At 47.2% G+C, this 144179-nt stretch overlaps 1 protein-coding gene and 1 non-coding gene across 2 annotated transcripts; one reads left to right on the forward strand and one right to left on the reverse strand.

The window, feature by feature from the left end:
- Positions 1 to 12137: 12137 nt before the first annotated feature.
- LOC119398570 (alpha-2-macroglobulin-like) lies at positions 12138 to 109940 on the reverse strand. Its single transcript, XM_049417352.1, is given in 27 exon segments — positions 12138 to 12246; positions 14217 to 14227; positions 15857 to 16044; positions 18290 to 18521; positions 22587 to 22825; positions 25466 to 25642; positions 26247 to 26330; positions 29004 to 29055; positions 30719 to 30955; positions 32578 to 32806; positions 33986 to 34307; positions 50414 to 50495; positions 58307 to 58456; positions 59052 to 59339; positions 60394 to 60441; positions 60443 to 60595; positions 61848 to 62051; positions 64810 to 65040; positions 65668 to 65776; positions 75104 to 75188; positions 76065 to 76178; positions 76974 to 77043; positions 77223 to 77278; positions 82906 to 83085; positions 96959 to 97122; positions 97813 to 97908; positions 109815 to 109940. Coding segments are annotated over 26 exon segments (3873 nt in total). The 5' UTR covers positions 97872 to 97908; positions 109815 to 109940.
- Positions 28059 to 28131, forward strand: Trnat-cgu (transfer RNA threonine (anticodon CGU)). The gene has a single exon. It is a non-coding gene; the product is annotated as a tRNA-Thr (tRNA).
- Positions 109941 to 144179: the final 34239 nt, after the last annotated feature.

Consider the following 144179-nt stretch of genomic DNA (forward strand, 5'->3'; position numbering starts at 1 on the left):
ACGCTATAGAGAAAGCGGAAAAGCATGATTCTGGTGAAGGCAAATAGAGAGAGAGAGAGAGAAAGAGAGAGACATAAAATATATAGGTGCGAAAAGGTAAATACGTGTTTGCCTTAATGTTGTGTTTCTGACTCGTGTTGTCATTCTCGCATTCGTTCCAACAAAAGGGCACTAGCAAAAGAAAAATAAATGTTGAAAAGAAATGATGAGCGATGTTTACTGCAGGACGCCACGAGGGAGTAAGGCACAAGGTTGCTGTTTTCTGTAAAGAGAAGAAAGCGTCGGAATATCATACAGCGTTTCACTTATTTAGGCAAAAATATATACTCTCCGCTACTAGTAGTGCTGGTTACAAAGTGCTTAGTTGCGATTGCGTAGATACAGAATGCAGGTGGATGACCTGTCATTTGCAGAGCAAACCGTTTTATAGCGTGTACGAAAGCTAACTAGGTGAACGATAAGTACAGGTCTAGCATAGGCTCGCTGAAATTGAGTTTGTGCTAGCCGCTAGTACTGTTACTAATTTCCATAATATGTATGGTTTTGAGCAAGTCCCCCTCTTGAACCGTGTAAATGCTTTTATGTCGTTCTGCATCTTAATGAATACGATAATTACAAGCCATAGGGTGTATGTTGCTTCCGTTCCTCGCAAGTGCACTTGTATTGGTTGCCAAGGAAGCCCATAAGCGCATGATCCACTTATTCAGGGTCTCAGTAAAATTACAATGATTTATAGCGTAGCTCTAGAAACGCCGCTCTTCCAGCTTTCGCTGTGACTGTGCTGCGGTTTCAGCGCAGGCCTGGCGTTTTTAAAATCGGTTGAGTGCACTCACCTTGCTCATAATAGTCGTAGACCTTCACTGTGGCGGGCTTCACGTCTTCAATGGCAAACTCGCGGTGGAGGCGAACGTCGAAGCGCTTGATTTCCGAAGTTATCTGAAATTAAATAAATGCCGCTTCTCAGAAAACATTTGCACATAAGGGTTCCATTTTTGATCTATGTTCATTCTGGCTGAACACGGTGAAAGCTACTTACGGATTGTCCTGACGTGCACTAATCCTGCTTGTGTAGCAATAGTATATGAGAAAACGAGGGCCTGTATTCACAAACAGATCTTACGCTAGAATCGTTCGCAAGAGAAATCTTTTGTCAGTGGTGATGCTGGAGATTCTTAGCGAAGCCAGCTGGACAATGGCAAACGGCATTCTAGAAACGAAATCTTTGCGAGTTCGGGCCCAGAAAGCTATCAACACCGAAATATCCCTCACTGTGAATCGGTATATCGTCGCTATGATTGGCTTCGTATAAATGGTGCAAGTGCAGATATAAACAAACATTTTTCTAGTACCAAGAAGAGATATCCGACCTTCTTTCTTTAACTATGTGCAACAGGTTTGCTGCTTTTACCGACCTTATAATTTTTTTCTTGTCGATGAGTGCATTAATGAACAGGGCTTCGAGATCCCCAAAACAAAACTCATGCTATTATTGCACGCAAGATTGCATTTCGACGAATACTAACACTTGGGCATATCGTTACCGAAGGCAGCCAGCCAATGGCCCAATATCACTTACGAACAAAGAATTTTTTTGAAATGGGCCCAGATGTTCGCGATATTATTCGTCACTGAAGGAGTGCGTCAAAAAACAACTTCTGCAGTGTGCACTCGCAAATGCGTTCTTGAACTACGTACTCTTGCTGAAAAGCAGGCGGCCTTACCTCCTCAAAGAGAAATTGACTTGGTTCTCTCAACTTCGTGCCTCTTCAGCTTGACGTCTTTCTCACGGTATAGCTGCAGAGAGAAAACGGCCCACGTAAACTCGCATGAGCTTGTCAGTGATCCAAAGGGGTCGGAAAGCTGAATAGCCTTACTATAGAAGGAGGTGTGGCGTCGAAACAGCGACCACGTTCTCACGGGTTTTGTGAAGCTCCGACAGTTGATCAAGTAAAATAAAAGAAGCGATGCTTGGCACGCACATGTTATAAGTGGAAAATACCGTACACTGCCTTCAGCACCATGCCTTTTGAGTGATCTATTACGCCTAGATTTTTCGAAGGTTGTTCATGTAAAATGAACTAAGGGAATAGATACAGGACTCGTTCCTTGTTAGATCGCTAAATATGTTCACATAAAATAGTTACACTATACCCCCCCCCCCCCCATCAACACCACGCGGCCTTCCTTCCCACGTAAGGACAGGCTTGTTTAAAGAAATAATGAGAATAGAATAGTTAGACACTTCAGGTTCATAGGTGAACCCGAATTCGCTAAAGTTGCCATGGTCACTGATGAATATTAGGTATACTTTAAGGGAGTGCAAATACGTACCCTGGTATATGTGGTCTGTCGGGATGTAGCCGGACGAAGCTTGAGCTCAGCACAGCCATGTTAGAGGGCTGCTCGCCCTCGTACTGGCAAAATGATAAAATAGGTCCATCAAGTAAATGTGCCAAAAAAAAAAAACGAAAACGAGAAATTGAAATGTACCAGGTGAACAATTCAAACATTAACAACTTAGCTGAAAGCTCGGTGAGCGAGGATATGTTATACCTTCGGAAATGTGGAGCTTGAGGTCGCTGCACTCTGTGTTTCTTGGGACGGAGTGACCGTAAGCTCCAAACGCCTTCGCTTTTGGGTGCCGTATGAACATTGTACTTCAATGTGGTCTGGATGGGAAGAAGTAAAACGAATTGAAAGTGCGGGTAAGCGATAAATGCTTAATTTAACTAAAAAAAAGGACACCACTTTAAAGCAATGACAGCGAGCAAAATCTTAGCGTCGCGCTTGAACTCCTGGGACGATGTCCTAACTATGAGTAGGGGAGACGTGAATTGGCGTGACGCAGCACGCAGCGTCACTGCTGCTGCCGGCAGAAAAAACAGCGCCCTGATAGCTACCAAGCGTCTCACAGCGCTGGCATGAGGAGATGCGCCGCTATTGGCATGTACTGCAGTTACAGACTTGGTAGTGCACAAGATGAGATCAACGGAAACAATCGCAGTTAGTAAGTGCCCAGGGCAATATTTGCTGCTCAAATAAATGCATATACACGGAGAAGCTCAGCGGGAAACAATGGAATTATTGTAGCCTGCGAGCGTAGAACAGTCGTACCAGCTACGGAAGACCGAACAGTGCATTTGCTCCGACACCGAGGTTATTTAACGTGTAGTTTAAACGGTCAAACGACTTCACTTCATGGTATTTGCGTCCAAACGCACTTGTGCCGCGTAAAACCCATGTTCTCTGCGTGCGTCCACAATGCATGCGTTTCCAGCATCCGGGTAAATTTTGCCTCACTAAAATGGGGCAGCTTGGCTGAGCTGAGTCTCATCTAGAACTGCAAGAACACTTCAGCTTCAGTCTTGATGCCGATACGACTACTGCAGCCCTACCTGGTTCGAACCCGGCCGCGGCGCTCGCATTTCGATGGAGACGAAACGCTAGAGGACCTTGTACTGTGCGATGTCGGTGCACGTTACTGAACCCTAGGTTGTTAAAAATATAGGAGGGGGTCGGCAACCTGCGGCCTACGAGGCAATATGGCCCTCGGCACGACGTCAAAACTCCCTCTCCCCTCCTCCAACTAATGAATCAACACTTCCAAGACTTTGTGCGTCTGTCGATGAGCGACCTTGATGTACATGTTTGAGAGTTGGTTAAGAATGTCAGCACCAAAAGTCACATTGTGAGAGTTTTTTTTCTTCGCTTCTAACCCATGTTTATATAAAATGCAACCTTGTGACATACGTCCTGAAAATAAACATGATTTCTATTCTAGTTTTGTACATCATTTTTCCTCCTCTTTTTCTTTGCGTGCAAAGCCTCCTTCCCCTCCCCTCCCCACCGATTTGCCATGCGGCCCCGACTTGTCGTCTTCATGAAACTCGGCCCCGCGTCTCAAGAGGTTGCCTACCCCTCTTATAAAGCGTCAGCGGCTTTGTATGCTAAGCGTCGGTGACAGGTAACACTTATATACAGACCTTACACATGCGTCTGGATGACATCTTAGGTACTTGCAATGGCGCAATACTATTTTGACACCAACGCGAGATTAAAAAAAAAAGAAACGTTCATCTGGCAAACAGAATTTCATATATATATAGTGGCGTTTTTTTTCGAAATGGGCTAAATCCAGAAACCGAAACTAGCTCAAATATTGCTCCATTGGCAAGTACATCTCTCAACTTTCCTCTAAAAGAGAGATCGGAACAAAGGAGTCAAATACCAACAGCTACGTGTGCTCACAGATCCCGTTTCAAAACGAAATTGCGCCAGATCCATGCGCTGTATGGATCGAAATGAGTCAAATCCAGTATGCCGATAGTAGAGCGCTTCGGCGATCACGGGATTCGGCGAACGTGGAAGCCTCCGTGTGATTTCCCGCTAGCCTGACTACTCTGCCTGTTTTCTGGGTGTTTGTGCAAGTTTTTTTTTTTTGCCCTTTCGGAGCTGGATTATCATGGATTTTGATGGAAGTGAAGAGATCGGCGAGAGATCGGTCCCGAGACGTCGACGACATCGTGAAACGAAGCAATGTCGACGCCGACGAAGTAAGAATGTGCCACTGCCCGAATTTCAATAAAGTTTTTTCAAGAATACCGCATTGAATTCCATGTCTCAATTCGAAATGAGCGAAATCCAGGTTATCATGCTAATAATGGCGAAATCCGCTGCATATTTTTAATTGATTGTGGCCAGAAACTTCCCCTAGCCGACATGTAAAATATCATAGAATAGCTTTGACAGCGTTGTATTAGTTTGCATAGCAAATTTTTGCCTTTTTCTCAAATTCTCTTTGGATGGATTTGACCATTCGAAAAAAACGCCTCATATAACAAACAGTATTGCAAAAAAAATCTGGACAATATTGCTTTTCGCGTATATTATGCGTGCCTCTACACAAATTAAGCTTTTGATAGACTTTAATATTCTTTTCTTTTGGATTTTTTTCAAGCTTGAGAACTTCGCAGAAAGGACACTGCTTGCAGCCAATTATTTTGTCAAGTAAATTTAAAAAGAAGTAAATTGGCTCGCAAACAAACCAGTGTTTTTCCGATTTTATTACGTATTTAAAGTGCCTTAAAAAGCGCTATTCAACATTTTAAAATGGCCACTGTCCTCAAGCACTTAACGATAGCATGATATATGACACCGACACCAAAGCGCATCCGGTACCCGTTGCTTCTGAGGTAGCTTGTTGGGCAGTTCACGACCTTCTTCTCTTGTACGACCAGCTTAGTGTCCTCCTTCAGGCTGTAAGACTCGCTAACGCCACAGCCCGTCGACTTAACTGTGATGTCCACTGGATCCTTGCGGACAGGTGGCGAACGTAGACAGGGCCTGAAGGCCCAGCACCTGTGTCCTGAAATGTTAAATGCGTTTGCATGCTGTAGCATTGGTCGAATTCACATGCCCCGCAACATATAACATGGTCAATGAGCACACGGTGTCACATGAAGGTTGAGCAGCCCCGCCACGGTGGTCTAGTGGTTATGGCGCTCGACTGCTGACCCGTAGGTCGCGGGATCGATCCCGGCCGCGGCGGCCGCATTTTCGATGGAGGCGAAAATGCTTGACGCCCGTGTACTTACACTTTAAAGAACCCCAGGTGGTCGAAATTTCCGGAGCCCTCCACTACGGCGTCTCTCATAATCATCGCGTGGTTTTGGGACGTTCAACCCCAGATATATTATTATTATGAGTTGAGCAAGAACGTAACACAGTTAGCATACACAACGAAGAGAAACTGTGCAAAGGCCTCTGCCCCTTTAGCGCAGCTCAGTTGGACTGGGGGAAAGGCATGGAACGTTATAAGCATTATTCCTATTCGTGACACCACTTGCCTGTAGAAACGGCGCATTTACAAAATCAAATCAATCAGTTATGCTTACCGATACACTTGTACCGGTAAGAATCACTCGCTGGACGAACCGCAAACAAAACAAAATATACAGGCAAACATCTAGACTGCAAGTAAACTATGTCAGTACTAATTAGGGAAACCCTATGCTGCAGTTTTACTACCTCTGTTAATAAACATATATAACGGTAACAACTTATTGATATAAAAGGATAGTCACTAATTTATCTACGAAATGTACTGCTGGAGCGACACAAGTAACATACGCTCATAAATATTCATTAATATAGTCCTGCTTTAAATGCGTTGCTAGGCTAGTTGGTGCATGGGTAATTCTAGGCAAGCGGCACATCAGATGACAAGGACGAGAGAGGATGCAACGAGGTCAAGTGCACTCGTTGCCTCATCTCCCGTGCTAGTCTTTCGCTGCGCCGCTCTCCAAGCATTTATGGGCTTTTTGAAAATCATCTGTTAATGTATAAGCAGTCGTGGCTGCAAATACTGCTTATATTTGCTTTTAAGGCGCGAAGGAACACAATCGCAAGAAAGGACACGGGACAGAGCGCCTTTCATATCCTTTCTTGTGACTGCGTTCCTTCGCACCTTAAAAGCAAATATGGACGTACACCAACTCGCCCAACAAAAGGTTGTCTAAAAAATACTGCTTACTTCAAGGGTACGGATGTTTATGCTTGTTCTGGGGTATATTATAAAATGCACTGTTTTTTTCACGGTGCTGGGCACACACACACACACACACACACACACACACACACACACACACACACACACACACACACACATATATATATGTGTGTGTGTGTGTGTATTGGTATATATATATATATGTGTGGTGTGTGTGTGTGTGTGTGTGTGTGTGTGGTGTGTGTGTGTGTGTGTGTGTGTGTGTGTGTGTGTGTGTGTGTGTGTGTGTGCGTGTGTGCGCGCGCGCTTCGAGCTCCCTCCCCCCACTCAAGAACAAGTTGATACGCCACTAAGGAGGCCCTCTACTCCCCGTCCCCGGCACACATGCCTAGGGTGAAGCGATTAGGCAGGCAAAGAGGTCTTGACTCTTCGCGGCTCCTTCCGCCAAACTGATGGCTTGTTGCTGTGAAGCAGGGTCCTCGCTCCGCAGCAGGGCTTCCCAGGCCTCTCTACAATTTATATTCCATTGAGCCCCTGGGGAGCTATCGCCCTCCAAGATTATGTGGTCGAGGGTCCCTTTCGTCGCACAGTGCTTGCACTTACCGTTCTTGATGAAATCACGCTTCTCTAAAGAACGAAAGAAACGCAGTATAAGGAATAGCAAGATGGAAGACGACGCACACACGCGCTGATTCTCCATGTGAAATCTGTTTCCGTGCCAATGAAGACAATGTATACCAAAAACAGCAGCAATTCTCTTCCTCAAAAAGCGAATAGGAATAGTCTTTATAACGATAGACCATGACAGCACACGATCGTGAAATATATTAGCGAATGAAGACAAAACAACACTCTGACCACGATTAAAAGCAAATAAAAGCACGACGTTTCGGCCCCCGTACGGGAGCCTTGTTCACAAGTGAAAAATGACGGTGTGAGCGGTCCGGTTATGCATGTTTTTAATTGTCTTCATGTCTATTCCTGACCGGACGGCTTTCCGTCCAAATATCGATTTTATATAGCGAATGTTACGCAAAGCCAAATCGTATTAGAATGCACGGCCTACAGCGCGTTCGCACATTTGTTTATGCGACTGCGGAAGAATAATAGGCGCCTCACAGCTAGTTGAGGCGCTATATGCTTCCTGCATGGTCGTCTGTACTCGTTTTCGGAACCGCAGCATTCTCTGTGATTGAATGTGAAAAGGCAAGACCTCCGCAATAACGCAAGGCTACGTATCGCAATGCTAACAAGGGCACATCTCTTGAAAGCGCCCTGGACTTTGCGGGAAAGACCGTAGGCGCCTGCCTGGCGCGCACTTCAATCAATGTAGCAATATGTAGAGCTCGAAGTCATGTGGAACGTAGATATTCCTCGCCTGGAATCTACATTCCACATCACAAGAGAGACATGCCACAGAGGAGTTTTTCTCTTGTCCTTCTGAATGAGGTTGTAAATGGTGTTTTTGCCGCCGAGATATTTGCGCAGTAATGCTCGCACCGTGTCTTCCACGAGCTCCTATACAGAGAGTTTCCGCTAACTTGCGCCAAATATATATATATATATATATATATATATATATATATATATGTATATATATATATATATATATATACAGTTTAAAGAAAAGGTGAAAAAATTAGACAGAGCGGTTATCTTAGCATATAGATGAATTAAACCTACGTTTCTGCACAAGCAATACAAATTTTGAACCGAAGATTTTTCGCTGGAGTTAGTATTTTTTTAAATTAATGAGGTAGTCTTTGTTAATTACTCACCATAGCGGATTGACAGTTAGCGTAGATGGGATAATTCGACGTCTCTGAGCAAGCGCTACAACATTTGTATTGAAGATTTTTCGCTGCAGCTAATATTTTAAAAGTCAATTAACACTGCGTTAATTACCGAGGTTTGCGGATTGGAGAGTTATCACCACATGCTGCATATTGCTCAGAAGAATGAATGAATGAATTGAACCTTTATTTCACAGGAGAGGAAGGCGCTCGGCCGCAGTTTGGGAATAGGTGGGGAAGGGATTGTTCGGTAAACAGCATATGCACAATAAATTAACATGACTTGGTGCGAATCCGTTTTCGGTATAAGTTCAATGGAGTCGCTCTCGCGCGAGATCGTCGACCTCTTCTACACCACTCGAAACAGGCCACTTATACTAGCATAGTTCGCAAGTGCTTTTGTGCTTCATCATTCGACTGTAGCACGCTTCCTAAAGCGCTTATGTCGTCGCGTGGCAAGTGTTGGATGCGTGTTCTTCCTCGCGAGAAAGCTGAGCAAATCCAAATTAGGTGGTGTAAATCTGCTCTGCATAATTCTTGACAATGTGGGCATCGGGGAGAAGTGTTTGCAATTGCTTGTCTGGGCCTAATCCCATTTGTCAAGTACGTGTGGTGTGTATGCTGCATTGGCCATAACCTTATTCAGAAATATCTCTTGCTGGCGAGTAAGTCCGCCCTTGTCGCTTAATAGAGGTGCTGGTGTAGCTTCTAATAGCCTTCGTTTACTGTCGGTTTTCAATTTTACGCGAATATAATGCATAAATGCTCTGCTAGGAGAGCCTGCGCGCAGCATTTCTAGGTAGGGATTGAGGTCCGCCAGGTTTGGCGACGAACTGGGGTGTGGGGTGCTCAATGAATAGTCAAGCCCACCCGCTTGCGCGGCGACCGCATGAGCGGCTTCGTTTCCCCCGTCCGTGCCAGTGTGTCCCGGTGTCCACAAAATTTCCGCATCGATTCCGCAATCCTGTAATCTCTTTAACTTTTTCTAATATCGTTGGCCACCGCATCTTCAGTCGTTGTTGCTGTAAGTTCAGCCACCGCTTCGTATGAATCGGTCAGTATACGAAAGCTATTTCGAAGACTCTCGCTTGCTGTGTTACTTGCGTCAATCGGAATAGTGTTGACCGCTCCCCATATGGCCAACAACTCTGCATGTAAGGGTGCACCACCGGGAAACTGGCAACTGTGATAGCCATTGTAGCGGGATGCGGATGTGCTGACCCAGGCCATACTAGCTTGTTCGTGTATGATTGTTGCGTCAGTGTAGATGTCGATGGTTTCTCAGGTTTTCTGAGGCGCTGCCTTTTCTCGAAGAGTTGCCTGGTTTTTGTGTTGCGCCTAGCGATCGGGCGTTGTTGTTTCCGTGTGCTCAGCGGTGCTTCCCATGGTGGTGCTGTGGTCGTGTCCTCGTGCCCCAACGGTGCATGAACTCTGTTGTCCCATGCCATGATTTGTTTGCCTTGTGGTGTGTTATCAAGCCGACATCGCATGCGAATTCGTGCTTCATTGATTATGTCCCTTATTGGTGGTATCGGCACAAGCTTGAGCAGCTCCTCGTTCCTCGTGTGCTTCGGGAGTCCAGCTCTCGTACGGAGGGTCGCCCTGTGTAACTTCTCGAGGTCACGGAGGTCTCGATCGGAGAACTCATACACAGGTGCCCCATAAAGAATCCTTCCGACAGCGACTGCTTTGGCAAGTGTTTGGCACGTTTTCTGTCTTGCTCCACCGTGTTTATTGGAAATGCGTCGGACCATGTGCAACATCGGGCTCCATGTGCGTCTTAAGGCTCGGATCCATTGCTGGGGACTGTTGCAACTAGCAATCTGTGCTCCGAGGACCCTAATTTGTCCGTTGGTAGATGTAATGTCGCTTTCGCCGATGTGTAGTGTGATCTGCTTGCTTGCATTGGTCGCTTTCTTTCCGTCCACGCTAATCAATTCCGTCTTTTCTGGCGACAGCTCCAGTCCGAGGGTACCTAATGTATCGATGAGGGTGAGTATAGCTGCTTGGAGTTCAATTTGCATGCTCTGCTCGTCGGGATAATCCGCCGCTTCTGTCCATATTGTGATGTCATCCGCGTAGATAGTAAAACGGGCCGAAGTTTCTTGCTCAAGCCTTTCTGCCACACGCGTCATGGCCAGATTAAAGAGCAAAGGACCGAGGATGGAGCCCTGGGGTACACCCCTATCCAGATAATAGGTCCTCGGACTCCAACCCGATGCTTTGCCGTGGAGCCTGATTGGTCTACATTGGAGAAAGCTGCGAATCCAATTATATGCTTTTTGGCTGGGATACCTTGCGGCCAATTCTTGTAGTATAGCCTCTTGTTTCACGTTGTCGAATGCTTTGCGCATATCTACTGCAAGGATATAGTCTGGCATCAGTTTACGAGATTTGCGGTTGATTACTCTGCGAAATAACCACAGGCAGTCATGTGTGCCCATGTTCGGCCGAAAACCTGCCTGCGCAGGGTGTAGTCCGGGTTTCTCGTATTGGATGTAGTACTGTATCCGTGTGTTCAGCATTCGCTCTATGAGTTTGCAGACTGTAGAAGTCAGAGCTATTGGTCGCAGATTCGCTGGCTTTGTATGGTCTTTTCCTGGCTTCGGTATAGGATAGATGAGCGAAAGTTTAAGGGAATCGGGTACAAGGCCGGATTCCCAGGATTCGTTAATGATAGTTAAAAGTTTTTTTTAGTGTTTCGTCGCTGAGATTGCGAAGTTCTTGCCATGTCACTCCATCGTGTCCAGGGGCGGACTTCTTTTTGCTCTGGGCCAAAGCTGCTACAAGCTCACCTAGCGCGAAGGGTGTGTCAAGCTCCGCTCTAGGGTCGGCTATCCTGATATATGGCAGTTGTAGTGGCGGTGTTTCAGCAGCATGTGGGAAAAAAGTATGAATGACGCGGTCCTCTAGTGATGTGGGCTCTTCCCGTAGGAAGAGTTCTGAGAGAGGAGGCGCGCCTTTCTTTTTTCCAAGTAGGCTCCTGAGAATCTGCCATAGCCCTTTTAGACCAGGTTCTCGACCCAACTTTGCGCACGTGTCGTGCCACGCGTCGGCTTCGAGCATTTCTTGGTATTCTTTTATCAGTCGGTATTGGCGCTTGAGACGCATGAGGTCCCGATGACGTTTTCCTTTATATCGGTACTGTTGTGTTAGGCGATTAGCCTTGCGCCAGAGATTTGCTAGATGCATATCCATGTGCGTCGCGGTGTCATTGCATGGGATATATTCCCTGGCGTATGGACGCGCCTCAGCGACTGCAGCGCTGAAACCTTCGAAATCTGTAAAACAATCTCCGGTGGCCATTCGAAATTTTTCCCAGTCAAAAACAAGTACCTCTCTTTTCTCTCTAACCTTTTTCCGATTGAGTGTAATGATAATGGGTAGATGGTCACTTCCCCATGTTGTCGATTTAACTTCCCACTGCCGCACGAGCCCGGCAGAGGCTAGCGTCAAATCGGGTGTCGTGTCCTGCTGCTTCGCGTGCAGCCCTATACGAGTTGGCGTGTCCAGTGAGTTGCATATATTCAAAGTCGACATTTCTATTACATCATGGAATACGCGCCCTCTCCGATCAGCCTTGGTGTAGCCCCAGGTTGGATGTTTGGCGTTGAAATCGCCGCCCACTAAGATAGGAAGGCTTCCCGCCCGTGCCTCTACTTCACGCAGCCATTCAAAAGAGTCGTTCCGATCTTTGCTCGTTAAAGGCCTGTAGTACGCGGAGACTGCAACCATTGGACGATGTCCTTGCGGACTTAGCTTAACTGCCACTACCTCTCTAAATTCGTTACTTAGGTGTGGAATTTGGAGTTGGGTAGCAGTGCAGTCTTGCCTAACTAAAACAGCGGCCTGGCCTTGCGCTTGCTGATTTCCTTTGCCCTGATGTAGTATGGTAGCTTTTTGAAAGGTGCGATAACCTTGAACTCTGCATGGTCCTCTTGTCTCCTGTAGCAATACGACAAGAGGTTTGAGTTGCTTAATTTGCTGTCTTAGTGTAGAACCATTCTGCGTGAAGCTGCGACAGTTCCACTGAATGATTATAGGTCGTGTAGCCATATTTAATCTGCCGGCTTACGCCGTTTAGGTTCGTCATCTCTAGTCTGCAGAACTTTGTGGATTTCCATGAAAAGTGTTTGCATCTGTGTTTGTATTGCATTAGTTACAGCCTGAAATTCTTCCCGTAGATTCTTTTCTAAACGCTGAGTCTCAGTGTACCTTTCTTGCCTTAGGATGCTCAACATCTGTGCATATGCCGAGTCTTGAGCAGTGACAGGCTGTGACGCTGAGGGCGTCTTACTCTGCTGGGACGGCGCAGCTCCGGTGTAAGGCGGCGTTTTAGAATTCGCCGTAACTTTCTTACTCGAAGAACGCCCGACGCGACTTTTTGATCGGCCGCGTTGTGCTTTAGCTGTCGGTGAAGGTTGTTCACCTTCCCGAGATGGCGTTTGGGGTGGTATATCTCGCTGCTGTGGTGTCAGCCTTTCGAGCAATTCCTGTATCATGGCTCTCAGCTGCTGATTTTCTTTTTTTAACTCTTTTATTTGTTGCTCATGTTCATCTAATAGCACAGGTTGTTTGGGGATGCCCGCTTGTGCTTTTTCAGACCAGCTGACTGTCTTCTGCGGTACCTCTGCATTATGCCTGAGATTCTGAAAGTCTTTCGGTGCACGACTAGGACAGGCTGAGTTTAGTGATATATGGCCCTGCTTCTGACAGGCAACACAGAACAGCTCTTCATCGCATTCCGCATTTTCAGGATGTTTTCGGCCGCACTGCTTACAAACTTCCTCTGAAGGGCAGTACTTGGCAATGTGTCCCAATCCGTGGCAGTTATAGCAGGCTATGATTTTCGGTTTGTACTCGTACACCCTTGTGATCTCATAATCAAATACGAGCCTCGTTGAGGGTGATGGCGTATTAAACGTCAGCAACAGCATGTTCGTCTTTCCAAGTCGCCGCGCGTCAAGGATAGTGGCCGTTTCGCATCTCAAGTGGTCCATGATGTAGTCGATAGTCTGGTCGGGACGCACCTTGATAACCCCCCGACTGCTACCTGCTCTCTGTGTCGGAACTCTTTCGATGCGCACTTCATACATACGAACTCGGCCGCACGTTTTTTCAGTCAATCGTGTCAGCGCTGTAAGCCGTTCAGCATGTTCTTCATCCCTCACTGTAACTTTTATGCAGTTCGCTGCAGATTCGTAACGGAAGATCGCTAATTCTGCTAGCTCCCAACTTTTAGCTGTCATCTCTAGTGCAGCCGTTATAGCCTGTTTAGGTATATCATGCACATGTACCTTATTAAGTGGCCTGATCGAGAGAGCAAAATGAGGTCGACTTACCCGTTCGAGGCGAAGCTGCTCGGGCTTGACTTTCCGGATCGGTTTCCGCTTGGTAAACAGAGACCACTCTGCGTTCCCTTCGTCGTCGCGCGCGTCTCTGGCACCCACCCCATCGTCGCTTGTATCCTCGGTATCCATTTGGTCGTTTAGTGGTGGCCCTGTCTTCCTGGTCACCTCCCTCAAGGGGCGTAGTCCGGCATCTTCTGGTGCTACTCGGCGTTCGCTTGGCGTTCCGTTGTCCTCGGCGTGCTTCGCTCGACGCGCTGTCTGCATCCTGGAGGAGCTGCTGTCTAATTTTCCGGCCTCTCTCCTGCTAGGCGAATACGAAGCTCCAGCGCTCGGTTCACTCGAATGCGAGTGGTGCGGTGGCGTCGGCGGCATGATGATGGATTCACCGGGCCGGCATCGCCGGGACCGCACTCGAGTTGGGCCTTCGCGCTGTTAAGCCTAAGGGAGCAGTCCGCCGTTCAAGCGTTCGTCGTAGCCAAGAAAAAGACGGCTGCTGATGCTTCGAAAAGGCAGTGTACACTCACCAAAAACGTTCACAGAGACGTTGCTCAGTTTTCCGCTCACTGTGCGATAAGCTGCACAATTTACCATAAAAACATCGAAGAGCTCAGGTGAGATGCGTCTTCACATTGTGGCGATCAAAGCGCCACCTCCTCAGAAGAATAGTGGACCAATATGACAAGTGTAGTGCATATATTTTTCTTTTAATAATTGGCGCTACACATAATCATCATCAGGCTGTCTACGCCCACTGCAGGGCAAAGGCCTCTTTCATGTTCCGCCAATCAACCCGGTCCTGTGCTTTCTGTTGCCACGTTATACCTACAAGCTTGTTAATCTCATCCAGCCACCTAATTTTCTGTCTCCCCCTCACGCGTTTGCCATCTCTTGGAATCCAGTCAGTTACCCTTAATGACCACCGGTTATCCTGCCGACGTGCTACGTGCCCGGCCCATATCCATTTCTTCTTCTTGATTTCAACTATGATATCCTTAACTCCCGTTTGTTCCCTGACCCACTCTGCTCTCTTCCTGTCTCGTAAGCTATACACCTATCATTTTCCTTTCTATCGCTCGCTGCGTCGTCCTCAATTTAGGTTGAACCCTCTTTGTAAGTCTCCAGGTTTCTGCTCCGTAGGTAAGCACCGGTAAGATGCACCAGTTATATAGCTTCCTCTTGAGGGATAGTGGTAGACTACCATTCATGATTTGATAATGCTTGCCGAATGAGCCCCATCCCATCCCTATTATTCTAGTTATTTCACTCTCATGGTTCGGATCCGCGGTTACTACCTATCCTAAGTAGACGTACTCCTTTACAACTTCCAGTGTCTCGCCACCTATCGCAAAACGTTGTTCTCTGCCAATATTGTTCCACATTACTTTAGTTTTATGCATATTAATTTTCAGACCTACACTTCTACTTTCCATATCCAGTTCAGTAACCATGAGCTGTAATTCGTCTCCCGCGTTACTCATCAATGCAATGTCATCAGCGAATCGCAGGTTACTGAGATACTCTCCGTTAACTCTTATCCCTAACTCTTCCCAATCTAGGGCCCTGAAAACCTCCTGTAAACACGCGGTGAATAGCATTTGAATAGATTGGACAGACCATATTAATACTATCAATCAGGTGATTGAGAAATGCGCAGAATACAACCAACCCCTATACATAGCCGTCATAGATTACGACAAGGCATTTGATTCGGTGGAGACATCAGCAGTCATGCAGGCACAGCGGAATCAGGGCATCGACGAAGCCTATATAAACATAATGGAAGAAATCTACAGCAGATCCACAGCCATTATAGTCCTCCATGAAGAAAGCGACAGAATCCCAATAAAGAGAGCGTACGGCAGGGAGACAGGAGCTCTCCAATGCTATTCACCGCGTGTATACTCTTAATCAGGTCCCGCTTAAAGTGCTAGATATATACAGGAAATTGGGCATTTTTTGTCTGGTTTCCTTAGTATAGCCAGCATTTAACCAGGACCTGATTAAAAGTGTAGGTAATTGAAATACCCTATGTACTCACGAAGACATTGTGTAGCCTTACAAAGAACTTTAAGTTCTTGTTATTGGTGAGACCGCTATCTACCTTTGTGCGTGCACGTTTTCTTCGGTCTTACGTAAAACGAATGAATTTGATAGCAGAGCATGGCAGGGACATTCATGTGCAGGAGATGAAAGGTGGAATGTACCTGCGTAGACTGGAAGCCTCCGCGGCTGTTTCTCTTGGTTGCCATCCAGCGGACAATTGGCTGCGCCTTATTCAGGTTCTCCTGTGGGTTCAGCTTGAGATAGGCCAGCACCACGTACGCCGCCGTCTCCACGTCGGCCGACGCTGAAGGCCCCTTCTTGCCGGCGTTGCTCCAGTATGTAAGGCCACCTGCATGACGAAAGACGTCAGAAATGTATGCCAGAGCAATAAACACCGCCCTACATAACCACGCAGCTATACGTAACACTAATGTAAGCAGTGCACTAGGGCGTTGATTATTTCGGGAAACTGCGCTATCTATAGAAGACGCATGGCGTTCAGGATGATAGACCTGCGAAGAAAACTTCATGCATGGCTGTAATGTATATTTCTATATATTGATACGTGGTCGTGACGTTGACGAAGGCAGTAGTCGGTGTGTTCAGGATACAACTCTTTATTTGGGCGAACTTGTGACCGGAAAACCATAAGTCAGACAACAAGCAAACACGCTGTATATACTGATAGCGGCGACAGAGCCGTGGGCCGTCGAAAAACTAATCATCGGCGGAGCTCGTCGTCTTTTATACAGCCGCCATCGAACCTTCAAGCGTCTTGGCGTAAGCTCTCGAATGAACTTCACTGTCCGCGTCCTGCTTAAGCCTCAAAAGGACAGACTGGACGACGAGCCCAACAAGGGCCCGTCTCTCCAACAGTGGGACCCAACAAAGAGAGGAATGGAAAGCCTACACAACAGAGACAAGAGGAAAAGAAAAGAATGGAAGACTTGTTAGTCAAGACGAGCTCATCGGAGATCCATTGTATCAAAACAATGGTAAGTCAAGATGAAGAGGAACCGTAGTATCTAATCTAGAGAATATTTCCTTTGGAGGTGGTTTCGCTTGGTGGTGGGATCAAATTTCTTATTTTTTTGTATTTTTTTTGTTTTCTCTTTTTTATCGAAATTGTAGTACATTGTGTTCTTTTATCTAATTTATCGATTTTGGCCTGCGATACTTAGGCGGTGCAGGCAGGGCATAGATATATATTTTTTAAATTTAAATTTAATTTATTTTTCGCCCAACTCCCCTTTTAATGTAATGTCCGCGTCCTGCGCGTAATCTTAACAGAATGATCGCAAATAATCGCAAAGCTTCCAGAAGATCGTAGCGCGGTCTGCGCCGATCGCTCCTAACAGTTTTCGTGGGCGAAAGCCGAATACGTCAAAATAAAGCAAGAGCCATACTTCAACCATACTTTATGTATATTCGCGCGTGTGTGCGCGTGTATATATACTCAAGCAAAACTGAAAAATTTCGGGGAAGGGTTTCAGCCCCCCCAACCCGCCCCCTGGCTACGCCCCTGCGTGCGACATACAAGTAAATCGCAAAATGTTGGTCGTGACCACATTCAGGTTTGCCTTCCCGTGGCCTCCGCCATTGCCGGAGCACTCTCAGAAGCCACGATCTTGCCTTTGGGAAGCTGCTCCGCGAAAGTGGACACGCACGTGTCCCCATTTGAAGTATATACAAACGGAAGACAACCATCAAGAGACCATTTGAGCATGCGTAATAAAACAGCCCAATGCAGAGGAAGCGAGAGATGAAGGGAAATTGCAACTGAAAAGGCGAAAATCGCCGGGTGGTTCAAAGCGAGCACTGTACCACTGATCGTAAGATACACAGCTAAGTAAATTGACCGTGTATGTACTTCATCGCTTTCGCTTTACGTATATACCCGATATTAACGCATTTAGGCGCTAGAGAACGGACGTCGGAGCAATCGCCTCGAACTCGATGAAGTGCGATGCTCGCGTGTACTTGCGAGTTAATTGCAGCGTATCGGAATTACTGAAACTTCTTCCCGCAGTTCGCTTTGATGAGCTTCCTTCTTTTCTGAAGCGTGGATTGGCGGAGGAAGCTTACCAGGTCCTTAATTTTCAGGAAACCGTGCCTCGACACCAAAGAAAGAACGGGGGGGGGGGGGGGGTTCTATGGCGGCCTATGCACCTTCTATTGCGGACGGCTCTCTTTGTACTACTCAGCACCAGGGCTGCGATGAGGGCGCTGGTGGCGGTGTTTTTCGCAGCGCCGTCTGGGCAGAGTCTGACGTCTATGTTGTGGATGCAATCCGTGGGATAATTAAACTGTGCCCGCAGATTGAGTCAAACATAGAACCTTTTTGAGAGTAAATACACAATGTTCCGCGCATTATTGCTTGTGATAACAGATGATTTGGTCAGTTTAAAATAGAGTGATGTAAAATAGAAGGCACGAAATGTTGATTATAATTTTTGTTCTTGATTTTCACCAAATTCAATACTGCACTTATGCGTAGAACGAGAAAGGAAAAAAAAACAAGGCAATACCTGTTGAAACATCCGCATTCCCCATCGTCTGTTGACCACAAATATAATCCGTGAGCAGAAACTCACCCTTGTGAACCGCAAGAGATTCGAGCTCCTCGAGGTAAGCGTTGGTGGACTCGTGCCTGGCCAGTGCAGCGGCGTAGGCAGACAGCGCCAGGTTATGGGCGCTCGGATCTCGTTGGGCCCGGATGCAGTGCAGCGCAGACTCTACGACCTGAGCGTCAGCCAGGCCGCCTTCCAACAGAGCTGTCAGCACGTATGCCGTGAGTGCACCCGGTGCAGTAGAGTTCACCTTGCCCTGTGCCAGAAGTTGGAAAAGCGTCAGAATAAGAGAAAAAAAAGTGCAGCTCTTAAGGAGAGGACATGACATGACACGGCGGAAAGTATACACAACCGAATGGCCCCAATTTCATACACTGCGGGATAACACGAGTGTTCTTACTAATTTTGATCAAATTTGCACGTTTATTTCTTTTCTTTTCTGACAGGTCTGCCTGCTCTTTACGTTTAAGCGAAAAAAAGATTAAACAGGCGTCCTGAAAAGATATATCTTTGAGCGAACCTGTGTAAAATTCTCACCTATGCCACTGCATGCTTCTCACAGTAAAGCTCATCGGCCAATCACTTGAGCAGTATCAATATGACTGACAGTATATGCTTTAGCAATGCTGCAATTTTACCAGCTATCCCTAATGAAGAACCGTCAGGTCGTTCACGTAAGTCTAGACAAAATGCTAAAGAGAAAACTTTGAAGACAAGGAATGCAACGCTTTTCATTTGGCGGAGTTAATTTCGTGATTTGAGATCGTTGTTCTGATGCATTTTTCTGCAGTGTCTTCTTCATCGGGGGCGATTGTGAAGAAGAAGATGCGCCTCCACCCAGCAGCATCGACGACACCCTACCTTGCGCAAAAATACCTTAGGTGTCGTTTTCCGTCTGCTTAGATTACGCATTAAAATAATTGCCTACAAAACACTAATTAGACCATGTTTAGACGATCTCATCTGGAGTCCACATCAAAAGCACCTCATTTGTAAAATTGAACGAATACAAAAATTGGCAGTGAGGTTCGTATATTCAGATTTCGCGAGGCAGACCAATACTACAGGCTTGCTCGCAAGGGCAAACTTAAAACCCCTTTCTCAACGCAGAATAATCTCGCGACTGAAACTCTTTTACCAATTATATCATGGTCACTTCCACATATCACGCTCTGTTTACCTGCAAGATCCGCCTAAATACTCATTGCGACTAAATGATTCTAAAACAATCCGCCAACCTCTAAGTCGTGTCAACGCTCACAAACATTCCCCTTTTCCGTCGGCTATCTCCCTCTGGAATACCTTACCTAATGATATTTTGTGTTGTAACACCATTGACTCATTCATGAACCTCATACAGTGTATAGAATTTGCACCATGAATTTTTGACAATGTACGTTTTTTTCATATATCCATGTACCCACTCCTGCATGGGCCGTGAAAGACCTGCAGTATATAGAAACAAATAAAAAAAATTAAATGAACAAAATGTACTGTCTTTCGGGGCTTTTTCTCTTGACCACAGTGACGGGAAGATTGCTGATGCATTGCAGGAGTTTCTTAAAGGTTCAAAAATATTTAAGTTATAAAATCTACTTTTCAAAATTTTTTATTTCTATTTTCTTTACTTTTTTTTAACACGAAAGTGTTTTATGCCGGGGTCCACCAAGACTTCAGTGAACGTATTTCCGTCACGGAAATGACGTCGAAAAAATATGCACGATCAGATGGCAAAGAAAAAAAGTTCCGTCAACGAGCGTCAAACCCACGACCGCTCGGTCCGCAACAACAGATTCCGGGCACGCTATCCACTACGCCACGACCACAGACTCTAGAGGCTTTACAAACGCGCCTTTTATATCTACCGCTGTCCCGGTCGGCGGGTGGTGTTGCCCTCTGGGAGCGGTAAAACAAAGTAATTCGTCATTACTGTGGCCTCCACGATTAGCATCTGCAACGCGTTACACGTCTTTCCCATTCGGCGCGTTTTCAACAGAAGTTCAATTTTGTCAATGCCTTAACACATCGCGAGGTGGCGACCTTAGCAAAGCGCCGTTTTAAGCGTCGTAAAAGCGTCGTCCTCACTCATAGCTCTGCGACGCGCGCCTTCCTCACCTGGCTGTAACACCGCGTTCCCCGCTCACGCGCTCTCCCCTAGAAAAAAATCACAGCATATCCACGGAGTGAATGATGATGAGTGGGCGAAGCTGCGGAGGTTCATCGGTAACCGTGAATCTTCCGTGAATTCTGCCCAGTACATCATCACCGACGTGAGATCGGGCGCGTTTATACTAAAGGTTCGATGAGTTATGACGACTTGCAGCGCACTTTAATTTTACATGTACGCTGTGAATTTTCATTGTTTAGAAAACCATTGCTTAGAAAACATCTGGCGTCTTTCGTTAAGCAGCTGGCGTTCTTTCGTTTTGCTTTTACAAAACATCTGGCGTCTTTTGTTGGTTTATTTCATCAATCAACGGCGTTTTGAACAACATTTTTATTGTTTAATCACGCACAGGAGAAATCTCACCAGGCACTACCTTGGAGGTAAAGAATGGCTGCTAATGGGAATGAGAGACAGAAGTCGGCTTTTAGCTAACGCTGCGAATTTTTTATTGTTCAACAACGCACAGGAAAAATCTCCCACCGGCACCACCTTGCAGGTCAAAGCGTAAGACTGGTTACATACTAGGCTACGAGGGACGAACGGGTGCCGCTATAAGGAGCTCCGCCCCTAAAATCGCGGCCTGGCTACCGGGGCGGCACGACGCGCTTTGCGTTTCCCTCTAGTCTGGCCGTGGTGGTCAATGACATTCGCGGGATGGCGACCAACTTCTGCTTCCAATATGCGACGCTCTTCTGGCTATCACACCTAGTTCTCTGTTTACGCTTTCACCGTTAACTACTACAGCTACCACAAGGGTTTGTTTAATCATTGAACGTGTACGTTAGCCGTCGGGATGGAGATGTACCACCAATCATCAATGTGGGTGCATCTACGTTAAACGGTGCTATAGCTGCCAGACATCAATATACATTGTGCAAACTCTCTCATATCAATGTACAGTAAACATTCAGTTACTTCCGTAAGGGCACGCTCTACATTCTTGTTATTCCGATTCCTATGACGGAGGGATCAACCATGTTTTTTTTCCAAATTCTTGGTTTTATTGCCTCAGTTCTATTCTATATTATTATTATTATTATTATTATTATTATTATTATTATTATTATTATTATTATTATTATTATTATTATTATTATTAGATATTTAATTCTAGTTCATTTACACTTCTTCCGTATTGATTAAACAAAGTTTGAACTTCACTTTCAAATTTGCCTTTAAAATGTAACCGGTTCTTGGCCAATCCCCAAGTGTGGGTATGAGCCACAGCTTCTAGGGTCTACTCGGCTCGCTCGGCTCGTGTTTCGGATCGCTGCAGTTCCTCTGGACGGTTCTTCTCGCTGCCTTGCCGTTGACAACCATTACGTCCGTGGACAACCAATAAAGCTCTTCACAGTGGTATAAAAGGGGTGTGTAAAAAAAAGAAGCCCGACGGCCGTAACGGTGATGACGTCTACAGCGAGGCATATTCAGAGCTTCGCTACTGTCTCACGTTTTACCTTTCCAGTCCCCTCGACGGAAGCAAGAGGCTGACAAAAATCAAGCCCAACTGTTGCTTAACGATTCAAAGTCTGAGCTAAGCATTCTTCAGAGCGTATGTTTTCACCACTTCCCACATTAACGTCTCAGATGTGTCCGTGTTGTAATAACAAGTTGCTACCTTCTAGTTTCAAGTTCTTTAGTGGTTACCGCTACACTTTCAGGCTTCCTCCTTTCAGTCGCCTTCACTTAGCGCTCGGCCATTTTCCCCACAGAAGCTGCCAACTACGACCGTGGTCAAAAATCAATAAACGAGTGGATATTGAGAATGAAATCAGCAAGGAGTACAGAATCAGATACAAGAAAACTAAAACGGGCAGGGACGGTCAGCCACTTGGCAGGCTAGACTACGGCTCGTAAGCAGGAATAGTCTTCCAGTTTATGACTCTGTGTAAGGCCGACTGTTTTTAGACATGTGCCGAAACAGATTTTCCGGACGCAGCTGTTTGGTTTAGCCATTTTTGCGAGAGAGCTGTATTGTTTACAAGACGAGGGCGTCGCTTGTGTGTATATCGACGGGAGAACCGCGCCTCTAAGCTGACGTCACGGCTCGAAAAAAACTTGTACTTCGAAAACAGCCGGCCTAAATTAGTCTACAAGTACAGCGCATTTTCTTTGTATGCAAACAATTTTACAGAACATGTGAAAGCATGTTACCTTCAAGCCGGAGCTGAGAATAGTGCCGACGTTCTGGAAGCAGCCGTTGGTCTTCTGCTTAGTTATGATCCACTTGATGCTCTCGTTCAGGTTTCCAGCGTCAATCGAGACGTACTTCTCGGCCTGCCTGAATGATTTCACCACGAACGCCGTGAGGAACATGCTGCCCGATGAGTCGATGTTTCCGAAGGCGCTGTACGAGCCGTCATCGTGCTTGTATTTTTGCAGGCGCTGATAACCTGCAGAAGGAAAACACTCGTTCACCGGGATGCAGGTGCGTGGTATCGCCTGCAATTCGTATTCGCCTAATATAACCGAGAACCTGTCAAGTTGCTTGTTTGAAGCAACTTTTACCCCCAGTCTCCTCCATCGCTGCTGGAAATAAAGAAGTTATTATTATTATTATTATTATTATTATTATTATTATTATTATTATTATTATTATTATTATTATTATTATTATTATTATTAACCTGCTTTCTGAAGCACTGTGGGAAACTAGGTCCAATGTATTAGCTAGAAATAATACGAACTACATCATTCTTCTTGCCGTATAGATTGTGCATTATAGTTGAGTCCCGAATGATTTTGTTACGTGTCGCTCATGTGTTTCCCTATGCAGACATACATGTCACAATTGTGCGTGGATTACAGACTCTTTTATGCGCTTCATTCAGTATTCACAGCTGTGCGTCTCTTTTAGTGCCTTTATATACAGGTGTACAAAGCCTAACAAATGTTTTGGTCTATCTGCCATGTTTTTCTTATTCTTAACATGAAAGTGTTTTCTGCAGAGGCCTACCGAGACTTCACTGACGCATTTCCATGACGGAACTACGTCAGCAATATACAAATCACAAAGAAAACCCAGAACAAAACGTTTCGCTGATTTGGATGACCTGGGAGTTGATCCCACGAACTCGCGGTTCGTGACGATAAGTTCCAGGTCCCATTTGGCGTATTTCCAAGAGATAAGCTTAATTTTGTCATTGCCTCAACACACGGCGAGGTGGCGGCCTTAGCCCAAGCCTCGCTAATGGCACATATCCGTACTAAAATAGCTCTGCGATGCTCTCCTGGCTGACACATGTTCCCCGCTCACCCCGTGAGAAATGACAGCCAGGCAGAGGGGACATACGACGCCCGTCGCGTTTCCCTTCGCGTTTCTAGCCCGGCCGTTGTGTTATCGTTTTGTTAACTGTATAAAATTCCGCGAGGTGGCGACCTTAGCCCAAGCTCAGTGTCCAATCAGCGACGCTCCTCTGACTGTCACACTGCTTTCTCTGATTATGCTCTCCCCGGGAGAATAGAATGGTCTGAGCAACGGCGCCTTGCGGAGCTAATCTCGAGCGTTGACAGTAAGCGCTTCGGTAGTTTCAGCTTTCGGTGCAGCGGTAAGCGTAACACCTTCCGGCGTTCACGGCTCAACTTACGAAGTCTGCATCTCGCTTTCCTGAAGCGCTGTTTAGTACAGGCATGAGCGCAGGCGTAGGGTACCCTATTACTGGACAGCGCACACCTCGACGTTTCTGTCATCATAAGAGGACGCTTTGGGTGACTGCATATCGAGTACCAGTGTTATGTACTTGTTGATGCCATCTTTGCGCGGGATTCAGCATATGCTGTGTCCAGGTATATGTTAACTATTTCACCTACTGCAACGGTTAAATCACGACCTTTGGCGTTACCCGTCGGGATGGAGATGTGCCACGTCAACGTGGGCGCAACCACGTCGAACGGTGCTATAGCTGCCGAACACATATAGACGTTGTGCAAGGTCTCACGCATCAATGTACAATAACTAATCAACTATACTCCTGTGAAGACGCGATTCACTTTCGTGTTATACCGATTCCTATGATGGACGGATCAACCATGTTTTTGCAATCATTTTTTAACCTTTCGTTTCGTACTCACGGGAGAGGTGTAGCCGGTGCCAACAAAGGCACTAGGCTCTCTTAATAACTATATCAATAAAATGCATAAACTGCCAAATTACACTGTTGCGCTGAATGAAGAAGATGGGACCACCACAGGCAGTGGCGTAACCAGGGGGTGACACACGGGAAACGTGCCCCTCCCAAAATTTATTTCTGCCATCGGACACAGAGCATAAAATGGCACTCGACCACACTTGCTTGCCTGGTCCTCACTTCAGAGTAAGGACGTGCCCCCACCGAAACAAATGTCTGCCAAGCCACAGGCTGCAAGTCAAGCTTAACGGGCCTGAGTACCGACGTAAGCACTATAGGAAATCATCTTCAAATAATAAAAAGTGCCATGTTTCAGGCACAGCATAAGACATGTAGGTACACACGCATTTATAGACATGCACTGTTTGTGAACCCTCCCTCATCGTATTTTTCCAGGGTCTGTCACAGCACTGCTAGTACAGCACTGCTCTGTCACAGCACTGCTAAGCTAGTATGGCTGTTAGATCATTAAAATTCGCTAACTTCTACATTTTAAAATATTAGCGTGAATCGCTTAACGTACGCAGTGAACCACATAATAAACGTAGTGAAGCACTTTTCCTTTACCGCCAGCGCTTCAAACGTCGCAAGGACCTCGCATGCGCATTACAAAGCATTTCTGTGTGAGGAGAGGCATATACAATTTGTGCCCTGAGCAGTGCCCCCTAATCAGAGACAGTCAACTTGGGCCACGAATGTCACATGTAGCGTCGAATTCGCGACCTGTTTGTCTAGCTCTGAAGGCTGAAACACGGAGCTCCACTAAGTAACGCATTAGCGCGTAGGTCTACTTGGTTTTACTGAGAATAGTCAATTTCATTTTATGAAGAATTTAGTGTAGCTGTACGCTAAAGACACACCAGTTACGTAATGGTAGTACACAGAAGGTTAATTTAGTCTTATCACCTGTTTCGAGATTGTTCACTGCTTTTCTTTTGATTTCTTCTTGGTTCTTTCCTGTAGCCTTCAGGTAGTCGAGCACGTAGACGTTGGGCGTGAACTTGACCATGTTCTGCTCTCCACATCCCGTAGGCACTTGCACCAACGAGTCTAGGTTCTTGACTGCGGGGCCCATAATATCTCCTGCGGATATGAAAAGGAGATTGTAAGCACTGAACGATTTACGGGCAATATATTGCCTTTTGATGTATATGTGTCACGTATACTTCTTCAGGAGAACTGTAACTTAGAAGAGAAGACAATTTGGCGGTTTGTAAACATCGCAAACGGTGTTTTAAACGATGAAGTGCTTGTAAACGTTGCCGGGCACGTTCCGGTCGGTACACTCACGAGGTACCAACAGTGCAATGCACGTTGTACCAAGTGTCACTGGCGGGAATTTCACGCGTCAATCACTTCACTATCATTTTATAATAACGCAGCTATTGTGGGGCGTTAATATCAGCCTTCAACAGTGCGCGCCAAGCTTGAGCCGATTGCGACCACAACGTGCGAATGATAGCTACGCGTATATTTTTTTTTCATCTTCCGCAAGCATATTTAATGGCGCGGAAAAAAGTATTATGTGAGAAGCAAGCTTATGAGGCGGTGCATCGGGCAGTGCTCTCCATTTTTACATGATTTCATTTGCTAGCATTTCATTAAATTTAAAATATGTGAAGATTAACTTTTTGTGAACATTCACACTGACAGCATACAACACATGACATCTACGTTATTAGCTTACCTGTTATGGAAACGTAAGCGCGAGCGGATCCCTCCACCAAGTCTTCAGGAAGGGCCAAGTCAAACTCGCTCTTCGCCGAGTTTTCTGCAATAACCAAATCAAACTCGTTCTTCAGTGATTCATCAACGGCATCTGCAGATAGATCGCAATTTTGTTAGGGCTCATGCGTCGTAATGCTATAACTTCGATCTTACATGCGCCCTCTTGGAACCAAGAATAAGGATGCAGATGGTCCAAGAATAGTATCTAAACATGCTAATTATGCTTATTAGTCGGTGAGCGCACGGTTCATAAACGTCTAAGCCAAACGCCGCGACGTACTCACACCAGGGAACCTGTAAAATAGGTCCTCTCCTTCGCCTAATTCGCGCACCTGCAGATTCGTAAAGAAAAAAAAAACACAACCTTAAACTCCGTGGCGTAATGCCCCCCAGTTTTGGACAGTAATAATATGTATTGATAAACTCAAAAACGGCCGACCTAATTTCTCACGACGTCCTGCCTCAAAACGAATACGGTACTTTTCGATGAGTGCGGCTGCGCCATCTGGTAGCATAAAGCTATAATGATGTGCACATGCATTGCAATAAATGTATGGCCCAAGCGGCGAGAAAAGCAAGAAACAAGGATTCTGAACACCACTAGTATCAGAATTAGCAACCTGCGTTGTGTTCCCTGGCGTAGTGAAAGAGGGCGGAGGGGGCTTGGGTCGTTCATCCCCGCAATTTTTTAATTTTTACCCGTGGATATATACACGTACACGTATAAAAACACGCCCCAACATGCATAACCCTTACAAAAATGGCTAGTAACATTGAGTAAACCACCTAGCAACCATCTATTGACATTGGTGACCGTCTATTAACATTTGCGATCTAGAAACATTTATCAAGAAACTGTCTAAAGACCTCGTTCTTACTTTTGTATAAAGACTATTTTATGTACACCGTCTAAAGACTTGTTTCTCACTTTTGTATAACGACTATTTTATATAGACCGTCTAAGGACCTCCTTCTTGCTTTTGTATAAACACTTTTTTATGTAGACCGTCTAAAGACCTCCTTCTTACTTTTGTATGAAGACCATATTATGTAGACCGTCTAAAGACTTGTTTCTTACTTTTGTATAAAGACTATTTTATATAGACCGTCTAAAGACCTCCTTCGTACTTTTGTATGAAGACTATTTTATGTAGACCGTCTAAAGACCTCCTTCTTACTTTTGTATAAAGACCATTTTATGTACACCGTCTGAAGGCCTCCTTCTTATTGACGTATAAAGACTATTCTAAATACGCCCCCTAAAGGCCTCATTTATAAGTACTATTTTGAATGTGCCTTCAAACGATGATTTAGCTTTAGCTAGGGATGCGCACTTTCCCTTCCCCAAAACGCGTATGTCTTCACATATTATTGTGCACGTGCCGACGAGGACCTACACAGATGCAATAATACGGCATCAATTGAGGTCCTCGTTGCATGTACGCATGCATCGGCTTTATATGAGAAAGGCTCCCGCACCGAAGCCCTTTCATGAATTGATGTGCTAATACAAATATGTGGTAACGCACTGTATAGTGCAAGTGACATACGACTCAGGGAGGGGAAGGCGTATCATGCCTTCCTTCTTCAGTTGTACCTTATCCCCATGATCAATTCAGTGCTCACTAGCACAATCACTTTTCTGCTTCAAGCTCCTAGCCATGACGGCGAGTGTTCCACACTCGCCGTCATGGCTACTGGCGGCGCTGACTGGCACTCCCACGTTTAAATGTACTACATATATACGCCAAAAGTGGACGGGGGGATAGCCGCCGCGGTAGCTCAGTTGGTAGAGCATCGGACGCGTTATTCGAAGGTCGCAGGTTCGATCCCTGCCCGCGGCAAGTTATTTTTTCGTCCACTTTTCTTTCTTCACATTTACCTTACATTTAATATTAATAACATCCCCTATACTTGCCTTGGCATATACTTGCCTGTTAGTGCTCTTAATATTGCCTTCTACAAGCAACACGTTCACACATACGGCGACATACCGCACACGCATGTTGCCGAAAGGTATGGGTTTGTAGGCCGTGTTCGTAACCGCCGCGGTGACTTAGTCAAGGTGCTGGACTGCTGATCCGAAAGACGGGTGTTAGATGTTGGCTGTGGCGGTCGCATTTCGGCGGAGAAGAAATGCTAGAGGCGCGTGTACTGCGCGCAGTTAATAGACGTGAATGAATCCGAAGTGGTCGAAGTTATCCAGAGCCCTGCACACGGCGTCGTTGCTGTGGGAGGTTAAACCCCGTAGATTAGAAAACAAATCGTTAACAGAGCGACAGAGTGTGTATGAGCATGCTTCAATAAAATTATTGTAACCAACTGCTAGCACAGTGTATTAAGACACAGGTTAGTAGATGGTTAACAGACTGTTCATGGACAGTATTTCTATTGAGAGAATGTTACTAGGATGTCTGCTGAACATTGTTGATAGGGCGTTACTACGAGGTCACCAGACAGCCTATGAACATGAGTCTGTTTAAAGTTGGTGGCCAATTTCAGCCACAGCGTTGATTGATTGTTGGTACAGACGTCTAAAGACAGTTGGTAGACACTCTTTTGGTTGTTGGTAGGTTATAGTAACAATTGTCTTTAGACCGTCAACTTAATCTTACCAAATATTTTTGTAAGGGTACACATTCAGCGCATTTTAATAAGGATCTTACAGTACTTAACATATCTGACAAAAAAAATTCAAAAAGAAACTAAGCCTTACCTTTCGGGCATATGAACACGCTCTGAGTCTCTTCCTTCTCAACACCTTCAGCCTGCAGAAGAAAAAGCGTATCAAGACTATCATGAATGTTTATTATAACACAAATGATAAACATAGCAATGACATAATCTTAAGACATGAGACAAAAACATTTTTCGATCTCTTCAACAGGCTCACGATCTCCTTAATAACATATGTGCATTAGTAAAAAATGAAGCACACGCACGACATACATCGTTTACTACTAGTATTGAAAAGGTATTTATAACACTCTAGGCCGCTATGCTAGTTAGTCCAAAGCAGTAACCGTCATTCTGTATATAACAACACGTCAAGTGGAAAACTACGTTAAAAACGCCACAGGGTTCATATCTGTTTAAGTCGTCAACGTCACTTCAGCAGAAACGGCGTTCAGGCTAATCACCTAAAAAATTATAAGCACAGCTCTAGTTAAACGTTGGACACGTATATCAGCTTTATTGGAAACTAGCAGCCATCTTGCGGAACTTTAAAAGTAGTAATAATGAAAGGGAATAGGTATCTCATACCTGCAAGACGGGAACATCAAAGAGATTCAACAAATCTGTGTGGCAGAGTGTACGGATCGTGCTGGTTGTTACACACACACCAACGGTTACCCTACAGCAGTGCTGCCGATCGCGCTCCGTCGGCTGCCACGAAAAAGAAAGTGCAAGCAATATTGTGGCCGTAGTATTAACTGACAGCTCGCGTACTATCCCAACCATTCGCCTAACTGTAGTAAAAATCGTTAATCTACCACGAAAGGCCAGTCTCTTCCTCCATTTTAATTCCACTGAATGTTTTACAGTGATTTATACATATCTGCTTCTGGGCAGCACGTCAATTTTGTGTGCTTTTTTTATTTCTACACAAACATATTAAATCAGTTCACTGTATTATTATTGTGCAACAGAATTAAAATGAAGTGCATGCCAGATGCAGCCACAAAGAACAATAATAATTTCATTTAAACTGCCAGATGCAGCTTATGGTTCTCTACTGCTGGCCCGAAGGCCGCGGGATCGAATCCCGGCCGCGGCGGCCGCATTTCAATGGAGGCGAAATGCCAGAGCCCCGTGTACTTAGGCTTAGATGCACGTTAAAGAGCCCCCATATGGTCTAAATTTCCGGAGCACTCCACTACGGCGTCCCTCATAATAATATTGTGGTTTTGGGATGCAACACTTACGCAATTATTGTTATGCGAGACGCAGCGTTAACAATGAAGAGAAATAATAAAAAAGTCGACAAAGGGCTACTTTCAAAACACACATGCTACGCGTATAATCTGTCTTTGTGATGACATCGCTGTCTGGACGATTATTATGCTGATAGTTTGTGCTTATGTTAATGCCCGCTTCACCTCACTACACTTCAGTACAATTTACTCTTAGGTCCGCCTCGCTGGAACTGTGGTTACGGTGCTCGGCTGCTGACCCGAAGGCCACGGGTTCGATTCCGGCCGCGGCGGTCACATTTCGAGGGAGGCGAAATGTCAGAGGCCCGCCTGAGTACTGTGCGATGTCGGTGCACATCAAAGAACACAAGATGGCAGAAATTTCCGGAGCCCTCCACTACAGCGTGCCTCAATCATATCGTGGTATTGGCGCGCGAAACCCCAGATATTATTATTAGAATATACTTTGTGAAGCTTTCACGGCCCGTGCCCAGAACAGGAGCGTACCAACACTTACCTCAATGATGAGAGGTCTAGTGACGGCATCCCTGGCCACCACCTTCTCGGTGTGCTGCTCTTTGCAGGCGGTGTCACTCTGCGATCCAGCCACTGACACAGTCAAATTCACCTCTCCGATGTTCTGCGGTCTGATCTGGAACTTGTGCACCTGACTCTTGCTGCCGCACACGCAAAGTGTTGTCTCCGACTCGCCCTCGATATGGTAGTCCGCGGACTCAGCCAACTTCAGGTCGACCTATACAAAAGAGACGAAAGAAGCAGCGACTGAGACTACGAAGTAGCTATCCGTAATCCATTCCAACATAGATAAACGCGTTTTGTTTTCTTGTATACATATCCGGTGACAGCGCATGCTGATTTCTACAGCGTAGGTTTAGTGGTGACATGTGCACACTAAGCTAAAATACCCGTCCGACGCTAGGAGCCTTTCTATATTGGCGCGCCGAAGTACTACAGAACCTTTTCTACGTTGTGCCCTAGAGTACATCGACTCGGAGAGACCGAGCAAATGGGCTGTTTTCTGCGACTGGAAACTGGCGTTACAGTGCCTGCAGTCAGCTCTCCGATGCGAATGTCATGAACAGCTTAAGTTCAAAATTCTCAATATTCATCACCGCGTCAAAGAAAAAGGCCACGGGGTTGACTTTCAGTGGCTACCTGGCCATTGCGGGATCAGTGGCAATGTTTATGCAGACAATGCGGCTCGCACATCCCATCAAGACGATACCACCGTTCCGATTCCTCGTTCTAGGACAGACGCTGCAAGCAGCTTCGTCACCGGGCACGTAGTCTCTGTTTGGCGGAGTGGAACATGCCAAGTATAAGACGTACGAGACTCCACCAAATAAACCCTACCCTGGAACTCCGACCTCCATCCGGACTTCGTCGGCGTGAAGCTTCGCTTTTTTGTCAGCTTTGGTTGGGAATTGCCTTCACGAAGGCATACACAACGTAAATTGAAATGTCCGACAATGCGGCATGCGAGGTCTGCAGCACTGAGAAAAACATCGATCATCTGCTAAACCGCTGCCCTCGATTTGCCTCTGAAAGGCGATTCTACGCGACGATTATACGATCGGCCGCTCTCGGTGCAGATGCTGATGGAGCACCATCCCCATCGCTCGTCGGCCCACAAGGTAGTTAAAGCACTTTTGTGCTTTTTAAGGACTACCGGCCCTTGTGAACTTTTGTGACTATTGTACAGTGCCATCGCCACATACGTGTCAGCGCATTTATTGATCATTTCCTTTCTTTTTCGCTCCCCTCTCTCTTTCTGTCTCACCCATATTTCCACTCCCCTTCCCTTTCCCCCGGCGTAGAATAGCCAACCGGACTGCTCTCTGGTTACTGTTTGCTGCATGCCTGTGTCAATACTTAAGTTCTGTAAGGTAAATCTCCAGTAAATGTTGACGGCTCCCGCCCATTCTTGCCCTGGCGCTTACCTAAAGATGACGTCAGGCAGAACAGAGTAGAAAGAGAACGGAATAGTTGTACGCTATAGGGCCCTTGGTATTGCATAATTGGGTACAAATATAGCCTTATTTTGTTCGCGTGGTTTCATTATCGGCTGGTGAGACTTTCTTTATTAGGTTAAAAACATTTGGTATACTTGATGATTTCTAAAAAGCTCGTGCGGGAGAGCAAATTGCACAATGCAGTGCAGGCAAACCTTTGGTAAGCCACTATATGGACGCTGAAGGGTTATGCATACGTGCAAGTGTTGTGCTCAGGTAAAAAGGTCGGGTGGGGGGTGAAAGTATATTAGTCAGTGCGTATAGGCCGACAAATATTGGGTTTCAATTTTTGCAGTTATGGAGGAGGCTCAGGGAGGGCAATACATGCGAGCTGCGCACTCACCGGCAGGCACTTTTCGAGATAGTTGAACACGGACACTTTGACGGGCACGAGCTCTCCGCGCACAACCGAATAAGGCAGGTTGAATGATGCGAAGAAAGGCTGGAACGCCTTTATCTTCGCCGGATCCGAGACGCCGATACCGTCCTCCGAGTGAATGCACACGGTGCTTCCCACCCACTCGGTGATGGTGTGCGGAATCTTCTCCTTGAAGCTCAGCTCACCGCGCTCACTGAAAGACAACATAACATGTTTCTTCGAAACAACTTAAAATGGGGGAAAGCCTGGATGCCCACGTTGAAAAGAAGAGAGGGAGAGAAGCAAAAATTGCACGCAGGTTAATCAGACGCACGTCTGGTTTGCTACCCTGCACTGGGCGAAGTGATAAAGGGGCGAAAAGAGAGACAGAAGGAAACTACAGTCGCTTATTACATAAGAAAAGCTGCAGGATTCACCCCCAGAACTGCGGCGGGCCTGCCATTCATCTGTGCAAGAGAGCTGTGCTAGTGGTTTCCTTTAACCGTAGGTACCTTTTACCGTTTATATAAATACTACGTTAACTACTAATTAAAAGTTCGTCATCCCAACTTAAAATTGATACAGGAACCTCTGCTGAAATTTTCCAGGAAGTTCTAGTTGTTGGCTGGAAACCAGCTAAACCAACCGTCTGTATGGAAAAAAGCACCTAACTGTATCGGCGAAAGGTGCTCGAGACCACAAAAATGAGCAACAGCGATTGGAATAAGAAACAAATTACCTGACTCCCGTGCTACACTCCCCCTCCCCCTTTCTTTCTCCTTTTTTTCTTTTTTTTCCTTTTTCCCCCCATCTCCTAGAGAAGTGCGATGCTTTTAGTTAACATGTTTGTTGTTGTATAGTTGCTTGGTAGCGTAGAGTGTATTACTGCCGTCTGCATAAGATTGCGTCTAGCGTTTGTGTATGTTACAATGACGCAATTTATAAGTACATTGTTTATAAGCGTCTCTAGCACTTGCGTGTACCGGTTCCATAAACTTTTCTTTGTGGATGATATTTTGCCCATGCAAACTTGCGTGGTGCCAGGCAGGTTGGTTTTTGAAACACTTACCCTGATCAGAGATTAGTCCTTTTATGCCAACTACTGAAAAGTCGCCAGTGCCTTCGTCTTGTTGGATCAAGCAAAGACCTTCGATAGGGTAGAACATGACTACTTATACTGTGTTCTGAGAATATTCCGTGTTTCAGAGCAGTAAGTCCGCTGCATAGAGCTACTATACAGCAACATGAGCAGCCGGCTCCTCATCAATGGCACGGAGACGCAAAGCTTTACAGTAGACGGAGGCTTTTGCGGGAGACTTAATATCATGTCTGCGGTCCTATAGCTGAGGTGAGTTGGAGACCCCTGCGCATATAAATATAACAAGAGACTCACTCGAGTTCCTTGAGATCCCAGAGCCAGGTCTCGGGGAAATAGGTGCGCACCTCGACAGCCGACTTGGCGGGGATGTTGACCGACGGAGCGCTCTGTGCCACCGAGTCCAGGGCGACGGGAACACCGGGCAAGCCACCTACAACGTCTCTGGAAAACGCAGCCGCGGCTCTCCATGCGGGAGCTTCCGCAAATGGGAAAAATGCGAGTGGCCTACGCCTGGGTACTGTGGCACGGGCAGCGAGTGCAGGCACCCACCATTGTGACCAAGGACAGGCAGAGAGAGAAAACGGAAGGGGTAAGAAAAAAAAAGAAGAGCCCAGTCAGCACAGCCAGCCATAGGCCGTGCGACGCCCAGACAAGCACTCGGGGAGGTGCTGGTTCCATGTGCATTGTACTCAGGAGAAACATGCCTAAGAGTAACCTAGGCGCGATCACTGTGACGTATATTGGAATTTTGGCAGCATGGTGCTCAGGGGCGCATTCCCAGCAAACACTTCAAAAGGCCTATAAATGATCCTCACTATTCGATTCGAGGACGTCTTTGTTCTGTTCTGTTCTGTTCTAACTGTTTAGCTGTAGAGAGGTTGAGGTCCATATTGCCTCTGCTACTCCATATCACGAAGTTATGCAGCGAAAAAAAAAGAATAATACTGAACGGTACCTAAACATGAACAATCCGAAAAAAAAACATAATAGCACACTGAAACCACTTCAAATATCATACCAATACACAGTTTGCTTGCAGCAGTTCACACTGTCATAAACTGTTCACCCGCGCACCTTCCTTTTCTACTATCAGTATATGCGCTAACACGTTTCATATAAATTTGTTGTGCATTACGCGTTAATTTGCCTTTCACCGCTCCTTATTCAGTTATTTATTTTCGTCGTTTCAAGACGCACATGCGCTGCTTACAGTTTCTTGTGGGCATACAAGGCTTTTTTCTTACCAATATATAGGAAGAGCCATATATTTCCTGTAAGTTCTAGTGCATTCCACGTTAATTTTGTATGTATGTATGTATGTATGTATGTATGTATGTATGTATGTATGTATGTATGTATGTATGTATGTATGTATGTATGTATGTATGTATGTATGTATGTATGTATGTATGTATGTATGCATGTGCTGCACCCCTGTTGCGCTTTAGTATTTCTTGTGGAGAAAATTTCCCACAAATGCGCGCACTATTTGAATATGCGTGCACATTTGGGACCCTTTCACCAGAACCAACATTAATGCTCTGGAAAGGATACAGAGAAGAGCCATGCGTTTCATTTTTTCTAAATACAGTCGATATGATTCTATAACTGAATATTGTGTTTTCTTATGTTGTTTCTTATGAACGTGTATTCCTTATGTTGTACCTTGCTCCTCCTGCTTGGACCACATGGCCTGCAGTATGACGTAAATAATAATTAAAAAATGTTCACCTGGCGCTAGTGATACATTTCAATGTGAGAATAAACAAGCACTCGCTTAAACTTATTTCGCTAGTTCGACCAAATACTTTTTCATGAATGTCGTGTCTCTTCATCAATGATTTGCGGAAGTTTTCTTTTTTCTTTTTGATGATGTGCCCCCTTTTATTACAGTTTAGCGTGACCTTGTTTCTGCTCGTATTCTATGCCTTCTCTGTACGGGCCTTTTTACCTCCTTATGACAGTAGCTTACGCACAATCTGTTTCTTTCAATTGTCTGTTTTCGTTATGACTTCAAGGTGGTTTATTCGTGTTATTGTGGCTCTGCAAGAGCTCATAGATTCCTGGTGTAAAATGTTAAAGCAGTCACTTGCAACAATAACGACTTTCTATTTGCCACCATGGTATATACATACAAAATTATTACATCTCCCCGAATGCATCTAAGCGTCGCGCAGCACTCGAACAAGATCATGTAACCACTCTAATTCTTTTATGTTCGTCGTACAGTCACACAATACCAGTTTTAGTGCATAGCAAACTAGCGAACTGGTCGCGAGCGCACCATGAGCGAAGCAAGGAAAACACGGTGTACATGAAATGCATGTTATGATTGTAATGTTACCACCTGTCATTTCTGTTTTGGAGCATATCAAGCTAACGAACCGGCTGCGAGCGCAACATGAGCGTGGCATGTATATCATGCTGTACATGAAATGCATGTCCTGATATTCATTTTACCACCTGTCATTTATGTTCGTCTTAGAGTCACGTCGTGCAATACCACTATTGATGTATATAAATCTAGCGAACCGCCCGCGAGCGCACAATGCCCTACATGGCCTACATAACCTACATGCCCATCATGCCCTACATGACATGCATGTCATGTTACCACCGGTCATTTATGTTCGCCATACATTGACGTCACGCACTACCCAATTTAGTACATGTCAAGCAAGCGAAACGGCCGGGAGCGTACTATTAGCATGACATATAAATCATGCCGTGCATGACATGCATGTCAAGCACGGCATTTATATGTCATGATTTTTATGTTACCATCTGTCATTTATATTCGTCATACAGTCACGGCACGCAATACTAGCTTTGGAGTATATCAAGCTAAGTGAACTGGCCGCGAGTGCACCATGAGTGTGGCATGTGTGTCCTGTCGTACATGACATGCATGTCATGATTATCATTTTATCACGTGTCATTTATGTTCGAAATACAGAGATGTTTTGCCATGCCAGTTTTGGTATCATCATCAGCCTGTCTACGCCCACTGCAGGGCAAAGGCCTCTCCCATGTTCCGCCAATCAACCCGGTGCTGTGCTTTCTGCTACCATGTTATACCTACAAACTTCTTAATCTCATCTAGCCACCTAATTTTCAGTCTCCCCCTCACGCGTTTGCCATCTCTTGGAATCCAGTCAGTTACCCTTAATGACCACCGGTTATGCTGCCGACGTGCTACGTGGCCGGCCCATATCCATTTCTTCTTCTTGATTTCAACTATGATATCCTTAACCCCCGTTTGTTCCCTGACCCGCTCTGCTCCCTTCCTGTCTCTTAAGGTTACACCTATCGTTTTCCCTTCCATCCTCGCTGCGTCGTCCTCAATTTAATTTGAACCCTCTTTGTAAGTCTCCAGGTTTCTGCTCCGTAGGTAAGCACCGGTAAGATGCACCGGTTACATACCTTCCCCTTGAAGGATAGTGGTAGACTACCATTCATGATTTGATAATACTTGCCGAATGAGCCCCATCCCATCCTTATTCGTCTATAAGTTTTGGTATATATCCATTTAAATAAACAGCCACGAGCGCCCCGAGACCATGTCATGTATATCATGCTGTACATGGCACGCGTGGCATGATTTGCCCATTAGGACCCGCCATTTAAGTCTGTCATACATTCTTGTCACACCATATCAATTTTTGTATACACCAAGTTAACAAAACGACCACAAGAGCACCAAGACCGTGGCATGTAAACCACGCCGTTCATGACATGCATGTCATGATTTTCATGGTATGACTTGACATTTGTGTTCGTCATACAGTCATGCTATGCCATACAAATTTTTGTATACATCCCATAAACGGCCAGGAGAGCACAAAGTCGTAGGCGGCTAGATAGATAGATAGATAGATAGATAGATAGATAGATAGATAGATAGATAGATAGATAGATAGATAGATAGATAGATAGATAGATAGATAGATAGATAGATAGATAGATAGATAGATAGATAGATAGATAGATAGATAGATAGATAGATAGATAGATAGATAGATAGATAGATAGATAGATAGATAGATAGATAGATAGATAGATAGATAGATAGATAGATAGATAGATAGATAGATAGATAGATAGATAGATACGCTCAAAGTCGCATAAGTTCGCTAAGAAATGCTTCGGTTTTAAAAGATAAGAGCTAACGTCGCTGTTAGGTTTTCGTCTCTTAGTTAGCTTTCAAAGCTTACAGACGTTAATGCAAGTGCATGAATAGCAGGGAACAAAACACCCACTACCACCGTTCTCCGCCTGTTTAATAAATTCAAATATTTCACTTGGGGTCGTAAGAGGCTGGTGATGGCTAAAGGGATGACTTGCCGTCATTTATTGAAAAAGAAAGCGGTAGTGTGAATGTTTGTTTAATCTTCAGCGACCACAGCTTCTACGTGGCGTAAAGCTTCCTTATCATTCAATTAGGTTTACCTTAAGTTTCTAATAGCGTCTTTACGTACGTATCCATTTCTTTCTCTCTCTCTCTTTTGGAAATGACGCTAACGGTACTCAAGAGCCTTCTCACAATTCCATAGTTCGTAATGTTTCAAATTGAATGTCCTGCATTATGCTAGGCGCGTTAAGCGAAGCCTTTTGCTGCCGCTCTTCCGTAAGCTAAGCGAAGATCAGAAGATGCTAGTTTTATTAATTTTTTTTTCAGCGCTTGGCAAGGACAATTTTTCGTCACCTCACTGGCGCCCTCCGCCTCTCCGCAAGACTGCTGACGTATGTTGCAGAGGGAAAAGAAAGTTGGAGTTGCGTTGTTTGCAGAAATTATTTACAAATTCTCTTGGCGTATAATGGGAAATAAATTCACAGGCTAATAGTCGTCGCTATGGATAAAAATAAACTGCCTCTCACGCTCTTATTTTCCCACAGTGTGTTAGACAATATATATACCATATAACTGAGGGACCAATTGGGCTTGTTGCACATATTGAAGTGTAACAGCGCAGATACCGACGGGGACGAGGAGGGACACAATGTAGACGAACGTTGCGCTGACTTTCAAAGAAATGTTCATCTTACGTCTGCAGAGCTATATGTACTGAATACTTGACAAAAAGAAAAGGGACAAGAATGCACCTGCACACAGATTCATCTCAAGCCGCTGTCGCCCTGGCCCTTTTATCAAGGAAGGTCAGTATTTTTTTTTCCACACAAGGCTACTGAGGGATAACTGATGCAATTATGACCCGCGCGTGAAATGACAGCTCCATCGTTGATTACTCTTGTTACAAAAGCGCCAGAGCGATAGCGATGCGCAGGTGCGTTCCTTTTTTTCCTTTTTGTCAAATGTTCGGTATATATAGCTCTGCACAAGCAAAATAAGCATTTTGTTGAAGGTCAGCGCTACGCTTGTCTACATGGTGCCTCTCTTCGTCACCGTCGGTATCTGCACTGTCACCCTCCAATACATAGAACAAAAGAAATACTGTGCTCTAACCCTTTGCGTGTCCGTCCACAGCGCGCACCTCAATCTTGCAATAAGAATTTAAAAATTCACTAAATATCAGATTTAGAGAATGGAAAATTGACGGGCAACTTAATTGAGCAAGTGTTGATCATTGAAATTGAAAAAGTCAATGCTAAAAAGAAACTTAGAATAAAGTGTGAAATGCTTAGATGCACATGACGAAATACTTCGCCAAAGTTAATTAATTTGTTCGCTTAAATCAGGCCCCTGGCGAGGAAATTTTTTCGAGGCGGGGTGGGGGGGAGGGGGGAACTTCTCGGTGAACGCCTTGACTGTTTGAGAAAAAATTACACCATCTCCCGCTAAAGGGGACCATGAGGCGATGCGAAGCCGGAGCACTTGCACGATTGCGTTCCGTTGGCGTTCGTTGGGTATGCTACCGACCTCGCGTCGTGGAACGCGAAGAGGGACGCTACGCGCGTCGTATCTTCCATCTAGCCTGGCCGTTAATTCTCACAGGGCGAGCGGGGAACGCGGTCGACAGGCGGGCGAGAGGGGGGCAGCGTAGGAGAGGAGAGAGAAGGGGAGGGGACGCGCATGCGCTCTAGCTCATCGCGGCGTTGTGCAGGAGAGAATTTCGGCATGTCTAGCCCACGTTTCAGAGGAAGAGTGGAAAGGGGGAGGGGAGAGGGGAAGTGGAGAGGGAAAGTGGGGAGGGGAAGGGGAGAGGGAGAGGGGATAGGGAGAGGGGAGAGGGGAGGGGAGAGGAGGTGTGTGGAAAGGCTATGCGCATGCGCAGTAAGGGTGCTCACGCCGCACACTACCACCACCACCGGATTGAGCTCCGCCTTAAGATACTTCGCATCTAAAACACCTATTTTCATTATTTCTTTGCGGTAAAGTACCCTGTCTCGTCAAAATTTCGGGACGGCGCCCGTGCCCCAAGGCTCCCTCCTGGCTACGGGCCTGGCTTAAATATTTTGCTAACTCGTTTACACTGCACCTGCGAGTTGCTCGCTCCTTTTCTGTTGTTGTTCCTTTTCTTTAACTGACAATAATTAAGCACCGACCCGTCACACACGATCCCTGTAAACACTACTTTTCCAGTGTTTCAATTTCTGAAAGCCGCATAAAATTATTGAACACGGCACGAAGCGCAATTTCAACCCTCTGCCAGTATATCAGGTTCAAATCCATTTGTATGAAATTTTACACTTCTGCAACGTTCTGACTCGTATATTCACGTGTAAGGTCATTGACCTGACATCAGTCGTCACTTCTTACTTCTAGCTGCTCGTCGTGGTACTGCTCGACATCCTCGACACCTATAGAAAAGTTATGGAGCGCAAGCTCTAGAAGCCGCTAAATTCACTCATTTAGCGGAAGCGTCCACTATTTTTTTATTCAAGCACTAGCTTGCATGTAGCTGTAGCTTTTGCATGCCATGCGCTTCAGCAACCACCTTTGCTTCTCCCGATTGCTTCGTGTCACGCACCCGATATTTTAGAACGTTCCTTTGGTACGTTGTCGCAATTATTTGCCTAGAGTCAATGAATTAAACAGTATTATAGCGTCTAATCAAATGAGAACCCGTGTGATCTTCGGCCCAGTTTGCCTTGAAACTTTTATCAAGAGATGTATGTTTTTCTTTTTATATTACCTTGCGCGTGTGCGTCCGGGGAACATAACTGCTCTGAACGTACTTTAAGCACGATTTTTTAATAGCCAACCTCAGGTCAAGTCAAGTACCCACCTAAGCATTTCATGCTTAAACGGCAGGGCATGCTTAGTTCCTTGAAAAATACAAAAAAAGTGTCCTGCAAGGTTCTTGCAATAAATGACAGTGAATCGTTATTACAGTCATAATTGACTACGGAATTAAACGCGTGTAAGTGTTTGGTCAAATTTACGCGAACGCTACGGGCATATAGATGCTACTGTGGAGCTGATGAGAAGAGGTTAAAAATGATTTGTAGCTGGCCAGGTCGGTGTGGTTTGCTGCACATTCTTTTCAACGCAGCGAAGCACACAGCACTCGGAGAACAGGGCTCGCACAAGCGCTCGTTCTGTGAGGGCGTTGTCGTGATTCGAGTTGTTGAAGAGCTGGTGAAGCAACCAGGAAACAAAGCAGATGCGCGACAAAGATTGGCAGCAGGGAACTGGACAGAGACAGACAAAAGAACAGAAAGCAGCCAAAGGAACATAAGCTTGAGGAGAACGACCTGCTTGAAACAGCAAGATGTCTGTGAGAAAAAGAATAGAGGTAAATTCCGACCACATCGGTAGTTATGTGGGACTGCCCTACCACTGACATGTGCCTCGAACTTTCAACCTATGTGAACTCTTGCTCCTTCACGCATGTTTTCTCAACCGTATTATGAGACGATAGCTAAAGAACATAGAGAAGGAGTAAAGGCGAGCTGCTAACCCAGGTAAGCGTGTTCAGCTTCGTAGGAGCTGAAGTCGTATAGTGGTAAGTCGTAGATGTCCGTCCAGCAAGGCCTCGTTTCGAGCGTCAGGTCTGACATGACGATCACTCCGAATTCCTGGAACGTACCGAAAACGACAGAAAACGATTGAACGCTATAAGGCACGCAAATAACCTTCGTACGCCATAGGTAGTTAAAGGGACACTAAAGGCAAATAACAATTTATGTCAGAGTGAAAGCTCAATGTATGACAACGTCTAAAACGGCAATATTATCAACAGCAGTGCCCTACTTACCGAGAAATTAAGCTAAATGTATCACACGATCAGCGCCACAAGCCGGACATTTTGGAAATGATCCCGATGACGTGAGAGAGTCAGACTACAATTAATCACTCCTAATCGAACTAGCTGCAGTAAAAAAAGAACCTTCCGTGTATCAAGAGACGTAATAAAATGCTGCCTATTCGTTTCTGTTTGATTCATGGAAAAAATAACCTCTTTGGCGTTGCCATGGGGAACGGTGCGCGTGGTTCATAGGTTCCATTTTCGCGGAACTGCGCTTCGCCCGCCGCCGTGCTTCGCTCACGCGGTCGCGTCTCAGTGGTAGTTTCGGTATCGCGTACTGCCGCGTGTGTTTTGCGCGCTCGTGAAAGTCGCTCTGACATAAAGTGCGACAAAATGCCGCATGCATGTGATGTTGCCGGATGCCCGAATGGTGCACGCCGACAGTGCAAGCCGCCGCGCAGTAAAGGCGGGCAACATTGGGCACGGCAACAGTGACGTGAGAAAGACCGCTTTCAGGCTGGTGATTTGATGTGCACTAACGCGATGCGGACCACTAAAAGGCAATTTAATTTCCAAATAAGCACTTCCTTGGCACAAAAGTAGCACTACCAGGTTTCTGGACCACTATTTCGACAATGAACGCTGACTTAATATTTGCCTTTAGTGTCCCTTTAAAAAAGTGACACGGTCTCTTACGCATGGACTGTTTGCACGTGCAGTCTGCACGTTAGCATGGCACTGTTTGCACGTGCTGTAAACGTGTCACAATTTCAGTTCTTCCTCTCACATATTAAAACTGCGCAATTGTACCTATCAGACTTACGTCGAAAGCTGTGATGGAATCGACGTAGTCAGCATTCAAGGGCCTCGGTCTGTTTGTACCGCTTGTACGGCTGTTCGCCCCTGAATAGAAAAAAAACAAGACAGACTATGTAGTGAAACAGTGCATTAAGGCAGTCCGTTCACCATATCTAAATCATAGCGTCAAACCAAAAAAAAAGTCATAGTTTCGCCCCAACGGCGAAGCAATGAATGCGATAGAAACAAATTAGAATGTCACACGAAGAACGGCAAGCAGCTGGATACTTGCAGCGCGCCGCTCAAACGCAAAGGACTCACGACAACACACACAGGACGACTGCGAACTAACAGCGGCCACAGCTCGACACTTGCAGCGCGCTGCTCAAACACAAGGAAGGACGCTCGAAAAGAACGCACAGGTACACACAGGACGAGCGCGAACGAACAACTTCTTCGTGTTTGAGCAGCGCGCTACAACCCAACGCTCTTAGACTTCTTTTTTCTCGAAAACTACGTCGCGTAAAGTGACGCCTCCACATCTCCTGCCGCTCGGTGGCGTTCGACGCATTGTTTACCCGGCGTTCCATATCGCGAGTCGGTAGAGAAATGGGCCACCTTTTAGTGTGCGTCTCAAGGGCAATGTTCAAACTGAAGGAAAATGTAGGAGTGTTGCTTTAAAGCGCGCCTTCGGGCAATCTCGCGGGTGATACTGCGCACGCTGAAGCGCCTTCGAGCTCTGCGTGCCGCCAGCATTAAATGGTGTGTATAAATAGCTTGCCGTTAGTATCCTCAATAACCGGTGGCGTGTGGCCGAGTTGTTTAAAGCGGCGCGCTGCGGAACGGGGTGTCGCATTTTCGAATCGCGATGGCACGCTTCGGAAATTCTTTTTTCTTCTGATTATTTTTTTGTGGTTTATACATACATATAGATATCCGGGACATGACGGCGGCGGCAATGGCAAAAACCAGCTGGGAGTGTTCATTATTATTATTATTATTATTATTATTATTATTATTATTATTATTATTATTATTATTATTATTATTATTATTATTATTATTATTATTATTATTATTATTATTATTATTATTATTATTATTATTATTATTATTATTATTGTTTGAATACATAGAAAACACGAAGACACAGTGGAAAGAGGTAGGGCACAGGCTGAAAGCCGCCACCTAAAGGGGCACAACTCCTGCCTGATTCTTCGGGAAGGGAGAAACAGGGGAAACGAAGAGAGGGGGAAAGAAAGAAGAAAGAAAATAGCAAAGAAAACATTGGCCGCGTATCTGCGTGCTTCGCTGCAAATGTCGTGTAAAGACGCTAGAAGAGGCGCTGTGTGAGATATGGACGCCATCTGGCAATACGTCGGGAAACATGAGTGCTGTGTTGCGTGCTGGTAGTCCCGGCGCAGCAGCAGGCGAAGACCGGCGGTGACCAACGCGACCGGCGGGGACGCCAGCCAGGCCGAAAACGCGGTTTGGCGCGAAGCGCTGAAGCAGAGAAACGTCCGCACTCAACGAGTACTCTCCACACACTCTTTTATTTACACGTCGCCTGGTTAAAACAGGAACGCCAGAGCGGCGCCCACAACCGGCAGCCTGAAGGCCGCCCACAACGCTGCTTTTTCATTTTTAAATATTTTTTTTCACCTTCTTGGCCTTCTCAAAACTAAAGTTTTTCAACACCAACCCATGGCATTCGTACAGTGCAACAGAACCGAAACCGAAACACAACAATGAGCTCGTGCGAAGGGCACGGAGGAAGGCAAATTTCAGCGCAGTCGCATTTTCAGCTTTGTTGAAACAGCGCTCACTAGACGACGACGAAGTAAAAGAAGGCACAGGACAGGCGCTGCCTGTCCTGTGCCTTCTTTTACTTCGTCGTCGTCTAGTGAGCGCTGTTTCAACAAAGATGAACGCATACCAACTCGCTCAAGCTTCCATTCTTATGCATTTTCAGCGCAGCTTAAGAAACTAGGGTCCTTAAAATTACGTATGTATGCATTTTCTATTAAAGGAACACGCCACCTAATACTTACCTAGTGATGTTGCACCTCAGATATGCATGATATTTACTTTTTGATCGACAACGTTCACAAGTATGAACAGCCGTACCAGTTCAAGACGGCTGGCCCTTGGGCAAGTGGTTCAACTTTGGCCGAGTGGCTGAATCGAGGGACGTGCCGAGAAACAGAAAGACAGACAGAAAGACAGACAGACCAAAATTTCTGCGTTTAAGTTCCCCAAGAAAGACTATCGTCTTTAAAAAAACGCCAAGCCTGCGCGGAAAGCGCAGCACAGTCACAGCGAAAGCTCGAAGAGCAGCATTTCTAGAGCCCGTTATAAACTCTCTTGTGGCTACTAATACAACTACACTAGCAACGTACCCACTACGCCACAAAATCATAATTTTTGTGAAGTTCGGAAGCATCCAACGCGACATTACTCGTCATTCTGCGGAGAAGCGAGGTACCATCTATAAGGCATTATGTGCAGTTTCTTGATGCGACAGCTGATGACGATGAAGAATTATGACTTAGCCTTTTGTAATGGGTTGGAAGCTTTCAATGACCCACTAGTTGCGTAATTCGCATTGTGTGACGCCCGGTCGTTATTTCACTCTCCCACCACGCTTTATAACATACGCTAACGTGAGAAAGAAATAGAGGGAGGGGAATTAACTTTATTGAGACCCTGAGGAAATTGATCATGGGAGCCTTATGGGCTTCCTTGACAACCAATAGAGGTGCACTTGCGAGGAACCCAATACGCTATAAATCATAATTTTTGTGAAGTAAGGAAGCAGCCACTACGCAATTTTTCATCATTCTGTGCAGAACCGTGGTACCTGCTAAACACCTGTAAGGTATTATGTGCACTGTGTTGATGATGTGGCTAATGACGATGAAGAATTATGCAGAGTCCTTTGTAATGGGTTGGAAGCATTCAACAACTCACTCGTTGCGCAATTCGCATTGTGTGACGCCTCGTTACAGAATTCTCGTTGTGTGATACTTGGGTGTTATTTTACTCTTCTGCCACGCTACATTACATATGTTAATGTGGTTCCTTCCCGACATGAAGCCTGTATAGGGTCTTTTTAAAAAGCAGTTTCAAGCACCGGCATGGCTCTGAGGTAGGATACTGGGCACCCACGCAGAGTGCCCAGGTTCGAACCTCGCTCCATCCTGTAATATTTCGTTTTTTTTTTCTTTCGAGCGATAGTGGTTATGGACACCGGCGGCGACGGCGACGACGACGGACAACTACGGCGCCAAAAATGGCCCTTGTTGTGATCTCATAAGAGCTTTCGCTGTAAAAAATAACACAGATGTAAACAAAATAAGTAGTCGCATGGAAAAAATGTCTATAAACGCGAGGCGGTATAAGAAAGTTAGTAGGGCTCGATGGGCCTGAACACGCCGACCTCAGGCAATCATCAGGCTCGTACACTTAAGACCAATAAGGCCACATTCCTTGATGAGCAATGCTCGGTGCATGACGAATGCGGAACAGTAAAAAACTATGTGTTCTAATGTATCGCAGGAGGCACACGACGGACTGTCTCACGACCTTGACAGTATAATCGCTCACGCACTTATACAGAGCCAACCCTTAGCTTATATAAGAGGGCTCTGTCACGACGAGGCCATCCACGACCACGAATACGGAGAGGGAACAATCCTTTTGCTACACGGCTGGTCAGGGTGCTGCTTTAGAAGATGGTGGATCAACAGACTGGCGTTGTCAAACACGCATGAAATTTCTTGGCAGTCACACTCGTTGTGGGCACAACTTGAAGCTGGGTGATCGGCCTCTTCATTCCCAGCAATTCCCAGATGCGAAGGTATCCACTGGCAAATGAGGGACACCCCACAAGAAATGAGGGTCACCCCACAATAATGTTTGGCAGATTTTACGATACTGCATGTAATTGGACGATCGTAGTCTTTTCTCAACAGTCCGCTAAGGGCAGCACGAGCGTCTGTGAGTATGACAACTTTTGATGCTCCTAATTGTTCTTGAACAGATTTCAGAGCAACATCAATCGCTGATAGTTCCGCAGTTGTTGATGAAGATAGATGCGGAATACGAAACACCTCCCTGATGTTAGTCGAAGGGCAATATAAAGCTGCAAAGCCACCTTGGCCGTCGCTGCGTAGAGATGCATCTGTAAATATATGAAGATAATCGTCAAAATGTTCAAATAGGTTCGACTGGGCCAACTGAAATAGTGCCAAAACAGGCTGCTCAGATGTTTTATGTATTCCGGGAATGGAGGAGAGGTTGAGGAAAGGAAAAGGCGCAACTTCTGCAACCCTAATTGGGAGCACGGCTCAGCGCCTTTCCGGGAATGGAAAAAATGATGGCTGATCCCTCCGCATAGGGATCGGTATAACACGAAAGTGCAACGTGTCGTCACGGAAGTAGTTTACTGTTTATAGTGCATTTGTATATTGGAGCTTGTAAAATGTCTACTGTTGTTCGGCAGATGTGGACCACCGCTTGATATGGACGCATCTCACTCACGTTGACGCCTAGTGGCACATCTCCGTACCGATGACTAACGCCCATGAACATGATTTAACCCTTGCGGTAGATGAAGTTCTTAACATATACGTGGACACCGCATACGGTGAATCCCGTGCAAAGATGGCATCAAAAGGCACATAATAAACAATGATACTCGATATGTACGCCTTCATAGTGTCGTGAAATGCGAAGAAAAACGCTACGCGCGCTTCGTGTATTCCCTCTAGCCTGGCCGTTACTTCTCACAGGGCGAGCGGGGAACGTGGTGCGACAGCCAGGCGAGCGTCGGATAGCTATTTTTCGATATGGATGGACGCTATGAGCGAGGTTTGAGCTAAAGGTGCCACCTCACGGTGTGTTAAAGCGTCGACGAAATTAAACTTGTATTGGAAACGCGCCGAATGGGATGGTCGTAGCAATGGCGCGTTTTTTGTTTTTGTTTTTTAGCCTGGTGGCACAGATGTCACCTCCCCGTTATAAAGGGAACGCTCATAGCATCCATCCATCAATCCAAGAGCACTGTGAGAGGAAAGTGTGAAAGATAAATAGCGCGTTCATGTAGCCTCCGTAATGTGCTTGGCGGTAGCTCAGTGGGCTAAACGCCCGCCGGCCATCGTCGCGGACTGATATGTCATGGGTTCGAATCCAGTCAAAGCAACTTTCTCTTATAGCTTTTTCTTCTTTGTCATGGGATGGCGTTCATTTTGCTGACGTGCTTCCGTGACGGAAATACGTCGTGAAAGTCTCGGTGGACCCCGGCATAAAACACTTTCGTGTTAATAAATGGGGAAGGTGCACTGGTTGTGCTCTTCTGGGTTGTGAAAGAAGCGGAATCTTCTGAACTGCCAGCAATCTTAGTGAACAATGCCGCCAGTTTCCCCATGCGAGATCCCGGGCGCTGCGTGAGGCGATTAATAAGTGCTTTATCGTCTGTTGCTCGGTGCAAACGCTCGATATGGTGCAGCGCTCTTTGGTCTGCCTGCAGCCTCAGGGGCAACTGGTGCGCTTCGGTGAGTACAGGAACAGATATACGCCTCGCGAGGTAAACCAAGTATGATTCGGAGGGCAACACGGTGGTCCCGTTCCAACTGAGACATCAAACCAGGCGGCACGTTCAAGATTGGCAAACCGCACATCAAGCTGACTGATATACCTGTAGGACTGTCTGGTCGCAGCCAGCAGCCTAGCAGTCAGGGCGGGCACATACTTCAAGAGCGTCTGTGATTTGCGCCTCGCCGAGGTAACGGCAGGGCGCCAAGACAGGCGATAATCGATAATTACGCCCAGGTAACGATCTCCGATGTACAGCCGGCTCATGCTTCATCGAGCACGTTGTCTGGGATGGTAAGCAACGGCGGCTGACTTAGCAGGCGAAATTTGTAGACCAACTTCCTCTAGGTACTCTGCAGTTATGTTCAATGATTTCCCGAATCCCGACCGCGGCGGCTGCATTTTCTATGGAGGCGAAAATGCTTGAGGCCCGTGTACTTAGAGTTAGGTGCACGTTAAAGAACCCCAGGTGGTCGAAATTTCCAGAGCCCTCGACTACGGCGTCTCTCATAATCATATCGTGGTTTTGGGACGTTAAACCCCAGATATTATTATTATTATTATATCAGCGATTTCTACAAAATTCCGCGAAGATGCGGACCCTGCTGTGAAGGACCGCTTATCTACAGTGCGATATCGTCGGCATGATTGCTATGCCTATTGGGAACTCATATTCTTGAGGTAATCGGCTTGGCAGCCCAGCAAGTACACTGTTAAAGAGAAGCGGCGACAAAACGCTGCCTTGGGGGACACCGCATTTACCAGTGCGCGATTCACTTGTCACTCCTCCGATGAGAACTTTTATTTTGCGCTCCAATATAAAGTTACGCACAAAGTTAAGCAGTCGACCCGAAATTCCCTCAGCCATAAGTGCGAAAAGAATCTCCTTATGCGGCACCGAATCAAAAGATTGTTGCACGTCCAGGAAGAGCATATATGCAGAGTGCCTGTTTTCTCGAGCAGATTGAAGTGTTGATGCAATATCTGCGATGCTATCGATTGTTGAACGATGTCGTCGAAAGCCGCTCATAACATAAGGAAAGAAATCTAGCTCCTGTGGCCTGCCGTCCAGACGAAACAGCACCACTCGCTCCATCAAGTTCATAATATTAGAAGTCTGTGATATCAGCCGGTATGACTTGAGGTGTTTTCCAGGCGCCTGGGCTTTATGATTGGTTTCACGATAGATGATTTCCATTCAACAGGGATCAGAGACGTTCGCCGCACTTTGTTATATTCGTCCAAGATGTACTGATGGAAGGTCTCATCGATGTTTCGTAAGGCTTGATACGTAACACCGTCTTCACCTGGGGCAGTGCGGCGACATGATATGCAGAGCGCGTGGCGCAGCTCCTCGAGAGTAAAATCTGCCTCGTCCATCTGACAGGCAGGACCATAGCAAAGCGTTATGGTATCGGGACTTATAAGGTAGTCAAGGTCACCGTTAGCGTTGTCTCATGATATAGGAGAAATTGCTATCGCTATAAAAATGCGTCACTGCGGGTTGTGTCATTTCTTATGAATTCATAATTAGCTTACGCAATTCGTGTTAGAACAACCTGACGATCTTGATGCGCATAGACTAGTTGTAAATGGTGTACACGCGTGAAGAAGATGATCTAGGTGTTTCTTGCGAAAATTGGTTGCGCCGCCCATATCTTTATAAAACAGTAAAGTTAGTTTTCCCTCGTATTTCGTTCTAAAGCACTTTAACTCCTCTTGAGAGCATCGTACCTCAGCGAAAATCTCGCGCTTTTAGAGACAAGCTTAATAGCCAAAACGCCCACATGACTGCATACGCTTGCAAGAAGTAACGAGGCTTAAGTTACAACAAACAAAAATAAACATAGACAAGGCGGAACGCAATTTAGCATTAATATGCTTTAATAATAATATCTGGGGTTTAACGTCCCAAAACCACGATTTGATTATGAGGGACGCCGTAGTGGAAGGCTCCGGAAATTTCGACCAGCTGGGGTTCTTTAACGTGCACCTAAATCTAAGTACACGAGCCTCAAACATTTTCGCCTCCATCGAAAATGCAGCCGCCGCGGCCGGGATCCGATCCCGCGACCTTCGGGTCAGCGGTCGAGCGCCATAACCACTAGACCACCGTGGCGGGGTTAATATGCTTTAGTATCGCTGGATTTGCAAAAGAAACTCAGTCATAAACACTTACGTTGCGTTAGGCAATAGACGTAGGACGCCCGCCTCGGCCACGTGTCTCGGGTGATGTCCAGGCCCTTCAGGATGTCGTATACCTGCGCCATGTGCAAAAAGTTCACTGCAGTAGTACGCATCACCACATCCCGTCCGACATTGTGAGACAATAGCAGAACACGTTAGGACAAGTACGTATTATATTACTCTCCTATACATTCCACAAAGAAAATGGCGATATGCAGCAATACATCAGAGCGCATGGAATTTGATGTGATTAATGTCGATATGTGTAGTAATAAATACTAGAAGTACTCCGTATAAAGAGCCTCAGCTGATGTATTTTGCAAAGGCCGAATTCCCTCCCGCAGAAGAGGGTTACGGCGCTTGTTTCAATATACGCTTTGCTTAGAATAACAGAGAGCTGAGCTAGTTGGTCAGTATTCATTCCGAAAAGGACTGGGTGTGCAAACACGGACACAAGAAAGAAGTCAGGACACCACAAACGCCGACTAACAACTGAAGAGACGCACAACGGCAGCAAAGAAAGAAGGCACGAAGACTTATCTGCACATGCCCATGCAACAGGCGAACCTATCAATCCGGCACGCGTGGTGGTCTACGTGGAAGATAACTGTTGAGGCATTTGATTTCATCTTTATTCAAGTTAATCGACGGTTGGCTCACGCATGCGCTACCACTATTCACGATATGTCATGCTTCAACTAGAGTGTACTAGAACAGGGGACTGCTCGGAACGGCCACAGCACCAATGTACAGAAAGTGAAGCCCAAACAGGGTCAATCCACCTGCAGCGCTGTGATCGGTAGTCTGCAATGTGTCGTCGTTTAAGAACTGCGCGCGGCTCCGGCAAAGTGGTGCAGGGGTAGAATGCCCACTTCCCACTCAAAAGGCCCGGGTTCGAATCGCAGCTGTAGATGGTGGATTTTTATTCTTAGTGTCATTTTTCATAGCTGTGTTGGTTTTTTACTTTCTTTCTTGAAACTAGCTTCTGTTGCTAGGTATTGCTACAAAAAGTAACGTAAAATGTGAAATCTTGTTTCGAGTATCGTCTTCGCGAAAATCTCGGAGGCCACACTTTACGTTTTTGTTCAATCCCGGTGGGTGGCGCTGCAAATAACTGCGCTAGTTCTCAAATTTATTCTGTTTTACTTCACATTTTCCGTTACTTTTTGAACCAGCACGTAGCAACTTAAGCTAGTTTTAAGAAACAAAGGAAAACCAATACTGCTACAAAAGGTGACACTAAGAATAAAAACCCACCATCTGCAGCTGCGATTCGAACCTGGGCCCTTTGAGTGGGAAGCGGGTATTCTACCCCTGCACCATTTCTGCGGAGCCGCGCGCATCTCTTAAGCGACGACACATTGCAGACTACCGATCACAGCGCTACAAGCGGATTGACCCTGTTTGGGCTTCACTTTTCGAAGCTCGTTCCGGGCACTCCCCTGTTCTAGTACACTCTACTTCAACCATCAGGCGCGTTTCTTCATTTCTATGCCGGTACAACACTGTGCATTAATCGAATTTTCGCGTGCACTAACAATCTCGACAATGTAAAGATAGATTAGAAGGTGAGCCTCCTCCTGTTAGCGATCTCTTATGTTCCAACAATCTCTGGTTAAGGCATCTGCCCGTCTGTCCTACGTAGAAGCGGCCGCAGCTGAAAGGGATCTTATACACCACGCTCGTACGGCAATCAGTGAATTTGTTGGTGTGTTTTACGAAACAAATATAGGTCTGCTTCTTGTCCTTTACTCGCTCATTCTTCCTCTGCACAGCGGCACAAATCTTACCTAGCTTATTGCCAGCCGTGAAAACAACATTAACGCCGTATCTACTTCCTACTTTCTTTAGCCTGTGAGATACGCAATGAATGTACGGTATACCCTACGACACGTTTCTTCCTATGGCTTTCTGCAACCATGCTCGAACTTAACATAATGGACTTCTTTAAACGTTCAGCGACAGTGGGCTACTGCATCACGAGGATACCCAGCATCTAAAACACGCGTAACCTGTTCGTTAAAGCTATCACTCATTTTGTGTTCACACGACTTGGTGAGGGCTGACTTAACGCAAGACATGGCGATGCCGTTTTTTACAACCTTCGAGTGCTTCGACGAAAAATTTAACAGCGGCTTCGAAGATCTAGGAGAATACTGCCAGCACACGTTGTTCTTCTGAAACGTTGGGAAAATGTCTAGGAATTGTATTCCATTATTCTGAGGCACCTCTTTAGTAAAGCTCAGCCCTCCTCCATTTAATTCAAATTTTTTGCTCACTGAGGTTACCACCGTTTCAAAGTCCTAACCACGCTTTGCTTCTTTGTTGTTGTTGTTGTTGTGTTTCAGAAAGTTCACTTAAAGACCTTATTATTGACGATCCACGTAGAAGCACAATTCCTGTTATAAATAGTGAGAGAAGTAAGAGGTAAAAGTACTAACAGCGACTTACTTCTACAAGTTTATCCATACTCTTAATGGTGTAGCGCCTAAAGTGCGGGCTATAACCTGGATACAAGACCGAAAAGGCTAGTTTCCTGCCTTTACATAGCGCTGCACGCATGACTTGATTAAGAGTGTAGTGATGTTGGGTTCAGTGGATCAACATCAAGAAAAGGCTATGATGCGCTAGCCTCAATGGTAGCGCTTATCCATAAAAGGTGTCTGTATGCAGGGCTGGGCAAAGATACATTGAAATTTTATCGCGATACGATACAAGATACTCGGGCATGAAGTATTTTAAATACAGATACATGATACTACTGCAATAATTGTATCCATACGATACTACCCAAATGTATTTCAAGATACTTCAATACATTTGCAAATTTGTTAGTACAGAACTATATAATGCATAATGAAGCAACAAACGCCTATGTACAAATATGTTTGCTTGAAAATCTCTTAACTGCGAACAACTTTGTTTAATTTTAATGAAATATCTGTTAGTATCCCGAAAGGGCTGTCTTTCTTGCTGAAAATATATTAGTTTTATTTCATTAGGATTGGTAATTAGCTGCTTAACATGACAGATCTTTGTACCCTGCTCTGTCGGTGGTTTTTGCGTGTCACTTTTGTAACTGATGGGTGTCGCTGCTCTACTTGCTGACCAGCTATAGACCAGAACACAGCGAATTCCATGCGCATCGCCATATTTGCATCGCGCGTCGGGCCATCTATCGCACACGCGACGAAACAACATGCGCGGGCTGCCACGCCAGCAGACGCTACACAGAGCAAACTTGAAACTCCCGAAACTCAGCCTGTCGGAGAGCGTGTTTCGCGTCTTCTCTAGCCTGGACATTTTCGCTGATTTTATTGGAACATCAAGAACATCTTGCTCATGCAAGTCCACAATGTATAGAGTACGTGCTGAGTGGGCTGTGAAAGCAACCTCGTCAGATACGTACGCTGTTACATTTGTAAAAAACGTTCTCGCTGTAGTACGCGTGAATCGTAATTGCAGTGCAGCTCGCCAAAGAGTGAAACGATGTTTTGTTGCCCCATATCACAAGTTGTGCACAAAGTTTTATGAAAGCTCATCATTTCAGCATGCATCGCGTAATAACTAGAGTACGCTTTACGGGTAGTTTCGCGGAACGTAATTTTTGTTTCACGAGCACTATTACAATAATGCGTCTTGCTCACAAAAGCGGGCTAACAGAGAGTATAACCTGCAGTATCGTTCATCGATCCCTTTTGGAAGCTACCTGGTGCTTTACAAGCGAAACTGTGCTACTCTTAGTTAAGCCGGTTAGCTACGCCTGCGACGTAAAGGACACTGGCGCGAGTACTGTTTACTTACGAGCCAATATATGTATTATGTGCAGCTGGATGCCTCGTGTCGAAATAAATTTGGGGACATCAAACACTGAAACGAAAACACGAAATTCTGGCCAGCTGTTGAGGAGCAACGTGCCATTTATTACCTTTTGAAGACGAAATCTCGAAGGCATGGATGCCATCAAAAGCACTAAAGTTTAATACTACGTTGAAAGTGGCAAAGCATGCTGATTGCTTGTGCAGGAAAGCGCTACCTTACACTAGACTTTCGTCAAAGGAAACGCTCAAAGGTATGAAGTGCACCCCCACACAAAGCTCGCGGCTGCCTTCAACCCAGCTGCGTGTCACGCAAATTAGATTCGGAAAATGAAATAGGTGGGCATCACACTGCAGAATACACGCAGTTAGTGTACTTACTCGCGCATTTTCACTCGGCTCCTAGTTTTTTTTTTTTTCCTTGAATCACAGTTATTCACTCGTGGCGAAGCTGAAAACACCGCACCAGCACTATTTCCGTGGTGCGTCGTAATAGTCGCAGACAACGCTAATATCCTCTTGTTGCGCTGCTTCTTTTCGCATCCAAAGACGACGGAGTAGTGCCCAGACGAGCTCTTATACGCTGAAGCGGTGTGAACGGGTACTTTCTCGCACTTTAAAGCCTCAGAACTGCAGCTTGCCCTGTTTACTTGGTGCAGCCCGCGCGCGCCTTGGCAGCCCCGTCAGCCCGGCGTCTGGGTGCGAGAGTATCCGCTCGTCTCGCCAGCAGCCTGCGTGCGAGACAGGCGTGCTCTGGTGTATAGAGGGATGCCATCTACTTATAACGTCAATAAGAAGCCTTCGCACGATGCTGCGAATGCCGCTGTGCAACCTTACTTTGTCCGTAAACGTACTACCTTTCATAGAAAAAAGCGGGAAGTTATCTTTTCGTCCACTTTTCTTTCTTCACATTTATATTCTAAATACTACAGATAACACCCCCTATACTTGCCTTGGCGTTATTGTCTGTTAGTTCTCATGAATATTGTGTCTAACAAAGAAAAAACGAGCCCTTAAGAGTCGTCCCTTTCCTACCTTTTTCGCAGTACGAGATAACGCGTCGCCTGTACAGGAGCAACAACGCTGGTAGCGATATTTTTTTGTGACGCATCGTGTGTACATAGACGACATAAAACTGCAATGACTTTTCACGCCGAAAAAAATCAGCACGCAGCATGTACGTTGCGACAAAAAAATGGATCGCCCATTGTGGAATGCCCTCTACAGCGCAACGAAACGCACTTGGCCCTAAAGTAAATATTAAACATTTCGCATAATTCACCTTAGTTAATTAACCAATTAAGCGAAATATAAAAATAAGCTTACGAGCGCCACATTATGTCCAATCATGTGTCGTTGGTTTCATTCAGTTAAAGTTAACTACATTTTTTTATATTTGGTTCTAGTCGCGTGAAGCACCCTCTATAAACACGATTCAGGCGGCACCTCTAGAAGCTACGACAATTCAGTATGATGCATCGTTCACTTATATGTTAAGGTCAGAAATACAAAACTCAGTGCCTATGGAAACTAGCATAAAATGGCTCGTGGGGATGCTCATGAAAAAAATGGAGTACTTGGTATCATAACGTTTCTCGAGTCCCCTTATCTTAATAATAATAATAATAATAGGTCCTTTATTTTTCATCAAGCATAAGATGAGGGAGGCAGGGAGAAAAAGCTGACGAGCAGCTTGACTAGCTCCGGCCCCCCAAAATGTACACTTCGGCGCGTTTACAGCAGACTGTGCTGAACATATTGAATAACCAAAATGACAATGAGAATGCAAAGTGACAGGCTATTAAACAGTGTACATAAACAGGGCAAAAAGAAACATCAAGGGAAAAATTAAGAGATGGAAGAGAGAAAACATTTGGGAATAATACAATTAATTTTCATTGAAAATATCTTGTAATCACACAACATTTGTTATCACAAAACATTCGTAACTAGAAAACATTTGTGAGAAAATATTCGTGCCTAGAGAAACCAGTGTTGAAATTCATCAGGGGCAAACGAAACAACGTATGGGTTAGATTTATGAAATGACAATGGTGCTTACAGAACATAAAAATTGTTTCAAAACAAGCATTAGAAATATGAGGGGAGAACCACTGCAAAACTATGAATACAATTAAACTTCAACATTTGTGAAGAAAAGTACGCAGTTTTTTTGTAGATGATCTCTCCGGTGCAATGTTTTGGTTGCTAAACAAGTTTAGTAACTCCGGAAGCTTGTGTTTTAGCATTTGTGTCCCGTAATTTGTTCGACATAACGGTACTTTCCAAGTCTCTGGATGGTGCACTGAATATGGCTGCATCCTCCTTCCTAAACAGGCTGTTTATATTTTCCATTATTATAATGCCAACTCAATTTCGCTATTTTACTGAGTCGTCAGCAGAATTTTTTGTTATAGTATACTGTATAGGTACGCCCAGATTATTTTACCTTTGTCGTAAAATCGCTTTGGCATAAGTCTCAACTAGTCTCAGAGAGATAATTTAGGCAATGTCGTTTATTGTAATATTGTTCTTTTGTTGTTCATTCTTTTTCTTGTCATATCCATTTCCTATCATCTTTTATTCCCCTTACCCATTCCCCAGCCCAGGGTAGCCAGCCAGTCTGAGAAGTGGACTAACCTCTCTGCCCTTCCGTTTTTTTTTTTCTCCTTAAATGGTATATAGATATGTCAACAGTAGGAAGGACGCAGACAATTAAACATAAGAACAATGCAGAGAACATGTTTTAGCAGCAGGTTACAAAAGGCCTATCGCACTAAAGAGACTTGCAAAAACTACACAGAGGCCTAGGTAATGTATGGGATGCAAACGGAGGACAGCATTGAAAGAGCTGCTGCTAACAATCAAATTATGACTAAAAGAACTCCTTGAATAATTTAGCAACAAGAACAAAGATACAATACTCCAAGATATCTTCTGCTAGGTAAACATTTGTTCTGTTTCATCTAGCGTCGGCACCGGTTGTGCGAGAGTTGCGAGGGTCCAATTTGCGAAGAAGTCAATACCATAGTATGTAAGTCAAGCTTGCATCCACGATATCTTTCTAATCGCTGATGTGTGAAACCCGCGAGACGCAAAGCAACCCCATTCTTGTATCCTTCGGACTTTATAACGAAGCACCATGCAAGAGAAACTTCGATATTGCCACTACAGCGACATCATAATTTACGCAAAATAATCCGCGCCCATTGAAGCATGCAGCGCGGTACAGTGACTACGAGCAAGTATCATGACACGGATACAACTAAAAAGAAAAAAAAAGACGAGAAAACTAAAGTTCCGATGAGCGCAAACGTTCGCGCGCTTGTTTTTTTCGAGATTGCGTGAGCGCTATCACATGAACACGTGACTCAGATCCACCAACAGGGATGGGCAGATCTCATCACCAGTCCTCACTGGAGGCCTCTGGCGGAAAGATCAAAGAATGTCACAGCCCTTAGTTTTGTTCAGGTGGCTTAGTGTCAGCAGTGTCAGCTTGAGAAGCTGAGTTCAGCGGACGTTTATTGTTTCACACGTTGGTGTTGCTATTGCAGTATCTTGAATGTTCAGATACCCGATACATTATTAAATATGTCAGAAATACAGATACTCGTTTTGCGAGACGTATCGCGATACAGCTACAAGATACCCTAAGAGTATCTAAGATACATGTATCTTCGATACTGCCCAGCACTGTCTGTATGCTTCTGCACTAGCGTCAAATACCAGATCGTGGCATCGAGTTCCGGCCGCGGCTGCCGCATTTTCGATGGAGGCAAAAATGCTTGAGCCCGTGTACTTAGATTTAAGTGCATATTAAAGAAACCGAGGCCGTCAATGGAAGGTAGTGGAATGCGCCGGAGCATTCCCCTACGGCGTCCCTCATAATCATATCGTGGTTTTGGGACGTTAAAACTCAGCAACTATAATTATTAGCGTCGAATACTGTTCGCTTTCTCACATACCGACGAAATTAAGGTAATACTTCGCAATCACTTACTACAAGAGCCTCGTGAACGCTGCAAAGCAAGAAAGAAAAGGCATTGGAGTGTACGGTCAATACTCACTTTGTCCTTCGTCAGCTGATTGTCCTGCTTTAAAAGGTGAACACTCTTGTCCACAACGCCCACACCGCAGTAGGAGCGAGGAGAGCCGTACAAGTGGATGGCAGCGTATGTCGCTGGTTGGACTACCTTTGAGCCGAAGCTCATTGTCACCTGTCGAGAAAAAACGACACACATCCGTCACGAATGCATGCACGCGTCAAACACGTAAAGGTGGCCACTTGGCTTACGGCCGTGAACGTTTGACGAAAATCCATTACCATACGCGGAAGGATGGCTTACTTTCGTATCAAGAGAGATTGAAGTATTCAGAGGGTTAAAACGTAGTCCGTGATCAGGCTGGATGGCAAGTTTTAAATGGTGCAAAAGAGACGTTACTGTTCCCACGAATGACAAGCATGAACGTGATGGCAAAACACTGAACGATGGACGTTGCCATTCACAGCCAACGTTTTTCGACAATGGGAATCTTCTCTACCAGAACAAGAAAGATAACACAAAATGGCCGACATGAGGAAAGTACCGATGGGTAATGGAATTTCTCAAGTTCTTCTACGACTCTTCAAGTTGATCTTGGTACTTGAAGAACTGACAACATATTGGTATTAAAAGGCAACATTATCTCACGTAAAGTACTTTCGAAATGAAACTTGCTTATGCTAACTGTAGCTTGGCGTGAAGTGTCGCACTTGGTACGTTATTTCACCATTCTCTGAAAGTCACCTATAATAGAAAGCAATAGACTAACGTTGTTTTGGAGGCACTTTTCCACTTCGAACTGTTCGGAGTCCGCGATAACCTCGCCTTCGGGGCCGACGTAGAAGGCCAGCACTTTAACTCGGGGTACGTAGCTGTAGTCCGGTTCGAGTTCAAACTCGAAGATGCCCGTCGACACTGAGCTTTCGGCCATATCGCTCGGAAGCATCTCATTCAAGTCTTCCTCCACCAAAAAGCTGGCGTCAACGGGGACCGCGTCCTCGGGCTTGAAGACAACATCCACGACCTCGTTCTTGAGTATCTTGCCGCGAGCCATCACCTGCAAACAAGAAACAGTTTTTGTCCAATTACGAAAATGAAACATTAGCTTCTGCTTGCAAATAATTATCCGCGATAGCGCTGAAAAAGAATACATGTTACTCCTCGGAACTGTCTGTGACTGGAGAGCATTCACGATTGCGGCAACATCATCATACGCACCGCCGTTGCGAATTTGTTATTCGTTACCTATTCCACCCATGACGCCTACAGTGTTAAGTGAGGGATAATTGTAAGATAGCATTTACAAACATCCATGGTATTTTTGCTGCGCAGTTGCGTAGCCAGAAATGTTTGTCGGAAGTGGGGTGGGGGGTGGGGGGGTTCAATCATACTTTATGTATGTTTGTGTGTGCGTTTGTATATGTGCGTGTACACATGAACATTCAAAATTGAAAAAGTTCGAGGGGGTTTGAACCCCCAAATCTCCCCCCACCCTGGCTACGCCAGTGTTGCAGGTAACCGTAATATAGCAACTCGAAGCACAGACAAACGTTTCGCGCTCAGCAGTGTGGGCTTCTTTCATCACCGCCTGAATTCACACAATATGAAGGTACCAGTACCAGGATAATGCAAACACTTAACATTTCGCAAAGCGAAGGGTGAGCAGTCTAGCACGAAACTCGTCCACACAGCGGAGCAACGAACGCCGTATTGACAGCTCGACTTTTTCAAACGAAGGAAACATTCACATGAAATGAACGCAAAGTGTCGTAGCAAGTGCATGAACCTAAAGAAGAAGGCAAAGTGAAATATAGGTACGACCAAAGAAACGAGAAAGAAAGAAGCGGGAAATAAATGACAGACATAAAGGCAAGAACGCTGGTCTCCGATATCGGAGCACGCTGTGTGGCTCAAGGTCCCAGAAAAACATTAATATCCGACGAAGACGTGCCAGCGACAATGACCCACTCTGCTTATTTCTTTCTACTCCTTTTTTTTTTTCCTTCAAAAACACGACTTCTCTGGCAGAGGGTTGTAGGAGAACGGAGCGAGCACGTAGCGAAGGTTGCTTTTGAGCTTCTGCCTCTCTGAAAAATAGTCTATTGCCTCACCTGGAAGTGGAACCGCTTCTGCGTCCCGGGCTCTCCCGTGTATCGCAAGGCGCACGGAGTGTTTTCCCGCGCACGGAATAGGGCCCTTCGGCGGCTCGATCTGCATGAAATTGTTGCTCGGCGAGTACCAGGGCTGGAGGCGGAGCGTGCTCTTTGGCTGCTTGGTGTTATACTTCACGGCCTTGTAGTTCATCGCCACCGCCTGGAACAAAGGAATCGAAGGCGCTGATGAGAGGTGTTACACGGGCATTACGAAGAATAATGAGGTGACACGAAAATCCCGAGTGCGCCGTGGGCACATAGGTTGCCCGCCGTTGCACGTAGGCCCAAAGGAGTGGTTACGCGATGAAAATCGCGCAGAAAGAAACTATAACCCGCAAGCAACACGGAGGGACGGCGAAAATAGAAGTTCGTAAGTAGTGATAACTGTCAGTATTTGGGAGGTGTCTGAACCGGATTAATAGGGTATACAGCGCACGCAAACGGACATGCAGTGAAGAGAAAATAGGACACAGTGCTAATGTCTTGTTTCTTCCCCCTCTCCGCATCTGTGTGCGCTGTGGACCTTTTTAGGATGATGTACCAACTATCCACCAAGCCATCCCTGTGAACCTCAACCGGCTGTTCATTCCATGCTTCAGCAGGGCGATGATTCATTTTAATCCTGCACATCTCCTAGAGAGTTCTTTGAGCTCTGTTATGATAATGCGTCATCCAATCTCGGCTTTCGAAAGCGTAATACACTTTATGTGACGATGCGCACACTGTTCATACGAGGCTGTTTATAATGTATATCCCCACTGTTAACTTCTATATGCATCAAAACAGTCAATGTAAGACTGTTCGGTTTTCATGGTGTTGAAGCAAAGGACTTCATCGTATCTGTCACAGTGCATCGGCACAATGTACGAATGTGTCACCACGACGAAGTTGTGGAGCTTGTGGAGTTGTGGAGTGCATTGCTTCTGACGTCAAATGTACGCTCATGGCCTATGGAAAACTTTCTGCTAAGGTATTGTCAAATGGTCGTGACGTCGACGAAGGCAGCAGTCAGCACGTCCGAGATGAAACTCTTTATTGGGCCGAACTTGTGGCCGAGAAACTGAAAGTCAAACGACAGCAATACACTGATAGCGGCGAACAGAGCATCGACCGTCGATCAACTGACAAGCGGTCAAGCGCGTCGGATTTTATACAGGCGCTATCGAACTTTCCAGCAATATCGCTGGTGGCGGCGTTATCTCTCGACAAAGCTGGAACATTCGCGTGCGGGGCGTAATCTTAACAAAACGATCTACTACACTCGCGAAGCTTCTCGAACACTGCTTCGCAGACAGCGTCGAGCGTTGATAACCGTCCCTGCCGGTCAAACCCGGATACATCAAAACAAGACAAGAACTGGGCGTGGCAGTATAAGCTGAGAACGAATGTAGAGTGACAGTTTCGCGATTCACCTCGACGCTGATAGTGACCACGCTAGTCTTGAGCGGCCGGATGGTGAACTTGATGATACCGGACTCTTCCGATGTGTAGTTCTTGCAGCTGAGACGGCGGTCGGTGCGCCCCCAATGTCGGTATGCCTCCTCAGACTGCACAAGCACGCAAAGCTGCACGAGCTCTCCGCCTACAGGAACCCCGTCGGGCTCCTTGACGAGAAGCTGCGAAGAGGAAGAGTAAAATGCGTAAAGGTGCGTTTGCTCGTCCATACACGTGAGGATCTTAGAAGACACAGTTGCTCAGAATTAACCCAAAGTCACCTACTGCGCGGAGCCTCATCATGATATCATTGTTCTGGCACGTAAAACCCCAGAAAGGTATTTATGTGTGCGATAGATGGGCAGTATTCATCACTAGAAATTCGAGTCAATCTCTTTGTTTCTTGGTTTCTTGTTAGATGCATCTATAATTAGCATACAATTTCAGAATCGCGTCATTAGTGATCTGCTTTTAAACATTTCACAGCATGTCCACCTTCGCGCACGAGTCGTAACAAGGAAAGCTGAACAAAACAGCATTAGTTGCTCAGCTTTCGCAATAAGTGAAACGATTGTTTGTGCCAACAAATAAATTAGATTGAGGCGATCTGTCAACAAACATTTCACCATGTCCCACTAAAGAGAGCCATGTGGGGATGCGAAGGAGTGCATGGGTCGACTTAAAGTTCCGTTCACCACGACCACCTTGCCCGATGTTAACGCGTCCTTGCATGTGGAGCACACCATGAATTCACTGTAGTTGCTGTTGCTGTTACTCGTTCCAAACTCTTGTTGGAGCACGCCACGCGAGTTCATCGTGCGTCTGCAGAATCTCGTTCCCCAACGCCATCACGTGATTGCTAAGAGAGTGTAAGGGGGAGAGGCCACAGCGTCTTACCCAACCCCTCACACAGGCCCGAAAGCGCTAGCGCGTGCCAGCGCGTTCTGACTAGGATGCAACGCGTTGGTTCATCGCGCGTCTGCAGAATCTCGTTCGCCGACGCCAACACGATTGCTCAAAGAGTCTAAGGGGCAAAGGCCACAGCGTCTTACCCAGCCCCTTACACAGGCCCGAACGCGCTAGCGCGTTCCAGCACACGTGGTTTTGCCTGCATTACGCCAAGCTTGGACAGCATACGGCAGCCCGCGCCCCTGAAGTGCTCTGCACGTATCATGAAGGCGGTTGAAGAACAAGACGAAAAAGACTTCTCCTTGGCACAAGCGCGCGCTCTGCACGTTTTATCATCAAGGCGGTCGAAGAAGACGAAGAAGACTCGAGCTGCTTCGCATTTAAAAAATATCACCGACAACTACGACGCTGCCTAATGCAAATTCTAAGCGCACCTGTTTAGGTGTTTTGATTTTGCGATAAGTTGAGGTTGCGACTGCTTCGCTAACCGGGAGACCACGGAAGGCAGTGCGTGGGCGCGTTCCACAACAGCCACCGCAGACAGGCCTCCGTTCATGCAGCGCTTTATTTCCATATATGGTATCAGTGGACATCATCACCGCATACTGTAGGGATGACGTCATCGGCGACCGCACGACGGGGCGCACTACTGTGGCGCCGCACGAGGCCGCCGCGGAACGTCTCGTCTTGCCACTCTACATTCCCTTCTCCTCGCGCTCTCCTCGCTATCGCTGTCTTTCATCCCCCACTGCGCTCTGCGTTCGCTTTCTTTCATACTCGTTCATTCTGCCGGTTACGACGACGCCGACGCCGCTCGACGCATGAAGGCGCGCTTAAGGGCTGCGCCCTAAACCTTGTTTATTATGGCCGAACTTGTGCCCCGAAAACTAGATGCGAAATCTAAGAGTCCGCTAGAGCGTTCCACACGCAAAGTGTCCCTTCAACCTTGCAGTTAAGCCCACTTCCTCGTGCCCGTGAGCGAGAGCCATGCGTTGCGCTGTCACAAGAAGTGCGAGCAGGCACGAGGCATTGCAGACGCTAACGCAGCGGCTCGCTGAGCTCCTCGTTGGCTCTTTTAGGGGCGAAGCTCCTTAAGGCGGCACCCGTTCGTCCCTCGTAGTAGTGCGTAACCAGTCGTAACGCTAGTACCAGATCTTGACCTCCAAGGTGGTGCCGGCGGGAGATTTTTCCTGTGCGTTGTTGAACAATAAAAAATTCGCAGCGTGCGCGTTAACTAAAAGCCGAATTCTTCTGTCTCTCATTCCCCATTAGCAGCCATTGGCATGTTCCAGTAGGAAACGTTAGTAGAAGTGTAAGTGTTAGCTAAAAGCTGACTTCTTCTGTGTCTCATTCCCATTAGCAGCCATTGTTTACCTCCAAGGTAGTGCCTGGTGAGATTTCTCCTGTGCGTGATTAAACAATAAAAATTTTGTTCAAAACGCCGTTGATTGATGAAATAAACCAACGAAAGACGCCAGATGTTTTCTAAAAGCAAAACGAAAGAACGCCAGATGTTTATAAAGCAAAACGAAAAGACGCCAGCTGCTTAACGAAAGACGCCAGATGTTTTCTAAAGCAATGGTTTTCTAAACAATGAAAATTCACAGCGTACATGTAAAATTAAAGTGATCTGCAAGTCGTCATAACTCATCGAACCTTTAGTATAAACGCGCCCGATCTCACGTCGGTGATGATGTACTGGGCAGAATTCACGGAAGATTCACGGTTTACCGATGAACCTCCGCAGCTTCGCCCACTCATCATCATTCACTCCGTGGATATGCTGTGATTTTTTTCACCCTCGTTAGCTCTATCGGTTTCGCCAGCGTCGACAACGACAACGCCGCTCAACGCAGGAATGGGCGCCTAAGAGCTGCGCTCTAAGAAGTCCGCTACATGAGGAAGAGGCTATATTACGGATGGCTTTCGTGTTTATATATCTTTAGGAGCCTAGCCTTAGTAAACATTACGTCGCAGGTAAGCATGCCTGTCAGTAGACTTCTAGGGAAGTCCGCTGAGGTATATACTCACCCTGCCGTAGAAAGGCATGGTAGGCTTGAAGTAATTCTTTCCTTGTTCTCCATCCAAGAAGTTGAGCTCGAGCGGTTTAAAGGTGTGACTGATGAAGTTGGTCTTATTCATCGTCACACCGGTGCCGGTCTCGTTCACTTGCGCCACGAGCGAGATGCGCCTGTAAACCCTGTAGTCGTCGTTACATCGAAGCAGGGTCGTATTAACAACCATGCTGTAGCAGCCGTTGATCTGCGTCGCGTTGCAGATAATAAAATGAGAAATACGCGATAGCGCCGTTAGGAATGCATCATGCGATCATGTTTACAAAGCAGGAGACTGTTCCCAATCAGGCGCAATCATAATCTGTCTCAATGCGTAAGAACGTTGACTTATGGTATGATATCTACTTTAAAATTCCACTTAGGAAATTTTTATTGGGGCAACGTGGCACCCACCAGAGCGTCTGATTTACTTCATCTGTATTGGATGTGCACGAGTTTAAATTGCCATAACTTCAGTGTGCATACATTATAAGAGCAACTATTGATGGGCCACCTGCGGAACTCAGCTACTAAAGATGTATGTTGTGTCGCTGACATTACATAATGTATATGCATACACGTGATGTCAAACTAACTTTGAATGCGACACTGACGACCATATATTGCCCTGGAAAGTGATTTTTGCGCTGTCGCGCAGCCGTGCACAGACTCTATTAGCTTAGGTTATGTTTATAACTAGCCTCACCAAACAACTACGTGGTCGTGTATTAGCATGACGTGGTGTAGAATTTACTCAGATGTATAGTACGACTTCGCCTAATTTTTTTCTTGTATTCTTTCTACCCGACATGTGCAAAGCACCGAAGCAACTTACGGGTCCCGTGTGGTTTATTTTGGGGCAGTCATCTTCCTCCCAGTCGTAGTAGCGCTCGTACGTTACATTCACTGTCAGGGTTCCATCGACAGGCTGGCCAAAGGTGTAGCTGGGAGAGAAAAATACCTAATTTATGAACGCAATAACATTATACGGGCCGGGTGCTCCATTGCCAATTTCAGCATGCTTCACCACGGCGCAAAAATGTTTTGAAAGAGTGTGTTTTAGCGGAGTGCGTATGCATAATAATAATAATAATAATATCTGGGATATAACGTCCCAAAACCACGATATGATTATTAGTGCGTATGCATTAATAATATCTACTGGTAATGCATTTCTTTTCTGTAATTAGCGAATTAGGTAATTTTAGTACGCTTCACCACGACACACAGTTTGCGCAGTTCACTTCGCCGTTACACAGACGTGTGTTGCGGTAAAGCTTGTTTACACTGAAACAACGTGTAGCGCACATCTGTGCTGATGGCTTTTGCGCCTGACTCATTTACGGCTGTAAACTTTAGCTCACTTCCAGAGTAAAAGTGTTCGCAGACAACAATACTGCTCGAGCTGTTCATCGTCGGTCGACACCTGGCGATACATCATGGTAATACATTGTGAGTATCACGTTATTAAAAAGAGTTCTCGCCCTCTACAGAAGCTCACATCAGCTTCAACATCACAGTTACATAGTAGATATGTTAAGCTTCTCTCCTCGGCAGCTTCATTTTCAAGGCGGCTTGAGTTTAGAGCTGCGGCAACCTTATCTGCCCGTGGCAAAGCAGCGGTCGTGTGATGCACAACACAAAAGCGCTCTTGGTGTTCTTGATAACAATTCGCCTTAACAATACTTTATGAATGACTCTTTTTATACATGTTTGTTTTTGACCGCACGTATTATTTGTGAGTATATGTGATCATTGTATATATCATAGCCATCACCCTTCATCTGGAGTGGCAAGCGAGGCGATTAACCAGGCTGGCATCTCCGGGAATATTAATAAAGACTGCTATCTTTCTATCCTGGGCAGAATTTCTACTTGATTTCTGTTAAAAGTACAAGAGTCTCAGTATTATTAAACGCATCGACCCTCTTGACAGAAAACAAAGTGTCAAGCGTTCAAGAAAATTGCGGCCATGACGGCGTCACGATAACGTGACCATATCAGAACAATTTTCGGCCTGAGGTGGCAATAAAATGAATGATGTTGATGGCTGTTTTCTTTTTTGCATAGCCTTCCAGCCAAACAAAATATCGTTGGACGGTGAGACTTGCATACATTATGATGCGACAACACGTAGGTGTATGTACATTATGAAATATCATATTTCGCATAATGAGAATGCAGAGAAGCCAGCAACATAACCAGTTCGTGACCTGACGTGGGGTCCGGGTAGGTAAGTGAAGTGTGCTCCAGTATCATCTTGTGCTCTGTATCCCATCCCATGGCAGAAAACAATTATGGAGGGAAGGGGGGAGGTGGCGCGAGTGTGATGTGCCACGCCCTGGCTACGCCAATGGATTTAATTATAATTAGACTAATGCCCTTATAACAAAAAAATTCACAAGTTGTGGTCTTGCTAGCTCTTTACATTACAATGGTTTCGTCGACGCCAGCATAACGAAAGCCGTTGTGCGTTTGCCGAAATTTTCCAGTCGGCCTTTTCTTTTATCTTTACGAACGGCAAAATCGCACAGAAAACACGACCGAAAAAAAAATCACGCATCTCCACGAAGTGAATGACGATGAGTGGGCGAAGCACTGGGATTGTTTGGCGTAACGGTAAGTCACCCGTGACAGCACTCACGCATGTAAATGAGTGACAAAGCGGTGTGCAGTTATATACAGTGTTTATTGGTGTTAAATGGTATGTCGTGTTGAGCTGTGTATTTCATCTTCCCTTCATTATTACTGCTTTGTGGTCCGTGAAATGTATAGCCAATGGTTCTTCAATCGGGTCTAGCCTAAAGTTGGCAAAGACATGGTCTAAGCACGTCCCCCTGGTGGTTGTCAGTTGTTTCCAGTCATATGAAATGCATCGCACAGCGTATCGAGACGTCATATACTACACAAGCCAGTTGTTGTCCATGATGTCTACGTTAAAATAACCGATTAGTACGAAGGAGTTGTTCTTGTACTTTGTTTCATAATCGCGCACTCCTAGATCGATGTACGCATTCTCGCCTCCGGAGTAGTAGCTTGTTGTCGGCGTTGCCGCTGCTTCCCAAGCTCTCTCCTCCGGGGTAGCTTGTTGTCTGCGTCGGCGTTGCCTTTCGCGGGCGAGAGCGCGTTCACGTTCGGTTTTTGTAGCGTTAGCTACACTTGCTTAGCCGGAGCCGGTTTCGCGTGGGTCATCATGAGCCGTGCTGCGCATGCGCGAGGGTGAGTGCGGAGCCGCCATCTCACGCGCCCTCCGCCACCGCCGCGCGCGGCTCGCCGCTGCCAGCCGCTACTGGTGGCGGAGTGCGCGAGGAGTGGCCTCGTAGCCGGGCAGACAGACTGGCGCCGGCGCGCGCGACTCGCCGCTGCTGCTCTGCGCATTCGAGAGGGGTGACGTCGTAGCCATTGCGCGCGCAGCTATTCACCTTCGCTGTGCAGTCTCCGTCCGGCAATGCGCTGGTTCCGCTTGATAGCGCCTCTGACTGGCGTTTGCAGGTGGGTAACGCCATGGAATCCCAATACAATGGGATTACAATCTCAATACAATCCCAATGGGACACAATCCCAGTAAAGAAGGGCGTACGGCAGGAAGACACGATCTCTCCAATGCTATTCACCGCGTGTTTACAGGAGGTTTCCAGGGCCCTAAATTGGGAAGAATTAGGGATAAGAGTTAATTGAGAGTATCTCAGTAACCTGCGATTCGCTGATGACATTGCATTGATGAGTAACGCAGGAGACGAATTACAGCTCATGATTACTGAACTGGATACGGAAAGTAGAAGAGTAGGTCTGAAAATTAATATGCATAAAACTAAAGTAATGTGCAACAATCTTGGCAGAGAACAGCGCTTTGCAATAGGTGGCGAGGCACTGGAAGTTGTAAAGGAGTACGTCTACTTAGGACAGGTAGTAACCGCGGAGCCGAACCATGAGAGTGAAATAACTAGAAGAATAAGGATGGGATGGGGCTCATTCGGCAAGCATTATCAAATCATGAATGGTAGTCTACCACTATCCCTCAAGAGGAAGGTATATAACAGCTGCATCTTACCGGTACTTACCTACAGAGCAGAAACCTGGAGACTTACAAAGAGGGTTCAACTTAAATTGAGGACGACGCAGCGAGCGATGGAAAGGAAAATGATAGGTGTAACCTTAAGAGACAGGAAGAGAGCAGAGTGGGTCAGGGAACAAACGGGGGTTAAGGACATCATAGCTGAAATCAAGAAGAAGAAATGGATATGGGCCGGGCACGTAGCACGTCGGCAGGATAACCGGTGGTCATAGTGAATTTACAGCGCGAAAAACTAGAGACAAAAGAAGAAATACTGCACAGGACTTTTGTCTCTCGTTTGTCTCTCGTTTTTCGCGCTGTAAATTCACTATGAACGCTTACAAACTAGCCCGGCTTAGCACTCTTTTGAACCGGTGGTCATTAAGGGTAACTGACTGGATTCCAAGAGATGGCAAACGCGTGAGGGGGAGACAGAAAATTAGGTGGGTATATGAGATTAAGAAGTTTGTAGGTATAACTTGGCATCAGAAAGCACAGGACCGGGTTGATTGGCGGAACATGGGAGAGGCTTTTGCCCTGCAGTGGGCGTAGACAGGCTGATGATGATGATGAACGCCATGGAGGAGGAGAGCGCAAATGCTGCTCAACGGCGCAGAAGAGCCGAGAAGGTTATGTCATCGGATCCCGAAGTAGTTGCCTGGCAACTCGCGGCTCAGCGCACGAAGAATGAACAGAGGAAGGCTAAACGTGCTGCGGAGACACTGGAGGAAAGGGAGGAACGTCTAGCAAAGCGGCGTCGCCAGGGTGCTGAGCGACGTGCCCGACCATCTCTGCAGCAGCAACAAGACGCCGTCGTTGACGTCAAGACTTGCCGATCGACTGCCTATACTGTGAAACTTAGCGAAAGCGCCATGTGACTCGGACCTTCGAGACGGACTTCGTAAACAATCCGTTTGGTACGTGTGCGACGTGTGTGAAAGACTATGGCACATGAAAGACTTGACGCCTCTAAGTAGTGCCATGCGTCAAACGTTGAGTTTAGTGGCAGCGCCTGAGTGGGGTGAAACCGTGGCGCGGGTTTGTACAACGTGCAAGAACTTTCTCGTTGTGATGTGCAAGTGCGCGTTTCAAAAGGGCGCGACGCAAAGACAAACCAAAGAAGACGACGACGATGACTTGCGACCGTAGCGCGTGTGAGCGTGAACACTTTTGGCCCAATGAAGAGCCGCCACGGTGTTCTGCAAGAAAAGCCACGGGGGTAGAACGGCAAAGCGAGGAGACGTGGCCGGGACGTGACCGAGGGAAGAAGGCGACCAGGGCGCGGGAGTGGCGGCCGGCAGAGTTCCTGCCTCGAGGCCGCTGCGGGCTCCCACCTGGGCGCGTACCCAGCTTCTTCAGTCGTCTGGCGTTGGCCAGGCAAGACCAGCGTCTCCCGCTTCAACCCGAGTCTGCGGCTGGCGAACGCCGAAGGGGCGTCCGGCCGTTGACCTCGACTCGCCCTACGCTTCTGGCCATTCGAGTGAGCGTCTCCGCATCTCAGCCGCCGCCGTCTGCGTGAGTGCGTCCGTGCCTTGCCTTCACAGTCTCCGCTACAAGCTCCACGTCCAGATGAACGGTGACACTGTTTTTCCTTCTACAGATGTATTCTGTGAGCTGTTAGTCGTTTCCTATTCCTGTTAACTTTTTTTGCGCTTGCATTTTGTGTACCTTCCTCTCTCCCTCACACTCTTTATTTCTGCTGTGTAAATATATTGTTTTTGTTAGTTTGTGTGCACAAATGGTCTCGTTTCTCCTTCCCTGATGGAGTTCGAACGTGAAATGAGAAAGAAGGAAAGAGAGCTTGAAGAGCTAAGGCAAAGAACGCAGCACTTGAGGCTTAAACTGGCGGATGTCGAAACGAGGCGACGAGAAGGTTGAGAATGGCAGGAGCAATTTTCATACCTGAGCTCCAAAGAGCAGATACTCGATGTGTGCTCCGAAGGCAGGGCCTTTACGAGTGAATCAGTGTCGCTCTTTAGTGGTAGTATTGCAAACGCCAGCAACCACACTTTAGGTACAGGCTCTCTACAAATAGAGGACAGAGGCGAGGCGGAGAGCGAGGGTGAGGCCAACCAAGTTCTAGGGGCAGCGCTAAGTATGGCTTAAAGTATGGTAAGAAAGGAAGGTCAAGTTTCTTTGAAAGTGATGTCGCTATCCAGAAAGGTGCAACAGATTGCACACTTAGTGAAGCACATACAGAAAAAGGGAGCCCTAGTGTAAGAGTAATAGATGTTCCCACGGAGGCTCTTTTCGAAGTCTGTGGGGCGACATTTAGTGAAGACGCAGGGTCTTCAGGTATACCGACTGCAACAGAAACATGTAACATAGCTCTGCGAGAAAGCAGTGCATGAAGCAAGTCGGTCGCCGCAGAGTCCTGTGTAGCACAGGCTACGGTAGCGGACTGGACGGATATGGTCGAGAACCATAAAATTACACCATCTCCCGCTAAAGGGGACCATGAGGCGATGCGAAGCCGGAGCACTTGCACGATCGCGTTCCGTTGGCGTTTGTTGGGCATGCTACCGACCTCGCGTCGTGGAATGCGAAGAGGGACGCTACGCGCGTCGTATCTTCCATCTAGCCTGGCCGTTAATTCTCACAGGCGAGCGGGGAACGCGGTCGACAGGCGGGCCAGAGGGGGGCAGCGTAGGAGAGGAGAGAGAAGAGGAGGGGACGCGCATGCGCTCGAGCTCATCGCGGCGTTGCGCAGGAGCGAATTTCGGTATGTCTAGCCCGCGTTTTAGAGGACGAGTGGAAAGGGGAAAGGGAGAGGTGTATGGGAGAGGGGAGGGGGAAAGGGAAAGTGGAGATGGAGAGTGGAGAGGGGAAGGGGAGAGGGAAAGTGGAGAGGAGGTGTGTGGAGAGGGTATGCGCATGCGCAGTAAGGGTGGTCACGCCGCACACCACCACCACCACCACACCACCACCGGATTGAGCTTCGCCTTAAGATACTTCGCATCTAATAAGTAAGCCTCCCAAAAAGATAGCGAGAGTAACGTCTCGAGTAAATGCACAACCGATTTGTGTGGGAGAATTAAAGCGGAGTGCAGAAGCAATGGTCGAAAAACTGAGAACAGAGTCGAAAGCTCCGTCGGCGCTATGTGACTACGAGGGCCGGCAAGATGACGCAGATGGAGGGGTCATTGGTGTTGAAGAACAAGACGCTGCACTGGTACAGAGTGATCCCCAAGAGAGTATTATTTGACCAGTTCTTTGCTATCGGAGCAGTAAGGAAGCCGACTCATGCTCTATGGCGTCTCGGGGTGCACCAGTGATTGCTTTTAAGGTTTCTGGGCCTTTAGAAGCTAACGGGCGGAGGCAAGGCATTCTCGAGAAGGAAGCCGTCACTCAGACGCTCCTGCGCTCGTGCGCCTGGAGACAGCGCTTGCGACTTGAATGCAGACATTCCTGCGTTGACGCTAGCAATTTGGTGCTTGAGACTCCGATGCTTCACAGGTTTAGGTACAGACAAGCCTACGGTGGAAAATTAATCCAAGGGCGTCAGTTTCTTTTCTCTAGCCAGGTGATCAGGGCTGTTCGGCTTGTTTGGGATGCTATAACTTGAGCGTCGAGTTCAAATAACCGGTTGCTCCTTTTGGATTTTTGATTGCGGACCACCGAGGTGTACTTCTTGTAAATATTTTAGATTATGAACTTGCACGTCATGCGAAGTGTGACGCGATGTATAGTTTTTCTCACGACGGTGTAAATATGTAAGAAATGTGTGGTGTACTCAACGAGTTGATTTCTGTGTGTGGTAACTTTCAAGATCCATTAGGTGTGTTACGCTAAGACAGTGCAGTGGACTGCGTTGCATATGTGTAGTGTGTGGCCAAACGCGCACTCAACGACAGTTTTTTCTTTAGAAAAAAAAAAGCTTTTCGAAAGGGGGACTTATTGTGATGAGTGAAGTGCGCGTTTTCAAAAGTGCGCGAATGCATCGGCGCAAGAAAAAAAAAGACGACGACTGAATGCGCGGACGCGAGTTCTCGGGGCGGCAAATGAAAGAAGATGTGCAAACAGGGCGCGTGAAGTTACGCACGACGAATTTGTCCAATGAGGATCTTCCACGCGAGTCAGAAGAAGAGCCACGGGTGTAAGCGGAAGAGCGAGCAGACGGGGCTCAGACGTGGCCAAGAAAAGAACATGACCAGGGCGCGGGAGTGGCGGCCGGCAGGTTCCTGCGTCGTGGCCGCTGCGGGCTCCCACCAGGACCCAAGGCTCTTCAACGTCTGGCGTTGGCCAGGAACGCCTACGTCTCCTGCTCGTTTGGACGAACGCCGAAAGGTCGCTGACCGCGATTCGCCCGACGCCACTTTCCCTCCATGCGCCGCCTTCACCAAGCCCAGCCTGAGAGCGTCCCAGCCGCACCTTCCAGCATCGCCGACTACACTACTGCGTCTCTTCTGTGGGGCTACGTGTACGGAACGGTGAACAGTCTTTTCCTTCCGAACTTAAAACATTTGCGCATTATTACTATTAAGCGTTTCATAGTACTGTTAACCTTGTCTATCTCTTGCATGTTTTGTTTCCTTTTCTATCAATTTCTCTCTTTTTCCGTTTGTTCAAATATACTGAGTGTTGCTTTTTTCTTCCGGGCGCAGACGGTCTCGTTTCTCCTTCCCTGGATGATGGTTGTGTCATCCAGGTTTGCTTATACGAACCTACGCGAGAGCTTGTTAATTTAACAGCCTCGTGACACTCGTTAAGCAGAACATTCCGCTCTTTAGCGTTACCAATGGGTATCGTTACCCGGCCATTCTGCCAGGTCTACCTGTTCCGAACGATGTGGCCGAATGTGTGTCATTGGAGCAGCAGTAAGCATGACAATCAAGCTAATCCTAGAGAATCTGGAAAGCTCAGAATAATCAGCTGAACCGTTGCTAACGCTGCGTATATCCTGGCATAGCCGAGCTAAGCCACTGCAATTTCGTTTCATCCATGGCAGAAAGAGAATGTGTGGTCTGGAACGCGCTTATGCGCCCTCTCGTGTGTTTACACTGCAGCGTGCAGTGTGCTGTCATGTGCCTTGATTGAATATTTATATTCAATAACCTCCCTTATTCTAAAGTTCCATAACATCTTACAAAACCGCTCAAGTCTTGGCCAATCCCCCGCACTGGGTCTGAGCCACAGATATGTGCGGTGCTGTGCCGAGACGGACACATGTGCAGATGCCAGACAAACCTCGGCCTTAAGGCGCTTCGACCCTAAAAGGCACACATACACACACGGCGCTTGTATATATATATGTATATATATATATATATATATATATATATATGTGTGTGTGTGTGTGTGTGTGTGTGTGTGTGTGTGTGTGTGTGTGTGTGTGTGTGTGTGTGTGTGTGTGTGTGTGTGTGTGTGTGTAGGCTTAACACTTTACTGCCCAGCTCTCAGTGCCACTGAATGAGAACAAACGTTGTTAGGAGGCTACGCTTTGAGTATAAAGATCGCTAGGCCTGCGACGAACAAGCAGCACAGTCACACCGAAAGCTGGAAGAGCGGCATTTCTAGAACTTGTAAACTCTCTTGGCGCCACTAATACAAGTACACTTGCAAGGTACCCACTACGCCATAAATCATCATCCTTTTTATGAAGTAGCGAAGCACTCTCTTGTTCGTCATTCTGCGGAGAAGCGTGGTACACGCTACACATCTGCAAGGCATTATGTGCACTTCGCGCTCTGGCTGATAACGATGAAGAATTATGGCCGAGCCCTTTATAATGTGTTGGAAGCATTTACCGACCCACTCTTTGCTCAATTCTCATTGTGTGACGCCTGGTTGCTATTTCACTCTTCTACCATACTATATTACACATGTTAACACGATTCCGTGCCCTACATGACGTCTACATAGGGTTTTTGGCGAAGGCGTTTGAAGCCCCGGAGTGGCTTTGTGCTTGACTACTCGACTGCCATGCAGAGGGCCCGGGTTCAAATCCCATCCGATTGTGGATATGTCTTTCTCCTTTCAATATTTCTTATTTGGCGCGATAGCGGTGACGGACACCGGAGCCGCCAGACAGCTACAGCACCAAAATCGGCTGCTGTTGTGACCTCATAACAGATTTCGCTGTAATAAATTGTAAACGCAGGGAGCAGTCTAAGTGCATTACTTTAAATTACGCGACAATGAATAATAACACAGCTGCTGCTCTACGAAATTTTCTGCATTGCGAATCCAAAGAGAAGGGCATACTAAAAGGACTCACTGTGCACAAATTTTCCACGTGATTTCCTTGGCATCAGCAAGAACGTAGGATGGCGGCTTTACGGTGACCTCGAATTTCGGCAACACTGTAATGAAATGCAATATCTGAGAGTAGCTCTTTTCTTTTCATTGTTTGATCAGACACTCAGAAACACACCGAAAATTAAAAAGAATAGCTAATGTCTCTTTCATAGAAATAGGTCATAACACGAATCTGAAAAGTGTCTTCATTGGAGTAGTTGCAGATTTGTTGTGCGCTTAGAAATACAGGTGCCTAAATTAGCACGCTATTTTGTGCAAGAAATTGGGGCAGGTCAAGTGTTGTCGTTTGGACGTATACACTGAGCGAATCTTCTTCGCATCTTCGTCTCTCGCCCAATTCTCCGATGCGCACGATACGGCGGTAAGGTTAAACCTTACTGTCCTGACGTGGGAGCCGCCTGCGTCAACCTAAGGGTCGATCTTCAGGACCCGAATAAAGATTATCATATTGTTACGTGAGTCACAGTCGCTTCCTACATGTAGCAATATGATACGACGCGAGCTGTACTCCTGTGCCTCTTTTACTCACTTTGTGTGGCGGGGCATGATGACCGCGATGTCAACAATCATTTCTCACTGAACTTCTCTTCAGAAGCGTTCCTTAGCTAGGCTATAGCGGAAACGGAGTGGAAACCGGAAGTGAACTTAAGAAACACCTTGCACGGATGCTGGGAAAGTACAGGGATATTTTAATTGATGTAAATCTTGTGCCGTCCATAAATAGTTGGTCTAGCCCGAAATAAAACAGCGTTAATAAAAAAATACTGAGTGTCGAATAGAAGCGTTCTGAAGATGCATGGAGCGTTAACTTCATCTCGAACGCTGGTGTGCCTATACAACGCGCAAATAAGTCCAATATCTCTGTGAAAAAGGTTACATGCGTTTCTGACGTGTTTTGAAATTTAGCAGAATTGACTTACCGTATTCCTTAACCTCGAAGTGCTGCCGCTCTGTCTGAGTGGGAAGTTCGACGACAATCTGCCATTGACCCAACTCGGGTTCGTCTGTGAGCTGGAAATCTCGCTGCACGATGCCTGAAATGCAAAGAAAGAGATACGAGCACTTTATTCGGCTTCAACTGGCACTGTTAACAGTAGTTTTCAACAAACACACCGTAACGTCGAGGCTTGAACAAGAAAAACAACCAAAACATGGCTGTAGATGGATGACACAGCAATTCAACGGGACACACAGAAAAGATTCACACACAGCAGAGCGCTCTGTTGTGTGTGAATCTTTCCTGTATTCCGTCAAATCGTTGCGCTATCCAACATCGATCAGACTCTACCAAGACGCCATGTCCTAAACCTTAACCGAAACACGCAAAGCGTTTTCTGTGAAACTAGATATTGAAACTCGCACAAAGAGTGTTCTATCAACAAAATCACAAATAAATGTGAGTTGGATCGGCGCGTAAAGCAGCCGACAGTGTTTCGACGGTTAATAATTAGGACCATCGTGATATCCACAGATATTTCAGAGCTAACAAACGGAGAAGTCATTTTACAAAAGGGAAATCACAAAAATTGTGCTGATCAGGTCGAAAACACAGCTCAGTGATTTTGATCGAAACTGCACTTGAAACAAATGCTTTTTAAACTGTCTTCCAGGCCCGTAGCCAGGGGGAGGGGGGGCCGGGCTCTGGAGGCACGGCCCCCCTGCCTCTTTCTCCTTCCAACCCCCCTCTAAAAAAAAAATTTCGTTGAAGGAGGGTGTTTTTCAGAAAATAAATAAAGAAAATAGGTGTTTTTCTCAAACAGTCAAAAGGTTTTCAGCAAGTGCCTCGCACCCCCCCCCCCCCCCCGCAAAATGTCATAATTATCGCTTACCTTTGTCAAAAGAGACGTCGTTCCACTGAGCTATCCGAACGTCGCTGGGGCTTGTGACGTAGATGGTAGCCTAAAAGAAGACGCAATGTAGAATGCGCAGTTTAATGTTTCTTTCTTTTTCTCCATGAACTTAGTTACGAATATGTTAATATTAAGTCGTGAAGTACTATGGAGAAAAGAAAGCCACTCAGATAAAACAAGGCTTTTCATATCGAGGCGGGTGAGTAATAATAATATGCTAGCGCTTACCTTGGCATCCGTGAGAGGCTTGAGCTCGTTATTGATAGGCAGAATACGGAATCGAACTGAAAGGAAAGTTGCGTCGTTAGATCATGTCGTTGTCTTTTTTTTTGCGTCTTAGTCATGCAGGATAGCCCGGACTTAATCAGTCTCTGCACTCACGCTCTGCACACAAAAAGCGTAATACACTTTGTCAGCATTGCCTACGCTTAGAAAATATGTGCCCTTCCATAAAATATCGAAGAAGCCTGAATCAACTCAACCACGAGCGGCCTACGAAACAAAGATAATGAATTTCGCAAATTTCAACTCTGAACATTCAAGGATAAAAATATAGAAGCACGTAACAGACACAAATTTACGAAACTTGCAATATATACGTCAAGATAGCATAAGCTTTACCTTTCTCGTGCATAAGTTTATGATGAAAATTGGGATTGCGCCATTGTTTCGCGTTTACGTGGAAGCACTTTAGCTGCATATGCCGTAGCGCAACGTTAAGACCAATCAGCATGCAAGAACGTCATGTACGTTTATCAGTTTACTGATGGAGTAGTATTTATACTGATAGAATAGTAATCTTATTTGTAACAACTTGATGGGGGCTAGTTGGTTCATAATTAGAACAAAGAAAGTAACAGCGCGAATGGAACAGAGACTACGGGACAAGCGCAGCGAACAACTGAATGTTTATTTCAGGAAAACGAGCCTTTTATACATTCTCAGAATGAACATGCGCACAAGAAACACTCGCTAATCCCACTCACAATCTTTTTTTAAGAAATTTATTTCTCTCTCCGAGAGTATAAGAGAGGGCGAACTGATACAATCGTCACCCTCACTATGGATCCAAAAGGCCTCTAAAATTTCTCTTTCCTTCTTAGATTATCCTTTTCCTATAAATTTCGTTTTTTCAAACATAGGAACCGACGCTCACTTCTTACAATGGTCAACTAAATGACTGCCATATCAATATTTTACGTTATTGCAGTGCTGAGGCGCCCGATCGTTGAAGCATTGTCCAGTTTGAACTATATAAACTTTCCCAGAGCTCATGGGAATCCGATACATCACATCACTCGTGCATTCACTGAAGCGGGGTTTGTGATTAGTGGTGCATGCGGGAGGCCTGTTTTTTCGATGCATGCGTGCACATATCGAGGACAGCTTGCAAGGGGCATCGTTTTTTTTTTATTTGCGACGTGACTTGCCCTTAAGGCATAATATTTGTTTTGTATATTTGAATTAAATGTGCGCCGTTAGGCCGGTGTTCTGTAAGAAGTGAACAAATATCGTGTGAAATATGTTGTCATGTATTCATCGGTCATAACTGTTTGTGTCACTGTAGCGAAGGCCAGCTTGCAGGAGATGACGGGAGCGTTCCGATTGTAACCCTTGGCATGTCCATATAAGGTGGTATCATCACCGAAACAGAACAGTACAGGCATGTACCCAGTGGTAAATGCCCAGTGGTAACCCAGTGGTAAATGCCCAGTGGTTTACCCAGTGGTAAATGCGACCAGTTCCATGTTGAGATAACAGCCGGGGAAAGGGCCACCCCTGCCCGAAGCCTCCTAAGCACGACTTCCTCCGCCCTAGTAAGGTGAAGGGGGCTTTCCTAGAATGGCGAAAAACTTCCAACCAGCTGGCGGATTGGACTTGGAACAATATCCGGCCTTCCCTACCGAAACCCCAGAAGGTCAAGGTAATTGAAGCCAAGGTGTTGGTCCTGGGCGACGAGAGCATACCGGAGGAGCACAGAAGGACGCTGGGTCTGGGACCGAAGTTCGCGCATGAACCACGCCTGAGCCCTCCAGAGAGGTTAGCTCTAACCAGACAATTACGCGTCTTGGGATGGAAGAAGACAGGCCACGCTTCATTGGTGAATGTGTGGACGTGTTAGAACGAAGTGAAAAAAGGACTCCACGACTAGGTCTGTGAAGGACATTGTGCAATATGCTCTAAGCAAGCACCTTCACATTCTAACCTCATATAAAGAAGGTTTCTTTGTTGTAGTGCCAGATATTGTGTACTGTGAAAAGGCAGCTCTTGCAATTAATAAGAATTTGAGGCAAGTAAACCGGAAACCTGATAAAATTAAGGAATGAGCACTGTCACTTCTTCGCCGCCATAACCTGGAAACATTAGCCTCGGCTGTAAGCAAGGCCAAAAAGCTTAATTTGGATATTTTCTTCGCTGTGAAGGCCCATAAAGTTCAAGTTCCGTTCCGAGCGATAATCACGGAAAGGGACAGCTGGCAATACTGCGTGTCGTCATATCTGCAAAGACACCTTAAGTCTTTCGTAATTGTGGATCCCTTTCTTGTTCAAAATTCAAATGCTCTCGTTTTTTTTTCTTGTCTCGTCTAGCCCTGGTCAATGCAATATGTTTAGTGTAGACGTGGAAGACTTATATTATAATTTACCGCATGACGCCCTAATGCAAAGTGTAGAAATGTGTATCACTGAAGATAATAATGAAATAGCCTTCGCAAGTGGGTGTGGTGTTTCGGTAGGCACGTTTCTGGAAATTCTGTCCTTTTACTTAACGTAAACGAGTGTAGAATGGAAAGGGAAGTTTTTCATACAAAGATCGGGGGTGTGCATAGGATCAAAGGTCGCGCCAATTCTGAGCAATATTTTTCTAGGAAGGGTGGACATGAATATAAAAAGTCAACTGGGGGACAATGTAATCAAGGTGTTGCGTTATGTGAATGATTTTTTTTTGTTAAAGAGTCGAGCTTCCCAGATACGGTAAAAAACGTGCTTGATCTTTTCCATGAATGTGGGCGTGGCCTGAATTTCACCTATGAAGTGCCGCAGAATAAACAGTTGCAATTTCTAGATGTCAGCCTTAGACTAGGCGAGAAACATGTGGGCTGGCAGTACAGCCCAAGATCCAACAAATCCACACTAAGTTTTAATTCGGCACACTCGAAAGTTGTAAAAAATGGTATAGCTTTTTCCTGCTTGTTCGCGGCATTGTTTAAAACATGTAGTCATTTAATCTCGGACAGTTTCCTAACACAGATTGAGTGTCTCAGAGCGTCGGGATTTTCAGATAATGTTCTCAGGATGAGTGTACAGAAGCTCATAAAAACAACGAAATTAACTCACACCTCAGAAATAAATTCGGCGCCAACGAACAAAGATAAATGTGTCGTAATACCTTGTGCTCACAGACTGTCACATGGTCTAAAAAACGTTGCAGCACGTTTCAAAATTAAAGTTCTCCTATCAGCCCCGAACAAAATGAAGAAAATCTGTGGAATCATTGATCGAAAGTTGCTTGAAAAAAGAACAGGTTAAATAACAAAAAAAGCGTGCAAGCTGAAACACATATCTCAGGTAGTCCCATGCAGAGTAGGCGTTGTTTACCAAATCCCATTCTCATGTGGTCACGTATATATAGGCCAAACGGGCCGTTGCCTGAATATTAGACTAATGGAACATAAACGCTCACTGGTAGGCAATCCGTATTCTCATTTGGCTAAGCATTCCACAGAACATGCATGCACACCGATGTTTCAACACACCGTATGTATCTTCGCGCATGCGGACCAGGCCACCAGGGAGATAATGGAGGCGTTTTATAACTTCAAGAAAGGCCCTAGGTGTGTAAGTGTGCCGTCTATCACCTTGCATGGCAGAGAGATTGCTTTCTTGAACTGTTTTGCCTCGTGATACAATATGTTTACACCTTTGATTTCTTACTGTATCTTTGGCCGGGCGTCATCGACGTGTGCCCACGTGGGACAGGTTGCGCTTTAAAAATGTGTGATTTCGTTCCTAATAAAGTTAGTTGTGAGACAGCGCTGGTGTTCGTGTTCCTCCTTCTTATCTGTGTTTCGTCGTTTGCGCTGAAAAGCACTCATGTTTAACGCAATCCAACTCGGCCAAACGTCGGTTCTTCTGAAGGGGGAGAGAGCAGACACACGGTGGGATAAGAGCGCGTGTATCCTGCCGGAGAACATTTTTACGGGCACGGGGTGTATTTAGGGGTTGAGATGGAAGGGGAATAGATGGGAAGTCTGTATTAGGAGGGCCGTGTGCCTGTTGGTCAGCAGCAATATTGTAAGGGTTCGCAGCATGGTCTTGAATCCAGTGTACCCTGACGCAAGTGGCTGTGTTACGATTCATCTTATGTATCGCCTCGTGGCATTGAAAAGCAAGTTAACATTGTGCCTATTTGATACTTTGTTTAGATTGTGTGACAACTTGTGCATGTATAGAACTACGTGCACTGGTCCCTTGTCCTGCCTCTTTTCTTTTTTACCTGGTTCTGTTTTTTTCTCTCTGCAGGATTGTTTCTCACACGGGTGTGATGAGAGAATGGGGAAAGCCTGCGTCGCATAACCATTCTAGCCGATTCATCAGCCTAAGCTCACATTCGTGCTCGCACAACTTATTTAATGCCGCCTTAATACACGTGGTGGCAGCGCACAGACGCAATTGATTAAGAGGGGCGTATGAATCAGCTAGCACGGTTACGAGGCGCAGGATTTCCCCATTCTGCCATCACATCCGTGTGCGAAACTATCCTGCAGAAAGAGAACCAGGCAAAAAAGAAAAGAGGGAAGACAAGAGACCAGTGCACGTAGTTCCATACGTGAACAAGTTGTCACACAATCTAAAGAAAGTATCAAATCAGCACAATGTTAACTTGCTTTTCAATGCCCCTTGCAAGCTGACCTCGATATGTGCAGGCATGAAACCAAAAATATAGGCCTCCCGCATGCACCACTAATCACAAAACCCGCTTCAGTGAATGCACGAGTGATGTGGTGTATCTGATTCCCATGAGCTGTGGGAAAGTTTATATAGTTCAAACTGGACAACGTTTCAACAATCGGGCGCGTCAGCACTGCAATAACGTAAAATATTGATATGGCAGTCATTTAGCTCACCATTGTAAGAAGTGAGCATGGGTTCCCATGTTTGAAAAAACGAAATTTATAAGAAAAGGAAAATCTAAGAAGGAAAGAGAAATTTTAGAGGCCTTTTGGATCCATAACGAAGGTGACAAGTGTATCCGTTTGCTCTCTCTTGTACTCTCGGAGAGAGAAATAAACTTCTTAAAAGAAAGACTGTGAGTGGGATCAGCGAGTGTTTGTTATGCGCATGTTCATTCTGAGAATGTATAAAAGGCTCGTTTTCATGAAATAAACATTCAGTTGGCAGTCAGAGCTTGTCCCGTGGTCCTTGTTCCTTATTCGTCCTTGTTCCATTCGGGCTTTTGCTTTCATTGTTCTTATTATAATAGTTTTTCTGTTATACTCTTACGCGCGCTTTTATTAGGACGAACGAAAGAAGGAAACTTTACGAGGGGCTCGTTTTTTTTTATTGACACAGCCAAACGAATCCAACAGAGAATGAAGACAAAGAAAGCATAGGCGGCATTATTTGCTGTCTTTAACTGCAGAGTAGTAACTATGACGTCAATTGAAACGAATTGAGTTTCATTCATTCCAGTTTACGCCTTAATTACTACACTATAGTTAAATACGGCGGTTAATGTCCCCTACACTTCCCTTGGCCTCATTGTCTGTTGGATTCATTTGGTTGCGTCTTTCACCAGGACTTATCTTGTGGACGGAAAAGCTTCACTATGCATAAAGTGACAATGACAACCTCTTTAAAATATACAGGCATTGAGAACAAATAGATGCAGAGACAGAAAACATTGGTAATACCTTTCTGCCCTGGCTTGTACATTGCCTTGTCCGACTGGACAAGAATTGTGTTCTTGGACTTCTGGAAGTCAATTTCCTTGCTGTCGCCAAAGACATAGCTTCCGAAAGTTCCGTTCACTTTGATATTGACTTCGCTGCCGAGATGCTCGGGCACTCGGAACGGTAGAATAGCACTTTCACCTGCACGCAACGAGGTTCGACAGTTCAACATTCAACAAGGTTTGAGTGTTTGAGACCACGTCCCCGCAGGTGGGAGTTTGTTGATTCCGAAATCGATACACTTCCGTGACGCGAACATTACTCTGTAGTGTTCTCCTTTCGTTAACATATGACGTCGAAGTAGAAAAGCGCACCATAGATAAGTCATGGTTTAAGGCGTCTATGCAGATTGCGTTTTCAGGAAGGCAAAGACATGGACGTATTGTGAAATATTAGAAGAAAACGACGACGATGGGACTAGCGCATTTTGGAGCGAGCGGCTCGTGTCTCGCGCTGAACTGAATTTGGAACGGCCTAGAATGGACGTTTGCAAATGTGCTACGGGCAATAAAGTCGCCCCTTTTAGGGGCGAAGCTCCTTAAGGCGGCACCCGTTCGTCCCTCGTAGTCGTCGTGGTCGTAGTAGTGAGTAACAAGTCTTACGCTTTGACCTCCAAGGTGGTGCCGGTGGGAGATTTCTCGTGTGCGTTGTTGAACAATAAAAAATTCGCAGCGTGCGCGTTAACTAAAAGCCGAATTCTTCTGTCTCTCATTCCCCATTAGCAGCCATTGGCATGTTCCAGTAGGAAACGTTAGTAGAAGTAGAAGTGTAAGTGTTAGCTAAAAGCCGACTTCTTCTGTCTCTCATTGCCATTAGCAGCCATTGTTTACCTCCAAGGTAGTGCCTGGTGAGATTTCTCCTGTGCGTGATTAAACAATAAAAATTTTGTTCAAAACGCCGTTGATTGATGAAATAAACCAACGAAAGACGCCAGATGTTTTGTAAAAGCAGAACGAAAGAACGCCAGATGTTTTTCTTAAAGTGTAGTAGTAGTAGTTGTGTAGCCACCTCGCCCGATCGTCAACGGGCGAGGTGGACCGGCAACGGCGCGAGGACCCAGCCGTACGAGAGTTAAATCACACTAAAAGACATACTTTGCGGGCGATACACTCTAGTGAGCTTTCAACTTTTCGTCTTAATGTACATGATAAAGAAATTATTTCTACGAAAAACGCAAGGCACACCTTGAGCAATATGTTTGGTTTTGGGACGCTAAATGGAACCATGATGCGATGCGAAGCCGGAGCACTTGCACGATCGCGTTCCGTTGGCTTTCTTTGGGCATGCTACCGACCTCGCGTCGTGGAACGCGCGTCCTGTCTTCCCTCTAGCCTTGCCTTTAATTCGCACAGGGCGAGCGGGGAATGCGGTCGCTCTTGGCGCTCTTTCGCTCGGGAGCGGACTTCTTCCTTGCATTTCACCGATCACAAGTGATAATGAAGGGACCACGTAAACCAACAGTACAATAAAAGTTTGATGTTTAATATATACACGATGTTTCACACTCTTTATATTATGTACTGGGCGCATTTCACGGAAGAGTTTCACGGTTTACAGATGATTCCCTCCGTAGCTTCGCCCGACTCATCATCATTCACCCCGTGGATATGCTGTGATTTTTTTTCCACTCATCTACGACGAAGCTTCCTTTCTTCTACATTTCATGGTGCCGAGAAACCCGGGAGTTTTGTGAACCAAGCGACCCGACCACGAAAGGACTTCAACAGCAACGAAGATGGATCGGATCAAGGGCAAACGAGCGACCCAACGAGCCTTGCACACGCGTCTCCGTAACGAGGCAAGTCAACTCATTCAATCGAGTCAGTTCAGCGCCCCGGCGCTTCGAGTGCTACACGATAGAGTAAAGAACTGCAACGACGGACTACGGGTGCTCAACGAACAGCTGGAGGAACACCTCACGGACGAGCAAGCTGCCGAGGACTACCTGTCGGTCTCGGAGTATGAAGACAACGCGGCAGCAACGTTGTCTCTTCTTTCTTATCACATCGAACAACTTCAGCCTGAAACGACGACGGACCGAGGTCTGCCGATGCCCAACGACGTCGCAAACCCAGGTACGACTTTGGGAGATCGTTCCATCGGTGATGCCTCAAGGCCGGTTGCCGGTGCTTCAAGACTACCGAAGCTTGACTTAGTTCACTTCAACGGAGCAGTGCTACAGTGGCAGCCGTTCTGGGATGTATTCAAGCATGCCGTTCATACAAACCATTGAAGAGTGGTAAGCGCGACTAGACAGGGACGAAGAAAGAAAACAGACAAGGACACAGCGCTGTGTCCTTGTCTGTTTTCTTTCTTCGTCCCTGTCTAGTCGCGCTTACCACTCTTCATGGATGCAAACCAACTAGCCCGCCAACGTGTTTTAGCCAAGTTCATACAAACGCCGGTCTGACGAACGTCGACAGATTCCACTACCTGAAATCCCTTCTGGTTGGACCAGCGGCCAAAGCGATCGAGGGAATTCAAGTGACTGATGCTTCATATGCCGATGCCATCGAAATTCTAACCAACCGCTTCGGAAACACCAGGATCATCGAGCAGAAGTACTTGGAAAACCTCAGAACACTCAAGCCTGTACGATGCTCCACTGACGTGACCGCCATGAGGAATCTCCTAGATACGGTGACCATACACGTGAGAGGTCTCAAGGCTCTTGGACGATCGGAGCTTCCATACGCTGCGATGCTTGTCGAGATTCTGACCAAGGTGATCCCCAATGACATCGTGGTGGAACATTACAAGCGACAGAGCTCACTGCAAAGGCCCAACGAGACTCAATCGTCAGAAACGGAGCTACAGCAGCTGTTGGATCATCTACGGCTGGAGGTAGAAGCCCGTGAGAAAAGCGGGCAACAGGAGAACTGTGTGCGCGACACACCTGAAGGAAGGCGTGACAGGAGGCCCAGTGCGACGCCTACCGCTTCCATTTTGCACAGCGAATCTAACAAGACGACAGGTACTTGTTTTTTCTGCCTTTCTCCCGCACATGCTACGGAAGCGTGCACCTCTACCTTAAGTTTGCATGAGAAGAAAAGCCGTCTGGCCAGATCGGGTAGATGTTTCAAGTGCATAATATCAGGTCACCGCTCTAAAGATTGCCGACGCAACGTCCGATGCGCTAACTGCAAAGGGAAGCACGCAACAGCTGTTTGTGACCCTAACTACGCACGAACGAAGAAAGCAAGTGAACGCCCGAGCCCAAGCTTGCATGCTGCCGCTGAAGCGTCTCCAGACAGCTTGTTTGAGAATGACGTATTACTGCAGACGTTCCGAGTATGGGCTCTAGGTGACCACAGTTCTTGCTTCATAAGAGGAGTACTCGACAACGGAAGTCAAAGATCGTTTATTAGAAAAGATATATCTCGAAAACTAAGCCTGCCCATAATGAAGAAGGTAGATGTAGACGTGAAAGCGTTTGGTGGTTCCAGTGGCGCGCCAAAAGAGCAACTCAACTTAGTCAAGGTTACGTTGATGAGCCAGTTTGACAGCGTCAAGCACGAAATCGAGGCATTAGAGGTTCCTTTTATTTGCGATCATTTGATTGAACCTCCACAGTCACACGCATTTGTGCAGAAGCTTGTTGCTGAAAATAAGTTTATTGCTGACTTTGTATCGCTACCTGGCCTAAAGACAGAAGTCGGCATTAGCTTACTCATTGGAGCCGATCAAATGTGGAAGATAGTGCTGAACGACGTTTGTTCGCACGAGGAAGTCACCGGACTAGCTGCGATCAGCACTAGGCTCGGCTGGACCTTTCAAGGACCGCTTCCATGTGATGGGCGCATTTTTAAGGAAGCCAGCACGCACGTTTGTGTACTCCGCACGAGTTGCGCAGAATCTAACGTGTCTGTAGCCCTACAACAATTCTGGGATCTAGACAGCATAGGCATTTCGGACCCTTCTTCTAACGACGACCAAGAAAATGAAGTGGTACGGCAATTCACGGAGAAAATTGCTTTTAAAAGCGGGAGATATGAAGTAGCGCTTCCGTGGAAGCGTGTCAAGACAGATCTCGGAGACAACCGAAGTGTTGCAGTTAGACGCCTACAAGGTTTAGTGCGGAGATTTGGAAACAACGAGGAACTCATTCAGCAATACGACAAAGCAGTCAGACAGTATGAACTGGATGATCACGCTGAAAAAATCAACGGATCACAATCGGCAGAGAGGTGTTACTATATGCCACACCATGCAGTTATCAGAGAATCATCCTCGACGACGCGGCTGAGGGTGGTTTTCGATGCTTCGTCACACGCACGTGGAGCAGCGTCTCTGAACGAATTATTAGAAAAGGGACCGAAGATCAACAACAACATGGTCAAGATGTTGGTGAATTTCAGGCTGCACAAGATTGGACTTACTGCCGATGTACAAAAGGCCTTTCTTCAAACCGGCATTCACGAGCCTGATCGAGACGCCTTACGGTTCTTATGGTTTGACAGCCCGCCGATGCCGAGTGAACCTACACCAAGAATTGTGGAATATCGAATGACACGAGTGCCATTTGGAACCACGGCAAGTCCATTCCTCTTGACAGCGACGCTCCAGTACCATTTCAGTCACGTCGATCCTGCGCTGAGATCAACGGCAATGCAACTTGCTGAGAACTTCTACGTTGACGATCTCGTCACAGGAGTTAATTCTTCAAACGAAGCCTTCCGCCTCTACAGAGAAGCGAATCTCATCCTGAGCAGAGCCGGCATGAAGCTGCAGAAATGGTCCACTAATGATGATGAGCTCAGACGACACATCACTAATGGATTGGACTCCGGCCAAGCAGCACCTGTTACCAAGGTTCTTGGTTTGCTATGGGATACGAAAGCTGAAAAGCTTGTTCTAAACATGGAATCCCTGTTGGAGCTTCTCAAAGAAAGAAGCGACACAAAGAGATGTGTCCTCCAGACGACAGCACGGTTTTTCGACCCATTAGGTTGGCTATCACCGTTCATCATTAGGATGAAAGTGCTCTTTCAAAGATTGTGGGAGCACGGTACAGCGTGGGAAGAAGTTATGCCTGAGCCACTTAAAAATGAGTGGGAAACTTGGACCAACGTACTGAAAGGATCTCAGCCCTTCTCACTTCCCAGGTGCGATCTCAAGTTATTACTTGACAAGCCTACAATCTCACAGCTTCATGTATTCGCGGATGCCAGCTCTTGTGCTTACGGTGCCGTCGCTTATTTGAGACTTGAAGATCGATGCGGTAACGTGGGCATTCAGCTTCTCTTTTCGAAGTGTAGAGTGGCTCCAATCAAACGAATCACGTTACCACGTTTGGAACTGGTAGCCGCTGTTCTGGCTTCTAGAGTCCTAAAGTTCTTGCAGGAAGCTCTAAAATCGAGGCACTGGGAGATGGAAGAGCACATGTGGACGGACTCAACTGTAACGCTTTGTTGGATCCAAAGCTCAGCAACCAAGTGGAAGCCATTTGTTTCCAACAGAGTCAACGAGATCCGTCAAGCAACAGATCCAAGCCAGTGGCATCACTGTCCGGGAACACAAAACCCAGCCGATCTGCTGACGCGGGGACTTTCAATAACAGACCTTCGAAATAGCCAGCTCTGGTGGGAAGGACCAGACTGGCTTCGACGTCCGGCAGATAGTTGGCCAAGATCGCCTGACAATCGAGATTCTGGAGCTATAGACGAACAAGTTGCGTCCGAGTTAAAGACAAGCGTCCCAATACTGTTGAGCGTCACAACAAAACCACTTTTCAATGTCGACAGATTTAGTTCTTGGTTGCGGATCACAAGAGTCACCGCATGGATAAAGCGCTTCGTGTACAACTGTCGATCGCCCATGTCTCATAGGGAAGGAGGACTTACAGCTACTCAACTTCAAGAAGCAGAGAAAGTCTGGTTCAGGCAAACCCAGACAGAAACGTATGCCAAGGAGAGAGCCCAACTCGAAGTTGGACAAGACCTCGACAAGACGTCCTCAATAAGAGACCTGAATCCCTTCATCGATGAGAAGGGCGTCATGAGGATCACAACTCGCCTTCAGAACGCCGACGTCACGTACAACGAGATGAAGCCTGTGCTACTGCCTTGCAACCATGCGGTCACGCGCCTCATCATTTTTCAAGCGCATAAAACTGTGCTCCATGGTGGTGTCGGCGATACCTTAACTGAGCTCCGCACCCGGTTCTGGGTGCCCAGAGCGCGTCAAGCAGTGAAGTGAGTGCTACGAAAGTGCGTGATTTGTGCGCGGTTCCGAATCAAGGCTGCGAGTGCACCGGTAGCCCCACTTCCCGGTGATCGTGTGTGCTATTCGCGCCCTTTTGAAGTTACGGGAGTTGACTTTGCAGGGCCAGTGTTCGTGAAAGATTTCACGGGCGTTAAGGTGTACATAGCGTTGTTCACGTGTGCAGTTGTCAGAGAAATTCATCTTGAGTATGTTGTTGGACTTACCGCAAACGCTTTCGTCATGGCTTTCAAAAGATTTTGTGCAAGGCGGGGAATACCGCGAATAGTGTACTCTGACAATGCTACCACATTTAAGAAAACTGCACGTGAATTAGCTTCCATGCACCAGTTGTTGAGGAAAGATGAAGTCAGCCAGTATTGCTCCACCCACAGCATAACGTGGAAATTTATTGCAGAGAGAGCTCCTTGGTGGGGTGGCTTTTGGGAGCGGTTAGTTCGTATTGTAAAAATGTGTCTTCGCAAGTCGTTGGGTAAGGCGTCTGTTGATTCACAGCAACTGAGCACTTTGCTGACTGAAACTGAAGCTGTTGTCAATTCCAGACCAATATCTTACATTTACTCTTCCTCTAGCGAGCCAGAAATCTTGACTCCGTCTCATTTTTTATTAGGTAGCCGTCTCTTGTCAAAACCTAAAGCTTCAGACGAACGGGGAAAAACGAATACTGAGTTGCTCAGTTTGTGGGTCCACAGGCAGCTAATAATGGAACAACTGTGGAAGCGATGGCTTCATGAATATCTCCTCACACTCCGAAGCGTTCATTCGAGGAAACCATCAAAGACTAACAGCATAAAGAAAGGGGACGTGGTGATTATTCACGAGGACAACGCTCCCAGACTGTTCTGGAAAACTGGTGTAATAAGTGAATGCGTTCAAAGTAAAGACGACATAGTTCGTGCGTGTAAAATTAAAATACCCAATGGCTCGCAGCTGTTCAGGCCTGTGCAAAAATTGTATCCTCTCGAACTCGCCACCTCAGGCCCCGGAGTGTGAAATATTAGAAGAAAAGGACGACGATGGGACTAGCGCATTTTGGAGCGAGCGGCTCGTGTCTCGCGCTGAACTGAATTTGGAACGGCCTAGAATGGACGCTTTGCAAATGTGCTACGGGCAATAAAGTCGCCCCTTTTTCCACTCATCTACGACGAAGCTTCCTTTCTTCTACACGTATAAACGACGGTAATGTTGAATTCTTGAAGTTTTAGGCTCCACCGTGCGAGGCGACGACCTGAAGGGTCTTTCAAGTTAGCTAGCCAACACAAGGCGTGGTGGTCGCTCACAACTTCAAAGGGACTGCCCTTATGTAGTGGCGAAACTTGGCTGTAGCCCAGATGATAGAAAGGCACTCCTTTTCTGTTGTGGAATAGTTGGCTTCCGCATAGCGAGCGGCTAGCATAACTGATAACACTTTCCAGTCCGTCAGTCCTCTGCACAAGTACGGCGCCGACCACTCCGTTAGACTGCTTGGGTCGGTGTGGATTTCTCTATCGACGTATTCGTCGAAATGCGCGAGTATCGGAGGCGTCTGCAGGCGTGGTTTCAGTTCTTGAAATGCCTCGTATTGCGCCGTTTCCCACTTGAATTTCCCGTCGGTCTTCGTGAAGTGAGTTATCGGCTCGGCGATCCGTGAAAATTCCTGGACGAAGCGTGTGTAATAGGCGCACAAGCCGAGAAATCAGCGTACGGCCTTCTTGTCGGTGGGCGGTGGGCAAGCAGCGATGGCAGCTGTTTTCCGCGGGTTGGGGCGAACTGCAGCACGTTGCTAGCTGGGCAAGTTGTAAAAAGTCAGTCGTAATGGTATTTAGCGCAACCACTAGACAACAGACAAAGGAGAGGACGTAGACGCAGTGTATGCGCCTACGTCCTCTTCTTTGTCCGTTGTCTAGTGTTTGCACTAAATACCATTATGGCGAACTCCAGACTTGCTAATGACGCGGCCCACGAACAAGAGCTCCTCGTACGCAAAGCGGCACTTTTCAGGCTTCAGGGTGAGTCCGGAGGTTTTGATTGCTTGAAGTACAGCTTCAAGACGCCGGATGTGTTCGCCGAAGTCTGAGGCAAAAACAACGACGTCATCCTAGTGCACGAGGCACGTCTGCCACTTCAAGCCAGCCAGCACTGTATCCATAACACGTTAGTCGCAGTTGCCGAGCAATGAACTCGAACAGGCCGTCTGGTGTTATACAGGCCGTCGTTTTTCGGTCTCTCTCGTCGACTTCGATTTGCCAGTAGCCGATCTTGAGGTCCATCGACGAAAAGTACTTCGCGTTGTGCAGTCGATCCAGAGCGTCGTCTATACGCGGAAGAGGGTACAGGTCCTTCCTGGTGATTTTGTTCAGGCGGCGATAATCGACGCAGAAGCGTAGGGTTCCGTCCTTCTTCTTCCCTAACACCACTGGTGACGCCCACGGACTCTTGGAAGGCTGTATGATGTCGTCGCGTAGCATTTTATCGACTTGTTTCTTAACGGCGTTCTGGCGTCGAAACAAGGTAGGGACTCTAACGGAGTGGTCGAGCATTTTCTTCTGTTATAATGCGGTGCTTAGCCAGGGGCGTTTGTCGGGCCCTCGGTGACGTTGCGAAACAGTCCTTGTATTCCTTCAGAATGCATCGGAGCTGTTGCTCTTGGCGAGCAGGAAGGCTTGGGTTTACGTCGAAGGAAGGCTCAGGCATTGGGGTCGTCGTTCTAGCTTGGTCAGAATTCGAAAAGGCAAACGCATCGCTGGCGGCCAAGATTTCGTCGATGTACGCAATCGTCGTGCCCCTTCTCACGTGTTTGTATTCTTGGCTGAAGTTCGTCAACATCACACTTCCTTTTCCTTCATGCAACCGAGCAATGCCTCTTGCGACGCAAAGGTCACGGTCTAGCAGCAAACGCTGATCGCTCTCGATGACACCTTCGATGTCTTCAGCCTTTATGGTGCCGACTTAAATTATGACGCTGGATCTAGGCGGAATGGTGACTTGATCCTCGAGCCCGTTCGGGGCATGTTAACATGAGTTCGTATCCGGCGGTGTCGCTTTTCCTACAATAGAGTTATCGACTTGGTTCTTAAGTCGATGACGGCGTCGTGATGGTTTAAGAAGTCCATGCCAAGTATGGCATCCCTGGAGCCATGTTGCAAGATTAAGAACCTCACATGATAAGTTTGATTATTGATGGTGACTCTTGTGCAGACTCCAGACGGCGTTATTAGATGGCCTCCAGCGGTCCGGATTTATGGGCCTTCCCAAGCAGTCCTAACTTACTTCAACTTCGCGCCGAACAGCCCAATGATGACGGAATAGTCGGCTCCAATATCGAATAGAGCGGTGACATTGTGGCCGTCGATGAGAACGTCGAGGTCGCTAGTTGGCCGCCTAGCGTTGCGGTTAGGTCGCGGTGTCGGATCACGGCTACGTCGGTTTGTCCCGCTGCTTCGACTTTGCGTCGTCAAGTCTTCTTCGGGCTGCGAAGCTTCGATGTCAGGGGTCCGTTCGGCTTGCGGCGTGTTCTTTAGATTTCGTCGCGGCGGCGTCGGCGGCGGCGGAGGATCTTCAGTATTTCATCGTAAAGCAACCGCACCTCCATCGGTTGCTGCCCTTAGTTTTCCGGATACGGGCTAGGTGACCGGCCCCGGGTTGACCCAGCGAATGGTCGGCGTTGGAGAGAGACATAGCGGCCTTGCGACGGCGATCGGGAATGTTCTCGGGGGGTCCATTGCACTCCTGAGGGGCAGTCGGCGATGTCGCGTGGCCGTCCACCTCGCTCTGGTCACGGCGCGTTGACGGCGAAGCCGCGTAGCCCCATCTGGCGGTATTGGCAAAGACGGTAGGATGGCCGGCGTTCCCGCAGTGGTAGCTTAGCGGACGGTGGTCAGGGGCGCGCCAAAGGTCGGTCGTCCTATGGGTATAGTGCTGGCCGACAGGTTGACGGTAGGGCGTCGGTTGCGACGGCGGCTTCTGGCGACGGTGCTGCGGCGGTTTGGCGTCCTGGCATGGGCGTGGGGGAGGAGCAATACGGCGGGCTGCAGCAGCATAGCCCATAGCTTGCGGCTGCGACTCTGGTAGCTGAGGAGCGCCCAGTGAATGCTGGATCTCCTGGCGCACGACGTCAGCGATGGAATCCACCTGAGGTCGCGATGAAGGTATAATTTTTCGCGGCTCCTCTTGCACGATTGCTCTGCTCGTCTCACGCAGGTCGGCTGTTTCTAGCGCTTGAACATCGGCGTAGCTTGGGGCCAAAAAGCTGCGGTTGTATTGCCGCTTTCGCATCTCAAGCGTTTTCTCAATTGTCGAAGCCTCCGAAGCACATTCAGCGACCGTCTTCGGCGGGCTCCTTATCAGTTCCGCGAAGAGGTCTTGTTTTACACCCGCATGAGGAACCTGACTTTCCTATCTTCGGGCATACTTGAGTCGCCGTGTCGAACAGGCGATTCATCTCTTCCGAGTAGATGGCAATGTTTTCATTGGGCAGCTGCACACGGGTCTCCAGCATAGCTGCGGCCCGTTCCTGGCGTACCACGCTCGTGAACGTGTTTAGGAACGTCGTGCGAAAGAGATCCCAGGTTTTGCAGTGCGGATTCTCGATTCTCGAACCACGTGCTCGCGGCGTCTTCTAGGTATAAGCAGATGTGGTGAAGTTTTTCTTCGGTGTCTTGTTGAAGGTGGCGACTCGGTCGTACGTGCCAGCTTTCTGGGTCTTCAATCAATGATCCACGGTTGCCGGGTCTTTTCAGGTAGAGGCCCGTACTCTGGCAGTAGGCCTTATTGCCTGCAGCTTGCTCGCTGCTCGGCGTTGGCGTCGATGTCTTCTTTGCGACTTGGGCTGGGTTCACGGCTTGACAGGGGTGTCCGGAACATGGACGAACAGCACCTCCACCAGATGTGAAGTGGTAGTGACGTCGACGAAGGCAGCAGTTGGCGTGTCCAAGATGAAATTCTTTATTCGGCCGAACTTGTGGCCGGGAAACGGAAACTCAAAGTGCAGCGATACACACTGTACACTGATAGCGGCGAACAGAGCGTCGGCCGTCGATAAACTGAACCGCGGCAAGGAGCATCGGCATTTACACTTGCGGCATGGAACATTCGAGCCTTATCTGGTGACGCGTTAGTTCCAGAGTGAACTCATCTGTTCGCGTTTGCGCGTTGAAGCATAACAGACGATCCTAAATAATCTGGAATGTTCTCAGACATTCTGGCGCGGTTTGCGCAAGTCAGCAGCTAGACGTACAGCGGTGAGCACTCTCAGGGTGAACACTCGAGCGCGTGGCCGACGGCACTCTCGGCGCCGCGAAACATTGCACATGCGCATCATGCGTTCTACGAAATACTCTTTCCACCGCGCGCACACAAGCGTATCCCCAACAAGCATATCTATGACGCAGTACGCGTGGTGGAAAGAGTGTATCGCAAAGCACATGCTGCGCATGTGCAATGTTTTCAACTATGGCTGTTACGCGGCGCTGATAGTGCCGTCGGCCACGCGCTCGCGTGTTCACCCTAACAGTGCTCACCGCTGTACAATGGGCCGGTAACGTAAAACAATAAAAGGAGCGCGTGTGGCAATATTCAATATCGTCCAAAGGCCGGTGGAAACGAGCGCTAAGCCTCAAGTGCCTCGGAGATTATGAGCGCCTCGACGAACCAGATTAAATATGCTTTAAAAAAGGAACCTCGATCGTCTGAGATGCAGCTACGAACTGTCTCGTCAGCCATAATTTACACTGTAAGTGAAATATCGCCCACACGAGGCCCAGTAGAACGAAAGCCCCCGACGACTTCCCCCGATCTCTCGCAGTTTCCCCTTTTGTTGTTCTAGCTGCATCATAAACCGTGTATAATTTTACTTGAAAGCTTCAGTCAGGAATCATCGTTTATTAAGTATGTACGCTGATTTTATAAGGAGCTTAATGTACGTCCAGACGTATTTTTTTATCGCGTAATTGAGTCGTAGGCGAAGTCACACAGGAATAACTTTCAAAAAGCGTCGGCCTGCTGTGCACAGGCTGACGCTTTTATCGCCATTGTATACAGTGTAAACTTTCATGTGACGCGTTTTCGTTCCTACCGTACTAGTCATCCCCGCTTTCTCCAAATTTTTCGCACAGCGTCCCGCTGGTCTAGATCTTGCTTTAACCCTATATAAACCTGTCACTTTAAAGATTTTCTAAGATATTACGAAGAACACGTCACGTGATGCGCACCGGCAATCACAGAGAAGGCCTAGGTACAATGGAAGGTACGCTTCTGAGCGAAGGAGAAAAAGAAGAGGGAAAAGAAGGTATTACAAATGTAAATTATATTTTCGTGGAATAAATACCTTCTACAGGTGTATAAACAATTGCAGGGCGTATTAAAATATAATGCAGAACAATATCCATATTCTTCCAAAAAATTTTATGCAGATAATATAGAGCAAAGCCATGTACCGTAATCTTTGCACTACAGCTCACACATAACAATTGCGGCTCGCTCATCAAGCGCACGACTTAACAAATTTTCTTTCACATAGGGCCATAACATAATTGTGACACGTGTGAGCACGTTTCAGTGGGCTGCAGATACTCTTTGTAAAGTTACAAGTTGGTTTCCTTGTGAATGTCAGGCGAATGCTATCAGCCCTCTCGTCCCCTCCCCCCCCCCCTCCGCTAAGGCAAGTTATACATAACTAGTAACAACATTTAAACGCTGAAAAAGTTGCCGCTGACAGACTCAGTAGCCCCAACAGCAGTGCTAATGATCTGTAATGCAGAAATCTTGAGCCCGCACTTGCAGACTGTATGGCGTAACAAGTGTTCGTAAGAGCATCCGCATGCTGGACATGACATTAGAGAATGCGGACGAGCTATAGCAACTACTAAAGGAAATATTTGTCAATTTGGTCACTGAATAGACCGCGCCTCTAGATAACCAGCAATCAATAATACATCAATAGACTTAAATCATTATAGTGTTTCTGTTACATCTTCAGCATTGGGAATAACTGAAACTTTCTCTCAGGAACATAGCGTCAGACGTTTTTGTGTCTCTGAGCACTGGTGCGTTTTTTTTCTCAGACAGTGCTTTTGTTTTGTTTTTTTCTCAGACAATATTGAGACGCTCTGATTAATTTCGCAGCAACAACCGTGTTCTACTAAACACGCCAATGTTAAAACAAGCACGTCATTTATTTCAAAAATAATTAGCGAAATCTCCGCTCGTGGGCATTTTGAAGATTAGTTGCGCGCGATAAAAAGAAGCCTAGCAACAGAGGAAAGGGCCACACCGATGCATTTTCATTTCATTTGAAAAAAATATCAAGCGCTTACCGTTGCGTGTCATGGGCTAAAGCTTCAACTGCACCCTTCTATTGTTCGAACACGTGCAGGACGGTTTCCTTCGTAGTATGTTACGTTTCGAGTTCTCGACGAGTCATGCGCAACGCGTCTCGGCACGGCAGACTGGTTATCAGCGCAGTGTTGAAAGTTGCTTAGTGTTACAGCTCACAAAGCGTTCCGGTTATTTCGAAAACAACGTTTAGCACCGGAGTCGACTTGTGCAGAGGGAAATATAACCACAGTTCAGCGTATGTGTCGCTGAAATAACCACGTCTGCACTCATAGTACGTTAAGCTAGTGGTAAATTATCTTACAAATTGATTTTCCCACGCAGTCGGGCGAAACAGAATTCGGTTCCTGCTCTCTCTTTTTTTTCGGGAAGGTGCGATGCTTTAGACGCGAACGTTCATGACGAGAGTAAAAGAGGTCATGCTGGCAACTAAAAGACAGGCATTGCAGGGGAGTGTGACGGAAAGGGCAATCGAACGTACCGTTCTTGATGTCGTACTCTTGCTCCGCCAAGACGGCGTTGTCGTTATTGTCCTTGAGGAGCCGGACCGTCACCTTGCCGTCTTCTTTGACGTCTGTGAGCGTTAGCCGGAACAGGGCGTCCGTTTCGCTACGCAGTATTTTCGGCGCCGTGAAGATGTACCCGCTGTGCAAGAAGAAATAATAAAAAAATTAAAAAGAAATGCTCTGGAATCCAGATCGGGAAAGCTAGTCAGTGCGGTAACGATTACCATTGCTTTGACAGACGCATGATAGAAAGTTTCTACAATTAGAGAGCGCAGCTTCGGTACGTTTGCTATTAAAGTATGGACGAACAGTTTTGGTTCTGCATCAAGACACATAAAATAATAGGAAGGAAGGATTGTGTTATGTCTTAAGGCATTAGTTTTTGTTTTGTTTTTTTTGGGGGGGGGTGTAGGCGTGTTTTCTGCAGGCGCCTTCCGTTCCTTAGCTTTCTCTACAAGCGCCTGAAAAAAAAAAGAACGCCTCTTGTGCCCCTGTTATGCCAATAACGTGTAACAATATCAGCCCTACGAAAGCGCTACAATTCACACGTCCTTCCGATTACGTGTGCGGCATACGGAATGCCTACGTCTCATACTGTACGAAATTGCTCTTAATAAAGGATCAGCCCTTGATGGCTCTCACGTCTCTATTAATTGTGAAGCTAGAGAGACTATACTACATCAGTGTGCCCAGCAACGTTTATCGTACATCACCGAAAGCTGCCCCATTTCGCTCTTCAACATGACGAACACCCATCGATAGTCAGAAGTACCAAGTAATGTTGTCGTGAGCTTGTGGCAGATCAATTCAAGTAAGTAATATTTCTTACCCCTCCGCAAGCTGCGATGCAACCGCACTGATGACTAAGACGACTGCACCCCAATGCATTTTCGCCTTTAGGTGTAAGCCCCACGGTTGCAGTCACCTGAAAATAGGGAAAAAAAAACATCACTTGTTGCTTTGCTTAGCACGGTTACGTTACAAATTCACTCTGCCAGTAAGTAGTATGTACTCAAGCACATGCTTCATACATTAGCATGTTTGCACACATGCAAAAGCACCAAAAGCAAACTAAGCAACCTTTAGAGAACAGAAGCTCCTAAAACAGCAATCTCGCGCGTCTGTGACGTGCAGCGCTTGTATACGCTTCTGAGCAGAAGATTTGGGGCACCTATACGCTAGCATCTTCTGTATGTTCTTGAGGTTCCCTAACTCACAGCATATATATACGGCACGATCAACTCTTGTTCATCTGTGCGTGTGTATGCTGCCAACTACTTTTCTCTCGTTCTCATCTTTCCCTCCCATTATTCTCATCACCAGCGCGGAGTATTCACCTGTGCTCATCCTGGTTAACCTACTAGCATTTCCCTTATTTTCTTTCCACTGAACGTCACTACTCAGTCAACGAGATGCCCTGAGTCAAGGCAGCTTTCACGTAGTACAACTGTCCAAAGTGATCGCGGAAAGCAAGCACCGCATTGATTAGTAAACCCCTTCTACTGACGCAATCCATGACCTTTGTCGACACACGGTTTTCTTAGCGTTAGAGTTCGATAATCTGTGGAGGCACTTCCCAGTCACTGTGTTTGCTTACTTTCCAGTCATTGCATGCTTTCAAGGTTTCCGTTTACGATTTTGGGACGGAATTAACAGCAAGGAGAGGAAATTAGCTAGAAATCACTGCCTCAGGTTGCTCTCAAAAGAAGTGCCAGTGGAAAACTCTCGCAATCTAGGAGGCCAGAAAGCAACAGGCCTTGTATAGGGAACCCAAGCTCAAGTTTGCGGCGCGACGACAGCGCCGCGCCAGCCGCGCTGCGGCTCTGTCGGAAAGCTCTGAACCTTCTGCGCGGCCGACTCAGCCCCTTTCACGGTAGCAGTAGCGCACGTGCGCACGCGTTCTTCTCTCGGTGCGGGTAACTGGGAGGCCGTCAGCTGGGTACGTTGAACCGAGAGGCTTGCTGTGCGAAGCTGCGCATTTCCACGATGGTAGAAGCGACCCCGCGTAAGCGCAAGCGTGGTCCGAAGTATTGCGGTTTAGTGGCCAGCCACAACAGTGCAGACAAGGCACACGATTCACGTCTTAAACCATATCGGTTCCCGGGCGTGTCGCACGAGAAATAAAGGCGGCAAGCGTGGATAGCTGACAGCGCTGTCTCGCCTTCTATTTTGGCTGTCTGAGTTCATCGCTTTCGTTCGTTCCGACTACATGAATCGGTAAGTAACGGGGCGCATGCACGCAGCGACTACAGTAATGATTACTCGCTGTCTTCTCGCATTGTTAAAGTCCAGTTACGGTTGTAGGTGAAGCAACTTTGTGTTTTGATTCCGCGTGCTCGTGAGACCTACCCGTCGTTGTTGAACGTTCACATTCGCGTTATACCGTTAGCGTTGCGCGGTTGGTTGAATTCAACTGAACTCCGCACATTGTCAGAAGTTCGGCGCCTGCATTTCACGCGTCGGGAAGGCTGCTTTATCACGCCGGAATGGACGTCTGTGCATTTTCAGCAAGCTTTGACATCGTTCTGCAGGTTTGCTTTGTTTTTGTCACTTTATTGGGGTGATATATATTTAAGTCGCTAAATATAACTGGCACATAATACATGCTTTGCAATTGCAACCTTGAAGTAACCACCTTCTGACTTTGTGCGATTTTCTAGCCGCGTTCACGCAACAGGTTTTATACGCCTGTCAAGTCGATATCATAAAAAGAGACTGCAAGCATGACGCGAGAGCCGAAAAAAACGAGGCGAGCAGTTCATCTTGCTTCACAGTGATTCAAGCTCAGCTAACTGCCTCGCGTCTTAATCGGCGGGTGATTCTCGAGCAGCACGGAGGACTTGACTCTAACCTTCTCAGGAAGCAGTGCCATGGCCGTATAATCTTTTTTTCGCACGCCGCAAACGTTTGTTCACGAAAGTAAACGGCTGCTACTGTAAGCATGCCATATCAAAACAACAATCATATGATTCGTAGTCCACGCCGCTGAACATCGATAGCGTGTACGGCTTCATTTCGGAGTGCATGTGGACCATTATTCATCTTTAACATGACAGACTGAGACTTACCTCGAGGTATACGTCCTACACGGTGTAATCGCGACTTGGGAAATGCATTTCGCTTTGAGTCGGGCGTGGTTGTCGTCGATAGTCTGCTCTTCACCGTTAACGTGGTTGACGAGCCTTTCTCATTTTATCAAGTTCGCTTTTCGGAAGTGCCAGTCAAGCTTGAAAATCCTTTTGAAGCCGCACTGCAAGCGGTACATTGCGAGGCGCCGAAAGTGCACCGCGAGAGCTCTGCACGTGCACAGAAGCGAACAGCAACGCGCTGGAGAGAAGGGAAAACGCGCGCTGCTAACACCCCAGTTTCTCTTTTTCTGCCAGAGATGGCGCTGCCTGTCAAGAGCAGCAGCGCCGCTAAGCGTTGCTTGGGAAGCGTATAGTTTGTTCCTGGATGTCTGACAACGTGACGTTCAGTGAGGAACTTGTGGGCTGCACAATATCAAATGAGAGTAACGGTAGATAAACAGAAATAATAAGAACGCCACCAACAACATCAGGACACTACTTCACAACAACGGTGGTGAGCGGACCTATAAATCCAGTTCACAATGTTCCCTCTCCACCTGTGTAGGTGCGGTTGCCGGGCACCTTGGCGACAAATCAAGTTTCTGCATCCAACGCGACCGACAAAGCGCCTTGTAAAAGCCTGGAAACCAATGGGCGGAGACCATTACTAAGACTCTAGGCGTCGTCTTTGTGTCGCCTAGACAGAGGGGGAAACCAGCCGCGACAAAAACAATAGGATCGGGAAGTACCGTCGGCGTTGTTCCTCGCCGTGTGTGTCGCCTTTTTTCTCCGCAGTGCATTGGAAGTGACTTGTATTGTCCGCACTATACGTATATCGTGTACCTCGACTTCACAGCCATTGAGGCGTGTGGCGTGATTACATTACCGAGCCTATATACGACAACGTAAAGCTGTTGCAAAAAAAAAGAAAAAAAAAGAAAAAGACCGGCAGATGTCGTGTACCGTGGGAATCGATATAGGTGACTGTGGCGTAATTTTTTACATCTAGCGAAACGTGACGAAATGACGCTAAAGTTATCTACAAATGGTATATGCACACACATATGTTGCGAAGTCGCACATGTGTTATATAACCAGTTGTTTACAGCTGCGTAACGATGCCAACAGCAACATGGGTATTAACAACAGCAGACGCGGTAAGCAGATATGTAGTGCTTACACTTGTCTGTTATGATGGTGAACGCACGCACGTTTCAGGAACCCGTGTGCATGTGTGGAGGGGTTCTTGAGAGTTCTCAGGTAGATGACGGCGTGTGGAATGTCTTTGATATTGTAATTGATGTGCGCAACATAGACCTCACCGATTCCGCTGCTTGTCTGTGTGTGTTCTGTGTCTGGTGTCGTTACCCGCTGGCCGAGAAGGAGCCATTCAGCGACGAGAACGTTTGAACGCCTTTCGATGGTACTCGATATTTAACAGCCAGTGAGCTGCCATGAGTGCAGCTACTCCTTCAGCATTGCACACACTGAAGAGCAGTTATTTATCCATGTGGAGGAAAAGCTTGCTTGCGTAGAGAAAATCGGGGCCATCGTACACAATGCGAGGTGTTATTGGAACGCTCTCTCCCTGCCTGATAAAAAATAAAGAATCATTGTCTAGTAAGCACTATGCAGACTTCACCTATTTGTTTCAGTACATAACAGTTTCTGTACCATGTACCATCCAAACATAAAGGACATGCTCCACATGTAAGAGAGAATTAACAGCTTTTCTACGTGCAACTAGTTTGTTTGGGAAAGAGAAAGTACTATTTGACAAATATATTCAGCATTTTTAAAGAAAAGGGAGCCTTTTTCTGTCGCATGAAGGATTCCTGTACAGCGATAAAAAGCATATAAAACAAAACTATGCACATTGACTTCGCTTCTTCAAGGCTGCTAGTTGCAGATGACTTGGGAATTTACAATATCTGACGAACAATTAGGCTTGTCTAATATCAGAAAATGTCATTTGAGGTGGTGGTACAAATTACGTTTTATAATGTTTGTACACGTAAAAGTATTTAGCAAAGGTACAATGCTAAAGCGGGGCAAGGCGCACATAACTCTTAATAACAAGAAAAATATAATGAAAGCTAGACATGATGGAAACAAGCAGAATAAAATTGTGCTCGAACGCGCGCATTCATAGGCGTACGCACAGGGTGAGACGGGGGTAGGGGGCGCCCCCCCCCCCCCATAGCCGCCTTAAAGACAAGGGGGAGGGTGCAAAGTCTGCCGCATACTTTGACTTAGTAAGGCGGGGAGGGGAGGCAGCAATAACCCCCCTCCGCCTCCCCCCTCCCCCCCCTGCGCCGGAGCACTCCACTTCTGCGGAGAGCAACCGAAGGAAATCTGCCAATGGAACACAGGCGCCCTTGCCAGAGCGAATGGTAGGGGGCGCTAACGCACATTTACTGTGCAAGCGCCCAGCATTCCTCGCGTTTCGCGCCGTTCTCGCCTGGGCGCGAACGGTGAGAACGGGCGCTGTAGGACAGCGCATTGCATCGCGCACGCGCGGGGAGCTTGCGACTTCCGGTCGAATCTGCCGCTTTTCGCCGAGTAGAGAGAGCTGCTCCGTGCAATGAATCTAGCAGCGGAGCTGCTCCAGATCTAGCAATGAAACATACAGGGAGCACTCTCAATCCGCCAATGGAACAGACTTATTCCGAATGGAGCAGAAAAACTGCTACCGGAAGTCCTCCGAATCTGGCAATGGAATTCACCAATAGACAAATGGAGCTGTCCCGTGCGCTGTCACGCGCGGCGGTTGAGGAGGCGGCGCCTCCGGCCGTTGTTGGGTTGCGTGGGCGCTGCTTTCGCTCTGCGGCAGTGTCACGTTTTGTTATGCTACTCACACAGTCTGTTAAAATTGAAGTGAGCATTGCGACGACACAGTAAGCACTGCATGAGCTGCATATCGCAGCGCACGTGTGCAATATTCAAGAGCAAAATTTAGCGCAGCTTCGCTGGGATAACGTACGTCGTGAAGACTGATGACATAGCGGATGCAGGGTCTCGTTTACTAAGTACTATTTTAGCTGTGGTATAGCGACGATATTGCGATGCCATTAAACCATCCCTCGGGTCCGGCTGTAGCCACTCTTTCTCGGAGACCGAAATTTTCCAGGACTTGCAAGCGAGGGTCGGACTCCCTTCATTGTTCGGCGGCTGAACGTCTCTCTTCCCGATGAGCCATATGTCGTACCGTTGCCGCGAGGCCGCCTCCCTCACTCGAAACTCGGGGTCTTCGTCTATTGACTGTCGCTTGCTCGAAAATCTAGATCGGCGCGTCCTCGTTGGGTCCATGCTTTAGCAACTTGCCGTCGTCTTTCCTGTCGCGTCGCTAAGGAGGCAGTTGCTTCTTCATGCTGGCCACACTCGTCGCCGAACGTCGTAGCGCTCTGCGCCGACAATGCACGTTTTATTACTGCTTTATTCACGCAGAATTTATTCTCCCAGTAACTAAAAATTGGCAGATTCCCCGTCTTGTGGGAATCCCTTTCATGCGATGCAATCAGCGAGTAGTTAGTTATATGGTGCATTTTTGGCTTTGGAGCAAAGCCTTACGAGGCGGATGGAGTTTTTGTAAGTTGTGTGCAAATCGTGGGCTTGCCAGGAACGTGACTACTTTGGCATTTAAAGGTTATCTTGTGTTCTGACGTCAGTGCTGGGAAGTATCGAAGATACATGTATCTTAGATACTATCTTAGATACTGTTTGGGTCTCTTGTATATTGTATCGCGATACGTCTCGCAAAACGAGCATCTGTATCTGTATTTCCGATACATTAAATAATGTATCGCGTATCTTGAAATACAAGATACTGCTATCGCAGCACGACCGTGGGAAACAATCATCGCTGGCTGAATTACGCTTCTCGTGCTGGTATTGGCGTGACTAACCCAGCCGAATCAAGCCAAGGGTAGCGACATAATTTTATCTTTCCGCCAGAGTTCTCTAGTGAAGGCAGGTGATGAGGTCTGCGCGTCCTTATTCGTGGAACATAGTCACGTGGCAGCGCTCGCGCAGTCTCGACACAAACAAGCGCGCGAACGGCTACACCCAGCGCACGTAGCTTTTGTTTTCTAGATTTTTTTTTTCCGTTTGAGTTGTGTCAGTTAGATGACACTTGCTCTTAGCCACGGTCCTCTGCCGCGTACTCCAATGAGTGCAGCGTCTATCACGCAAATTCTTATGCCGCTTTCGTGTCGTTATTGGAGCTTCTCTTGCGTGGTGCTTCGTTATGAAATCTGAAGCATGTAAGAACGGAGTTGCGTGGTGCCTCATTACTTAGCGATTTGAAGGACTTCGTGGATGTAAGTTTGCCTTACATGCGATGACATTGGCTTATATGCAAATAAGGCACTACAAACTATAGCTCCATCGATAACGATGCTAGATCTATTAGAGCAAGCCTTTACTTAACAAAAGATATCTCGGAGTACCGTATCTTTTTCTTCTTGCTATCTTTATTTGAATAGTTTTTGAAATCATAATTTGATTCTTAGAACAAATGCTTTCTTATCTGCCCTTCTTTTCCAATCCATAGATTACCTAGGTCTCTATTGTTTTTTCCGGTGTTGTCGCTGCAATATATATTGTTTGTAACGTGCTGCCAAAATAAGCTCTCGCCTTTATTGTTCCTTTTAAATGTCTACGTTATTTATGCTACTGTTTAAACATTTTACTTCATTTTAGTTTACTGTTCTGCCAAGAAGTTTTGAAAAACATAGTTATGTGGGCGCGCCTTGAGTATACAGCATTAATAATGTTTGAGGTTTAACGTCCCAGAACCGCGATATTATGAGAGATGCCGTAGTGGAGGCCACCCGAAATTTTGACCACCTAGGGTTCTTAAACGTGCACCTAAACCTAAATGCACGGGCCTGAAGCATTCTCGCTTCTATCGAAAATGCGTCCTCCGCGGCCAGGATTCGATCCTGTGACCTTCGGGTCAGCAACCGAGCACCATAACCACTAGACCACCGCGGCAGGTCTTGAGTATAAAGTACCAAACATTCTGCTTACCGCTTAATAAAATAGCGAAATTGAGTTTGCATTATAATAATAGAAATTATTGGGAGCCATCTTAAAGGTGTTAGAAGGGGGATTGGAGAAACATTTATACCAAATGCTCCGCTTTTCTCATGAGCGTCGCAACGTGTATTTTCAAGCAATTTTCTATAGGCAATGAAATTTCTATTGCCTTACCTTAACAGGTAAGTTGACGATGCTTCATTCTTAATTGTCATAGCTATTAGAGGTCCCGCCTGTATCGAGTTCCTGTACTTATTCTCTGTGAATGTTTGATACAGAACCGCCTTTCTATTTTACCTTTTTTTTAGGCCTCCTTGAATTTTTTTACTATTACTAATCGCCAGACAATCGGAGCTGTAAGTGGCAATAGCGCGAATAGCGGGAGTGTCCTGCGACGCTTTGTGCAACTATACTGCCACGCGTCTTATTTTAGATGTGAAGCATCTTATAGCGGAGTTCAATCCGGTGGTGGTGGTGGTGTGCGGCGTAACCACTCTTACTGCGCATGCGCAAGCCCTCTCCACACACCTCCTCTCCACTCCCCTCCCCCTCTCCACATCCCCTTTCCCTTCTCCCCTTTACCTCGCCCCTCCCCTTTACCTCTCTCCTCTCCTGTACCTCCCCCTCTGAAACGCGGGCTCTGCATGCCGATACGCTGCTTCGCATCGCCTCATGGTCCCCTTTAGCGGGAGACGGTGTGATTTTTCTTTATTTTGGTGTGATTGGGTTTACCTAGCAAAACACTGTTAGCAGCACTCGGCGTAAGCCACGCCGCAGTGTTTCGGAAGCTTCGCGATTTTTCCCAATTGTTCTGAGAAAATTTCGCGCAGGACGCGGGTATTCTAGTTTATTCGGGAGCTTGCACGAGCACCAGTGATAACGCTGGAAGGTTTGATCCCTGATATATGAAAAAGGACGCCTTCCGCCAATGATCAGATTACCGACGACCGATGACTGTGATCGCCGCTATCAGCGTGCAGCGTGCTTTGCTTGTACTTTCAGTTACTTAGTTTTCTTGGCACAACTTAGCTCAGTACAGAGTTTCGTTTCCACAATATGACTGTCGCCTTCTTAATGACAATACAATACGTCTGAGACCTTTTCTGGTTGCATATGTTCTTTCGTTGAATAAAATTTGTTCAAGAATTGCATGTTATTGAATATGTCGATAACGAACATTTTACATCAGCAGATACGTAGAAAAAATTGGGGGACCCGTAAGCTTCGCCTTTAAGAGTTGAACGCGATAGCGAAATCCGGCCCCTAGTGCGCACTTCAACCACAAAGTGCACACTTATTTACGTGTACTGTTACACACACACGCACACAGACACATAGCGCGCGAATGGTACAGGTTTTTGATCTAAAGCAAGATTCGCACAGCCTCGAAGATATATGCCGCGCGCTCGCCATCTCGGAGGCCATGAAGAGACTCACAATGCCTCGCAGATGGCAGCACATTATCTAGAGTTTGCTGTTTGCTTGATCAAAGCCTCCGCAAGCCGGCCTTCGCTTGATATGTTTTCCGCTAGATGGACATAGTTGTCCATTTTTGTTTGAAAGTTCGTGTGTGTTTTTAGCGACGACGGCTGCACTATCCCGGCCTTTTTCGACGTAGTTTGATGGCCTCCCAAATGCGCATACAAATCGCCGAATGGGCTCGTTTTCGTCGTGACACCTGCCGAACAAAATGCGTTAAGGAGACTCCTTCCACTACATGGCATTTATGTAGTCTTTTTTTTTTCGAAGCAGCTGCAAGTAACATCGTGGCTTTGTTGTAGGACACCTGCTTGCCACGTGAACGGCCCGGGTTCGATCCTCAATGGGACCGTAGATTTCATTCTTTATTTTATTTGCTTCTTTCTCGATTTTTCGCTCACGGACGATTTTTCGCTCACAACCAACGGTGCCGACACCGACGCCGACACCGGTATCTCTGCGACACGAGCTCTCTAACGCTATCGCGTTAATATAAACAGCCACTCCAGTTTTATATGTCCCCTATGAATACACTATGCATCACAAAAAAATGTCGCTACCAGTTTTGTTGCTGCTGTACACCTGTCCGTGACCCTGTATTGCGTATATCGGTGGTTTACCGACAAGGTAAAACTCCATGCCGGTATTTGCATCATCGTGCGAAGGCTTCTTATTGAAGTTCGTGGGATGAGATGGCAACCCACTAGCTGGTCCCCAAGCTAAGCAGCGACTCCGATTAATTACAAAAAGACGAGCAAAGTGCAGAGTTTCGAAGCAAGAAGCCCTGTCATCGAAGTGTATAAAGGATGCCCCCCCCCCCCCCCAGTTAAGCAGCTTATAAACAAACCCCGGTAAGTAATTTCGAAAGTGAACTACTGTACTTTGAGATCCAAAAAACGGCAGGAAGTGGAAGATGGAAGCTGCGATGAAAAAGTCCGTGAAAAGGGGGTGGGTGCTCGAGCCAACGTTTCGACAAGTGGACTTGTCTTCTTCAAGGCCGGAACTGATTTCCTTGACAAGAGATTTCCTTTCCGTGACAAGGAAATCAGTTCCGGCCTTGAAGAAGACAAGTCCACTTGTCGAAACGTTGGCTCGAGCACCCACCCCCTTTTCACGGATTTTTTCATCGTACTTTGAGAAAGAAAGACAAAAATTTCAAGATACTAACAGACATTTCATTAAAACAAAACAAAATTGGTCACACAAGAAATTTCAAGCAGGCATTTTTGTGCATTGGCGTGTGCTGCTACATCATCTGGATCTATAATTACAAATTTGCGAATGTACCAAAGTATATTAAGATGCAATAGGCAAGTATCGAACAGGATACATTTATTGCGGTAGTATCTATTATCTGTATCTCAAATACTTCTTGTCTGAGTATCTTGTATCGTATCGCTATACAATTTCAAAGTATGTTTGCCCAGCTCTGTCTGACGTAACGTCCGCACTCCCGTTACAGCACAGACGTCCGTATTATAGAAACGAAGTTCACGCTATGGTATGATGATGTGAATATAATTCGTTAACGCAGTCCTCCGGGTTTGAGAAATGCTTGAATATAGCTTGCTGAATCATAGCAATACAAATTTAATGTTTATTATACTTCTATAAAAGTGGAGCCAACACTGGAACCACAATTGACGTTAACCCGACATGGCGCTTCTATCATAGGGGTACGTGTAGTGTTTATCGCTTTGCTATAAAATTAGATAGCCAGCACTGCAACTAGAATTGACGTTGCACCGATATTACGCCTGCATAGGGCCTTTTTCCAAAGCCGTTTCAAGACCTGACGGTGCTGTGTGGTAGAATACCTGACCGCCACGCAGAAGGCTTGGGTTCGATTCCTACTGATATCGATCCTGATTTTTATTCTGTGCATTCATCGGATCAACGCTGCCCGATGTCGGTTTTTCTTAACGCTCTCGCAATTAAAGTACAAATGACTGTTTTCGCCGTTTCTGGGTAGATATAAACTGCCAGTCACGTGTGGCGCATACCCCTACAGCGCGGCCCGTGGTAAACGGGTATGTGCCACACGTGTCGCGAGCAAAGGGTTTGTCGATGTGCCAGACAGTCATATTGGCCAAATCCTCGCACCCTCGCACGCCAATTTTGGTCTGCACTTAGTTACGGAGGCGATTACGACAGCACCCAGACGTAGGCGGCTAGATAGATAGACAGATACGTAGATAGAAACGCTCAAAGTGCCCATGGTTCGCTAAGAAATGCTTCGCATTAAAAAATTGGAGCATGATCACGAAGCATACAGTGTTACGGCTGCAAACCTGCTAAATCCCCAGGCCAGACACCTGCAATATCAAGGTGTGTTGCCTGGGGCCGGGGGGCACTTTTATATCAAAACATTCATATAAATACAAGCTGTATATACATGAATAATTGATGCGCGCCGTGTTTGGATTTTCGGAAAATGTCGGAATCAAAGCGCGAGATTTGAAACGTCTGTTGCGGCAAGGAAACGCTATCTCGAACAAACTTTGCATAGTGCTAATCTACGAAACGTACATGTCTTGGGAATTAAAGTTATTCAATTGGTGTAGACGTCTACAAGCCATATTTATTTAGGATTGGCGCTGATTCTATTGGATAAAGGCCAGTCCTGTTGTGTCTCCCGTCTTCGTATTACGCGCTTTATGAATGAACACTGTGTTGCGGTTACACTACTTTACTTTTGCTTTGATCGGTTTCTAGAATCGAACGTAGCTAGTAGTTAGATGCACTGCTGGTATCAGGACGGTTCAAGTGCACTTAACATATCAGCAAAACCTGCCCAAAAATGTCGTATATTTGTATCCTTGTTCATTGTCACCCATCAGATGAGGGTGTAAACGGGGTGTTGAAAGGGTGTTTTACTTTCGAACACCCAAATATGGAAAAAAGGGTGTTTACAAGGGCCCTTTTAACGCAAACACCAGTATTACACGCTTAAGGGTGTAAATTCTTTTACTGTGTACTGTAAACGCGTTAATAATTGTGTGTATACAAGCGAGGGCTACTTATAGTGGTACCCGGTAGGCAATGAGAACGTGTTCTGCTCAATAACACGAAGCTTTGAAAAAAGGTTACTTGAAGAAATGCCAGCAAGACCACGGTACACGAGGAAGAAGTGTGATGCACACAACGCCGGAACTAACAACTGTGCTTTATTAAAGGGAAGCATTCTACCAGGTAGCCGAGCATGGAAGGAAAAGACCGCTTTCAGAATAGCGACAACACTTACGGCTCGATTCTTTGCAGGTCGTGAATGCCCCAGAAAAGGTTCCTCGCTTTCCGACGGTCTTTCACGACGGTCCTGGGCGCAGACGATAAACTCACGCACGACGCGCGGTCTTCGACGGCGCTGGCAAAAAGAAAAAAAAAAAGACCTCCGAATAGTCTACGGCAGGATGTTTTCTCCGTCAGGTACTGTAAACTTTCCAAACCCGCGCTGACCCGGCGTCTGCTAGCCGGTTGACTTTGATAACAAGCCGGGCCGGATGTGACAGAGAGTTGGGAAGAGGGGGGGGGGGGACGATTCGAATCACATGACCATAGGTCGGCAAAGAAATTGGAGCTCACCCAGACTCACTCAAGAAATGTAGTATTCTGTCTCTGAGGGCTCACTCGGACTCAGACTCACCAAAGTTGTCTTCAACCGGACTCACTCAGGCTCAGCCTGAGGGAGTAGACTCATGAGTCAGTTAGCGTAAAATTAGCTTTTTAGAAAGACCATGGTGTCAATGCTCTTTAACGCCAATATCTCACATAATCGGTGCTCTACAATACGCCTTTTGATCGACCTTCAAATACGTGTTATGAGTGGTTTCAGTTCAGTAATGACATTTCTATTAAATACGCGACTCACACGAAATATGAACTTCCCGTGAAAGAGTTTGCGGGGGGAGGTCATGGCACCCACCTCACAACTCACGCCTTTGATCAATAAGTATTGAGGTGGTGCATGAACGCTCGTGCGTTGACATATGTGTGAATAGACTTGTGTGTAAACGTAAGCCGATATAAGAATGGTAGTAATGCTGAAGGCGAGTAGATATGACAAGAGGTCGGCAATTGAAGGTGGAGGTCACTCAGGCTCACTCAAGAAATATATTTTGTGCTTAGGGCTCACTCGGACTCAGGCTTGTGAATATTTTCCTCAACCGGACTCACTCAGACTGACTAAAGTTTTCCTAAGACGGAATCATTCGGACTCAAGCTCAACAAAATATTACTCACTCGGACACCCTCAGACTGAGACTCACGGCCCGATCTCATTCTGAGTGAGTCGATTCATGAGTGAGTTTGGCAATGGCGGCCGTCCCGCCATCGACCGCTGACGTCACGCCGTCGGTGGCTGTAGGATGTAGTGGCTGAGCGTTTGTGAAGCCAAGAACGGAAAATAAAAATTTTGCGAAAGAAAAGTCAAGACACGCTGCAGGGAACGACTCTTGCCTACTGTGGCGAGCGACTCTCTAAGAAGCCGTGTCGGTAGGCTGTCAAGGCGGTATAATCTAAAAGCGGTGTCATGGAGCTCGAAACTTTCGCTTGACTTTAGCACGGCGGTTTGCGGAGACTGATGTACAAATTTGGGCGCAAGACATTTCGCTTTTCTTTTTCACTTTCCTTTATTCAGGCGCTTAAATTCCTCGTCTCGATAGGGCTTCAGATCTGTTAGAATGGCTGCTCGCAGGATGTTAACCTTACTCCTTATGCTTGTTTCTATACAGACGCAAGCGGTAATTTCTTCATTTTGTAAAAAAATAAATAAGAATTGAATAATAATAGTGCATCATCGGCAAACAGTCATTTAGCATGACTTAGGACATCTGAATTTTAACTATATACACATGACAGTTAAAGGAGTAATGACACGATTTTGAGACATCGCAAAAGGGACATTTTTCGTTTCCGTGGTATGCAGATGTCAACGCTGTCCACACACCGGAGTCGGAGAACACGTATAAAATATTTTCATTTGCCTTTGAAGTGTTCGTCGGTGAGCATCTCCAAGCCAGCCCCACTGCAATCGACATTATCCCGACAAGTCAAGAGAGTTCCCCCGAGTTTGCGAGTCCTGCGTCCTGCATCCAGCCTAAACTACAGAAATTACTGTCGGGGTCACTGGACGACAATTCACTCATCGTTGTTTATGTGCATCACGGGCAGATGACGGATTTGCCGCTAGTACGTCGCGAGTCTCTCTATCTCCGTGACGTCATACTGCGATGAAACGTCACTCAGAAGCCACCCCCTCGACGTCGAAACTGAAATTGTCTTTTAAAGGCAGCAGTAATGAAAATATCTATGATGCATTCCCAGTCACCAGAATACTCGATTTAGGTTTCTCGACACCAGTATTTTTATTTAGAGCAACAATCCGAAAATTGAGCAAACATTTTTGAGCAAACATTTTTACTTCGCCGAGTTTTGTGGGAATTTCTCGGCAGTGATGAACTGCTACATCAAGCAGTGATTACAATTTGCTGGTTACCGCCCACGTTTGCCCTAGTCGATTAATTAACTTCAGGCCACGCAGAAAAGAATAAAAGCATGCCAGAGTGGCAGAGAGCCCCTGCTCAGCAGTAGCTTTCTCTGCAATGCTGGAGCGCAAGACGCGAAAGAATCGCATAAGCGGCCTGCGCCGCAGAGAGCCTGTATAGAGTGCGTGGTCGTGAGACAAGTACGGGAGACAGTACTCACAGCAGATGAGCATGACAAATTTCATTATATAATTACGTGATGTTGTGTTGAAGGAAAACTTCGCTGTTGGTTCCCCAGTGTACAGCCGATAGTGCCCACAGTTGAAAGGGGTGGGACTCCGCCCCATTACGTTTCCTCTGAGTGGGGGCGGGGGGGTGAGGGGGGTTTGGCTAGCGCTTTTTTAGATGCGCAGTATCTCTTGCTCGGGGGTATGTAACGCGGCGGGGTCATCCGCACGCAGTGTTGTAGTCCGCACTCACACTACGCATGCGCGACTCTCCCCCTTCCCTCTCTCCAATATCTGCGCGTTACTCTCTCCACTTCTCTACCAGCACCTGCTTGCGCTTCTCCTGCGTTCTCGCTTACTGCTCTCACGGCGCATACGCTACCCTCCTCCTCTTGTCTCACCTCCTTCAAATGGCAGAGCGCTGCGCGCCTTCAGTCCAGCGCTTGCCTCGATTGGCTCCTCTGAAATGCAGGCTCGACATCCCGAAATTCTCTCCTGCTCAGCGCCGTGATGAGGGCCGAGCGCATGCGCGTCCCCTCCCCCTCTCTCTCCTCTCCTACGCTGCCTCTCTCTCGCGCGCCTGTCGACATTCCCCGCACGCCCTGTGAGAATTAACGGCCAGGCTAGAGGGAAGACACGACGCGCGTAGTGTTCCTCTTCGCGTTCCACGACGCGAGGTCGGGAGCATGCCCAGCGAACGCCAACGGAACGCGATCGTGCAAGTGCTGCGGCTTCACATCGCCTCATTGTCCCCTTTAGGGGGAGATGGAGTACATTTTTTGCACCACCGGTAGATACGCCTATGGAGACAAGCCCTGCTTCACACGCATTGACTAAGGTGCGGATATCACGGTAATACGAGCTAATGTGTTATCCGCTCATATTGTGGGTCAGAGTAGCGGCAGAATAAGGCTAACAGGTGCTTGTGGCCAGGGTGTTACTGCTCGTCTAATGTATATGCCTCACACCAGTCTTGCACACTCGTCAGGAAGTGCTACTCAGCGTGTGACATTGTTTTGCGCAGTGACTGATCAGTTAACTACCTGTGCGTCCGTATTGCTTACTCCAGGAGATCACGAATGCCTTCGTCGCTGCCGGCAAGAGCTATACTGAATGATACGAAGGAGTATAATGAGGGGGTGGGCTGTATAACACAGAGCGGCATTCACCGATGAGAGAGCAAGAGCATGTGTCTCTGTGTTCTAAACCGAGCGCTAACGCCGTGCAGCGTACATTGCACGAACCCCGAGCAGTGAGCACCAGGTGACTAACACCGAAGGTGAGGCAAGCACCTCGTTAGAAGATGGAGAGAGGGAAGGCGACGCCCAGGCAGTGGAGTCGCAAGCGACTAATTCCGCGTCAATGGTGGAGCAAGATCAGTTGAAAAGTCCAATTTTGTTGGGGAAGGTACTACTAAAGACAGCGAGCAGCTTGGACCAGTCGCTGAAAATTCTTTCCCAGAAGAGCAGAAACGAGATGAGTCACTGGCCCATTCTTCGCACCAAGCGAAAGAGGGGTCGCACGGCATGGTAACCGATCAAAAATGGGTCTAGCAATTAGACGGAAAGCGGGGTCTCCAGTTAGTAGTACCGAAGTCGTGCCTAGCCGAAGTGTTAGAGTTAGCGCACGACAGCCTTTGCAGTGGTCACTTCTCAGAAAAGACAACGAAAAAGCGCATTAAAGCATCCTTTGCAATAAAGTGACCATCATTAGGGTTTGGCGTTGAAGCGAGTTTGCTTCACGTCTTGGTTCGAAAGACAGGCCCTCAGGACACGACCACCGCGTGGGCGCATTAAATGTGAACTCGAGCCATAAGCTTTTTGGAGAATGCAGCTACCGGATTTCTTGAGGGAAATTTTGTTTCGGTTGCTTATTTTAGGTTTTAAACAGATTTCTTGCGTGGTTTCTGCGACTAGACGTTCTTTAAGCCACTCCTTTTTGGCTTTGTTTTAGTTTTAAGGCGTTGCGTGTTATCCGATGGGCGGTGACGTTGTTAAAGACATTTAGTGGAAATTCAATGATTTATCGAAAATGGCAATTGGAACTCTCTTCGAATTGCGTTTCTGCAATCCTCGAACAACCGCTGGGTCATAGTGTGTGTCGATCACCTCACCGATTATGCGGAAACCGCTGCGATACCATCCTCCACAGCCGAGCCCGTCGTTTCTTTCCTGTTACGCTCCGTTGTTCTTCCCCATGGACCGCCTCGTGTAATCATTAGTGACTGTGGTCGCCAATTCGTCGCTGACACTCTGGAAGAATTGCTTTGCCTTTGCACTTCGCAGTTCCACCACTGAACGCCATATCATCCCCAGACAAACTGGCTTGTCGAAAGTACGAACCCTTACTAGTATGCTGGCTATGTATGTATCATCGAAACACAAGAACTGGGATGATATCTTGCAATTTATAACCTATGCTTATAATAGAGCGAAGCACGAAACCACAGATTTCACTCATTGCTACCTGCTCCACGCTCGATCTTCGCGCAGCTGCCTCGATACAATTCTCCCATTTGCGCGCTATACGAAATACTCAGTTGCCCCAACACTGTACCTTCCTTAAGAAGCCCGCCAAATTGCTCGTCTGCGCACACTGGCATCGCAAGGTCGATCCAAGCAGCGGTATGATCGACGCCACGACGCCGTTTCATTAGAAAAGGGTGACTTTGTGTGGTTCTGGACCCCCCAGCGCAAACGTGGTTTATGCCAGAAATGTTTATCCCGGTATGCTGGCCCATTCGTTATCATAGACCACTTGAGTGACGACCTATGTGGTGGTACGATTGACGTCAACGGGTCGTCGGTCTAGTCGCACCCAGTTGGCCCATGTTGCTCACCTCAAGCAGTTCCCCCACACTTCGCCAGTGGTTCTGACTCGCCCTGCTGCGGTATGAGCCGGGTCATGGTATGAGGCACGAGAGAAGATGAAGAGGTCAGCTGGTTCGACCTATGGAAGCCATCACCAACTATCATTGCCTGACCTCATCTGTAACCTCAATAGAACCGTAACAATACATAGTTGTCGTTGACGTCACCATGCGCGCCATGTTGGAGTACTAGCTGGTTGAGATGCTGGGTGAACTCCTACTCGAACGCTCCGAGAAAGAAATGGCGTCATCAGATTAGTTCCGGTGCCCCCTCGCGTTCCTTTGTGCTCCCCCTTGGCGCGGCTGGCGAACAGAAGAAAACAGGGAGAGCACAAAAGAACGCGGGGACCGAACAACTCTGTGTCCTCCCCCGCATTGACACTATCTATTGAGGCAAAAAGCCACGGCGGTCGCCTTGTTGAGGTACCCAGCGCAGAGAACCTGTCTGTGACGTCACGTGACAACTATATATATATATATATATATATAGATAGATAGATAGATAGATAGATAGATAGATAGATAGATAGATAGATAGATAGATAGATAGATAGATAGATAGATAGATAGATAGATAGATAGATAGATAGATAGATTAGAATTGGCGAAATGGCTATTTGCGACGAAGTTTTACTTCCGCCTTAGTTGAAATATATCGTAACACGAAAAACTAACCAGTTCGCCGAATATTTGCGGTTCTTGAATGACGACGCAGAATTGCACGTTGAACGTTCATCGTGCGGCAGTAGGTTTTCGTTTTTGTAGCTGGGAAAAGCGTGATGAGACGAATGCCGGCTATTGATTTTAGAATTATAACGAGAAATGAAAAGAAAAAGAGTACGAAGAAATAAAGCGGGCGGATTGTCAACTGCAATCCAAAACAAGGACGAAATAAAGAAAAAAAAAAGCAGATAATACGTACAGCGGTGGTCAAAAGTTTCCAGGCCGCAACGCCCGGCCGAGGAGCGGCAGCTCGCTGTTATCGCGGCGCTTTTATAGCAATCACGCCTTGACGCACGCTGGCGTCGAGCGTGTGCGTGGAGGGGGGGGGGGGGTTGTACCTCTCTCCATTTCTTGATCTCCTTGATTGGAAAGCGAGGTGTAAACTTGGTGCGTCATGTTCTCTCCCTGTTCGATCTTTGAATTTTACTACTGCGCAGCGTGTAGCGAAGCGGCAGTGTTCCGGAAACTGGCGCATCCTGCTTGCGGCCCTTTTTGCTAGACAGCGTATACATTACCGTGGTTTTCGGCTTCCTGGAGAACAATATCATGCGCTTAACATTCCATTGGCACTGCGAGCGCTCTTGCAGACGTCTGCGCAAGCCAATTCACTGCATACGAACATGGTCGGAGCCAGTGCTGGGCAGTATCGAAGATACATGTACCTTAGATACTATCTTAGATACTCTATGGGTATCTTGTATCTGTATCTCGATGCTTCTCGAACGACGAGTATCTGTATTTCCGATACATTCGATAATGTATCGTGTATCGTAAGATACAAGATACTTCTATCGCAACACAACCGTGCGAAACAACAATCGCTGGCCAAGCTCCGCTTCTTGCTGTTGGCGTACCGTATTTTTCACTTCTTGCAACATTTATTCAAATAATTTATGAAATCATAATGTGATTATTAGCACAAGTGCTTTCTTAGCTGTCATTTTGCATCCCCTTACATTACCTAAGTCTCTGCACTGTTTTTCCGGTCTGGTCACTGCAGTATGTCCTTTGTAACGCGCTCCCAAAATAAGATATCTGCTTTATTCTTCTGTCTACTTTATTTCCACTACTGTATACACATTTACATGTTGCCAAGGCGATTTTGAAAACAAATATATAAATATGTGGGCGTACCTTGAGTAAACAGTGCAAAACAGTCTGCTTTCCGCTTAGGAAAATATCGAAATTGAGTTTGCATTATAATAATAGAAATAATTACGAGCTATCTTAAAGGTGTTAGGAAGGGGATTCGAGAAACTTTGTTTTACTGAATGCTCTGTTTTGCTCATGAGTGTCCCAACGAGCCGTTTCAGGCAATTTTCCATAGGGACTGGATTTTTTATTGTCTCAACAGGTAAGTTGACAATACTTCAGGCTCATAGCTATTAAGGCCGCCGTCTGTATTGTGTTTCTGTACTCATTCAATATGAATGTTTGATGCACGACCACCTCTCTATTTTACTTACATTTGTTTTCCTGTTTCAGGCTTTCCTAAATATTTTTCGAATTACTAATCGCCACGTAATGGGAGCTATAAGTGGCAATAGCGCGAATAGCGGCGGTGTCCTGCGACGCTTTATGGAACAATACAATACGTCTGAGATGTGTCTGTGTTGCACATGTTCTCTCGTTGAAAAAAAAAAAAGTTGCTAAAGTTGCACGTTGGGTGATTCCACGTAAGATCGAACAAACGATGGCTGGTCGACCTCTTAAATTTATTTTTAAATTTTATGTATTATTGCCTGATGAGTGGAAAGAAGAGATCTGCAATTTCTTTTGCCACCAAGAATTTTTTCGAAGAACAGCAAAATCAATAATGACGAAGAGGTGGAGTGGAGCGCTCATGCGCTCTGCTGTTTTGGCCAACTTTCGTTATGAATTGCACAAGATATATCAAAAGGTAGGTAGCTGGAATTACTTTAACTAAATATATGCATGTTTTTGCTTCTGCTCAGGTATAGTTAGTTTTTATGTGTAGTGTAGATGTTTTTATAAAAAACCTCCAAATTGGCCCAGGAAACGTTATTTTCTTTACTTTTAAGGTCCTTATCTCAAAAAATCCATGTAGCTGAGCGACAAAAATTCCGCATTGCGTTCTTCGCATGCTTATCTACCAAACTGCCGAATCTTATATTTATATAACTTTTCAGTAAAGGGATATGATCGGGCTAAGTTCAAGAAAACACCGAACAATGGAAACTTCTGATGACAATTAAAAAAAAGAATTTGATATTTCTTAAACTTTGTGCACTTATTCTCCTCCACATCAGCTTTCACAATCATTGAAAACATTTTGCATAATGTTGTTGCACTAATGCTAACGGCCCCTCCAATGAGACCCTTAGGCAAGGATTGGCAATTCCGACTTCTTGCCCAGCAAGTGTATAAAATGCAGGCAGGATTGAAGTTCTTTTTATTGAAAGGCCAGCAGGCACCGAAAAAGGGCCAAGCAATGAATGCGATAGCAAGAAACTAATGCTATACGAAGTGAGGCTCGCCAATGGATACTCTCAGTTTGAACAGCGCTCCTGTTGCAAAGGCGGCCGAAGCAGCGAAGGAAACTAGCGTGCTTCAAGTGTCGAGCTGTGACACTTGATAGTTCGTACTCATCTTCTGTTTGTTTGTTTAGCGGCGTCCCTTCAGCTCGAGTGACTTTCGTACACTCCGTAACATGAGCGCGGACATCACGGTGAAAGCTCGAAACATCCCTCTTCCCTTCACCACGAGATAACCGAGCGAGCAGACAGCGCAAGGGCAAGGTTCTCCCTGCGCAAATATAAGAAGCGAGCGAGCTCGCCGACGACTTTTAAACCCGCCCGTCGCGCTCCTCGCGCCATCTCGCTGGTAATGAAGAAACGCTTATAATCACCTCCTGTCTCTGAGTCCTGCCAGCGGTAAAGGGTGTGTATATAACGCTCGCCGTTAGCTACCCGAAGGATCTGCGCTTTATGGCGTAGTGGTTAGCGCCACGCGCTGCGGAACGATAGGTCGCTGGTTCGATTCCGCCCTTCGGAAGCTTTTTCTGAATTATTTTTCTTTGGGACATTGATATACATATACATACTTATACATATACGGTGCACGACGGCGGCGACGGCAAAATTCAGCCGAGACTGTCCATATAATTGCTATCGCAATAAAAGGTGTCGCCGGCACTGAAGACGTTAATTTTGAAATTATTTGGTCACTGCAGCGGACACGAGCGCGGGGCTACCGAGCAGGCGCGCGCGCACCCGAGATGCTCGTTGTAAGAGACGGCGCAGTGAGACTGCTCTCGGCGCAGTGAGAGCAGTCTATCTATCTATCTATCTATCTATCTATCTATCTATCTATCTATCTATCTATCTATCTATCTATCTATCTATCTGTCTGTCTGTCTGTCTGTCTGTCTAGTAGCCGCCTACAACTTTGTGCTTGTTACAAAATAAAAAGAACGAAGGGGCATGGAGCACCAGCAACAGCCACGGGCCCTGGCTCGTTCAGTTGCTTCCATTCCTTTGATGTAACCAGACGGCCGGGTCCTGTTCTCTTCGTGTTTCACTACATTTGTTTTCATCCCTCCGGTTTTTAGGGGCGAAGCTCCTTAAAGCGGCACCCGTTCGTCCCCGTCGTAGTACGTAACCAGTCTTAACACTAGTACCAGATCTTGACCTCCAAGGTGGTGCCGGTGGGAGATTTCTCCTGTGCGTTGTTGAACAATAAAAAATTCGCAGCGTGTGCGTTAACTAAAAGCCGAATTCTTCTGTCTCTCATTCCCCATTAGCAGCCATTGGCATGTTCCAGTAGGAAACGTTACTAGAAGTAGGAGTGTAAGTGTTAGCTAAAAGCCGACTTCTTCTGTCTCTCATTCCCATTAGCAGCCATGGCCTACCTCCAAGGTAGTGCGTGGTAAGATTTCTCCTGTGCGTGATTAAACAATAAAAATTTTGTTCAAAACGCCTTGATTGATGAAATAAACCAACGAAAGACGCCAGATGTTTTCTAAAAGCAAAACGAAAAGACGCCAGATGTTTCTAAAGCAAAACGAAAAGACGCCAGCTGCTTAACGAAAGACGCCAGATGTTTTCTAAAGCAATGGTTTTCTAAACAATGAAAATTCACAGCGTACATGTAAAATTAAAGTGAGCTGCAAGTCGTCATAACTCTCAAACGCGCCCGATCTCACGTCGGTGATGATGTACTGGGCAGAATTCACGGAAGATTCACGGTTTACCAATGAACCTCCGCAGCTTCGCCCACTCATCATCATTCACTCCGTGGATATGCTGTGATTTTTTTACATCCAGTTGTCATCCCCGTCGTTTGGTTACATTCGTTCTGGCGCCGAAACCCACCCGGTCATCTGGCAGTCGACCTTCGACAATGGAGCAACTCCGCACCAAGTCATCATGAAGGGTCTGTCAACAACACTGAACGCTCTGCTCGCAGGTACGACAACCCCGTCTAGCAAGCCCCAGAAGGTCCTCGAGCTAATCGTTGCGAAGAACGCACAACTCAGCGGCTTCGACCACGAAATACAGGCTACACTCGACGACGATCAATTGCAAGCAGACCAGACTACCGCCTATGAATGCGAGGAGAAGCTGAGTTACGCCAAAACGAGAGTTCGCCTCTCAACCGAATCGCGTCCTCCGAACTTTCCTGCCCCCTTCGTCTCGACCGCTAGGCCCAACAACGCGCCCTTCACTTCGAAACCACAACACGCCGCCATTTCAGCATAGACTGCAGCGTCGGTCTCTCGAATCGCACTAGCTCAAGTATGATAACCGTCTCATGATTCTGAGTGCGACCTGGAGTGTGCACAAGGAAAATAAGCACCGTCAGCTGATTCGCGCCCGGTGCCTAAGGCTACGCAGGTGGGATCCCACGTGTCACTCAGCTTCCAAAGGACATTGCAGCCAGCCAAGATTTGTGAGGTACCACGCAGTGGCACCACGATTGTACAGCTCGATGTTCTGCCCTGCAATGATGCTTCGGTGCTGTCGAGATGCTGCATGAAGTCAACAAAGCCGCAGCTGACGCCTGCGTTGCGGCTTCCGTTAGCTGCAGCGCCTGCTGCTGTGGCTTCCACCATGGCGCCATCACCCGCGTCTGTGCCACAACAGGCTTCCTCCAACGCTTTCTCCTAATCTTGCTCGCTAATCGACGCCTGCCTCTGTCGCTAGGCCGCCGAATAGTAAGACGTACGGCAATGAGAAGCAGTCGAAAAGGGCGTGCTCTTCGAAGTTCGGGTTGAAGTCTCACTTGTCAAACAGTGGGGGAGGGGGGGGGGCAACTTGCAAGTTCCAGATGACCAGGACCAAGTGACGTTCTTTCCGGCAACAAGAAGCGACACAAGAAGCGCAAAGGCCATCAGGACGACTTTTTGCATGGTGTCAAGGCGTCCAGTAGCTCCAAGCAGGGAAGCAAGCACACCGGGCCTCGTAGGACACGAAGCAAAAGATGCCAAACAACGTGACGGTGACGTGCCCTTGACGCAAAAGCGAGAAGGGACCATTTCCCGCGCAAGACAAACCGCCACGTCCCCAAGCTTCCTCATCATTGGCAACACCTTCCATCGACGCCGGGTAAAACCTCCTGGCCGATTACTCTAAAGCCCACATCGCCGTTTTCTCATAGACCATAATATGCACTATTAATCTCGAAATCACAAGCGGTGTTACCGCCACCAGCTTTATCGTCGCTCGTCGTGGAATACCGTCGTGGTGGTAACTAATCATTCTCATCACCAAGGACACGAAGTCGCAGTTGATCGTGTAAGGAGTGGGGTTCGGCGGTTCTCGTTACGGTAGCTGGGTCCCGCCGTCCGTCCCCATAGCCGATGATTCCCAGTGAGGAGGCGCGTTCTTTCAAGAAGGAACGTAGATTTATTTACATGGTTAAGAGATTGGAGTGAAAAGAGAGCAGAGCAGAGAAATAACGTCAAAAGTCTTCGGCTTTTATAGCCCCGAGACCGTCACTGCAGAAGCACGGGCAAACCGGTGTCAGCGGCTCCCGCCAATCCGGTGGCCTGTCGTCTTGGCGTCCGGCCTCCCGAAAGGAGGCAAAGAGTCACACAATACACTCGCCACGCCCCGAAGACTCGTAGGTGAGAAGGTCGGCGAGGAGTTTCAGTCCAAAGGGGAAAGGGCCGATGACCTCCGTTTCCACTGCCAGTAATACTTGAAAGAAGTGTTGAATGATGGCTGCCTCGGGTGAAGGCCCCACCTGGGTTGATGGGAGCGTCTTCAACGGCGCAGTCCCACGCTGACCAAAACGCACGACAAAGCGGGTGTGTCGAATTCCGGAAAACACGCAGACCGCTCCCTCCGGCGCAGGTTAATTTTCCCTGCTGCGGTAGGGTAGAAGGCAGATGTGGCTGGGTGAGAAACTCTCCCGCGGTGCTATCTCACGCAGAGAACAACAAGCCAAAAAGGGGTCTCCGAATTCCGACGTCCTTTTTCTGGGAACTCCGTCCACAGCGACATGCCGCCCGCCCGGCAAAAGCTCCTACAGGAAGAATCGGCATTCCTGCCTCCGTCTAAGCGCCGATACGGGGGGAGAAGACAGCATTCCGGTAGACAGCTGTACGCTCAATAGCGTCGGCCTCGATGAATTTTTAGGCCAAACGTAACAGCTCCTCCGCCGCCCGGAAAATCTCGGCTGGCCAGCGCTCACAACCGCTGGGCACGAAGAGAATGGTTGGTGACGAGGCCGACGTCCTGTCTTGGAACGGCAACTGCGAACTCGCAACGAACTCCCAAACCACCTCACAATGATCGACAGCAGCAAAGTGAACCATACAACACAATGCCATGCCGTGATCAAGCGCCTTGGACTCGCTAAAAACTCTCCAGGCTTCTCAAGACATAAATAAATGAAAAACCCGCTACTCTAAAATATTGACGGAATTTCGTGCCGCCAAAGCTACAGCATTCATGGAAGAAGGCATGCCAAAGAGAAATAAAAAAAAAGAAAGAACAGTTTTGGTCACATAAGATAACAACAAAAGATACAATATAATGTGGCCCTTGATTCATCAACAACACTTTTCAGATTAGTCTGCTCAGACCATCCGCATTGCCGTGCAATTTCCCTTTTTTATAAGGAACCTCGAAGTTGTACTGCTGGAGGGTGAGGCTCCATCGGAGTAAGCGACCATTTTTGTGTGACATTTGATTGAGCCATGTCAGAGGACAGTGATCTGTCTCAACGATGAACCTCGCTCCGTACAAATAACATGACAACTTCTGGGCTGCCCAAACCAAACAGGCACATTCCTTTTCGGAAGCACTATAGGCTTCCTCCCGGACCGTTAGTTTGCGGCTGGCATAGAGAATGGGATGTTCGTCATGATCATCACCAACTTGGGTAAGCACAACGCCCATGCCTCTGTCGCTTGCGTCGCATTGAACTATAAACTCTTTACTATAGTCCGGTGCGCGTAGCACAGGTCGTGAAACTAACAATGCTTTTAAACCCTGAAAGGCGGCTTCTTTACCCCCATCCCAATGCAAGTTAGTGGGCTCCCCTTTTCTCAGTGCGTCTGTAAGCGGACTTGCCAGTTGCGAAAAATTGGGAATGTAACGCTTGTAGTAGCCGACAAGTCCCAAGAATGACCGAATGTCGGTCTTTGTGCGTGGCTGTGAAAAACCGGCAATCGCAGCTGTTTTCAGTTCGGCCGGCTGTCTCGTTCCCTGCCCAACAACATGGCCTAGGTAGGTCACTTGAGAGCAGCCAAAACTACATTTTTCCGCTTTCATTGTCAAACCCGCCCCTCTCAACCTCGAAAATACTTCCCTCAGATGCTTTAGATGATCATCCCAGCTGTCTGAAAATATCGCGACATCGTCAAGGTACGGGAGTGCGAACTCCTGTAGGTCTTTCAGTACGATGTCCATCAACTTGGAGAAACTGAAAGGCGCATTCTTTAGCCCGAAGCTTAGAACCAAAGGTCTAAAAGTGCCTACAGGTGAAATGAATGCGGCATAGCGGCTGGCACTTTCTGAAAGAGGAACCTGCCAGTATCCTCTCACGAGATCTAGCGTTGAAATGTATTTAGCAGCGCTGACCCTTTCGATTCGCTCCTCAATATTTGGGATCGGGTACAACTGATCCCTAGTGATGGCATTCAACCTCCTGTAGTCTACACATGGACGAGGGTCCTTGTTTGGGGCCTCCACAAGTATTAGTGGTGACGTGTAGTCACTCTCAGCAGGCTCGATCACCCCCAGCTCCAGCATGCGCCGTATCTCGGCCTCCATAATCTCCTTCTGTCGTGGGGACACGCGGTAAGGTTTTGACGTTACCGGTTCGGCTGATGTGAGTTCTATTTCGTGGGTTATCAGTTCGGTTCTACCCGGCCGATGACTGAACCTATCGAGATACTGCCTCAGTAGCTCCTTTAGTTCCTGTACCTGTTCAGGCTTAAGCGCTTCCGCGCCTACCGAGAAAGCTACAACCTCTTCAAGGCTAATTTCTGAGTCGGAAGTTTTGGTGAATCCGTCGAACTCGGATTGAATTTCTTCGGGCTCCTTTAGGGTGAGATTCACAACCCCATGTCGTTCTACGTAAGGCTTCATCAGGTTACAGTGGTAGATTCTAACTTCCTTCCTTCGACCTGGCACTTTCAACGCGTAGTTAGTGTCAGAAAGCCTATGCAACACTTCGACTGGCCCGTCCCAATGTACTTCTAGTTTGTTCTTTCGCGATGGTCTGAGAATCATTACTTGATCCCCAATGCTAAATGCTCGAAGTCTGGCATTCCTGTCGTAATAAAGCTTGGCATTCCTTTGAGCCTTGTCCATGTTCTTTTCGACAAGCCCTTGTGTCGTACTTAGTCGTTCTAGCAGATTTAGCACGTATTCTACCACTGTTTGACTATCCCCTCTTTCTTCCCACATTTCTCTCAACATTCTAAGTGGGGAACGCAGCGTTCTGCCATACACTAACTCTGCCGGTGAGAACCCCGTGGCCTCATGTGGGACCGTACGCAAAGCGAACAAAGTAGCTGGAAGACAGCTTTCCCAGTCTTCCTTATGCTCATAACAAAGAGCGCGCAACACTCGCTTCAAGACTGAATGCCATCTCTCGACGCTGTTTGATTGAGGATGGTAGACAGAACTGTGTATCAACCTTATCCCAAACTTCTGTAAAAAAGTTGTAGTTAACGAGCTCGTGAAAACCGACCCTTGATCAGCCTGTATTTCTGCCGGAAAGCCGACGCGTGTGAAAACTGACAGAAGCGCGTCTACTATTTCTGTCGAAGTGGGCTCCTTCAGAGGGATTGCCTCTGGAAACTTCGTCGCTGGGCACAGCATGGTGAACAAATACCTATAACCCGACTTAGTTGCTGGTAGGGGACCCACTATGTCTATCACCAGACGTCGAAATGGTTCTGATATTATAGGTACCAATTTTAGCGGAGCTTTCCACTTTTCCCCAGGCTTACCCGTGCGTTGGCACGTGTCACAGGATCTTACAAATTCCTCCACATCTTTGAAGCACCCAGGCCAATAGTATTCCATTAGCAATCTCTCTTTGGATTTCTTTATTCCTAGGTGGCCGGACCACCCGTTTCCATGGCAGAGGTTCAAAAGATCCTCCCGGTATTCTCTAGGAACGACCAATTGATCTAGAATTCGGCCTCTTTTATCCCTGTAGTGCCGATACAACAAACCTCCTTTCTTATGCAACGTCACGTTGCCCCTAGCGATCCCTTCTTTAGCGTTAAACTGTAATCTAGTTAAGCTAGGATCGTTCTCTTGCTGGGCTGCCAGCGACTCTCTGTTTACTCGTACAAGCCGATCAAAGTTTTTCGAGGCTGGCGACAGTACTGACCCCATTTTGCTTGTGCGAGTGTCAGCTAGTTCTCCCTGATCTAGTTCCGTTGATAAAGCCTCATTTTGCTGATCAGTTGACTCTCCCTCTAGGTCATGGTCTAACTCCGTCAATAAAGCCTCATTTTGCTTATCAGCTGGCTCTATCTGCGCGCCTGTAGGGTTACCTAACTCCGTCTCTGTTGACGCTGCGATTGGTTCTTCTGGTGCCACAGAGGCGAGCTCTCGCGCCTTGGACCGAGTCAGCGCTTGAACAGTTCCTTCTCCAAGTTTCTGACCCCGCTCGCGCAGTATCCTGTCTGACCGATTTGAAAATATATACGGGTACTGCAACGACAGAGATGTCGAGACCGCTGCCTCAGTCACAATTTCTCCAAACGGCCCAGTGATCGTTACTTTAGCCATAGGAAGGCAGACGCTGTTTTCCTCTACAACCTGTTTGATCCACGCCACTTCTCCCGTAAAGTCATCTACAGTAATGTACGATGGGTGGACAATGTCCATGGTGGCGCCGCTGTCCCTGAGCACTTTGCAAGGTTTGCCGTTAACCTCCAGGTCATGGAGATACGGGCGTAACAGCTCTATGTTCTCGTCACTTTCGTCCGCGTAGGAAAAAACCACCTTAGGACTTCTGCAGTTTGCCGCGATATGTCCGGTCTTCTGACAGTTATAACAGCGAATGGGTCTGAAAGCCTCGAACTCTTTTCTTTGGGAATGTCCACCACTCGCGCTTTCACCCTTGTTCTCTGGCGTACTTGTTTCTCCCCTCGGATTGTCTAGCTTTTTCGCCTGTGAGCCCTTTCTGAACGAAAACTCTTTCCGCGATCCCTTTCGCCCGTCCGGTCCTCCACCCTCGATGCTCAGTTTTCTACGCATTGCGTACAGACAATAACGCCAAGGAAAGTACAGGGGGTGTACTACAGATACCACCCCCTGTACTTTCCTTGGCGTTATTGTCTGTTATCTTCGGCTAACTCGGCCGCCCTTTCCACAGTGTTTACGTTATCTCTGTCTTGCACCCATAGCCTCACGTTCTGTGGAATGCTCCTGTAAAATTGCTCTAGACAGATGGTCTCGATGACCCTGTCTCTACTCTCGTAGGATTCCGCACTTTTCAACCACTCTATTAGGTTTCTCTTCATGCCGTAGGCAAAGTCCGGATATCCCTCACTATCCTTCTTTTCTGTGTTTCGAAACCTTTGACGAAATGCCTCGGCTGAAAGGCGGTACTTCTTTAATAAGGCAGCCTTAACCTTCGCGTAATCATCTGCCTCTTGCGCGCTGAGTCTGGTAATTACTTCAGCCGCTTCATACGGTAACAGCGAAAGCAACCGCTGCGACCATGTACTTGGAGCAAAGTTCATCCTCTCGCAAGTCCGTTCAAAACTCCCGAGGAATATTCCTATATCTTTCCCGACTTGAAAAGGGTTTAGATATTTGTCCATGCGGTATGAATCTATCTCGCTCACTCTCTCAGGAGCCCCTCCACTCGTTTGAGCCAAACGTCTGCTTTCATTCTCAAGTTCGATTCTCCGCAACTCTCTTTCCTTCTCCCGTTCCTCTCTTTCCTTCTCTTGTTTCTCTCTTTCTCTTTCCTTCTCCCGTTCCTCTCTTTCCCTCTCTTGTTTCTCTCTTTCTCTTTCCTCTCTTTTTCTTTCTTCCTCCTCAAACCTTTTGAAAGCGTTTAACGCGGTTTCAATCTCCCCCTTACTGGCACTTTCCATAATCAGCTTCACAATTTGAGACCTGCCCATTCCTTCCTCAACCTCAATGCTTAGATCCTCACATACAAACAAAACTTCGTCTTTTAGCATTGTCTTTAACTCCATGACTGCTGTTTTGCTTTGGTCCTGCTCGCTAATAGTTAGGTGATCCCTATAAGTCACTCAATACTCATAAAGAGGTGATCTACCTAACCCGCACAAAAAAAAATCTAGCTTCTACACTACTTAAGTGTACACACAAAATGAAGCCTGGAAAGTCATAGCAAAGACCAAGCACTCACCACAACGCAGCACCATGTCGCAAGGTCCCTCTCACCGCTGCCAACCAGTTGTAAGGAGTGGGGTTCGGCGGGTCTCGTTACGGTAGCTGGCTCCCGCCGTCCGTCCCCATAGCCGATGATTCCCAGTGAGGAGGCGCGTTCTTTCAAGAAGGAACGTAGATTTATTTACATGGTTAAGAGATTGGAGTGAAAAGAGAGCAGAGCAGAGAAATAACGTCAAAAGTCTTCGGCTTTTATAGCCCCGAGACCGTCACTGCAGAAGCACGGGCAAACCGGTGTCAGCGGCTCCCGCCAATCCGGTGACCTGTCGTCTTGGCGTCCGGCCTCCCGAAAGGAGGCAAAGAGTCACACAATACACTCGCCACGCCCCGAAGACTCGTAGGTGAGAAGGTCGGCGAGGAGTTTCAGTCCAAAGGGGAAAGGGCCGATGACCTCCGTTTCCACTGCCAGTAATACTTGAAAGAAGTGTTGAATGATGGCTGCCTCGGGTGAAGGCCCCACCTGGCTTGATGGGAGCGTCTTCAACGGCGCAGTCCCACGCTGACCAAAACGCACGACAAAGCGGGTGTGTCGAATTCCGGAAAACACGCAGACCGCTCCCTCCGGCGCAGGTTAATTTTCCCTGCTGCGGTAGGGTAGAAGGCAGATGTGGCTGGGTGAGAAACTCTCCCGCGGTGCTATCTCACGCAGAGAACAACAAGCCAAAAAGGCGTCTCCGAATTCCGACGTCCTTTTTCTGGGAAATCCGTCCACAGCGACATGTCCGCCCGCCCGGCAAAAGCTCCTACAGGAAGAATCGGCATTCCTGCCTCCGTCTAAGCGCCGATACGGGGGGAGAAGACAGCATTCCGGTAGACAGCTGTACGCTCAATAGCGTCGGCCTCGATGAATTTTTAGGCCAAACGTAACAATCGGCAGATCCCGGTGAACTGTGCACACTTACGCCTTCGCACTTCCTCCTTGACAAATGAGCAACGTGCTTGCCGCAATATTTCAGCACCGCGAACCTTCAATAGACAGGCGTCCATCTGAGACATCCACTGCTACATCGACAAGCGCTAAAACATCATATGTGGAAGCGCTGGCGCAAGGAATACTTGCTGCTTCTGCGTATGGCCCACTAAGAGGCACCCAAGACATCACTACGACTTCATGTCGTCTTGTTGCCCCACGACTCGCCACCAATACTATGGAAACTGGCTCGCGTAATAACTTCCTGGTCGCGACAACATCGCACGAGCGTGCTGCCTGAGTGTGACGTCTGGCTCCATAATTAAGCCTCCCGTTCAGAAAGGTTACCTTCTCGAAGCAGGTAGCTTTGTACAAGTTTGTCGGCCGTGGGGTTGTGTTACGATGTAAAGAGAACGAAGGGGCTTGGAGCACGAGCAACAGCCGCAGGCGCTGGCTCGTTCAATTGCTTACATTCAGTCTTTCGATGTAGCCAGACGGCAGAGCCCGGATCTCTTCGTGTTTCGCTACAGTGCTCTCGTGGCTGTCCAGTTGACTGGATATATATCAAACTCAGTATGGCGTGACATTTCTGTATGAAGAACATACATAACAGATTGTAACATAAAAAAAACGCCAGGCCTGCGCTGAAACCGCAGCACAGTCACAGCGAAAGCTGGAAGAGCGGCGTTTCAAGAGCCCGTTGTAAGCTCTCTTGGGGCTACAATACAAGTACACTAGAAAGGTACCCACTACGCCATAAATCAAATTTTCGTGAAGTTGGGAAGCGCCTACTAAGCCATTATTCGTCATTCTGCGGAGAAGCGAGGCACCAGCTACACGTCTGTAAGGGATTATATGCACTTTTGTTGACGCGACGACTGATGACGATGAAGAATTACGGCTCAGCCCTTTGTAATGGGTTGGAAGCTTTAAACGGCCCACCAGTTATGTAATTTGCACTGGGTGACGCCAGGTCGCTATTTCCCTCTGCCGTCATGCTGTATAACATACCCTGACGTGGGAGAGAGACGGGGGAGGGGTGCGAAGAACTTTACTGAGACCCCGAGGAAATGGATCATGCGCTTATGGGCTTCCTTGGCAACCAATACAAGTACACTTGCGAGGAACCCACTACGCTATAAATCATTGTAATTTTTGAGAAGTAGGGCAGCAGGCACTGTGCCATTTTTCGTCATTCTACGGAGAGCCGTGCTATCTGCTAAACCGCATGCAAGGCATTATGCGCACTTTGTTGATGCTGTGCCTGATGACGACGAAGAATTATCGCAGAGACCTTTGTAATGGGTTGGAAGCAATCAACAACCTACTCATTGCGCAATTCGCATTGTGTGACGCCTGGTTATAGAATTCGCGTTGTGCGACGCTTGGTGCTTATTTTACTCTTCTACCACGCTATATTGCATATGCTAATGTGGTTCGTTCCCGACACGAAGCCTGTATAGGACCTTTTTGCAAAGCAGTTTGAACCACCGGCATGGCTCAGAGGTTGAATACTGGGCTCACACGCAGAGGGCCCAGGTTCGAACCTCGTTCCATCCTGGAATTTTTTCTTATTTCGTTTTTTTTTCTTATTTCGAGCGATACTGGTTACGGACACCGGCGGCGGCGGCGGACAACTACGGCGCCAAAAGCGGCCGGTGAATTGATCTCATAACAGCTTTCGCTGTAAAATTATGACATGCGTGTCATGTAAGACATGATATACATGCCACACTTATGGTGCAGTGGCGGCCGTTTATCTAGCTTGATATACACCAAAATTGGTATGTCGTGACATGACTGTACCACGAACGTAACTGACAGGTCGTAACATAAAAATCGTGAAATCATGAAAAATAAAAGTTGAGCAACTAAAAAACATATAGCATGCCGAAACAAGTTAAAATAGCATGGTAATGATCAGTTTGCTTGTAGAACTTCACATCGCAATAAATTGTCCACATGCGCACATTTATAGTTCTGCCCTTAGTACATGGACTAACACATCATTGTGCATGCATACATGTATGCATGAGAAACATGCGATAGTGAACGACATTTCACGACATGAATGCAGTAAATTCCCTCAAGAGAGAGAGAAAGATAATAATCTTTAATGAAAATCTCGGAGAGGTTAGCCTGGTTTGTCGCCTTGCCTACTACTCTCTCAAGAGAAACAATGCGATGTATGCACCTCTCGGCTTACTGCATCGCATTGCGTCAATTCCCAGAATTTTGGAGTTCCGGAACGTTCTAGCTTCCAACCAGAAAGAGACGAAGGCGCTGCTGAAGATTCTGCGCTCAACCGACCTCGCTAAACGACTATGATGCTCCCGTGCTTGAGCGTGTGCGTGTGTTTATTTTTCTTTTTTTAACACTTTTTCTTTCATTTCGTTCATATCCCTCTTACCCTTTCCCCAATGCAGGGTAGCAAACCGAAAAAGTTTCTTCTGGTTAACCTCCCTACCTTACATTTACCCTTTCTCTCTCTCTCCCACAGTGCGTGAGATCTGCCGGATTAGATAACAGCGAAGATGTTGTAGCTCGCCGTAGTTTGTCTTATGTTGCAAAAAAACTCCACAGGTGGATATGCGCCACAGGAATTGAACAAGCTCCACTAACGAGTGCAGCATGTGCGAGCGTTAAACGAAAACTCCGCTCGACGAAGTCGAGCATGTGAAACACGTGAAAGAGAGTGAGAGAAAAAAAAAGAAAGAGAGAAAGAGAAAATGGGGAGAGAGAAAAAGAAATTTACAAATAGAGAGAAATAAAGGAAATAAAGGCATAAAATAATACATAGAAAGCCAGAGACATACACTCTAAGAAAAAAAAAGAGTATGCGTGACTCTTTTCGGAGAGTTCTGACTTGCCACGTATAGGACTCTCTCAGGGTGACTCTCTTGGTGGGTCAGGGCACGGAGCAAGAATTCTTGAGGAGGCGAAACTGCGCTCGCTCGGGCGCCCTAATAAAGTCACGAAATCGGGCACAGCGCTCACGCGCCCTCTGTCGTGAGAGTCCGCTAGCGGAGAAGGAAAAATGCGCGCGTCCCTCTCACCGCGCTCTCCAACGAAGCTCGTCGGTTCAAGGCCATTTGTCGCCGATTCGCCGTTCGCGCTTCACGCCCAAATGGATCTCTTTTTGTGCGTCCTCGCCGGCTCCATATTTTAACGCGACAGCGTTAAAGAGCCCGTTTCGCAGAAATACCGGTGTCGGCGTCCGTGTCGGTGAGGCTAGCAACTGAGAAGGCGATGCGCACGGGGCCCGATTACGCTATCACGTTCTACTCTCAAAGGCGAAGCTCAAGCGCACTCCAAGTTTTTTCGGTAAATTAACGAGAAAAATGGCGTCAAATGCAGGAAAATTACCACCGTGATATTTTTTGTACAACGTGAAATCTATAATTTTTGATAACGTGAACTCAATGAGTTAGGTATATTTATTTCAACGAATGATGGGACTTAAACTATATGCCATCAATTCAGATTTAGGTTGTTGCGGCGGCCGCATTTAGATGGAGGCGAAATGCTAAAGGCCCGTGTGCTTACATTTAGGTGCACGTTACAAAGCCCCAGGTGGTTGAAATTTCACAGTCTTTTTTTGAGAATAGCAGACAAGTATCTGGGACAGCGCGCGGAAAGATTGAAGGCACAGCGTCTCGTAACAACACTGGCCGTTTCGGTTTGTCAAAGAGAACTTCATCACCAAGTTCGCCATAATAGCGCCGCCTGTCTATGTCGCTGTCCGAGAAGTTCTTCTCGCAAACGTAGTCACGAGGCGTCAGCTGTCGGTCTTTTCTTGGGATGGCGCGAGCCCACGCTTCCAACCTCACTGGGTCACTAGGAACTTCGAAGGTAATTACCTTCTCCTTGCTGGACGCGTACCCACTGCTGCAGTTCGGCACGACACATTTCCGCCCCATCCTGAAGAGGCACTGGTCGAAATCTGCAGAGCACTCTCCTTTGTCGCGACGTAAAAGCGCGCGCAAACATCGAGGAGTCGGCGCCGCCGGCGCAACGCGCGGAAGCCACTGAGAGCGCTAAAGAGAAAGAAACCAGCAAAAGCGAAGGGAACTTTCCGTCCCAAGGCCACCTACGCATGCGCGCGCACAACATGCGAGCGAGGAGCGAGGAGCGCGTGCATGCGGCGGCAGACGTCGTCTGCTCAGGGGCCACTACTAGCAGTTCGTTCCAAGCGCTGTACGGCCTATAATTCTGGCAGTATCGATTAGGAACTGCAGCTAAAATATCTGTCATATTTACCGATTGATGTTACAGACAGAAATATTGGAAATTTTACAACGTACGAGGCGCTATCACGATTTTTATGCGTCGCGTCCATAGAAGAGCATGTAAAAGATGGCAACAGGCCGAAAGCGTCATCTGTCGTGCTTCAGCGTAACCGCATTCCGGCGTGACGCTATCGCGCCGCCCTCGCGCGCTGCCGCGGCCGAGAGATTCTCCTCCTCAAATACTTCTTTCTCCGTGGGTCAGGGTCGGCTCGCTCTAGTAGAGTCCCCTGACCCTCTAGGAAGAGTGGAAAGACTCTCATCCGAAGGATCACGTTGCCACTTATAGGGAATCAGACGACTCTTGCCGGTAACACTCCTACGGGGGTCAAGTGAGCCACGCCGAAGCGTCAAGCGACTCCACAAGTATTTTAAGCTACTCCTTTGACACTTGCTCTACTTTTGCGCGACTACTGTTGAAAATAGTGGAGTATTCATTTTAAGCAAGTCCAATAATACTTGCCGTTATGCCCAGCGACTGCAAAAAAAGAATAGTTCAATTTTAGCATTATTTTAATAAAACTCGTCAAAACAACACATATTTTCTAGCAAAGTTATATAGAAAGCGCGAAAAGATGGTCAGTGATTTCCAATTAAGAAGTTAAGGTATTCCTCATTTACATGCTTCTATGAGTATAGCCAACCAAAATGTGTGACTGTGATGTGCACAGTGTGCTAAATAAACAGCAGAAATTGGCATCATGTTTCCATATTTATTCTTATGATTAAAATAAATCAAGAAGTGGTGACGGCTGGAGACATCAGACTTGTGGCTTGCTAGGTTGTCGCTCCTGTTCAGCGTGAGCACCATGAAAAACGGTATCTGAAAATAAGAACGTGATAGTATGATGAGAAAATGAAATTGCAGTAAAGGTTTGCAAAACCTACACAATAAGTGGTTCACACAGACATAATAAAGGCTAACAACATGCAAACAGGCATGGTCAGGAACCAAGTTTTTTGACGTCGAGATCAGACATGTCATATGCTAGAATTACCGCACATAGCTCCCACAATCACGCACACTCACTCGATTCTGTAATAACGCCCAACGTCATCGCAGTGTATGCAAATCACGAAAACAGCAAACAGAAACGAGGGAAGAGTGCACGGCCGCGGCCGCACCAACGCGCGCCGTCGAAAGTCTAGAGCTTTTTCACTTTACCGGTGAAGCGTGTCCAACTTGAATGACTACCGCGTACGTTCTGGAAGCACCGTACTATATCTGCACCTCAAACTACCGTCCTTAAGCCAACAAAAACCATTATATATAGTGCGTCTGAGCGTTCTGTACACAGGCATTTTTTTTTTTTTTCACGTTCCCACGCGCCGAAGCACGCTACACATTCAAGGTCGAAGGAAATGTTATGAAGTAGACTAAAGTGCATCTCAAAACGACATCTTGCACATTCAGTAGCGCAGACACAACGTGCGATCAGCAAAAAATGACCCTTGATAATTGTTTGCATCGCTCACTAAGGGAGCTTGCACAGCAACGCGCATAGCGGTGGCAACTCGTTAACTGGCAGCTTTAGTTGGGCATCCGCAACAGCCCTGCGGACACAGCCTGCTGTTGGAAATGGCTGGCAGATAACTTCCGCAGAGCTGCTGCAGACGCCGAGCTAAAGCTGCATTATTAGTACCTACGAAAGCAGTACACTCACCGTTAACTGGCGCTCGTTGTTCCTGTCCGCAGCTCCAGGAATATTCCGTCCTCCAAGCGTCACCGCGTCACTTCGTGCACGGAGCCGGCGTCAACACCAACACCACCGAAGACGCGCATGAACAGACACACAACCCGCGCAACCAACACGCAACGCCAGGGGCGTAGCCAGAAATTTTTTTCGGGGGGGGTTCAACCATACTTTATGTATGTTCGTGCGTGCGTTTGTATGTGTTCGTGCCTATATACGCAAGCAAAATTGAAAAATTTCGGGGGGGGGTTTGAACCCCCCCAACCCCCCCCTTGGCTACGCCCCTGCGCAACGCATTCCAATTCGCAATGCCCACGAACTATAGGTGGCGCGCCGTGCTTTTCAAGATGGCGCCAGGAGAAGGGTCAATCCGTTTGTTAGCATAGGAACAGATAGTACGTGCGGACGTACGGCCCGTGTCACTTTCACCGGATCAAGTCATGAGCTGTGCTAAATTGGATATGAGACTAAACTACTTTCCCAAACCATGGAAAGTGCTAAGTACTCGCCACCTAATTATTTGCTGTGGCGTGAAAGGCTATATTTCAGCTCCGTTACCGTGCATAACGATGCTTTGCGAAATCCTGTGCGTGCTACATAAAACTGCATGAACTAAAATTGACGTATGAGCAGAACGGCACTCCGAGGTAGTACGTACCGAGCCAATGTTTATAGATACGTTGTACCGAGCCTGCCTTACGAATTTGCCGCAGTAGTAGGCCGGCAGCGAGTAGCACCATCGCTGCTGCACGGGACCGCACGTTTAACGTGGTGATGGTTTGCAAACATAATACGCCGTCGTCATTACTTGTGCAGTCGGGAACGCGGAGTTACGTCTTCAACGGAACACAAGCATTTAACTTCCCATTCAGTAGCGCTTGTGTCACAGCCATGCTGAGACTCTAGCCGTGTGCAATTCACTTCACTCGCATGTTGCAGGCTCGATCAGCACGATCGAAACACGAATAGCGAAAATAATGCACACGTATTCTTTTCGCAACGCCGAAGAAGTTAGCCGAGAGGCGTGGATTGTGGCTGTGACTGCACGTTCCAGCGCTCTAACTATTTCGCTTCTCTGGTCGAGCTCGAGCGTGTTGGCAGCATGCGGCGCTCCATAATATCGACAATAATTGATACATGCAATGCACAAGAGGAACTATGCTTTTATTTTGACCTCGCTCAAGGATATTATACATTAAATACAATCAAAGTGACTTACGAGCGTGAAAGAACATTAACGCACGAGGGGACGTGAAGTGCAACTCGCTCCTCGTGAGTTAGCAGCTGATCGTTCACCGTCGCTGTCGCTCTCGGTGCCTTCACAGTCTTCTACGTCCAGTGAACAATCCTCGTCGTCAAGATGGTTTCTTTCAACATCACTGCTGAAAGCAATCTGAAGAATTTCCTCCGCCGAACAACTTCGACCACTCCGCGACACCACGTTTACAATTACAGAGACGTCTGGGCAGTCTGGGCGCGGAGAACATTTCGCTCTCAGATCGGTCAACGAGCAAATCGCTTGCAGTGTGCTGCCACCTATCAACAAACGTACAAAAACAAGCGGCGCAGCGCTGGCTATGAAGCCAACACACTGGCGAAAGACGGCGTGGAAAGTGTTCGCTCCACGAAAGGCGTGGAGCAGACGCGTCCTCGAATGATTGAAACGTCGCTCGCACGATTAGTAACAGCGCTTTGCTGACAAAGGATAGAGGCATATTTTAATGTATCGACAACTTGAGATCGCTCAGTTTTACAAGAGCACATCGCGAGCCGGCGCGACCTCCCGCGTACAGTGTTATGGGATTCACGCACTACAAGAAACACTGACCAATGCTATATACAAGTAAAACAGGGTGAGCTTCAACTGAATATGTCAGACGATAACATTTAACTAACCTACGTGGCTACAGAAAGCCTCGCGAAGCTGATAGTATGCGTACGCTGTGGGCTAGCATTGAAAGCGCGAGTCGCCACGTATTTTCACGAAAACTTCGCGCCTCGCAAGAACGAATCAGATTTCTCGTGTCACGGAGGGCCCGGTTTGTTCACTGATGCAGGGAACATGCCAAGTCGTAGTGTTCCTTCCTTGCCAACGCGTTAACACTGAGGTTAGCACAGCCGAACAAGCGAGCGACTGCGTAGAGCTGCCATTTTGTCGTCTACTAACCCTCCTCGAGAGGACGCTCCTGAATTCCGCTTGGCGGCGCGACAGTCTATGGGCATTGCGAATAGAAGAGGAGACAGAGAGGAAAACAGAAGCGGCACGCCACTCCGGCGCCGTTGTGGCGCGTTGCCTCACCTCCGTGGCCTCCGTCGTCGAGCCAAACGCGCCACAACGGCGCCAAAGGGCAAGCGCGCGATATGTATGGCGTATAGACGTCAAACTCTGGAGTTTCCAAGATGTGTGGCGCCACCTGTCGGAGAAGTATTGAGTAGTGCATAGACCGACTCTCTCGCACAGTTTGCTATGGGACCAGGTGCAACTAGCGAGTGCGAAACAACGATTGAGCTTAATATCGCGTGTGTTTGCGCATTAGCACTCAGAACGAGAGCTGTGAATTGCTCTCCGCTAGTCGGACGCGCCACCGAGCCGTCGTGAAGTGCTTGCTGGATCACTCGCCTGAACGACGGCGAAAACAGCAGCAGACGAGAGCCCTCCGCACGCTACGAAGAAACTTCGCAAAAGACGCACTGTTGCGTTGTGAATTGCCACGGACGTAAAAGACTGAATAACAACGTTCAGTTTTACCGATTTCCACAGTTGTCGTACGAAGAAGAAAGGCGAGATCGCTGGATATGGGATGTTGCGAGCGTGTTGGGTAAGCGAAGTACCCGCGTTCTCCACAGCCGGTGGCATGAATGTGTGGCTCTGCTGTTGTTTTGCGTAGCCCTGATGCAAAACCGTGGTAACCTTGACTATGAAGCTCAGCAGAGGCTCTGACCGCGGTGCTTGTCGTGTAACACGAAGTGAGCAGCTAGAGGCAGACTGGAGACGCGTGATACGCACATCGCGACGAGTTGGTCGTCACAACACAGCATCGCGGACGTACGTACGTTTTGAAGGCTCAGATTTCTGGTTCTAACTAGCTAACACCACGTGCGTCATACAACTAAATCGCAGAATGTTGGTCGTGACCCCCTTCAGGTTTGTTTATTCGCCCGTGTCCTCCGCGGTTGCCGTAGCTATCTCGGAGGCCACGGTTTTGCCTTTGGTTGTACCCCGCGAAAGTGGACACGCACGTATCCCCATTTGCAGAACATACAAACGGAAGACGACCATCAAGAGACCATTTGAGGATGCGTAATAAAACACTCCAATGCACAGGAAGCGAGAGATGAATTAAGGGAGAATGCAACTGAAAAGGCGAAAATCGCCGGAGCCATTCGCCCCTGATGAACCGAGTTTTGCACCACTGATCGTAAGATGCATAGCTAAGTAAATTGATCGTGTATGTAGGTACTTGATCGCTGTGGCATACGTATATACCCGATTTTAACGCATTTAGGCTCTAGAGAACGGATGTTGGAGGGCTTGCCTCGAACTCGGTGTCGTGTGATGCTCGCTTGTACTTGCGAGTTGCAGCGAGCGGGAATAACTAAAACTTATTTTGCATTGTACTCGCAGCTCGCTTTGATCAGCTTCCTTTGTTTGTGAAGCGTGGATTGGCGGAAGAAGCTTTCCAGGTCCTTGATTTTCAGGAAACCGCGCCTCGACACCAACGAAAGAGGAGGGTTATATTGCGGCCTATGCACATTCGCTTGCGGGCGGCTCTCTTTGCACTACCCAGTTAGTGCCAGGGCTACGATGAGGGCGCTGGTGGCGGTGTTTTCCGCAGCGCCGCCTGGGCAGAGTCTGACGTCTATACGGCGGCGCTGCTAATCGAAACGCGCTTCAGGAGAGTCCCGTGACTCTAGTCGAATTGCGAACTCTCTTTCTCTGCCTCTACCTTCCAAAAGGGGTCAAATGGACACCCGAAGAGAGTCACGCGGCCGTGACCCTCTTTTGACTCTTTTTTTTCTTAGAGTGTAGAAAGAAGCAAACACGAAAAAGACAAAGCAAGAGAGAAATGAAGAAACATAGAAAGATAGAGAAAGAAAGGGTCGAAAGAGAAATAAAGATAGAAATAGAGGGGAACAGAAAGAAATATAGAGTGTGAAAGAAAGAATTAGACAGTAAGTAGTAGAAACAAACAGATACAAAAAACATACAGAGATAGAGAAAGAGAAGACAGGAAAAAAATAAAGGGAAACAAGGAAGGCCGCCCAGCTCAGTTCTTCCTTCAGGCTTGGCACCACTAGTGCTCAGCTCAGGCATCGAACCCACGACCACTCGGTCCATAACAGCAGATGGCGGGCACGCTATCCACTACGCCACGGTCACTGACTATTGGCCGCGAGGAGTTACGGAGTCGCCCTCTATCGGACGCGCCTCGATTGCGTGCTAGGCAGGATGCCGCTGGCGCGCGCCCCATAGGTTTTGCTGTCGGCGCTCTACAAAATCACCTCACGGAAGCCTCTCCGGGACATTTCTGCAGGTACTTTCGAAAAGAAATATGTTCTTTCCTCTCAAAAGAATAATTTTCGACGAACACAAAGCACAAGATAGTCTACAGTCGCTGTCTCTTCGCAGAAAACCGAGCACCCGCTTCACGCGGTTACCGCGTTGGAGACACCTGAATCGGCCTCTTGCGTGAAAGGTAGTCACTCGCTGAGTGCAAACTATGTGAAATATCTCGTTAGAGTAGACTGCCTGTATCACCAAACGGAGCATAACAGAAAGAAGCCTCAAGCCAGCGATCGCACGGGTTCGTGACGACTGACGGTGCCTCTGCATGTATGAGCGTCTGCATGTATGCTCGTATATACTGATGGTTTCGCTTTTGCTACGAGCGCGTTTTGGCACCGCGCTGTGAACTTAGGCCGCAAAATATGAGAATTTGTGTGTACACAAACAACTACTGTTGCGCGGACGCTATCAGAGCAGTTCAGAAACAATTTCGTTACAACTACGGCTTCGGTGCGCATAGCAACATTGGGATGTGCTTCCCGGCGATTCAGTTTCCTTTTTTTTTTTTCGATCTAAATATGTGTACGTTTCAGTGTCATTTGACAAGTTGTCTCGCACTGCGTATTGATCGGCCTTCTCAGCGGGCAAATGCCGCTGCTTCTGTTTCTTTATTCAGTGCATTCGCTTCGTTTGGTGCTCACACAAAACGCGAGCAAATGCGACGCCTTTTTTAATGCTCCTTAATTATCGTTCCATTTGCGTTCCAGTGAACTTGCCGCTCTCTGTCATCAACAAATTCATAGACCAAAGCTTCACCACTTCGAGATTGCTGGTGGAAGGAGAAGTAGTCTACGAGACCGAGCATGGTAGTAGCATGCAATGTCAAGGGAAAAAAAAGAAAATACAGTAATGTTCGCCGGACTTGTTCTGCAAACTTCGGCTGTGAACTAGGGCCCACGTTAACTTGAAATAGCGATGAATAAAATAGAAATTATTCAAGCAACCAGAAGCCGCAAAGCAAGATAGTAAATATTTCACGATTACCCCAGCAATTTTGGCAGCAGTGTCGTGTTTAACGCCAACAGGGTGGCATCTTTCCCACGTCAATAAATGAGGCTCCAAGAAAATACGTGGGATTGGAGAGGCCCAACGTCAGTTTGAGAGTGACACAAATAAATTTGGGACATAGTAGGGAAACGACGCCTGACATGTGTCTGCTTGACTTGTGGCCGTATCTTGGAAAGAGGCGACTAAAGACAGCGTCGCCATCTCTGCGCTGCTGCAGAAAACGTGAGCGAACCTTGCAAACAAATCTTGCTAAGCCTTCTGCAGCGCAAATTCACTTTGTATCTCAAAAACGGAGCTATTTTATCGGCGGTACACGGTTGGCGAAGCCTCATTGCTCAAATCTAAATCAAATACGAACATTATTAGGGAATGAATAAGTTTAATAATGTAGGACGACGGCTACAAAGATTCGAAGTGGACGGCTCTCGCTTCAACAAGCACCGCCATCTTGCCCTACGTACGGGATCTCTTGCGTGCGTTAGCGTTGAACGCTATATTTCGTACGTAAGCGCGCGGGCTACGTTTACGTTCTGCTCATGCGCAGTTAGGAGCACGCAACGCTAACGCTAACGCTAAATCCTTGCGTTTGCTGTTATCCGCTATACTAAAACTCGCTATAGTGTTTGCGTCAGGGGAACGCATGCTTGACTGAAAAAATGTTATTGCCAAAATAAATGCAGCACTCAGCCGCAGCATTTGACTCTCGCTATGTACGTCCATCAGCAAACGTCGCGTGCTTATGGAGGCGAAAGCCAGATGTCTCTTCAAGCGGGAAGATTGACTGTCGCGGCGTCAAGACAAGTGACGCAAAAAATATTCGTCACGTGATGAGGTCAACATATGTCGTCATCATGACGTCACAGACCTCCTAAATTTGTAACTTCATTATGGCATCACCATGACGTGACATAACGTGATGTCACATGATGACGTATTCACACGACATGGTCCCTTTGCATTGCCTCCGTGATCGGTGGTGGCGTTATCATATGACGGCGTCATGACGTCACAGATCGCCAAAATATGTAGCGTCATTATGACGTCACGTAACGTCACGTCACATGATGACGTTTTCAACGTCATGGTCGCTTTGCATTGCCTCCGTGATCTGTCACGCAGGCCGTGCAAAACAGCGTTAGGTGCAGAACGCTTATGGAAGGGGCGCGGGAGAATCAATACATCGACTGACAAGAACAAGAAGATGGCTTTCGCCTTTAGTCATTTTTGGCGAATACATAAGAGACCCTGTGAGTTTTTTTAATTCAATGTATCTAAACAATGACTTGCGCATCTGCAGCCGATTTTGTGGACTCCGAGTACGGGGCCGACGATCAGGAGGTCGCACGGGAGGGTTCTGAGATGGTATAGCACGTGATAAAAGGTAGCTCCTTTTCCATCCTGTGGCAGATAAGCATTTGCCGGCGGGAAGCGCGCGTGAGCCATCGTCTCAGTGCGCGCTGTCTGCTACTCACCGAACATCGCAGGCCCGACGCAGTAAAGGAAGTCTTCGTCGCGGAAGTGCTTCTTGCATACAAGACTCGTAGCCGATGGCTACTTGTCGGTTCATAGCTTTACAACCCATGCTTCACGCAGTTTCTTGTCTTGCGGTTACCGGTGCAGGCTGACACTGGGCTCCGTTGCGTAAGCCCGGCACTGCGGCACCGAGCGGTAGAGCCCCATGTTCGTCGCCTTCGCAGGCAGCCGCTCTATTAAAATGGTTTCAATTGAGCAGAAAATGCGAGAAAACTCCCGTATTTGAACAGACCGCGGTGCATGTGGTACTTGAAACTCGTTTTCAAAGCACGCGGCAGCGCTCCACAAGCAGCCGACGTGGCCGCTGAGACCACGTGATCCTGCCAAGCACGTCACACCGACGGTAGCGCCGGCGTTTCCAGTGGTGGGCCTCGAGGCCAATCAGCGCCTCCTCTATTTTTCTGTGCCTGGGCGAAGGAGCGGAGGGCAATGGAAACCGACCGTCGGCGTTAGTGCGGCTTTTAGCCGCCGGGCGCCGCCACCGTAGTAGACTAGCCGTCGTGTCGTCGCTCGCGGAAATGAATGCCGTGGCCGCATTCGAAGCAGCTATATGGTTCAGTTTTCGGCTGTATTAGCGTTGTTTAAAGTATAGTGAAAACTTGTAAACTGGAATCATGAAGCACTTGTTCTGGGCAACCAGCCCATTTCGAAGGCATGTGTCTTTCGCGGCTATTTGATCGAGACGCTCGCGCGTCGTCTGCTAGCCCGATTCCAGAGAGCGCATGCCAGTGATGCGCGGAAAATTGTTTTGTCACCGTTACGTTCGCTTGACTGAGAGTTGGTTATTGACTGTGTGAAAGTCGATTTTCGAAAGCATTTGCCGAGAGCTGATACTGAAAGCTTGGGCGCTTATAGTTAGTTCCCCGATGCGTGCTACCGTCTACTGGTGTAGCACACTATACGCAAGCCATGAGTTCATGCTCTAAATAGCATGAAATGTCACTAAGCTGCTTCCAGTGACAATGTACATAATGATTGTCGGTTGTTTCGCCGGTAGCGCATTGTGATGTGATAAGTGGCCGTGTGTGAAGGGCCAAGTGAACAGTGAAGCGCGGGAAACGCGTTTGAACGGCGCGCCTCTGAGACCATCGAGGAAGACGACAGGTGGAATCGGCGCGAGACGCGGTGGCGCGAGACGCGGTGGAACGAGACGGGAAAAAGAAGGGGAAGAAGATAGGCAGACGTGGCTGGCGATCGAAGGACCAGGGCGCGGGAACAGAGACCTGTCGGGTACCGGACTCGAGGTAGCAGCAGGTTCCCACCTGGGGCCAAACCAGCCGTCCAAGCACCTGTGGCCAAACCAGCCGTCCAAGCACCTGTGGCCAAACCAGCCGTCCTCGTACGTGGGGCCGAACCGGGACCACCTCGGGCCTGGCGTGGTTGAAACGTCGCCAGGACGTTCCCGCCAGGCGAGCCACGCGTCTACCAATGAGAGCCTCGGCCAGCATTCGTGAGCAGCGTAGCAGGAGCCATGCGCGTTCAAGGTCAACGACCCCGGTGGTGAGCAGCGTTGCCGACCCCAGCTGGCAGCGCAACTACCACGCTACCCAGGCATTGAGTGCCTTCACTCAACGTCGTTGAGACATCAGCCCTCTCCCGGGACTTGACCTGCGCTATGCTCCGGTGAACTCACTCTTTGCTTCGTTCAATCGTTGACTTTTCGTTCTCACTCTTAGCGCTTGTTCTATTTCTTTACTATCATTAGAGTTCCATCATCCTCTGTAAATACATTATTTTTCTTCGTGCATAAACGGCCTCGTTATTGTCCCGATGACGGTTAAGTCATCGTGGTTCTTTTCCCACAAATACGAGCACGTCGTTTAGAGCTCTGTCTCGCCATATACAGCTCGTTACACGCATGTAGTGTCCATGGGCTCCGATTCTTCAGCTTCGGGACCTAATGTCAGCGCTGCATGCACATGGCGGCGATCGCGAGGCAGCGTTGCTACTGGTACTACATGCATTCATTGACTGTTCGGACGCAACACGGTCACGTTTAGGGATACTTACCATGCTTGCTTCAGTTGTTACCTTGGGCTGTAAACGTGAAGGGTAGTCTGTAATGAGTGACGCTACTGCATCCTTCCTAAGCCGCCGCTTCTTATATTCTATGAAATCTTCGCGTCGTAAACGACGGCTGCATATTCTAGTGTAATTTGAAGATGTATTAGGAGACCAATTATCCCGCCTAATTACTGCAAGCCACCTCTACCGAACACCAGCGGCAGCTGGAATTTCATGGAACGACAGTCGAACAGTGTATTAAGGCGAAAGCCTTACATGCCTCATCAAACGCGAAAATTGACCGTCGGCGGCGTCAGCACGAGTGATGCAAAAAATAATTACGTGATGACGTCATCATATGACGTCACAGATCATAAAATTTTCTGACATCGTCGTGACGTCACATAACGTGACGTCGTCATATTACACCTTCGCTTGGTC

The sequence above is a fragment of the Rhipicephalus sanguineus genome, chromosome 7, assembly GCF_013339695.2.
Source record: "Rhipicephalus sanguineus isolate Rsan-2018 chromosome 7, BIME_Rsan_1.4, whole genome shotgun sequence".
NCBI lineage: Eukaryota > Metazoa > Arthropoda > Arachnida > Ixodida > Ixodidae > Rhipicephalus > Rhipicephalus sanguineus.